The sequence below is a fragment of the Salvia splendens genome, chromosome 1 (assembly GCF_004379255.2).
Source record: "Salvia splendens isolate huo1 chromosome 1, SspV2, whole genome shotgun sequence".
Taxonomy (NCBI): domain Eukaryota; kingdom Viridiplantae; phylum Streptophyta; class Magnoliopsida; order Lamiales; family Lamiaceae; genus Salvia; species Salvia splendens.
The window spans coordinates 30026872-30171050 of record NC_056032.1 but is presented as its reverse complement, the minus strand read 5'-3'; the positions used below and the strand labels follow the sequence as shown (position 1 = coordinate 30171050).

The window sequence follows — 144179 nt, the reverse complement described above, 5'->3', positions numbered from 1 at the left end:
TCAAGGGTCAAGAATGATGTCTGGAGACTAGCAAGTTCGACGAGCAGCTCAATAGATTTCACATATGCTGTGCGGCATGCTTGGACCTGTTGGCCTCCTCTCGCCAGACCAGTCAAGTCATTCTTAATCTCTCCATCCGTGAAGTATTCAAATTTTGGAAGTTTCACACCAGCAATGTTTTCCTGACGTGATCTAACCTTGAGCGATGCAGTTTTCACATTTTCGCGAATAGAGTGCTTGATGTTATCACCAGCAACATATTTGGCTTCTGTAAGGGCAAAGGAGGAAGTTTTCATGACATCCCCCATGGATTCCTTTGTGGAAACGATTTTCTTGAGGATCTGCCGAAATTGAACAGTCAGAGCATCACTCTTCTTCTTGAGCAATGCATGGCCTCTCGTGGCCCCAATCAGCCGAGCTTTCATTACTCCCAGCATGGTCACGGTTGGAACAACATTCAAACGCTGAGTCTGTCCGGACATCCTGTCAACTTTTACAGCTGAAACAGAAATACAAATGAAGTACGCATTAAACATCAAATAAGAAGCATGCCACGTCAGGTGATCACAATTACAGCTTTAGAGCTTTGAAATACTATAAAAAATGATGCACCTATGTATAAACACTTGTTTTATTACTGCCTGTTCTTTCCCGACACGTGAAACATCAATCCAACTCTTTAGCTCATAGAAGCATTGTGCAGTACCCTAATTAATGGCACTTGGACGAATCAATCGATTTAACTCATGATTCTTCATAAATGTACATATGCTTAGCTCGTTTCGTTTCTCCACATGTGTGAAAAACTACTAAAGTTAAGACTATGAAGCAATTGAATATCTCCCAAGGAGTGAAGGAAGCCTATGATTAGAAGCTCTAAGTGTAACTGGATTATCCAAAACATCCAAAGAGAACTATAATGAACTGAACACAGAAAACCTGTTATTAATATCATTCATTAATGCTGTAAAATTGAAAAACATAAATAACATATGATTGCAACACAGCACTCAGTAATTTTTGTTATCAATCTCTATTTGAAAAAATATAACATTGACCTTTCCTCCAGTTCTACAGCATTCAAATTTAGAGAGAAAAGGCCAATCGATTCGTCTACCAATCAATTACATCTAATAAGACACAATCAAACTGTAAAAATCGAGTGATTCCAGACTAAACCGAGTTGAGATCCACCATCAGTTTAAGCACAACCCTCGACGTATATCAAATCAGCAAAAAACGAAATATCTCGGGGATTCTCCAACAATCTCGGCCACAAAAGCACCAACGTGAATCCAGTAAAAGCAAATTACGGAAACAAAATTGAATGCGATAATAATACAGTAGAGCGAAGGATCTGAGACCTAATAATCACGAGCAGCGTACAAAGAAAAAACATGGATTCGATCAACAAGGGAATCGAATGATTCAGAGATTGGCGAGTACCTTAATTGGAGAAGGAGGAGCGAAGAAAATCTGCAGAGATGAATATTGGAAATCCAGAGAATTGGTGATTAGAGAGAGATGGAAAGGAGTGGAATAATATTTGCAATAAGCATGTTTATTTTCTAATTCAAGACTAATTAGAATAGCGGTATACTCAATTGACCAAATTAACCCTATGCCGATGCAAACACGAGTATTATGTGTTGGTTAGTTGGCCTGGTTAATTGGAAAATTTAATTATTATTCCTTATATCCATCAAATATTGTCCATATTTGACTCAGCGTGAATTTTAAAAAATATATGAAAAAAGAAAGTTGATTAAGATAATGAAATGTGAGTGTAATGAGTTAGTGGAAAGTAAAGTCCATTTACCAAAACTAAAATATTTAATTGTTACTCCTTTCGTCCACCAAATGTTGTTCATATTTGACTCATTCTGAATTTTAAAAAACGTGAAAAAAGAGATTTAAATAAGTTAGTAAAATGTGGGTGTAATGAGTTAGTGAAAAGTGAAGTTCACTTACCAAAATTTAAAAAAAACAAGATGGATAATATTTTATGGATTGGCTGAAATGACAAATATGAACAATATTTGATGGACGAATGGAGTACTATCAAACCCTCATCCACATAGAGCAATACAATGTTGTTGTTTCGCATTTATTTAATCTACTCCCTCCATCCACAAAAAGTAGTCTCATTTTTCCATTTTGGTCCGTCAACGAATAGGAGTCTCGGTTCATAATTATTATACTCTCTCTGTCCCCAAAGAGTATGAACTTTGGGTTCGTCACGGGTTTTAATGCATTATTGGTAAAGTAAGAGCGAAATAGATAGAGAAAGTTTTTTAAGTATTGTTAGTGGAGAATGAGTCTCACCTCATTAGAGCGAAGAGAGTTTCCAAAATTGGAATGTTCATACTCTTTGGGGAAAAACGAAAAAGGAAATAGTGCATACTCTTCAGGGACGGGGGAGTAGATAGTAAAGAAGCTTCACATTCCACTAACTCATTCCACTCACATATCATTTAAAATTAATACTTCCTCCGTACCGGAAAAATATGAACTATTTCCTTTTTAGTCCGTCTCTGAAAAATATAAACTTTCTAATTTTAGAAACTTTTTTCTCTCTAATGAGGTGGGACTCATTCTCCACTAACAATACTTTAAAAACTTTTTCTTCCTATATCTCTCTTACTTTTTCAATTATGCATTAAAACTCGTGCCGAACAAAATGTTCACTCTTTAGGGACGGAGGGAGTATATAAGTAGGATATATACTCCACTGACTTTTTCCCACTCATTTTTCTTAACATTTCTTGAAACTCGTATTGAAACTGGACTCATACGCAGATGGAAGGGTAATTTGCAACAAAAAGTTATAATAGTAGTACAAAACAATTTTGATTTCTAGTGCAATACAAAAAAAATTCGAAATTAGAGTTGATGTGCGACGTGAACACCATATTGACATATCCACGCTCCAAATATAAAAGAAATCAAACTTATTTACACTCTTTTGAAACAACAGAGATGTTTTTCTCATTTCTAAATTTTAATTTCTCAATCTGTAAAAAACCCTAGTAAATCTTCAATCAAATCCACCAACAACATGTGATATACAGTTTTGATACGAGTTATTGAAGTCGAAAATAAAAATATACTCCATTTGTTCGATATTAGGAGTCTCATTTGAGTTTGGCACGAATTTTAAAAAATATAAATGAAAGTGGATGAAAAAATATAGTGGAATGTGAGACCCGTTTTTATATACTCTCATCATCCCATTCTAAGTGACACATTTTTCTTTTTGGGATATCTCATTTTACACATTTCTAAATATAGAAACATCACTTTCTCTACTATTTTCCTTTCTTCTTTACTCACAAAACAACGCTACATAAAATTATGTGCCAAATTAGAAATGCTCCACTTAGAATAGATTAAGGGAGTATTAGTGTTATAATAAAATGTGAGTGAGATAAGTTAGTGGAATGTGAGTTCTACTCACCATTTATAGTAAAAAGTTAACCATACTCCTAATGGTAGACAGACTAAAATGATAAACAAGACTCATAATAGCTGTCGGGGGAAGTAATTAGGAATTAGATTAGGGGATGGTATTTTGTGCCTATATATAAGGCTTTTCTTTGTATTATGCAATTAACTCTTTCAAAATATAGTCATTAATGAAAATTCTCGTTCTTCTTTAATTCTATTTGTTGATGCTTCTATGCCCATGGCAGTTTCTTCATAATTCTTCTACATTTTCATTCTCCATTCTTCAAATGGTATTAGATTACAAATTGTTATGCCTCTTAATGTCCTATCTGTCTATCCTATCTTTGGAATCTTCATTTGATTTCCTTAGAGCTAGGGTTCGTTTGTACTTTTGGATCGGTGAGAATGAATTTGTGTTGAGAAGAAGAGGAATTACAAACGCCCTCCGTCATATAATAAATGTCATATTTGGGTAATCACACAAAATTTTAGGAGACGTTATTTTGTGTATTAAGTGAATAGAGAAAATAGTACTCCATGTAAGAAAGAACTTTTTCTAAAAAGATAAAAGATAGACATTTTTTGTGGGACATGTAAATAAGAAAAGTGTGATATTTACTTTCGAAGGAGTGTCAATCCATAATTAGGAGAATGATCAATGATTGATGTTTGGGATTTAGTTTTTCTTTTTTTTGCTTCCATGAGATTGACGACGGGGAGTCCTCGTTCAAGATCTATGAATCTACCAAGATAATATTATTTGAGCTTCGCAGCAAAAAATTATGATAATAATGAAGAATATTTACCGATATTAATTGCATATTGTTTTCATTTGTGTGTGAGAAGAGCGTTATTATAACTTTTCAATTCGCTTCCTTCCCCTACTACAAATAATATAATTGTCAAAAAATTATAAAATAATCCATGATTATTTAATAAAAAAATGATAAACGTGGAGTCATAGATAGAGGGTTTACTCAGGCTGGCCAAAGATCTGAAGTCCGAGACCATGGTCCTAAATTTACTATTGCATTTACCAAAGAGTAGAGCTGTTATTGGAATGGAGACGATATACGACAAGCATGTTTGATTGGTTAGATAACTCATCTAGAGATAGAATTCTACTATACAAATCGTACAACTATGGAAATTGGAGACGATATAGAAATTTCATTTGGTGACATAACGATGTCTCGTTACTGAAGAATCAATAATGCTCGCTAGCAGAAAAAATGAAAAATAGATTAAATAATATTTTAACTTTAGAATCTATGCATGAATAGATTATTCACTTACATCATCAAGCTATGAAATGCAACAGTTGAACAAAGATAGATGAGCAGATGTTCTTACCAACAAAAGTCGACATTGTCAACAGGTTGACGAATAAATACAACACATACATAAGACTCTTATTCCGGGAATAAGCTCTTCACCAAATAATAACTACATAAGGCAGAAATCTTGCAGGATCACAACATAATTGTACAAAATCAAACTAAAACGCATTTTAAAAGATTATGTCCTCATCTTTGTTGGTCTGGGATAGCATGTCATGGGCAGAAGTAAGAGAGATACCTTTCTGCAACGACATTTCTTCAGCAACCTTCTCCTCAGCATACGCCTTGGCCAATTCACGCTGCTTCTCAACCTCTCTCCTCTTGTAACCTTGAATCTTTTTCAGCCTAAAGAAATCCTCCCTTTCCAGTTCGTCCAACTCTCCTTTGATGTAACTTATTGTGTTTTCTATGCGTGGCTTCACGACATTCTCCAGCGCATTGACCCTCCGGTTTGTGGTCTTGATTGCCTCATCTAGGGTCAAGAATGATGTCTGGAGACTAGCAAGTTCGACAAGCAGCTCAATAGATTTCACATATGCTGCGCGGCATGCTTGGACCTGCTGGCCTCCTCTCGCCAGACCAGTCAAGTCATTCTTAATCTCTCCATCCGTGAAGTATTCAAATTTAGGGAGTTTCACACCAGCAATATTTTCCTGATGTGATCTAACCTTGAGCGATGCAGTTTTCACATTTTCGCGAATACAGTGCTTGATGTTATCACCAGCAACATATTTGGCTTCTGTAAGGGCAAATGAGGAAGTTTTCATAACATCCCCCATGGATTCCTTTGTGGAAACGATTTTCTTGAGGATCTGCCGAAATTGAACAGTTAGAGCATCACTCTTCTTCTTGAGCAATGCATGGCCTCTCGTGGCCCCAACCAGCCGAGCTTTCATTACACCAAGCATTGTCACAGTTGGAACAACATTCAAGCGCTGAGTCTGTCCGGACATCCTGTCAACTTTTACAACTGAAACAGAAATACAAATGGATTACGCATTAAACACCTAACAAGAAGCATGCCAGGTCATATGAGCACAATTACAGCCTTAGAGATGTACCTATGTATCAACACCTCTTTCTATTACTACCTGTTCTTTCTTGACACCTGAAACATCAAACCAACTCTTTAGCTCGTAGAAGTATTGTGCATTACCCTAATTGTTGACACTTGGACGAATCAATCAATTTAACTCAGGATTCTTCATAAATTTACATAGCCTTAGCTCTTTTCTCCACACAAACAAATAAAGAAGATTGTGCAATACTACTAAAGTTAAGACTATGAAGCAATTGATTATTTCCCAAGGAGTGAAGGAAGCCTATGATTAGAAGTGTAACCGGATTATCCAAAACATCCAAAGAGAGCTTTAATGAACTGAAGATAGGAAACCTGTTATTAATATGATTCAGAAATGCTGGAAAAGTGAAAAACATAGATAGCATGTGATTGGCAACACAGCACTCAGTAATTTTTGTTACAATCTCTATTTGATAAATATACATTGAATTTCCTCCAGTTCTACAGCATTCAAAATTTAGAGAGAAAAAGGCCAAAAACTACAACCACGATGTGGCTCGGATCCAGGCCCTCGATTCGCCTACCGACCAATTCATCTAACAAGATACTATTACCAAGTAAATAGAGCACAAATAAATCGCGAAAGATGAAAATCGAGTGATTCCAGACTAAATCGAGTTGAGATACACAATCAATTCAACTGCAAAATCAGCAAACACCGAAATATCTCGGGAATTCTCCAACAATCTCGGCCACGAAAGCACCGATTTCAATCTAATAAAAAAGCAAATTACGAAAACAAAATTGAATGCAATAATACAGTAGAGCAATCTGAGACCTAATAACCACGAGCAGAGCGTACTGAGAAAAAACAACGATTCGATCAACAAAGGAATCGAATGATTTAGGAATCGGCGAGTACCTTAACTGGAGCAGGAGGAGCGAAGAAAATCTACAGAGATTGGATAGTCTGAGAATTGGTGATTACTGATTAGAGAGAAATGGAAAGCAGTGGTACAATGGTGCATTTTCTTACTTCTCAATAATACTCCCTCCGTCCCGCACTATTCGCACATTTCCTTTTGGGCACGGAGATTAAGGTATGAGTGATAGACAAAGTCAACAATTACGGCTGTAGACATAAATTGTTACTAAAAATGGAAAGAGTGCAAATAACTTGGGACGCCCAGAAAGGAAATAATTGCAAGTAGTGCGGGACGGAGGGAGTACTTATCAAATCAGAATGGCAGTCGACCTAAATGACCAAATTGACCCTCTGATGCTAACACGTGTACTATGTGTTGGATAGTTGGCCAGGCCAATTGGAAAAATTTAAGTATCATAATCTAAGAGTATCCACTGTAGGACGTCCCCAATAGCCCCGTTCATTTCTTGTCCACAGCCCCAATTTTTTTGTTCGCGCAAAAAAAAAAGGTTTCCGCCACTATAGGCGTATACTTTCAATAGCCCCGATTTTTTTTCGTTTATTTTAATTTAATTATAATTAAAATTATCGGACTATACGTAATTATAAAAAACGACTATAAAATTAATTGCACGAGGGATCGCGCCCTCCGCCACTTCTGTTGCGCGCGCCCTTTCTCCTCCTCGGCCTCGTACTGCACCTCTTGAATCAGAGAATTCCACGCGTCGTTCCACAAATCGTCCATTTCAGTCCACAAATTCTAGTGAGAGAAAGTATGAGTGATGAAGAGGTGGAATGGTGTGAAAATAATGAAAGGAATGGAGTGTATTTATAGGTAAATTAAATTGAATTTAAAAAAAATTAAAATGAACGTCTGCCCCGGACCGGCGCGCCTGGCACCGCCCCGCTATAGGTAGGCGCGCCTATCGCCCCACGGGGGAGGCACCGGCGCGTCCTCGCACATCTCTCGCCTGATGACCGTCCGCCCCGGAAATTTCGTCCGCCTCGAGGCGGACGTTCTCCCCACTATAGACCGCCCAGCCGTCGCCCCCGCCGGGGCTATAGCCGCGCCAGCATTATAGTGGATACCCCAAGAGTATCCACGATAAGAAGTACACATGGGTGGACAAGCCACTTTTATTCATCCAAAGTCACATTTATTTGTCCACAGCCACAAAAAAAAAAGTGTCCACATCAATAGTAGACACTTTTTTTTACACTTTTTTTTTGTTTTAATTGATTATATATTTTAATTCAACTATAATTAAAATTATTGGACTGAAAATAATTAGAAATAACTACTAAATTAATAAATAAAAATATTATACTAAATTTTCGTTGTATTACATGAAGGGGAAAATTATACAACGAAAATTTTCGACATCACACAATTTCTTCACACTTTGCCCCCTTCCCTACGTGCCTAGACCTCTTCAATCAAATCGGCATGGAGTTGGTTATGTATTGTGCCCCTGCGCATATCAGTGAAACGTTGGAGCAGATATTCATTACTACGAGGTACACCCATCTGTATCAGCGCGGAGGCAACACCGTGACTTGAACTAGCACCATCTTCCGGTGCCCAACGCTCAGCAGCAAATCCTTCATTTTCTATTATCGTATTGTGTAATATGATACATGCATACATGATATTCGCGACATCATCTTCGTGTCAAATTCGTGCCGGGCACCGTAAAATAGCCCACCGCGCTTGGAGCACACCAAAAGCTCGCTCAACATCCTTCCTAGCAGCCTCTTATTTTCGCACAAAATAGCCTTTCTTCTGTCCAATTGGTTGCCTAACTGTCTTGACAAATACGGGCCAACGAGGGTATATCCCATCTGCCAAATACTATCCCATGTTGTACTCCGTGTCGTTGGCCACGAATCTAATTTCTGGACCCTCCCCCAGGCACTCATCATTGAAGAGAGGCGATGACTCCAGAACGTTGATGTCGTTGTTTGAACCTGCAACACCGAAATACGCATGCCAGATCCGCAAACGGTAGTCGGCAACGGCTTCCAGGATCATCGAGGGATGTCTGCCGTTGAATCCAGTAGAGAACAGACCTTTCCACGCCACCGGCTAGTTTCTCCATTCCCAGTGCATGCAATCGATGATGCCCATCATCCCTGGGAAACTGTGCACCGTGCCGTGCATATCTAGCAGTCTCTGGCATTCTTCGAAGGTTGGCTTCCGTAAAGACTCCGGACCGAAGATTTCCCGGATGCACTTACAAAACTGCCGGAGCACATGTAGGCTAGTCGTCTCACCCATCTGTAGGTATTCGTAGAACATATCAGCGGGGCCGGCATAGGCAAGCTGCCTAATTGCAGTGGTGCATTTCTGCAAAGTAGACTGAACGATATGGCCGGTACAATCACGTCGGAGGGTGAAGCACCTGTACCGCTGAGCCAGTGACGTCGCTATATGGGTGAAGAGCGATTGCGACATTCTGAAACGCCGACGGAAAATCTCTGGTGGATAACGGGGGTTATCGCCAAAGTAGTCTACCATCAGCCGTTCGTGCGCTCCGACATGGTCCTGTGGGATTGTACGCCGATGATGAATCGCACAACGGACTGCTGTCGTTGCCTCCCGCGCCGCGTCCTCGTCCGCTTACGCCTGCACCTCTTGATACAGAGAATCCCACGCTTCATTCCACAAATCATCCATTTTTTGGATGTGGTATTGAGAAAAACTTAGAGAGAGAATTTTGGAATAGAGAGTTGGAATGGAGTGAAAATAATGAGGGGAATGGGGTTTTATTTATAGGCAATAAATCAAAAAAATGAAAAAAAATCCAGAAGTGGGCGGGCGCTGCGGCTCCCGGCTCCGCTATAGCCAGCCGCGGGCACCGCCGCACCTCTCCACACCACGCCGTGGGCAGGCCGACTAGTCGGGCGGGTGTTGTCCGCCTTCGAGGGTCGCGCCTCAAGTGTCAGACACTATAGGGAGGTGCTGCGCCTTTTGGGGTTTTGGTGCCCCTTGCACAGCGGAAGACTTGTATAAAACAAATAAATCAGACGTAGGATCTATTTGACAGATTATGAGATTAATCTATTCACATGTTAACATAGAATTGCATGCTAGAACGCAAATAATTCATGCTCATAGAATATAAATCCTAAACATGAATTCTACGGTTTAGAGTTACCGATTTGATTCTCCAAAGAATTGTCGATTGCTCGCGCCTTCTCCACGATGATCTTCAATACTAGACCATAGATCTTCTGACTAGTGTCCCGAACTGTATCTCGACATCAGGGTGGGCTGATCTTATCAAAACACTAGGACTTGAATAAACAAGACGGAACTTTCACACGGAGGAAGAGAGAGAATTTTCGAGCTCCTCCCAAAATAAAGGGGGACGAAAATTTCATTGTGAAATCAATTAATTTTCTGTCTCCTTTATTCTCCTATTTATAATAGTTACATATTGGGCCCAGTCAGGGATCTATGGAAGGTTTTGGATATGGGCTCCCCCAATTAGCTTTTTACTAATTAAATTGAACCCACAATTTAATACAAGCTTATATTGAAATATTACGAGCAGCCACTGCAGAAGTAATATTGAACTCCCCATCCAAATCCGAAATTACAAGTAATCTGGGTTTCCATTTTGTTTATTATTTATTTCTCGCGCTTAAGATATAAATGTCCACCAATTAATTAAAGTCTGCTATGGACTTAATTAATTAACATCTTATTAATTCCAAGAGTGGACTTAGCAAGAAACACTTATTTATTATTCATAGAGTAATAAAACTTCAACTGGCCAGTTTCCGAATAATAAAACCTTGTTCAAGCTCCTCTTGAGGACATTATCAAACGAGACTCACCTCGTACACGATTCAACATAATAGCAATTCTAGCACCGCTAGATATTGATCACCACTACCCAATATACCTGGATTGTTGGGTGACGAAAAACCCGCACCTTTGGTAAGTCAAAGTAGTAGATACTCAATGTCCGATGCTCAATGCTAACGTATGTAGATTGATGCGAAGCTTATTTCCTATTCTTTACCCCGGATTTCATGTTAATTATAACTCACCAAGTCGTGCTTTGAGTGTAGTTTCGGGTGTTAGAAGCCGGAAGTTCGTCGGAAATGCATAGCTGAGATTCCAGAGAGTTCGCCCGGTCGGGCGTTTTGATGTTGCTAAACGCCCGATCGGGCGTTTCCATTTTGTGCATGCGGAGTCCAGAAAGTTCGCCCGGTCGGGCGTTCTGATTTCAACTAAACGCCCGGTCGGGCGTCTCCCGCGAAGCCATGCAGAAGCATATCGCCCGGTCGGGCGATTGGTCCTTCTAAGTTCGCCCGGTCGGGCGTTACGCATGAGGATTCCAGAAAGTTCGCCCGGTCGGGCGATTATTGACGACACAAAATGCCCGGTCGGGCGTTTCCCCACGATACCTCCAGAAGCCTTTCGCCCGGTCGGGCGATTATCCCTTCTAATTTCGCCCGGTCGGGCGTTTGGTGGTTCAACTGCATTTCAGCAGTTTTCTCGGCAGTTTTGCTGGGGGAAATAAAAATAGAAAGGAATTTACAGAGAAGGAGGGGGACAGAACGGAGAAGAAGGAAGAAGAGAAGAGAAGGAGGAAAATCTACCCGACACTCCGACGATCCGACTCCGCCATCCAATTCTACTCCGAAAGAGCATGCCTTCTACGGTTTTAATCATTGAATTTATCATGTATCAAGGCTAGGCTCATTTGTTGCTCCAAGTTGTGAATTAGACTCGTTAGAATGCTTCTACACTTTTGAACTCATGTTTGATATCATTGATTGTGTTTAATGCGTAATTCTATTACTTTAGAGGCATCTTTTGTGATAGATATCTAATCCTTGTTTATTGTCTCTTTAACATAGACATGGATGGATTAATCAATTGTTTGCTATCAAATTAGAACTGTTCAGGGGATAAATTGATAGTGGATTAGGTAAGTGATTATAGTAGACGACGTTCGTTCCCGCGCATCTGCAGGAATTAAATGTCGTTGAAAGTTGGTTCATGGAACAAGTGTTCAGCTGACTGTGAACTATACGTCGTAGACATGTTCAGTGCACGCGATTAGGTTGATAAGTTAATCCCAAATTTGTGTGTGATAAATGTGTAGAATGATTCGAGTCTAAGGAGCAACTTGGAGTGACCTGTTTTTCTCGTGTTTAAAATCCTTGCGTAGTTAGTTTGTTAACTTAGTGTCATTAATCATCAAAACCAAAAATCGAACCTTTTTATGCTTTGTTTAGCGTTGAGTTTTAATAATCATTCCCTTCCCTGTGGATCGACACCTAAAATACTACACACGAAGCTGTATTCTTGCAGTTAGTGATAATATTTGGGTAATTAAATTGAACTTGCGTGCGAAATTGATTTGTTTTACAAACCAGTATTATCCACATCAAGTTTTGGCGCCGTTGCCGGGGAAGGCAATCGATTATTTAGCTTATAGTTTTTGTTTGTTTTTATTTTGTTTGATTTTTCTTTTTGAGTTTTTTAGGTACCTTGTTCGTGTTCTACGGTGTGATAGCCATCTACCACGTCCGGACTTGAAGACGAAGGAGTGTATTATTTTAGGTAATATTTAGCTAACTCTTAGTTTAGTTTTAGGTAGTTTTGTTCGCACTCTAGCACACACTTTTTATAGTACTTACCCCGAAGTTGTCGAGAGGTCTCGCTTTCGGTAATAGGAATTATATTGTGCTTGTGCTTGGTGTATTTTCTGTTGTGTAGGTAAAAATAAAAATAAAAAAAGTGAATGCACACGCGATCACAGGGTACACCACCGTTTGGGTTGCTCTGTTATCAAAGAAGAAGAGTTAGAGGATCGCCTACTGAAATCTTCCCGGACTATCCGAGTCCAATCAGAGGCAACTTGTTCAGCGAGCCGAGTACAGAAAGAGATTCAGAATCAGAAAGTGAGATGGCAGATAACAATGAGATACCACCACCTGTTGTGAGGTTTGGCGATACACTGAGATCGGGAATTGAGTACCCCGGAGAGTTTGCTTATGCGAACAACAACATCAACATTCCACCTCACTATATTAGTTTGGTGAATGGGGGGAATCTTTTCCATGGACGGGATGATGAGGACCCGGTGAGCCACCTCAATGCCTTCTACGAGTTGACGAACTCTCACAGACCCCCGAATGTGGAACACAATCTAATCAAGAGGGTCTTATTCCCATTCTCTCTGAGGGAGAAAGCAAGAGCTTGGTATGACTCTATCCCGGGCTACAACATAGCAACGTTCCAAGAGTTGAAGACGTTGTTCCTCTTGGAATACAATTCTCCTATGAAGATTGAGAAGTTGAGAGAGGAGATCACCTCTTTCCGACAAAAGTATGACGAGTCCTTCGCGGAAGCATGGAAGAGATTCACGGAATTGATAAGGAAATGCCCAAGTCACGGACTAGCTCCGGGGCATGACCTTTTGAAATTCTACAAGGGACTCAACAGTGAAGGCACGGGATTGGTGACTGCAGGTTCGAATGGGAACCTAGATGATCTAACTCACGATGAGGTGAGGGCTTTGTTTCAAAGGCTGGCCAACAATCAACGGAATTGGCACAATCCAAGGCGAGGGGCTGATAGAGCGGGAGATACATTTGGTGCTACCAAGGATGCGGAAAGAGTGACCGCAATTGAGGCTCAACTGGCGGACATTAGCACTCAAATGTCGTCGATGACAAAGGCAGTTAAATCTCTTCAACTGACTCCTCAACCCCAAGCTGTGACGGTGATGAGATGTGGGTTGTGCCAAGGCGGGCATCATACTGATCAGTGCCCAAGTCTTCAAGGACCACCTGTGGAAGATGTGAACTATATTGGCAACAATCGCCAAGGGTTCAATCAAGGCAACCAATTCAACAATCAGCAAAATTGGAGACCTCAACAAACGGGATGGAATCAGGCTGGTCCTAGCAACAACTCGGGAAATCAATGGAGGAACAACACTCAACCGCCGGGTTATGAGAAGAAGCCAACCGTCGAGGATCAGTTGGGGCAGATTCTCTCTTTCATGACTAAGAGTCAAAAGGAGAACGAAATTTTCAAGGAAAGGACGGTGGAAAAGTTTGGGCAGATGGATGCGACAATGAGGAATCTTGAGACGCAGATAGGGCAGCTTGCCACGGCATCACACACGAGGATTCCTAACACCATCCCGAGCAATACCGTACCTAATCCGAGAGGCAATGAACAGTGTAAGGCAGTGGTCTTGAGAAGTGGTCGTGAGTTGGATTCGACACCATCAATGGACGGCCAAGGTACTTCCGGCATCTCACACGCAGGGGCGGATGAGATGTTAGGCTTGCATTCCTCGCACGCAGGGGCGGACGAGGCATGTAAGGGAAGTCCCGCGTTGGTGCAGGGTGCCCAACATGGTCAAGAACAGGCTGCATCCGGCAGCAAGGAAAATGGTGTAGAAGCCGAGTTAAGTGAGAAGTTTTTGGCAGAAAAGAAGGGAAAGCAGAAAGTAGAGATGGGATCAAATGGACAGCTGATGACAAGTCCGGCATTAGACCCGAAAAGCAAGTTCAACTTCCCTGATCACATTCCTCCTCCACCATATCCACCGAAGAGGAAGAAGAGAGCTCCAAAGGAGAAAAGCTTCGAGTGGATGATGAACGTGATTCGAAAAGTGAATGTGGATGTATCGTTGGTGGACCTCTTCACTAATTTCCCCAAGTTCTCCAAGTTCTTTAAGGACATGATGGCAAACAAGGAGAAACTTCAAGACGAGGGAATAGTGGCATTGAGCATGAATTGCTCACAATTGATTTCGGGAATGATGCCCATGAAGAAGAGGGATCCGGGAAGTTGTGTGATTCCTTGTGAGATAGGCAACACAATTTTCACCAAATGTCTATTGGATCAAGGATCGGGGATCTCACTGATGGCATTGAAAACAGCACGTGCCATTGGACTGGAGAACAGAATGGAGCCCATCGACATTGCCCTACAACTGGCTGATCATTCCATTGTGAAGCCCACTGGAATAGTAGAGGATGTCTTGGTCAAGGTAGACAAGTTCGTCATCCCCGTTGATTTCATAGTATTGGATATGCCCGAGGACAAAGAGGTGCCAATTCTGTTTGGCAGACCGTTTCTTGCCACAGGGGACGTGTTGCTAGGAGCAAAGGACAACTCGGTCACGTTTAGAATTAATGGTGAGCAAGTGACCATTAATGTGGAGAAAGCGATGAAGCATCCTAGTGATGCAAAAGCGTGCTTTAGAGTTGATGTCCTCGACAAGTGTATCTTTGACAAGATGCGTTGCTCGGCAAGTATAGAAGGAAGCGTTTATGATAAGGGGAGCTTGGAAAGAGACTTTGGTTCGATAATTAAAGTTGATTTTGATTTTGATGAAAGTGAGGATGCTCAAATTGATCAACCAAGTCTAGAGAATGAATGTGTGGTGGATACTTTCGTGGCGGATGTGCAGCCCTCAATTGAAGTACCACCAAAGCTAGAATTGAAGCCACTCCCGACAAATCTGAAATACGCATTCCTTGGTGAGGATGAATCTTTACCGGTTGTGATATCGGCGATGTTGAATGATGAAGAGGAGTTGAAGTTGATAGAGCTACTGAAGTCACACAAGAAAGCTCTAGGTTGGTCCATTGCCGACATCAAAGGAATTAGCCCCGCAATATGCATGCATAAAATCTTGATGGAAGATGGAGCTAAGCCGGTAAGAGAGAGACAAAGGAGGTTGAACCCACTTATGCAAGAAGTGGTTGAAAAAGAAGTGAAGAAATTGCTGAAATATGGGATGATCTATCCCATTTCCGATAGTGAGTGGGTTAGCCCGGTACAATGTGTACCAAAGAAAGGGGGAATAACCGTGACCGTCAATGAGAAGAATGAGGTTTTGGCAACTCGATTGGTGAACTCATGGAGAGTTTGCATGGATTATAGAAAGTTGAATACGGCGACGAGAAAAGATCACTTCCCGTTGCCATTTCTGGATCAGTTGCTCGATAGGATTGCGGGTTATTCCCATTATTGCTTTCTAGATGGATATTCGGGGTACAATCAGATTGCAATTGCCCCGGAAGATCAAGAAAAGACGACATTCACATGTCCTATTGGAACTTATGCCTTCCGTCGGATGCCTTTTGGTTTGTGTAATGCACCGGCTACATTCCAACGTTGCATGATGGCAATTTTTTCTGATATGAATGAAGACATCATGGAGATCTTCATGGATGATTTCTCCGTCTTTGGATCCTCATTTGACTTTTGCTTAGAAAACTTGAGACGGGTCCTACAAAGATGTGAAGAATCAAATCTCGTGCTCAATTGGGAAAAGTGTCAGTTCATGGTCAAGGAAGGCATAGTGTTGGGACACAAGGTGTCAGAGTTGGGGTTGGAGATGGATAAGGCGAAGATTGATGTGATCTCAAAGTTACCTCCCCCAACGAATGTGAAGGGCATCCGTAGTTTCCTTGGACATGCGGGATTCTACCGACGTTTTATAAAGGATTTTTCAAAGATTGCAAAGCCACTTTGCAACTTGCTTGAAAAGGATGCCAAGTTCGTCTTTGATGGGAAATGCCTTGAGGCATTTGAATTGCTGAAGAAAAAGCTAGTCGAAGCTCCTATTATTATCACACCCGACTGGTCAAAGCCGTTTGAGCTGATGTGTGATGCTTCGGACTATGCTGTGGGGGCCGTTCTAGGCCAAAGGAGAGACAAGGTTCTACACGCTGTCTACTATGCTAGCAAAGTACTCAACGAAGCTCAACTGAATTACACCACGACAGAGAAGGAAATGCTAGCAGTAGTGTATGCTTTTGAGAAGTTTCGTGCTTACTTACTTGGCACGAAGGTGGTAGTGTTTACGGATCATTCGGCTATCAAGTACTTGATGAACAAGAAAGATGCAAAGCCTCGGTTGGTGAGGTGGATCCTTTTACTACAAGAGTTTGATGTGGAAATCAAAGACAAAAAGGGGACCGAGAATTTGGTAGCCGATCATCTGTCTAGATTAGAGGGATTGGAAGAGACGGAAGATGAAAGAAAGAAAAGGATAAATGAGAAATTTCCCGACGAGCAAGTGTTGCAAGTGGAGGCTCGGGAAACATATGTGCCGTGGTTTGCCAATTTGGCAAACTACCTTGTCACGGGCATTATACCAGAAGGGTTGTCATCTAACCAAAAGAAGAAGTTTTTGAGTGACACTCGCACATATGTTTGGGAAGATCCGTTTCTCTTCCGGATTTGTAGTGATGGAGTGATTCGAAGGTGCGTTGGAGAGCATGAGCACCTTCAGATTTTGTCTGCATGCCATGATTCGTTGTATGGCGGCCACTTTGGAGCACGACGAACTGCTTTTAAAGTGCTTCAGTCCGGATTCTTTTGGCCATCGATCTTCAAGGATGCAAAAGCCTATGTAGAACGATGTGACAGTTGCCAAAGAGCCGGCAATATCTCGTGGAGAAATGAAATGCCGATGAATAATATTCACGAGGTAGAACTTTTCGATGTTTGGGGAATAGACTTCATGGGACCGTTTCCCAAGTCTAATGGGCAGCAATACATTCTCGTTGCTGTCGACTACGTATCTAAGTGGGTAGAGGCAGTGGCCTCGGCAACCAATGATGCCAAAGTGGTGTTGAAATTTATCAAGAATCACATCTTTAACCGCTTTGGGACACCACGAGCCATTATCAGTGATGGAGGAACTCATTTTTGCAACAAATTGTTTGAAAACCTCCTAGGAAAGTATGGTGTCCAACACAAGGTTGCTACCCCTTATCATCCCCAAACAAGTGGTCAAGTTGAAGTCTCCAATCGTGAGATAAAGCGGGTGCTTGAGAAAGTTGTAAGGCCGTCTCGGAAGGATTGGGCTCAAAAGCTAGATGATGCTCTGTGGGCCTATCGAACGGCGTATAAGACCCCGATTGGAACTTCACCATACAAATTGGTATTTGGGAAGGCTTGCCATTTGCCGGTAGAGCTTGAGCATAAAGCTTTTTGGGCTTTGCAAAAGCTTAATTTGGATTATGATGCTGCAGCCGAGAAGAGGATGTGCGATATGAATGAGATGGATGAGTTTAGGCTTCATGCATATGAGAGCGTTGATCTCTACAAAGAGCGTGCTAAGAGGGTACATGATGCAGCCATTAAGCCTCGTCAATTCCATGAGGGACAACTGGTCCTTTTGTACAACTCTCGGCTTAGACTGTTTCCGGGCAAGCTCAAGTCAAGATGGTGGGGTCCCTATGTGGTGCACAAGGTATACCCCTATGGTGCTGTGGATGTTCGGGATCAGAAGAATGGTAGCATTTGGAAGGTGAATGGCCAACGCTTGAAGGCCTATGTTGGAGTTGAAAGTGGCACGGAGACAGAAGAGGTGGTCACACTAGAGAATCCGAAAGTGTAGACCAAAGATGAAGAAGGTCGAGCCAACGACTATAAACAAAGGCGCTGATTGGGAGGCAACCCAAGTTTTTATCTTTCTTTTATCTTTTGGTTTCATATGTTGGAGGTTTTGTTTGCTCAATTCTTTCCTCCAACATTTATTTTGAATTGAGTGTTCTTTTTGTAGTTTTTGTTTTTTTTGTAGGAGCAATTGGGAGTTAGGATTGGAGCTTAGGAGGAAGCACACCTGCAAAGGATTTTTACACCCACCCTCCCACCCGAATGCACTATGGACGTCATGCCAAGTTTGGGGGAGTTTCCTTTCCCTTTACTTTATTTGTCTTCTTTGCATGCATTGAGGACAATGATGCATTCAAGTTTGGGGGGGGTTATGATTGATTTGTGATGTATGTTTTTTGGGTGTTTTGCGTGATAAAGATGTTTTGAATCTATGTAGTTGACGGGTGCATGCTTTATCTTCGGCTTTCTGGTTAGGAAATCTTACTTGATTTTACTTCATCTTTGAAGCTTAGGATGAATGGAATGGGTGCATGAATCTATTTGAAAAAGCATGTTGTGATTACATCCGATTTCTTAAGTTGAGGAGAGTATGAAAATCGCATGACTTGTGGAAATTATTTTGGATTGATTTGTTTTATCGAGTGAAGTGCTTGCGTTCGTTTGTGTTAACGATATGGGAGGACAAGGCACTAGGATGAACTCCATGGCCAAATGATCACATGCCTAGTCCTACACATGATCCCCTAGAAGCCACTTTGAGCTTAATTTCCTATTATTTGTGTAAACACTTAGCCAAACACTTAGCCACTGAAATAAGCCTAATTTTAGCCTCATCGAAAGACCTTGCTACTGTTTGGGTGCTAAATACTAGATTGAGCTTGGTGGTTGAATGTTGAGTGTTGGGTGGTGTATTGCAAAAGTGTAGACATTTCTAGACTTGATAGAAGGTGAAAAGAATGAAGTTCTAAGAGAAAAAAAAAAAACAAGAAAAAGAAAAAGACGACCTTCAAATTCACAAAAGTCGAGGTCTTTACAAAAAAAAAAAAAAAAAAAAAAAAAAAAAAAAAATAAGTTGATGAAATAAAGATAGAGCTTCTATGTTTGTTTGTGTAATCTCGTCTGGAATAGATCTCAAGTTTGGGGGAGTGTGGGTTTGGTTGTAATTTTGTGTTGTTCGATCTTTGGAAGGATGTTGTAGGAGGGAAGATTTTGGCACTCAAATGTGTAGCCTTTGAGCTCACTATCCATACTTATCCTACCTCGTCCCTAGCCCCATTACAACCTTGAAATAAGACCTTGGACCTTATCGTTGATGCTTGTGGATGTTGTGTAAAGAACTTGGTAGAGTTAAAGAGGTTCGATTTGAAATCTGTGAGTCTATGTGGTTAGTATTGCTTAATGAGTCAATGATGATGGTTTGAGTTGTTTGATCGCATGCTTGGACTTATTTTGAAGTGCACCTTAACTTGACGTTCTAGGGGGATGAGTGATTGTTCTTGAGAGTGGGAAATCTCGATTGGAAATGTTGGGGGTTTAGATTTTGTCACTCACGTCCCTACATGATTCTTTGTGATGAAAATTTCTCTGCGGGGTAGACTTGCGTTGAGTTTTTGTGCTAAAAAATGTACCTTGCTCGGGGCGAGCAAGAGCTTAAGTTTGGGGGTATTTGATGCGAAGCTTATTTCCTATTCTTTACCCCGGATTTCATGTTAATTATAACTCACCAAGTCGTGCTTTGAGTGTAGTTTCGGGTGTTAGAAGCCGGAAGTTCGTCGGAAATGCATAGCTGAGATTCCAGAGAGTTCGCCCGGTCGGGCGTTTTGATGTTGCTAAACGCCCGATCGGGCGTTTCCATTTTGTGCATGCGGAGTCCAGAAAGTTCGCCCGGTCGGGCGTTCTGATTTCAACTAAACGCCCGGTCGGGCGTCTCCCGCGAAGCCATGCAGAAGCATATCGCCCGGTCGGGCGATTGGTCCTTCTAAGTTCGCCCGGTCGGGCGTTACGCATGAGGATTCCAGAAAGTTCGCCCGGTCGGGCGATTATTGACGACACAAAATGCCCGGTCGGGCGTTTCCCCACGATACCTCCAGAAGCCTTTCGCCCGGTCGGGCGATTATCCCTTCTAATTTCGCCCGGTCGGGCGTTTGGTGGTTCAACTGCATTTCAGCAGTTTTCTCGGCAGTTTTGCTGGGGGAAATAAAAATAGAAAGGAATTTACAGAGAAGGAGGGGGACAGAACGGAGAAGAAGGAAGAAGAGAAGAGAAGGAGGAAAATCTACCCGACACTCCGACGATCCGACTCCGCCATCCAATTCTACTCCGAAAGAGCATGCCTTCTACGGTTTTAATCATTGAATTTATCATGTATCAAGGCTAGGCTCATTTGTTGCTCCAAGTTGTGAATTAGACTCGTTAGAATGCTTCTACACTTTTGAACTCATGTTTGATATCATTGATTGTGTTTAATGCGTAATTCTATTACTTTAGAGGCATCTTTTGTGATAGATATCTAATCCTTGTTTATTGTCTCTTTAACATAGACATGGATGGATTAATCAATTGTTTGCTATCAAATTAGAACTGTTCAGGGGATAAATTGATAGTGGATTAGGTAAGTGATTATAGTAGACGACGTTCGTTCCCGCGCATCTGCAGGAATTAAATGTCGTTGAAAGTTGGTTCATGGAACAAGTGTTCAGCTGACTGTGAACTATACGTCGTAGACATGTTCAGTGCACGCGATTAGGTTGATAAGTTAATCCCAAATTTGTGTGTGATAAATGTGTAGAATGATTCGAGTCTAAGGAGCAACTTGGAGTGACCTGTTTTTCTCGTGTTTAAAATCCTTGCGTAGTTAGTTTGTTAACTTAGTGTCATTAATCATCAAAACCAAAAATCGAACCTTTTTATGCTTTGTTTAGCGTTGAGTTTTAATAATCATTCCCTTCCCTGTGGATCGACACCTAAAATACTACACACGAAGCTGTATTCTTGCAGTTAGTGATAATATTTGGGTAATTAAATTGAACTTGCGTGCGAAATTGATTTGTTTTACAAACCAGTATTATCCACATCATAGATTAAGAAATTAATTATCAAGACCTCGTCTTTCAGTAGATAGCATAAAGACTCGTCTTGCTGTTAGATCCATTCAGTGCTATACCACACCAACGTCATCTTATTTCAATAAGGCTTAGAAATAATCAGACTGACATTGCAACCTTTCATGATAGGTAGCCAAAGCCTATCTAGGTTGTGAAATTCTTCTTTTCTTTTGCAAAACATTGCTTATAACCGACTGTAGTACCTTAAAGTGAGCGCATCCCACGACCAGTCTACTAAGCAAAAGACTTAGGCTTTGTTTACTTCTTATGCATTTAAATATTTATAAAACATCTTATAAACGCACAAGCAAACACAATGTAATAATATATTGATTCTATTCGTGCAAACTGCTCGAATGATACTGAATCGGGTCAAAAGTGGATTGTAGAGTTTTTCCGTACACAAGCAAGATTCTATTCGTGCAAACTCGATTCTATTCGTACGAACTCGCTCGAAACATGCTTTTCAGTATACTAAAGCTAACAGCGCCGCCGCGGAGTCGGCAGCCGCCGTGTCCTCCCTACTGTGGACACCCTAATACTTCCTCCCGTCCCACAATAATTGTCATTTTTTGTGTTAGCAAGGATTTTAAGAATGTAAAGAAAAGTTAGTTGGAAAAAATAATGGAATTTGAGACCTATTTTTTATATTGATTTTATAATAAAATGTGAGTGAAGTGAGTTAGTGGAATGGGAGACCTACTTACCATTTATGGTAAGAATGAAGTGTGACAATTATTGTGGGACGGGTGGAGTAAATTAGAAAATTTCGTTTTTTGGCTTTTAATTAGTTAAAAAAAATAAATCCTAGAATGTAAAATGCCAACTGTGTTTGCGTTTTCAAAAAATCAAAATAAATACTCCCTCCGGCCCTTAAAAATAGGCCACATTTCCTTTTTTGTTCGTCCCATGCAAATAGTCTATATTCATCTATAGTAACCTCTTTCTCCTTATCTTTTACTTTATTATTTATGGGTCCACCATTCACTACACAATTTCAACTAATTTTTCTCATTCTCTCTTACTTTACCAATTATATATTAAAATCCGTGTCAAACCCAAATGGCCTATTTCTATGAGACGGAGGGAGTAAGACCATCCACAACGATGTCACTATACCATCCCTTAAAACACTATTTGCTGGCCCCACTGTACTTTTTTACTCCATCCCTTAACTAAGGGACGGAACTTGCAACCCTCCGTCCCTTAAGCCGTCCCTTAAATTATTATTCATTCAATTTCATTTTTTTATTTTTTTCCCACCAAATTCAATTAATAAAAAAAAACACTTCTTTAAAAATAAAATAACATTACAACATAAAATAAAAATACAACTTAAAATTCAAAAAAATAAAAAAAAAGACATAATTAAAATCCTAAAAAAATAAAAATGACATAATTTAAAAAACAATTTTATAGAAAATAAAAAAACTACTCCGCCGGTGAATCATCCCCCGAAAGCGGTGGAGGTGCCCTGAGGCCACTTGGAGGTGGGATACCAAGTTGTGCCGCCATAAACAGGACTCCGTTAAGCCAGGCTTCGTATTGGGTGGGCGTAAAGTGAGAATTGTCCGCCATTGTGGCAGTCATGTACATGGACATAAGGGAATTCGAGGGTCCCCCCGAGCCCGAGCCCGCCTGGCTTGATTCGGCTCGGCCCCTCCTCCCTCTAACCGCTTTCGCCGCATTTCTCCCTTGCGGCCGACGGCGCCCACGGGAGGACCCCCCGGCATCGTCTGCCGGGGTCTCCTCCTCCTGCAAGGCAAACTCTTGGGGCCCGATGGCCGAACCGCCCTCACCAAACGAGTATTGGCCACTCGCCGTGTGCTTCGTGCGCTTCGAGGTCGAGCCCGAGCTGGACCGCACACCGCCGGCCCACCTTTCCTCGTCCCTGACGACCTCCCAAACATCGGCATATTTGAATTATTTGCCGATGTCTTCGTAGTAGACCCGCAAATCCGACCTCAGAATGTTGGCTCCCGTGGTTCCGCTTTGGTACTGAGCCGCTTCATTCTTGTAGATGCCGCAGAATCGTTTGACCTCTATGTCGACTCGGTCAAAGTGAGCGCGGAGCATCTTATATGTGCGGCGGCGGGTCTTTTTCGGCTTGATCTTGTGGTAGGCCTCAGTGACCTTTTCCCAAAAGCACTTCCGGGTTGTTGTTGATTCCCGACGATGGGATCGTACGAGACGTTGATCCAGGCGTTGTACACCGCCAACGTTTCTTTGGGGCCGTACGGATGCCGGCCTAGTTCCTCCTCCTCCTTCGCCTCCGCCTCCGCCCTGGAGCCTCCCCCGCCTCGGCCTTCTTCCGGAGTGGGTTGAACCGGATAATCCTCCCGAATCTGGGATAATCCCTGCGAATACCGCGGGGCGGAGGGACGAGCGTATGCATCAACAACAAAATTGGGTGGTTGGTACCCCCCGCCGTGCCCGAACCCTGGGTGCCCGGCGTCGACGAACCGAAACCACCCAATGTGTTGTACATGCTCCCCCAGTCGCCGAACACGTTGAGATCCTACGCGCTGGAGCCGCCACCGCAGGAGTTTCCGTCGCCGGAAATTTTGTGATTAGATGTTAGATGAAAATAGGAGAGGAAATGGAGATGAATTTGGAAGAATAGATTTGTAGTTGTGTGTGAAATGATGATGAATTAGGAGTATTTATAGAGTAAAAAAATAAAAAATAAAAAATAAAAAAATTGAAAACGGCTCTTTTAAACGGTAAAATTACCGTTTCACTTTTTTTAATTTTTTTTATTTAATTCTATTTTTAAAAAAAAAATTAATTATTGCGTCAGCTTGACGACGTCCACTCGCTGGCCAGCGAGTGGGCGTCACGCATGGCCTGGGAGCGCGCCACGTCGCCGCGGCGCGTGACGAGGTGTCTCGCGTTACGTCCCGGCGGAATGGGTTTCGTGACGAGATGGTGACGGGCTGGGGACGAGACGGGGCGCCGCAACGCGTCGCGCTGCCGTCCCGTCCCTACGTGACGGGTTCCGGGCCACCCGCGTGACGCGTTGCAGGCGGCTAAAAAACATTAATTTAAAACGGCATCCATATTGGCTTCTTTCAATTTGAAATTTTTGCATATTAAACGCCAAAAAGAGTGACATTTTTTTGAATAATCAAATGTTTTAAGCCAAAAAATTACAAGCTATATAAAACTAAAAAGCGAATCCACAAATATCCTCGAACCCTCAGCCGTCAAGAGTTGGGTATCCAAAGCTCAACAAGCAAAAGCAAAAGCAAAAGCAAAAGAACTGAGACCATCCACAATAGGAATAGCCCAGCAATAGCCCAGCCATTGCTTAGCCACTGTCACATCATCAGCACTAAAAATCCTCATGCCACATCATCAAAACAAGCAAATAGCCCAGCAATAGCCCAGCCATAGCCTAGCCACATAATATCCACATCACTATTAACAAATATATACAAAATGAAATAATTAACAATCACACAATATACGAAATTTAATTTACGAGATATATACGGGAAAAGTTTAATAATAATATTAAAATTTAAAAAAGTACAACAATTTAAAAAAATACATTAATTTAAAAACAAGTGGTGCGAATGAAAATGACGTGCAAAGCGCATATATATAGTGTTTCGGGAAAAAAAAAATTAATTTCGCGCTAGGCGGTGCGCTGGGCGATCCGGGCGCTGCAATAGCGCCGAGCGGACCGCCCAGCGCTACGCGACCGCCCAGCGCTGCACGGTTTCTCTCTCCATTCGCCCGCTGGGCGACTGCAATAGACCGCCCAGCGCCGGCGCTCGGCTGGGCGGTCGGCTGGGCGGCATTGTGGATGGTCTAAAAACATCACAGCACCCAGCATCCCAGAAAAAAGCAAACAACAACAGCCATTACATACTTAAAAGTTAAAACGTCATCTTTCTCCTTCTTTGTCGTGGCCTCGTGGGGTCCGATCGAGATGCAGTGGAGTTGGCGGAAGCTCGTTATCCTGATTTCATTGGCTCTCGTGGACCTATGGTGGGTGTCGGGCGGGGTTATATCCGTCCCTGACTACGAGTGTTGCGACAGTTTCGGGTCACCCAATCCATTAATCATTATCCATGAACCAGTTCCACCCGGAAGAGTTTATGACACATGATCATCGTGGTAAAGCAGGACGGAATTGGGTAGATTACCACCACGAGTATATTCAACATTGAGACAATCAACACAACCTGGTCTGGATTCTCGATTAACCCAGTGTCACCGAAGAATATATGAATTTGGTTTCGTAAAGTATTGTAAACCTAATTTTGATCGACAATAATGTTTTTCTTTCATATTTAACATAATTTGCAACAGAAAATTTACAAAATTAACTTTAATATATACTCCCTCCGTCCATGAATAGAAGTCTTGTTTTTAAATTTTAATCTATTTTTTAATTTTAATCTATTTTTTAATTTTAATCTGTTTTTTAATTTTAATTCGTCTGCAGGAGTCCCAAATCATTTTTACTATAAAAGGTAATAGGGTCTCACATTTCACTCACATGTTATTAAAAACTAATATACACAGGTGAGACTCATATTCTACTAACTTTTTTCCACTAATTTTTTTTTAACATTTTTTAGAATCTGTGTTGTCAAGAAATGGAATTCATAATGGCGGATAGAGGAAGTAATAAGTAAAAATACAATAAAAAAAAGTAGATGAACATCAAAATCCTTGCGAAATTATAGTAGGTGTGCAACGTGCACACCATATTGAACTATCCACCCTCCAAATATAAAAAAATCAAGCTGATTTCACTATTATTTATTGAAACATTTTCATTTTTCATTTTTCATTTGTGATTTGTCATTTCTCAAATTCCGGAAAACCTAGTGTTCCACATTTTTTTAAATCTAATTTAAATATTTCACCCATCTTATAATAAAAGTCTCCATTTGTTTCAATAAAGATTTTAAGAAATGCAAAGCAAAGTGTAGAAAGAGTTAGTATAACATGAATCTCACTTTTATATAAAACTATTAATTTCATAATGAAATGTGTAATAATGAAATGTAAGACATTATTTATAATAAAAATAAAAGGGAATTTTTAATGTGGGACGAATCAAAATGATAAAAACAAACTCTTATAGGGGACATGGGATTCTACCAAAACCTTTTATGTAACCATTGTAATTTCCATTTGTGGATAGTGAGTGCCTTTTCTTTATTTAGGGGCGGGGTGATGCATTGTTGTAGCTTAGATTTAGGTAGGGTTGACAATTTTTAACCCGATACAATAATCTGACACGAACATGTACAAAGTCAACTCAATACGAACACACAATTTATGGGTTTGAATCTTTATAGCGTCGACTCAATAAGAACCTGATGATATTGGATTGGGTTATCCGTTAAGAAATACTAATAATTGTTTTTATTAATTAAAAAACATTAAATTTTAATTTTATTATATAGATTTAAATCATGATAAAAAATTTCATTATCTTGTAACTAGTTTTAATTGTGTAATATCAAGTTTTAATCGTGAAATATCATGCTTTGATTGTTATCGTGTCATGTCAAACTAAACTGTATAGTACTCCGGTAGGGCTGACATTTTTATGCATGACACGGTAACCCGCGTGAATATGCACGAAGTTATTGGATTAAGACCCGATAAGAATCCGATGATTGCAGGATGAGTTAGGATTTGAATTTATTGGTTAGATCGATATCAAGTTGACTTGATTATTATCCAATCCGCACGACATATCAGCTCTAGATTTAGGTATTGTTGCCTCGGTCCATTTGACAACTTTAGTGTTGTGCCTTTCTTTGATTTAGTTGTTCTCACCTGTCCCAGCCCATTTGATCCATTTAAGAATTTTATAGTGTTGTAGTTTTCTCAACCTTATTCTGCTTTATAGCACCGTAATTTTTGGTGGGTAAAGAGTTCACGAAAACTGATTAATTGGCTGTTTTGGATCCAACTAAATTTTAAGTTCTTTAGGAGAATTTGTAAACTATTTTAAATTATGTTATATTTTCATACTTCTTATTTTTACCTATGAATTACAGTTTTTGGATGCAAATCGCATTTTTAGTTGAATTTATCACACTATGGAGATAAATTCAAACAATTACCCTTCGAATACTGATTATGTGTCTGTGCACAATGCACACACAATAAAAGTTCTGAGCACCTAAAAACAAAAATAAAAGAGAGCAAACAGCATGTTCATTTTACTTTCTAATATACATATATATTTTCCAATCATATGATTATTCTTGTATGATTAATGCGGTAATGCTAATCATTGCGACAGTGAGACAGATCCAGGCAACCACTACTTCATTTATACCAAATACCAGGCTGTATTCATCCGAATTCCCGTGTGTATCACACACACACACACACACACAGATTGCAAGAATAAGCAAGGGCATTTCATCTGTAATGTATGATCTGTTCTAGTCTTTACAGCTTGAACAAAACTAATGACTCAACCAGTGTTGTTAGGGTCGAGGGTCGCGGGTCGACGAGTCGACTGGGTCGAGAGACCCACTAATCTAGGCTAATTTTTTTGCCTTTTAATATTAAATCAAATAAATATATTACTCTAATGTTTATAATATATCAAATAATATAAATGTAGACGTAATTCATGTGAATAGAGATAAAGTGAAAAATAGAAATTATCAAAATATCAAAACAATTCATAAGTCATAAGTATAACACAAAATAAATAATTGAAACCATTGTCTGAAAATGTCAAAGAAAATATTTATGAAATGTGCGTCATTTTGTATGTAGTATTAACTTATAGTAATAAAATAGGAGTGGAATGTGAAATCTATTTTAAAAATTAGTAAAAAATAAATGAATATGTATTAGTAGACAAACCTATATAAGATTAATAAATAATTTGATTAATACAATAGATTATTATATAAATAAAATAATAAAACTTTAAATAGTACAATTTGAATCTCGAAACGTTTATATAGTAGAAGAACAAATATTAATTTATTCCTAAAATAATATACTCATTTTCCACCATTAAATTATACCCCATGTTTGGATTGACAATATGTAAATATATTGGATTCAATTTAACTAATCAAAAATTTGGTAAAATAATATTTTTATTGCTGCCTAAAAAGTGATAAACTATGTCAATTTTTTATATTTTCCTAATCCCACTAAACAAATGAATAGTGACAAACGATGTCTATTCCCAAGGCTCATAATTATACTCCTCTCTCCTCTCTCCTCTCTCCTCTCTCTTCTCCATCATCTTCCTTCATCACTTCCTTCAATCTCTGTAAAATTTATACGCAAAAACACTGTAGCCGAAACGCTCGACCCACCCGAAACGCTCGACCCACCCGAAACGCTCGACCCCGCCGACCCAACCGACCCAGCGCGACCCATGCATCTCGATCAACCCACCCATGTTGGGGCGGTGATGGTCTCGACCCGGGCGACCCGGGCGACCCGAACGCCAAATTAACAACACTGGACTCAACTACTTTTGCAACCCCTGCATTTCCTCTCCCAAACAAGGCCTCTTCGCTCAACACGAACACGAACACGAACCAACACGATTAACATTGATGTCATTAATAACATAGTACTAATTCACATGGTAAAGTTACCATCTCTACCACCAATCACTATTTCTATTCAATTTTTCCAGTAAACAAACACTTCATTCATTGCTAAACAGATGAAGACAACAATCACTTATTATCTCTTTGCACCATCATTTGACACAAACTTAGCATCAAAATCAGAAAAAATTCAAGCAGAAGATGGCATCAATCAGCAGCAATAGCAAGTTTTGATTCAGGAAGTAATGGAAAATCAATCATGATCATGAGAGAGTTCATTTTCTAAACGTGATGAAAGCTCTAGGATGAAGCAGGTTACTGAAGCTACTATCTGATAATCCCATTGTGCAAAGCAACTGAAGCTTAGAGCTCAAACAAATTCATAATACCAGAAATATTGATATTTTATCTATTGGACTTTTCTTTGAAAGGAGAGTAAGTACATATATGGATGTCAAATGTTACTAAAACTAGAGAAAGAAAAAAGAACCAAATAACGCCAAAGCATCTTCATTCATTTGCAGAAACAGGCATTTTGCAAATGAGAAATGGTACAGTTGGGATATAGATCTATTACCAGTCACCACCATTGATGTACTAGAACTCCACTTTTCCTTAGAGATGTGAACAAATCCAAGCACTGCCCATACGTTTTTTCATACTTCGCAGACCTCTCCCCGGGACAGCATTTCTGCCACCGGTTATAATGGCATTCAAGGAACAGTTCATCAATCAAGCAAATTGCTCCAGTTTCAAACAATCTAGGGATCAATTCAAATTCAGTGCCTTCAACATCCATCTTCATTACCACATAGTCTCTCTCTGTCACACTATGCTTCAACCAATCAGCAAAATCAAAGCCCTGAATCTGATCGACATTGCCAGAGGATGTAGAGCCGCCTGAGGTCTGAACTGGCTGAATCCTGCCCATCCCTCTACCTTTCTCTACCTCTTTGTGGCCCGGGTCCTCATTGATCTCAAAGAACAAGGACTCGTTCCTCACCCACGCTGCATAGGGAAGCAATGTAACCCCTTTCTTAAGCTTGTAATCACCATGGAAAGTCTTGTCTGCCTCAATTGCATATATCTCGAATGTCTTGTTCTGCTTAGGGTATTGCTTCTTGAACCAGCTTACAATGCTCGAACCATAGCTTCGAGCTCCAACATCAACATACACATACCTTGGCTTGAAACTGATATCAACCATAGAGGCTAAATACTTAATCTTCTGAGCATTCCTCTTAAGCGTAATCCAAGGCTTTTTCGGCTCCTCCTCAATCAATGGCTCTGCTTTCTTGATCAAATCCTTCTTATAGCTCGGAACACTGCATTTCTTTGCCGAATCACGAGATTTTTCCTCCACGGACTCTTCTCCACCAAATTTTTGTAGAGCAACTTCTCGAATGAATGGCATTTTGGAATTCAATCCATCAACATCCCTACTCCTTACAAATTTACAAGAATTAAACAAACCAAGTAATGATTCAAAACTGTAAGTATCGTTGGCCCCTGTGTGGACGACCAGAAACCCTTCGGGCTTCATTGTCCGCTGAATCTCCGCCGCAAAATTGCCGAGCTTTGGCGATTTCTCCACCACGCCTCCGCCACAGAACACGAAATCAAAAGTCGAATCGCTGAACGGCTGCTTTAAACCTTGACCTGGAACCACCAGCGGCTTGAACCCTTTCTTCGAAATGCCAATCGAATCCTCCACCCCCAATTCCCTCAACGCGAACACATCGGCTCCGGTCGGCGTGTCGACGCATAAGGTTTTCATATTAGGGCTCAGAAAAGCCTCCGACATCAGATCCTGAAAAATTGAAGAGTAAAACTGCACCGATTTCTGGAAACCGCCCGTCGCCCATAAATCGGGAATCTTCTTCTGCTTAGAAGGCGGGGAGCTCGAAATAACCCCTGATTTCGTCACCTCCCCGACTCCGGAGACGACGTCGATGTTATCCGGCAAGGCGAAGAAGCAGAAATCGCCAACGTCGCAGGATTCACCTCGGATTGTGACCACGTAAGCAAATCGGAGAGCGATCACAAACACGCAGAACAGAAACAGCCGCACCAGAATATTCCTCAGGAAGCTCGGCTTCCCCAAATTCGGCTCCATTAGCAACAAAACCAAAAAAATCACACTAAAAAATTATTAAAAAACAAAAAATATCAATAAATCGAATCTCTATTTTTCCGCAGTATGTGTCACAGAATGAATTTCTCCCCAACTAAATTTAATTTGGAAAAGTCAACGAAAAAAATGTACAACTATCGGCAGCAGAAGCGAGCGGAAGTGTGGTTAGCACCGACGAGGAAGCGGCCGCTAGGGTTAGGAAATGGTAAATTCGAAGGAGGGGCAAAACGGGAAATCATGCTGCGGCGATCCGGCGAGGCGGAGAAACTTAGTTGGACGAAGTGATTGAGCTCGTTGGCATAGTATGATTTTTCTGCGATTGATTGCAGGAATTTTGGAAATTTTTGGGGGTGGAGGAGAATTTTGTGCGTGTGAATATGGAATTTTTAGTGCGTGTTTTTGTGTGAGAGAAGAAAAGGAAGTTCGGAAGATAAGGGTATCCACGACTGAGAGGACCCTTTTTTTTTTCGGACAAGGATCCCCTGCTGTGGCAAATGCAGCAGGGGGTGCTGTGCTCCATCTACACCCTCCATCAATTTTGTACACTTAAATTATTTTCATTTATTTACATTGTGTGTGGTGTAGATGGAGCACAGCACCCCCTGCTGTGCATTTGCCACAGCAGGGGATCCTTGTCCTTTTTTTTCCTCAGCCTCTGCCACTTATGATGTGTCCGCGGCAAAAAAAAAAATTTCATGGCATTTAGGGTGTCCACTGTAAGGTGGACACGCCCAATAGCCCCGCCCCAGTTTTTATCTATAGCCCCAGTTTTATTGTCCATAGCCTCAAAATTCTATTTCCGCCACTATAGTGGACACCTCCAATAGCCCCAAAATTTTATAAATAAAATAATCGCATTATAAATAAATAGAAAACTAGGTAATTATTAGGGCCGAATATTCGTTGTATTTCAAACCGGTAAAATGTTACAACGAATATGTAAAATAAAATACAACTAAAAATTCCGCCACCGCCTACTCGGTGTCGGAGTCGGCTTCCTCGTCGTCGTCTTCTTCTCCTTCTCCTCCTTCTCCTCCTTCTCCTCATTCTCTCTCGCTGCTGCCGGCCGCGGTTTCCCCAGGAGCATTATCAACAGACCCCAGTCGACTCTCAATCCGAGTGATGAGCCGCTTGTAGACGTTCCTGAGGTACGGGTCAGTTTCCCCTGCGTATTTGTTGCATACGTCTTGCAGTTGTTGCATCAACTGCACGTCTATGGTATTGGCCAATACCTCGTGGGGTTGCACCGTGGGCAGTGGGATTGGGGCAGACTGGGGGAAGCGCGATCCGGACGCGGCCGCCGATATGTGGGAGGCACTTCTACCCCCTCTGGCGCTGCGGATAGAGGCTTGTTGTCCCGGGGGCCGTCGTCGCCTTATGTGAGTCGCGGCTGGCTCTTCTACTTGCTCGTCGGACTGCTCGAACTCGTGCGAGCCGCTCCCACTGCTGTATTGCCCGGCAAGGTTGTGCCTTGTGCGCTTCGGGCCAGGAGCTGTGCCCACCTCTTGCGCGACGATCGACCTGAATTTCGGACAATCCCCGAGGACAAGATACTCCTCCCACAAGGTGAACTTCGGCTGGCCCATCTTGCGGTATTGGCCCTCCGACAGGGTCTTCACATCAGCTGCGCTTCGGCCACTCTCGGCGTGGCGAAGGTTGTTCTCGTAGATGGACGCGAACAGCTTGGTAGCCCGCAGAATCCTACCGACCTTTTTTCGGATCTGTTCTGGGTCGCGCTTCTCAGCGCCGTCGGGCTTGAATTCCTCGTATGCCCCACTGACGCGCCTCCAAAAGCTCCCCGAATCCTGATCGGTGCCCACCACGGGGTCCGAAGTGATAGAATCACACGCCTTCGCCACGGCAATGCTCTCGGCTTTGGTGTATGGCTTGCCGCGGCTGGACCCCTCGCCACGGCTAACGCCGGCGTCACTGGCCGAGCTACTCGCAATGCCGGCCCAGCTGCCCGAGCGTCCACGACTGTCGCCGGTGCCACGACTGCCGCCTCCGCCCCTACCGCCACCAGGGCCCCGACTGCCGCTACCTCCTCGGGTCGGAACGGGCGTTTCCACCCGCGCGGCCGGCGTGTCTGGGATGCCGCCAGAACTGAGCAGACCCATCATAGTATCAAATGCGTCTTGATCTGCTTCGGTGATCGGAGATTGGCTGGCTTGGAAAGGGGAACCCGGCCGCGGCTGGTGAAGCGCGTCTAGGTTGGGTCTGTAATCCCCAAATGCGGAACGACTCAGATTCCGCTGTAAAGGAGGCGGCGTTGGAGAAGACCTCCACGGCTGAGATGGAGGAAGGGGTGGACTCGATGCCCACGGTGGGGGAGATTGATTCCAATTCCAATACTGGGACGGAGTCCCGCCATATCCGGCAAAACCCGACGGCTGTGATGGATTGGTGTCATATCCCGATTCCTCAGAGTCGGGTGAGTCGTCGTTTCCTCGATTCATTTTTTTAGAGAGTAGTTGTGTGGATAGTGAGTGGATGGATTTTGTGAAAATGGTGAAAAATAAGTAGAGGGGGTGTGGTATTTATAGAGGGGATGGTGGAAAAACGTCAAATTTCTCGTTGCCGGCGAAATCGCCGCGGCGGTTCAATGCACTATAGCCGCCGCGCATATAGGCGCGGCTATACACCCCTCGGCGCGACATCGCCCCGCACACGGCGATCGCGCGTCCGCCGCGTCTCCCACCCCTTGCCGCGTCCAGCCCCGGCTATCTACCTTCTCCACTATAATCCGCCGCCCCACCGCCGCGCCGCGCCTAACCATAGTGGACGCTCTAATGGACACCTTTTTTTATTTTTACCGCATTTCATATTATTTTATTTTTTATATTTTAATTTAATTATAATTAAAATTATTGGACTATAAATAATTAGAAAATAAGATAATAAAATTAAAAATAAAGTATTGGAACCAAATATTAGTTGTATTATGGATATGGGAAAATTATACAACCAACATTTTTAAAAAAAATAAAAAATAAAGACATCGCCATCGTCTACTCGGTAGCGGAGTCGGAATCCGCCGCCTCTTCTCCACAAAAAAAAATTAACCAGACTCTAATAATTAGAAAAATACATATAATTTAATTTAAAAAAAATTAAAAGACAGAATTTATTCCCACACAATTTTGTGTTTTAAAAAAATTAAACACATAAATTAATACACACACTCTCTCTCCCCACTTCATCTTCCCCAAATTTCCGTCTCTCTCTTCACTTCATCTTCCCCATATTTTGTTTCCATAACCTGCAAAATTAAACTTCCACAAAATTAAACCTCCATAGTTTATAGAATAAATAAATTAAAAAAAACGGCAGACCGCCGCGCCATTCCCCCACCGGCGCGTCCTCGGCGAATACTCGGCGATGGCCCCCCCTTCAACGAATTAGAACCCATTGAGGGGGGCCTCGGCCGGGGAAACTACCACGTTAGGTTTGCCCTTCCACCCCCTCCCAAGCGTCCACGCCATGGCGGACGCTTTTCCCACTATAGGTCGCCACAGCTGCAGCATTTCCGGGGCGGCCGGCGCGCCGCCCCTATTGTGGATGCTCTAAGAAGACGATGGAGGTGGGCGACTGGATGAACCGGTTGACTATAATTATTAAACTAAAATATTATTAGGGTTATGTTTATGTAGTGTGATCACCATTAAACTCAACCACATCAATTTATTTTTAATGCATTGTAAATTTATAATGCCACCCAATCATAATGACTCATATGTACATAATTATTATATGCATAACCTTGATTATTAGATGTCATTGTGTCAATGTATCGTGATATTGTTAATCTGGTGAATACATTCATATCGTTATACTCACTCCGTCCCACTCAAGATGGCCACATTCTAGAGTGATACTAAATTTTAGGAAGTGTTGTTAGGTGAAATAAAGTAGAGAAAAAAAATGTAGTTGAATATTTTAATGTGGAGAGAGGAGGTTATTTCCAAAATTTTAAAGTGGTCATCTTGATTGAGATAAACAAAAAAGGAAATATGGCTATCTTAAAAATATCATGCGTAGTCCCTGGATTAAGGTGTAATTTGTATGAACAGTAGTGAACTAAGCAAATGGTCTCCAAACTATGTGATTAGCATACAAACAGTCCTTGAACTTTAAAAATATCATGCGTAGTCCCTGGATTAAGGTGTAATAATATCCATGGTATTTTTTCACTATTCATCCCAATTTTGCACAAAAAATGCCTCCTAAGGTATGGAGGGCATTTTTGGGCTTTCATATCTAGATACTTGATATGATATTTTTCTCTATCTCTCTCTAGTACTCCCTCCGTTCCATAGTAGTGGAGGCGTCTCTTTTCGGCACGCGATTTAAGAAAAATTATGTTAAGTAAATAAAAAATAAAGTAGGAAATGAAAAAGGTAGAGAGATGAAGAAAGAATAAAGTAAGAGAGAGTAAAGTAAGTTAGAAGAATTGTGTTGACTTTTACTAAAAAAAGAAAATGACTCTACTACTATGGAACGTACCAAAACGACAAAATGACACCACTACTATGGAGCGAATGGAGTATTAGATATACTATTTTCTTATAGTTTGAGTGCTTGAAATGATATTTTTATACTTCACTTTTTCAATCACTTTATGTCAAATTTCTCTTTCTCTTAAATTATTACTATAAAGTAAAAAATTAAAATAAAAAATACTGTGAAATTCTTAAATATATTAATTTGAAATTATAAATTTAATTACTCCATCTGTCCATGAAAAATAGTCTCAGTTTACTATTTTAGGATGTCCACAAAAAATAGTTCCATTTCTAAAAATAGAAAATTTATCTTTCATACTTTACCCACGTTTTCTACTCTCTCTCATAATTTATTTACTTTTTCGTGACAACTCTCTTACTTTACCTACTTTTTTCATTCTCTCTCACTTTACCAATTTCTCATTAAAACTCATCCCGTTCACAAATGAGACTATTTTTTGTGGACGGAGAGAGTATTAAAATAATTTTTAGCTAAATTTAATTTTGATTGTGATTTGATTAACCTTATATTTTTAATACTAAAAATTTAAAAATTTTAATTAACCCTAAATTTTTTATTTTGTAATTAATTCTAAATTTTTTATTTTTTATTTTTAATATTAAAAAATTATTGAATCATCAATATTAAATTTAGCTACAAGATATTTTGATAATTAAATTTATAATTTTAATTTTTATAATTAATATATTTAAAAATTTTAATACGAAGTACTCCCTCCGTCCCAAGGAAGATGACCCATTCTTGGGACGGCACATGATTTTATGCATGCTAATATTAAAGTGTTTAAAAAGAGAGAGAAAGTTGTTGGGTTTTTAAAAGTAGGAGAAATGAATAAAGTAAGATAAAGATAAAAGGCTGTTGATATTTAAAAGTAAGAGAGAGAAAAGATTGTTGGGTGTTTAAAAGTTTGAGAGATGAATAAAGTAAGAAAGGAAAAGATAATTGAGTATTTTAAATATTTTCTAAATAAGAAAGGGGTCATCTTGGTTGGGACGGATGAAAAAAGGAAAGTAGGTCATCTTCGGTGGGACGGAGGGAGTATTATTTTTTATTTTAATTTTTTACTTTCTAAAAGCTTTTGAGAAAGAGTGAGGAAGATGATCTGCCATAAATAATTGAAAGAGTGAAGTAAAAAATATCATTTTAGGCATTCAATCTACAAAAAATATCATTTTCAATTCTAGAGAAAAATGAAGAAAATATCATATCCAATACCTAGATATGAAAGTCCAAAAATACCCTCGATGTCTTGAGGGATATTTTTGGTGTAAAATTATGATAAATAGTGAAAAGTATGATGAAAATTATTAGTACACCTTATTACGGGGATTGTCAATAATATTTTTAAAATTCAGGGACCATTTGTGTGCGAACACATAGTTCAATGATCATTTTCCGTAATTCACTCTAAAACAAATTTCCCGATCTTATCTCTTCCCAATTATTTTCATTTAGTCAAACATATCCTAAAGAAGTTTTGCAGTTTGTGTGTGCAATAATACCAAACTAAAAACAATATGATAATTTTTCCGGTCGAATCTAAGGATAATTTTCCCAATTGTTCCCGTCGTCCGCCATTAGGAGTCCTATTTCTTGACGGCACGGGTTTTAAAAATGTTAAGAAATATGGGTGAAAAAAATTATCGAAATAAGGATCTCATTTGTATATATTGATTTTAAATGAAATATAAGTGGAATAAGTTAGTGGATGTGAGATCCTTTTAACATTTATAGTAAAAATGAATCGTGACTCCCACTGGCGGACCCAAGTTTATTGAGGGAGGAGCTTAAGCCCTCAATGATTTTTTTTTTTTACTTTTTTTCTATTAATTGTTTTTAAAATTTATTCAAATTTAGTGTAAATTATAGTGTAAAAGTCCTTACAAACTATCTAAATTACTCAAATATATATTTTAAATTAAAATTTAGAAATAACCCTATTGATAAATATTTCTTCGTCCGCTATGAGTGACTCTTATTTGTGGATGGACTAAAATAGAAAAACAAGACTCATATTCACGGATGGAGAAAATATTTTCATTCCTAAAAAAATATTAGGTGTGCAATACTCAATCCATCTAACGCGGATAGATAAGCTGGAAGGAGCCATAGTCGAAAGTGACACCTGATCATTGAAATTAGTATTGTGCCCTCCCATAGCTGGAATTTCGAGATTTTATATCCGTTTCTTCTCAAACTTCCCAATTAAGGGAAACTGCTTTTACCGTTAATTTCGGTTGCTTTCTCACAATTCAATTCTGACAGAGCTGTTTAGACGGCTTTTGAGAGGGCAAAACCGACATTACGGGAGAGCGTAATGAAGAGTAATTATGTAAGCATGGTGCAACATTTAAATTAGTTAATTAAATACAGTAATTATTTCAAATTCGTCTTCAAATTTAAAAAATGTAATGCGCCTCCCTTTTGTTTCGGATAATTTCCTTTCAAAAATTCAGCCTTTTTTCTATATTTGGATTACACTATGTACTGGAAGCTAATTTATATGAGAAATGATTTTTTGATCTAATTTCCTTAGATCATAATATGTGGATTTTTCATAAAATAGTTTTTCTATGTTCCTTGATTTTTTATAATTATATTTTATGTCTTTTTTATAATTATAGTTGATGTCTTGACTAATGTAATCTTAAAATATCTCTATAGACTCTTAAATTTGTCAAAAAAAATTCTTTTGTAGTATTGTCCCAATGTGTTTGTTAGACGTTCAATAGACAAAATTGTAAATGACACAGGTTTTAATGTGTAATTGGTAATGTAAGAGAGAAAGAGAAGAAGGTGGTGGAAGAAGTGTCAGTGGAATTGTGGGATCCACATTTAGAATGATGTGTATGGTTAGTATTTGTTTAAAAAAGTTTTCATATTTAGAATTGGTCTAATTTTGATGAACGATTCAAAATGGTAAAATTAATTTATTTTTTGGGTACGGAAATAGTGGTAGAAATAAAATTTCTGATTTGTAAACCAAATGGATGTTGAATATCTCTTGTTTAAGGAGAAAAATAAATTATGTGCGTATACTAAACAAAAAAAATGTAGAATAAACAAGGCTGGATCAATTTTATTATTGACCTAAAATTACAACAACAATTTATGTTAGTATGATAATTGATAAGGCTTATTCATAGTCATAGAAGAAGTATCACAAAACAACAAGATTTCATGGTGGATTATCGAGTAAGATAGAGTCGTATACGGCAAGTAATTAGTTGTTCAATTTGTTATTCAATTTTTGGAAGTTCAATTCGTTTTCCTATGGGCCATAATTAGTTAGGTCTACAAGTATTCTTATCTCGATTTCAACTAATATCTTGACTTCATGTATTTACTTCTGCCTCTTAATTGTAATTAATACTGTACAAAGTTTTCCGTGCTTAATAAATGTCGCCTTCGTATTCTTTAATTATTATACTAAATATTAAGAATAAAGTTAAATTAATACTCCCCGTTCCACTTTAGGAGTCTCGATTTACCATTTTTGGGTGTTCAACTTTAGGAGTCTCGGTTAAATTATTCCATAAATGGTATTAAGCCCCACATTCTACTAACATTTTTTCACTCACATTTTATTATAAAACTAATATATAAAAGTTGACTCACATTCCACTATCTTTTTTCACCAACTTTACTTTACATTTATAAAACCCGTGCTGAACTCAACCGGGACTCCTAAAGTGGGATGGAGGGAGTAATGTTAACATGTACTCCCTTTATTTCTTGTTAATAGAGATATTTCTTTTTAGCATGGAGTTTGGAAATAGTGTATTAAATGGATGGTGAAAAAAATAAAAGAAAAAATTATTTTTTTGTCAAAAATAGAAATGACTTCCTAAATAGAAAAATGACTTATGGACAACTGAGGGAGGACGACCTTAAATAAAACATGTCACATGTCGAAAAGAAAAGATCGATAGGGACATCATACTATTATCTTGAAACCACTTAAATATTCAAATGCATAATGAACCAACTAAATAATTAAGCCTAATTTATTAATTAGGAGGGGAAATAATCAATAATAATTGATGGCTAATATTTCGACAGCTACACGCATCATCTATCAATTAATTTATTGATTGATCATGCATGTTAATTTATTGACCACACATTTTCAATTAGTTGATACATTGAATGATAATATGACGCATGAGAGAATTGATTTGCTGAGCGCTTAAATTGAGCGAGTGGGTTTCGGGTTTTACTCGTATCTATATTTTGTCTCCTGATTTCTATATGTTTGGGTGTTACTTTCTCAGCCAATTTTAGATTTTTTTAACTGATTTCTATATCAACTTTTATACAAAATTCTGAAATTTTATTAGCATGAACTGATTTCTCCGTGTGGGTTTTCATCTCTGTACAAATTTCTGAAAATTTAGGAGAGTGAATCTCAATTTGGAGGTTTTATATCTCACCTCTATGCGTTGCATCCTAATTTGTTTGTGGGTTTATGCGAATTTGAGATTTTTGCAAAACAGAGATTTTAGAAGTACTCTCAATTTGAAGCTAAAAAACGATGGAGATGAGAAAAAAAATAATGTAGAGGGAATTGAGCAAAATGGTATTGCTGTGCCAATGAGGTTTTCAGATAAATTGAACAGAGAAAGAGGCGCTCGCTCACGAACGCTCAGCAGATCAATTCTCTTGTGTGAGAGCATTCGCAATATAGGCGAGCGCACCGGCTCGCCGATTTTTGGCACTCGCCGGTCCGCTCACCGAACTATTGCAGCCGGTTAGCGCCAAATCGGCGAGAGTTTCGGCGAGCGCACGCCGAGCCCTGGGCGCTCGCCGATCGGCTCACCCCTATTGCAGCCTCCCGATCGGCGAGCGACCGATGAGCGCAATTTTGTTTTTATTTTTTTATTATTATTGAATTTTGTTATTAAAATTTTAATATTATTGTTGAATTTTTCCGTGTCGTAAATTTAATTCCGTATTTTGTGTGATTGTTTAATTATTTGTTTTTAGTGCTGATGATGTGGCTGAGCTATTGCTTGTCCAGTTGCTTGTCCTGCTGATGTGGCAAGAGGAATTTAGTGCTGCTGATATGGCAGGAGGAATTTAGTAGCTGGGCTATGATTGGGCTATTGCTTGTCCATATTGAGGATGCTGTGAAAGTATGTAAAGAATGAATATGTAGATACATATGGAAATGGATGTGCTAAGATAAATAACGAAATTTACATTGGTTGCAAAATCTTTTCAAGTTGCAGTTCAAAACATCAAAATTTTCAAAAGTTATAAAAACAGGCCATGTGTGAATTTTACAATTTCCACGTGGGATCTCAGAATTCATTTTTAAGTTTTTAACTCTATGCGATTAATTTTTGGATTGCTTACTGATTGCTCATGTTGTTTAGATATTCCTATTGATGTGACAAGACTATTTGTTTTATTTTAGAACACAGTATAAATTTTGTCCACATGAAAAAAATACTTGTAAAAAAGTGATTGTAAATATAGTGTCTAAGAGCACCCGCAACGCGTGCCGCCGGCGTTCCGCGTGCCGTTCCGCCGGAACGGTTTCGCCGCGGAACGCGTTGCGGCGCTGCATTCCGCTCCCGTCCCGTTCCCATTCCGTGCCGGGTGCCGACGGCACGTAACGCGGCACGGAACAAGCCGCCACGCGCCTGGGCGACGTGGCCGATCCCCGTGCGTGCGTGCTTCCCACTCGCCGGCCCGCGAGTGGGACACGTCAGCAATGACGCAATAATTATTTTTTTTTATAAACATCGAATTTTTTAAAATTTTTTTTTTAAACGGTAACATTACCGTTTTTTTTAACTTTTTCTTAATTTATTTAATTTTTATTTTTATTTTCTTATTCTATAAATACACCTAATTCATTCATTTTATACACAACTACACATCTATTCTTCCTACATCAACATCAATTTCTCTCTAATTTTCATATTCTATCTCTTCAAAAAATGTCCGGCGACGGCAATTACGGTGGTGGCGGCGCCGGAGGGTGGGATCTCAACGCGTTCGGCGATTGGGAGACCATGTACAACACACTTGGTGGTTCTGGGTCATCGACGCCGGGCACGCAGGGGTCGGCGACGCCGGGTGGGTACCAACCACCCACTTTCGATGTGGATGCCTACGCTCGAGGCTCCGGCTCGCAACTTTCCCAGGGTTTGTCCCAGATTCGGGAGGATATCCCCGTTGAACCCACTCAGGGAGGAGGCCGAGGCGGTGGAAGCTACAGGGCTGCGTCTGAGGCACCCGAGGAGGATGAGGAGGAGGAGCCGGAGGATCTGGGCCGGCATCCCTACACCAACGAAGAAACAAAGGCGGTGTACACCGCCTGGCTCACCGTCTCATATGATCCCATCGTCGGCAACCAACAAGCCGCCAAGTGCTTCTGGGAAAAGGTCCGTGATGTCTACCACGAGACTAAGCCGAAAGGGGCCCGGAAGCGCAAATATACAATGCTTCGTGCTCACTTTGGCCGAGTCGATTTACAGGTCAAAAAATTCTGCGGGATCTACTCCACCGAAGCGGCGCACTACCAAAGCGGAGCTTCGGGCGCCGACATACTGAGGGCGGCTTTGCGCGCCTTCCACCAGGACACCGGTGTACAGTTCAAATATGTTGATATTTGGCAGCTCGTCAAGGACGAGGAAAGGTGGGCCGGTGGTGTCCGCTCCAGCTCGGGATCAACCTCAAAGCGGACGAAGCACACGACGAGCGGCCAGTACTCGTCTGGTGACACCGATGCGCCCAGTGATCGTGACCCGCAGGAGGTTGGGGTTACGGCAGCCGAGTACGAGGGATCTAGCCGTGGGCGCCGTCGTCCGCAAGGGACGAAGGCGGCGAAAGCGGCTAGAGCGAGGAAGGGCCGAGGAGAATCAAGCCAGTCGGCCTCGGGATCGGGCTCACAAGGAGGCTCGAACACACTTATGGTGGCGTACATAACCGCCACAATGGCGGACACTTCCCGCTTCTCGTACGCCCAATACACGGCCTGGTGGAACGGAATTGTGCATATGGCAGGACTACTTGGTCTTCCCCCTCCCCCTAAACCTCGACCGCCTCCGGAGGATGATTCGCCGGCGGAGTAGTTTTTTTATTTTCCCACGTTTAATTGTGTGTTTTTTATTGTGTGTTTTTTATTTTTTTAGGATTTGAATTGTGTGTTTTTTTTAATTTTTTTAAGTTTAAGTTGTAATTTTTTTTAATATTGTGTGTTTTTTAATAAAGTATGTTTGTTTTTTAATAAAGTATGTTTGTTTTTTAATAAAGTGTGTTTATTTAATTTAATTTAGTTGGAAATAAAAATAAAAATTGAAATAGAATGAATAGTAATTTAAGGAACGGTTAAGGAACGGTTAAGGAACGGAGGGTTGCAGGTTCCGTTCCTTAGTTAAGGAATGGAGTAAAAAAGTACAGTGGGGCCCTCAAATAGTGGTTTAAGGAACGGTATAGGAACGGTATAAGAACAGCGTTGTGGATGGCCTAAATCATAAATGGCTAACAGTCCAAAATATAACCATTCCGTTGGCATCATCATTCAACGGTAAATTTCTTCAATTCAACCACAAAACAAAATAGAAATCCAACATTAACCTTTTCAGTTTTCACCACGCAATAAAATACAGATCATTCTTTACATAGCAGACCATTACCAGCTGTTTTCGTTGGCGCTGTGCTTCAAGAATCAAGCATTGTCACCGGAAAGTGAGGTTTCGAAGTTTGAAGGCATCAAGATGTTGAAGCCATCTGCTGCAGTGGATATGAGCATTCCCGGTATCTGGGGATGCCAATGAACTTCTTTCAGGTCCTTCTGGCCCTGCAGAGTTAGGTAAACGAACGCGATGAGGCAGGCCATCTTGTTACTTATTCATGAATAGGTTTTTATTAGTCACCTGATGAACAAATAGAAGTTGTGGTGGCAAGTCATTGGGAGCATTTACTTGCTCTTTCGTCTTGGCTCTGAACTCCGCCTCCTCTTTTTCGTCTCTCTCAAGGGAAAGGGTCCCATATCCTGACGAGGATATCAGCATTCGTTAAAATTCAAGTTTTATGAGGATTCTACCGTATCTAGAGGCTTCTTACATTAGTTGATTGTCAGCTGAAGACACTGCCAAGGTGGAGGCCTCTCTCCATTCAATGGATGTGATGGGGTGCTTATGGTACTCAAAGTGCGCAACTACAGAGTCTCCTTCATGTGCAAGCAAAAAACAACGTTACAAAACACACGGATGAGAGAGGGGAAGGAGTTGAGACCTTTCAATACCTTGAGTAATCTTAGATCACGGATGGAAAAAAGTCCCGTCATCACTACCAGATGCTAGCATACAGCTCGCCACGCTAGTCAAGAAAGATGCAATGAGAGAATGAACCACAGCAAACCAATATGAGTAAAGAAACAAAGTTATAAGCACCTGTTCCATGTTCTCACATTCACATCAGCTTTGTGTGCTTTGATAGAAACTGCAGGAGACTTCCCAGCACAAGTATCCCAAATTGCAATAGTTCCAGAAAAGCATTGCATGGAACCAATTATGTAGTGTCCAGCCATACCTGACACAAGCCTTCCGGGAACAACAGGACTCCAGTCAATGGCATAGCCTTCATCCTTGTGTCCAGCAAACTTAACTAAAGGAGCTTGATTGAAAATGTTCAATCCTCCATTATTAGTTGCAGTATCGACTTCTTCCAAAGCACACAAATGAGAGCTGAAGTCCCACACCTTCAAAGCATCCATCAAGTTAGGCTACATACAAGAGAACAATTTCAAGTACACGAAAAGTGTACCTGAACAAGGCCAGTATCTGCCCATGAAGCACATATATGAGGATGTTGTGCCATAGCACGAATCCGGTTTACACTGCCTTCATGACTGACCTTACATACCTGTAGAGGCCCATTGCATGAAGACACAAAATGCTCAGAAGGGTGCATATAGGTTGAACCGAAAAAAAGTACTACTCCATAATGATTACAGAATTACATAATTATACCTGTAAAACTGGGGTCTTGGTTCCGCCACCTTCCTCCTCATCATCCTCATCACTATCACTACTGTCACTCTCCATATCCGTATCTTCATTATTTGATTTTGCAGGCACTAAGTCACGCCTCTTCCCAGAAGCATTTAAGATCTTAAAGATTCCGATGTAGTTCCGGACTTCTCTGCCTACCAAAATGGGAAATGTAAACCTGATTAATATGTAATTAATCAACCAAAAAAAAACAAAAAACTTCCAGAGAAGAGAAGGTGTGTTACTTTGAAACATTCAATATCTTCTCATCAGCAGTCATCAAGAAAATATTAACAAAGTATTAATCCTTTGTCATTAACATTTTTTGGCATACTGTATATTTATATGGCCAACATCTATACAAATTAACACATACAGAGGAATAGCTATCTCATCTGCTCGATTAAGCAACAAATCATTATAAACAGGAAAAGACTCGAGAATCACCTGTGTTCCAGCAACGGAATAGAAGGTGTGTGGAAACTCAGTGCGCACCAGGCCCAAATGAATCGCGCAAAATATCAAAACTGTCTCAAATCAAACCAAACTATCAGCTCTTGATATTTAAAAATGGTTTATGCAATAGATATGGCTCAACAATTTAACTGCAGCTCTGGTAGGGAAATTAGCTATCATACACTTCAGGTGGTGTTCGGTTTCCTAGATAAAATAACACCAAGATATAATCTAGGATTGAATTGTAAGATTATTTTAGTCACAGTGGATTAGCTATGACTAATTATCTCATGATTATAGGATTGAGTTGTGGGATTGAATCTCATGAACCAAACACACTACATATTTAATCCCGGGTTACGCAAAATCGAACACCCCTTAAATGTACAAATTACAATCGGATGAAATGATTCATTAAAGCTTCTCTTACAAATGATCACTACCCCTGCATCAAAATTGCAACTTTTTAACAGTGAATTACAGAAAAGGTTGATAAATTCCCAATCCCCACCTCTCTCTCTCACTCACACACACACATAGAGAAGAAGAAAGAGGCTGACTCAATTAAAAGCAGAATGACAAAAAGAAGGGGATGAATGAGCATATTACCTCAAGCAGAGGAAGAGAAACCCCCAAAATGTATGAGAAAATCGGGTTTATAAGCTACTTTGCCACTAAAATAACAAAAATATACCCATTTTGTTATCTTTTCCATAAATGGGAAAAACGCCACCATGGTTGGCGTGTCTATAGGTAAAAACGCCAACATAGTTGGCGTTTTATAATGTCATCGTATTTTAGTTGTATTTTCTCCAAATACGGTTAAGTTAAAAACGCCAATTATGTGGGCGTGTTTAACAGATATAGACGCCAACGGCGTGGCGTGTTTAAGTTGAAAAACGCCATGGTCATTGGCGTGTTTAACATAGCTCCATTGAAAGCTTTGAACAGCAATAGCAAGCTGCGTCCTTACAAAGCGTGGAGAAGGTGGGAGGCGAGGTCGGAAACGGCGCCGTGGCGGTGGGGGTCCAGCATAACCCAGCTGTGGCTCAAGCCATCCAATTTCTGGGTGTCGCTCAAAATGTCGTCATCTTTGAATACCACTCGGATTCTCTTGCCCACCTCCATCACATCACCCATGCACTTCCCCCCAATTCCCCACACAGTTTGCTGTGAAGGTGTAGTTTAGAGAGAGAAGAGAGAGTGTGAGTGACACTGTAATGCCGCACTGTTTAGTCTGTCTGATTAACTGTGAGAGAGAAAGGGGATAAGAATCTTGTGATGTTAAACACGCCAATGACTATGGCGTTTTTAAACTGAAACACGTAACTCCATTGGCTTCTATATCTGTTAAACACGGCAACATAGTTGCCGTTTTTTAACGTAACACGCCAATCAAGTTGGCGTGTTTTAAATTAACTGTATTTAGAGAAAATACGACTAAAATATGACGGCATTATAAAACGCCAACTATGTTGGCGTTTTTACTTATAGACACGCCAACCGTGATGGCGTATTTCCCATTTATGGAACAGATAACAAAATGGGTACATTTTCGTTATTTTAGTGGCAAAGTAGCCTATAAACCCGATTGAAAAGTGGGTGAAAAAAAGTTAGTGAGGCAGGGGTCTTACTTGTATATATTAGTTTTTAAATAAAATGTGAGTAGAATGAGTTAGTGGAATGTATCATTTATGGTAAAAGTGAATCGGGACTCCTATTCCCGGACAGATTAAAATGGAAAAACGAGACTCCTATTCGCAAACGGAGGAAGTATTGTGATTGGGCAATTTAATTTTGTAATTTGAATTCTACAGTACAATACTAACTCCCCCCATTAGAGTCTCATTCTTTGGCGGCACAAGTTTTAAAAAAAAACTGGGTAGTATTAATTTTAAATGAAATGTGAGTGGAGTGAGTTAGTGGAATGTGAGACCCTATTACCAGTAAAAGTGAACCGATGCTCCTATTCGCGGACGAACTAAAATGGAAAAACGAGACTCCTATTCGCCGACAGAGGGAGTATAAAATTGGGTCTAATGGGTATATTTACAAATCACAAGTTGGGCTAAATGTAGTATAGTTTTGATTTATTAGTAGGCCTGCTTAACCGGTTCTCCGGTTCTTGGGTACCTGGAATCGGAACCGGAACTGACCGGGTAATTGAGGAACCGGGAATTGGAGAACCGGTTCCGGTACCGGTTCTAATGTTTTTAAAAATTCTGGTTCCGGTTCTACCCGGAACCTACCGGTTCTTACCAGGAATCGAATAATATATCAATTTTAGATTTTCAAATTTAGATTTTATAAAATTGAATTTATTTTCTAAAATTTAAGTATAGTAATTAACGGTAAATTATTTATTAATATTTGTCAAGGTTAGTTTTAATTCTTTAGTTTTACTGAATGTATTCTTTTCTACATGGATATTGCTTAAAATAAATTCTAGCTTAGGTAGAGCATATGATTTTCCAATTTTTGTGTTTCGATATAATACTTCATTTATGACTTCTATTGTTTACCATTATATTCATCGAGGAAACATGCGAAGGAAATACCATATCTTTGGTTTGACATCACAGGCAACTCGTGAGCTAACGGGAGGATCAAATTTCTTTATACTACTATTACTTAGCGGAGATTGTGTGATTTTTGTTGAATCTAAGCTAAATCTAGTGGTGTTAGATTAAAATTAGGGTAAATAATAAATAACTAACCATTAATTATTATACGTAAATTAAAATTAAAACTACAAATCGGGTCCGGTTCCAACTCCAAGATTCATGAAAATTAGCAATCGGGTACTTGGTCAACCGGACCGGATAGAACCGGAACCGGCCGAATAAGCAGGCCTATTTATTAGTTATTCTAAATGATTCCAAATCAAATCAACCAAGTTTATCGATAATGTTTACAAAAATTAATTAGCTTGCTAAGATTGGTACAAATATAGATGGGTACAAATATGAGGTCGTTCGATTTGCATGTCTGATGGAGTATGTGTTACGTTTGATTTTTAAGATTAAATCTCACTAACTTAATTTTAAATGAATATTTTTATAATTAATCTAATTACTTTTATGTTATAAAAGTAATTTCATAATTTAATCTTAAATAAATTATTATATGATAAATTAGTCATATTAACGAAACGGCACCTAATGTGTCATAAATAGGAGGGGTACTTCAAAAAAATTGATAATATGGGAATCGTAAAAATGTCATACTAACAAAGAATTGTACCAAATCAATCGAACTATCCCAGAATTTTAGAATTAAGCGAATCTCAATTTAAACAAAAAATATAACAGAATTGAATAGAACTTTATTTAATATTTAGATTTGGTCAATTTTTTTGGTTTCCATATATTTGGCACAATTCTGATCTTTTGAGAAGATACTTACGACATTATATTATTATACTTAATTTAATTGATAAATGATATAAGTCTCACTACCAATAATATTTATATAAAATTGATAATATGAAACCGAAAAAAATATGGGCAAATTTTTAAAAAAAAATCACGAAATTTGGTCAAATTCTGGTCAATCCCGCAACTTAAAAAAATGACCAATTATTTCATAATTTTGACATTTTTCTCAATGGTCTCTTTGCAAAAAAAATCCACAATGCTAGGTTTCTAAATTTATCAGCATAACGTGTGGGGACGGAGGGAGTATATTTCTACGACAAGACTACTGAAAAAATCACGTTTGGAATTAATTAAACTATTAGTGAATTATCCAGAATATTATTTTGAAGAATAAAATTTAAGCTTCACAATATTCTATATTAGTAGTTAAGTGATTTATCTTGAAAATACACAATTATTAGTTAAGTTCAATTTATATTTTTATATTGTATGAATGATTATACATCAGTCATAAATTTTGATATTTGTTGGATGAATTTAATGATTTCAACATCACTATTGATTCATGGCACCCAAATTACTAATTTAAATATTTGCATTGGGAAAGGTTTATATTAGTATAATTAAAAACGTCTAATTGATTGAAAAATGTGTTTAAAGGCTAATTATTTCTTTATTTTACATTATTATATAATACTACCTCCGTCCCCTAAATATTGTCATACTTTGACCCGACACGAGTTTTAAGAAATGTAATGGAAAGTGGGTTGAAAAAGTTGGTGGAATGTGAGTCCTACTTTTAAAGTATTAGTTTTATAATAAAATGTGAGTAAGAATGAGTTATTGGAATATGAGATTCACTATAAAAAATAGTAAAATGTGAAGTGTGACATACTTTCAGGGACGAACCGAAATGACAAACTTTGACAGAGGTATACAAGTTATAAATTCAGGTAGTACTAGTTATAAATTCAGTTATTTCTCATATACTAGTATTTCAATTGGTTGTCTAAGTTACTTTTTTCAAAGCTGTCTTTTATAGTATATTGATAGATATAAAATAGTGTAGACCTAATTATAATGGAATAAAAAATGAATAATAATTAAAAACGAGTCTGGTGAATAAGTAGTAACAAAAAGGATGTGACAAACCTTTAAATTTATATACTCATTCATTGTATTGTAATTGAGTCATCTTTTTAGCACTGATTTTGAAAAAATTATATAGAAAATAAAATAAGAAAAAGATTAACGTAGAAAAGTCTTTCTCCAAGAGGTTGCGAGTTGGAATCACATTCTAATACGCGCAACTAATATGCATGATTCTAAAACAATACTACTATCAAACATGAATTACAATCTTCACACAAAGCCATCTTCACAAACCTGTACAACAAAGACTATCGACATCGATCTAGCTTTGGAACCCGACAATCAGCCATAGGTCGTATCGCGAGATCACCTACTCCACCTATTCCAAATCCACCAACGGCAGTTTCCAACACTTGGGATCCAATTCAGCCTGTCAAAAAAAACGAAAGAAATCAGTCCGGCCGTTGTATAAGTAAAATAATTCAGACCATTTCTTTCCGGCTGTTGTATACGTAAAATAATTCAGACTGAAGACGACGCACCTGAAATACCTTTTCTCTCCACTGGAGAGAGCAGCCGCGGGCCTCCAAATGTTCAAAGAGCCAAGGTGGCAACAGTGACTTGAACGATGCCTGAAGCTTCACTTTTGTTAGCCCGCTGCACGCCAAGAGTGCAGCGGCTAGTCCAGCTGGAGTCACCCCCTCCCGGTGGAGGAGGGTCATGCTCTGCAGGCAGCTGATCCTCGCGAGTGACAAGAGCCCCAAGTCCGTGACATTGGTATAGGACAAATTTATCTGCATATCAATAAAACACGAAACGGATCAGATGATTGGCCACGAGATTTGGCTCCAAACACGAAAGAACAAACAATCTTACCTGATTGAGATTCTGAGAGAAGTGAGATAGAGGAATCATTCCCCCATCGTCTATGTTCACACACTTCTTGATGTCTAATCGGGTGAGTTGCTTGCATCCAACGGCGATGGCGGCTAGGCCCAATGACGTGACAAGGGGGCATCCTCGAGTCTCTAATGTGCTCATCTTTGTGCATTTTGACAAGGCGATCAAGGAGGTATCGGATATGGACGTGCAATAGGCTATGTTGATCATTTCAAGGACAGGGCAGCCACGAGAAATGGCTAGAATACTTGAATCCGTAATCCCAGCTGATCTGGAAAGGGCAAAAACGGAGCTCGTTTCAGACAAGAACAACATCTATATAGAACGTACAAGCCACTAGATGGTTGGCTACCTGTATAAGTCTATCTCTCTGAGCTTTGAACACGAAATGCCAATGTGTGTTGCACCCTCGTCAGTTATATTCAGGCAGATCCCAAGCTTAATGCTCGAGAGCTGTAAGCAGCTCGAGATGGACTTGAGGCCTTCATCATCTATTTCATTGTCAGTGAGGTCAAGCTCCTCAAGAAGCTGGCACCGCTGCCCTATCAAGACGAAAGCTTCAGCAGAGACCGAGGTGCATGATTCCATCTTTAGGGAGACGAGGGAAGTGCAAGAATTCGTGATGTGGGCAAGCGAGACGTGAGTTATCTTGCGGCAGCAGGTGATGTCCAGCTTCTGCAAGTATTTATGCTTAGTTACGAGTGAGGAAAGCCCTTCATCTGTCACCCCGATACATTTACTGAGGCTCAGTTCCTTCAAGGAGATGCACAAGTTTCCAATGGCCTTGAGACCCGAGCAAGTGACCTGGCAACCATCAAGTTTTATACATTGTAACGTCGAGAGGCTCTGCAAACTATTAGCAAGAGCAAGATCCACCTGAAAAACAGAGGATGAAAATTGATAATTTAGGCTGGAAAATACGGAACTCATGAAAAGAGGAAACGGAGTAAGAGACTTACACGAGAGCCATATGATAAGATGAGTTGCCTGAGACTTCCAACAGCGCTGGTTAGAGAAGTCAAACCAACATAGCTCACATTCTGACAGCTCGACATATCAAGCGTCTGTTAGAAACGAAGAATCATTAAACACAACTTACAAGTAGCAATTTCAGACTGCGAGCTATGTATTCTCACAATTTAGACCATTTTCATCCACTTAAAATGTCCAATCCTCAAATAATTCCCAAATAACTAGTTCAAAAATAAGTACCTCCAACGATTTGCATCCTAGCTTCGGAGCTGTGAGCCTGTCATCGTCAATCCCAAAACATCCTTCAAGAACAAGATCTTCAAGGTGTTGCAACTCTAATATTTGTGACAAACATTTATTGGTGATCTGCATAGGTTAAAATGAGACACCATCAACGTCGTACTTAGTTGAGCGTCGTAGAGATTATGATTATGTTATTTACAAAGAACAAAAAATATAAGACCACATTATGATTTGTAAGTTACTATTAATCATGTATGCTATATTCAAGCATTTGAAAGATCACTAATGCCAATCCATCTAGATAAACAAGTATGAAGATTGAATGAGCAATATCAGTAATCTAGAAGTTATCAAGCCAAAATTCCAATCCATTTAGATAAACAAGGTATGTTTAGGTAATCCTCGAAAGCAAACAAGAAAAACACCAAACACAGAGTCTCAATCGATTGAAAATCAGCATTACCGGCAAATAAGAGAGATCCAAACTCCTCAAACCCTTGCATTTCACAGCAATCAATCCCACCCCCAAATCCCCAATCCCTAAACACCATTTCAAGCTAAGCAGCCTCAATTTCCGACATCCCACAGCAATACACCCAATCCCAATATCCGTAATCGATTTACACCTCACCAGCCACAGCCTCTCCAGATTCCTGGCCTCCGCCACCGCCGCCGCCGCCGTGTCCCTGAGCTCCGCCGCATTCGACAGATCAATCTCAACCAAATTGGAGCAATTCGCCACCAAACTCGATAACCCCGCGTGGGAGAAGAAGCTCGACCTAGAGAGATCAATCGACCTCAACGCCTCCTTACATCCGGCGGCGATCGCGCCGAGGGAGGCGTCGGTTATCCTCGGACACAGGGAGAGATCGAGATTTGAGATATGGCGATATCTGGCGAAGAGCTTGGGAAAATGCTCGGAGCGCAGGGGTTTGAGGAATCTCCTGTGACGAGACTCGATTGCGTGGAATGAGCTACAAACGAGAGAGAATGACTTGATATCGCAGGGGTTTTGGTGGAGGAAATCGAGGATTGTGAAGACTATTTCTTCCGACAGAAGATCGAAGCGGGAGAAGCTAGATTCTTTTTTGTTCTTCATTGATTGAATTTGAGTTTGGTTTAGTTGAAAACCAGAAAAATACTCAGAAAAAGAAATGTGGAATGAACAAGTAACCGTTACCAGAAAATAGTTGGCATGGATGAAGAGCAGAAGGTGTGGACTGAGGAAGATGATTACGTGAAATTATTATAATACCCCTTTTTGGCATTTTCGCTCAAATGTGGCCTACCGGTCACCAACTTTATCCATTGACATACTTACCCTCCAGGATTGATATTTTTCTACTGTATGATAAAATAAAACAAAAATATGATTGTTAGAAGAGGATAATTCTCACCTTTTATTGTTTGGTGAAGCAAAAACTCTATGCTGAGTTTTTTAAAATTTCTCTAAAAAAATCAATAATAATATCCTTTCGAAATGAGTCAAACTTCTAATCTATTGGATTAAAAAAAGTGTGAGCTATGCTTCATCATTAAAAAATTATGCCAATTATGCCAAAGTTTGTGAGTATTATGAGAACTTTAGTTCAAAAGTATCTAAAATTATGAAATAAATATCAAAAAAATGAGTTTGGGTTTACTTTAAATGATTGGACATTACTGAATTAGTTGTGACCTAATTACACTTTGAAATTCAATTTCATTTCTATCAATATCATCTCAACATTATGCCCAAAAATGATATTGGGAGTAGAAGGAAAGGAGTAAGGAAAAGAGTAAACAAAATTTTCCAAAAGAAAATAAAACGGTACTCCGTCCCAACTAAGTTGAGTTGTATCATATTTTGGGATGTCCCAACTAAGCTTAGTCATTTATCTTCTTGACTAAAAATAAAACATTCAATCACCTACTTTACTCTCTCTTTATTTTTTTTCTACTTTATTCATTTTTCCTATTTTTCAACGCAATATTTTAATCTCCGTGTTCAAAAGTTGACTCAACTTTGATTGAGACAAAGGGAATAGAATCAGATGATTGAGTTTGGGGGCATAATGGTAATAGAAGGGGGGGGTGAGTGGCGTACGGTGAAGGACAAGAAAAAGGGAAGGTAGTGGAGAAGGGTAGTTTGGGAAACAAAAGGTGATAGTGTGTTGCTGTTGTGTTCAATAAGTAGAGTCGGTTTTATTTGGGGCAGCAAATATTTGAGGAAGGACATATCCCATGTGCGGAAAGGTACGAAACATCAATATAAATTAATATTTTTTAATTTTAATTGAAAGTGAAAATGAAATTGAAAAGAAAAATAAAAGATGAATAGATAAGCAATAATTATACTTTAGTGGGTGGCCGTACTTATGAGTCACGACGTAACTATTGAAAGCGTACAAAGGTTACCCTGATAAGAACGGAAGTCCGCCGCACATGGTATCAAATGCTACATCTATTCACCACACGTGTCATGTTTCCTTTACCTATCTATATTTTCTAAATATTCCATGTTTTTTTCAAATAAGAATATTCCACCATCATACCCTATTCCTATTTCTATTTCTTTAGTCCCACAAAAAATAGATTTTTTTTCATTATTAAAAAATAGATAGATTTTTTTCATACTAACTTATTAATAGAGATACTTCTTTTGGCCACAAAGTTTAAGAATACTGTGTTAAATAGATGATAAATAAAATAAAAAAGAATAAAGTAAAAGAGATGAAGAGATAATAAGATAAAAGAGAGTTATTTTTTGCCTAAAATAGAAATGACTCAATTATCCTGAAACTTTCCAAAATAGAAAACGACTCAATTAACAAGGAACTGAGGGAGTAACTTTTTCCAATTTAATGAGAAGGACTTCATTCTTCATTAAAAATATTTCAATCTCTTTTTATTTTGGGCACGTAGATTAAGTCAAAAAAATTTGGGCACGTAGATTAAAAATTTATGTTGAAAAGTATGAGAGTGAAATAAAGTATGAATGATAAAGAGAGTAAAGTAGGTAACGGAATAAAGTAAGAGTGATTGAATGTTTTTTTGTCAAAAAATTAAATGATTCATTTTAGTCGACATCCCAAAAAGAAATACGATTCAACTTAGTTGGGACGAAAGGAATATGTATTATTAAAGCTCACACTGTCTCAAATTTTATTTTTATTTTTATTTTTATTTTTATAGGAGGAAAGGAATATTATTTTGGCGTGCACTTAATTGCTTGGTCCACTTAATTGCTTGATTATTTTTATCTGCAAGTCTCACTTTTATTGTAGGTTTACTTTGATTCATGTGAGTTAGTAAAGACGACATTAATAAATACTCCTGCTGTCTTCTAATGACAATTCTTTTTTATTTTTGCAAGAGTTTTAAGAAATAAAAGAAAAGTGGATCTAATAAGTCAGTGGAATATAGATCTCACTTATATATATTACTATTACAAAAAAATGTTAGTGAAATACGTTAGTGAAATGTGTATCTTACTTAACATTTATGGTAAAAAGTAAAATAAGACTATTAATGGTGGACATAGGGAGTAATGAGTAATATTAAATACTATCCTCTAGGAATGTCAATCCAACCCAAAACCCGTAGGTCGACTCGAATAATCCAATAAAATTACTGGGATAGGCTGTAATTTCGCAACCCGAATACAAAAACGGGCTAAACTGATTAGCTCATTAGAGTTGGCGGGTTAAACGGGTTGGCTCGGCAGAGTTGCGGGTTGGCCCAACGGATTGCAGTTTTAAATTAAAAAGTGGTAGGTTTTAGGGGTTTTTTTTGTACTTTTGGATTTCATGCGCCACATTTCACTAGTCTTTTTCAATTTTTATTTCACACCTTTCCACTCGCTTCCACACCACTAACTTCTAAGTCACCTCGCCATTCTTATGTCATCCGTCAACGTCACTTACCATCGCCAAAGCTAATCAAGACAAAATTGAGAATAAGTCCATCAAAATCTCAATATATTTAACGTTTTAATAGTAATTCATGTAAGATATGATTTTTAATTTTCATAAGGAATTGATTATGAACAATACCAAAAGAATGGCATGAATACAAACTTTAATTCAAATTGATTGCTCTAATTTTTTATTTATCTTTGTTTGTGTTGTAGTTGATCGGGATTGAAAGACTATTCTCCAACTATTATTGAGGAAAATCATGAAATTTTGAGGATATTATGTGATTCTAAAGATAGTTGAATTATTTATTTTATCAAAAAATTTATTCTTATATTCACTTTAGTTTCTCAACTTTCTCTCTAACACTCCCTTTATTCTTCTCATAGATGAGTCATTTTTTTTTATTTTGAAAATTTTTATTGTAATTAAGCCATTTCTATATTTGATAAATAAATAACACATTTTCTTTTTTTTTACTTTATCATCTCTCTTATTTTAGGAGGTATATTTATCTTTTCTGAATACAAAAGTTAACTATGATAATTAATTTTGTAGGAGTATATTTTTTCAATAACCTTCATCTGTTGGAATTCACAACTAGTAGTATTTTAAAAAAAAGTATATTTACCTATTTTCATTTGATATATTTTATGATTTAGTCCATCAGTCTCATAAAACTATAGTTTTTTCATTTTGGGTTGCTCATAAAAATAATTTTTTCTATTTTTAGTAACTTCTTTCTCTCTAATAAGGCGGACTCCATTAGCCACTAACAATATTATAAATTTTTTTTATCTCTCTTACTTTATCAATTGTGCATTAAAATTCGTTCCAGTCTCAAATGTTCATAATTTTATGAGGCGGCGGCAGGGGCGGACCCATGTGGAAGTGAGTAAGGGCTAAAGCCCTCAATAAAATTGTTTTATTTTATTAATTTTTTTATAAATTATGAAATTTATGCAAGTTTAGTGTAAACTATTTTGTAAAAGTTCGTATAAATATTCAATAAATTTAAAAATATACTTTGCAATAAAATTTTAGAAACCACAGCTCCTTATTGAAATATTTTTCTGCGTCCACTACTAAATCCTGAACAGAGGAAGTGATATTTAATGTTTATGGATGTATTTTAACTAGGGAGTAGTACTTAATCAAAAGATAACAAATTATCACACAAATTTTATAGGCTATTACTTAGATAGAGACATGTGGATTTTGCATTTTTCTTCGAGTATTTACTACATGTCCAACTCACACACAATGTATGCCATTACTCTTAATAGTATGCAAATATGAAATTGAAATAAATTAAATCATATTTAGGAAATATGTAGCTTCCAATTTCCATGCCCAATTGCCCAATTCTGTAGTTACTATGTGTTGTCCATTTAACTATATGATCTTATTTCTTTTGCGAAAAACACGTTAATTTCAAGTTCAATTGACCTACATTAATTAGGCACGATAGAGTCAGAAAGACATTATTATGCAATAAATACATACTCCGTCCCTCTCTTAAAAATATAAACTTTCTAATTTAAGGTATTTTTTCTTTAATAAGATGAGATGTATTTTCTATTAACAATACTTTAATCATTTTATCTATCTATATTTTGCTTTATTAATTATACATTAAAATTCATGTCTATTTAAAAATTTAATTATATTTTAAAAAACAGAGGAAGTATATCCTGAGAATATAATCTATTTTTTTCTTGTCAACAATATTGAATATTAAACTCCTTTCCCTTGGTTGGAAATAAGTTACTCCCTCCGTTAGCCATTAAACATACTTTGATCTGGTCAGTGGCGGATTCAATTCATAACAAGAGGGTACAACTGTACCCCCAACTGTAACTAAATTAATTATATATTGTGCAAGCTTATGGCTAAATGTTTTAGTGGTGTAGTGGTTGAATGTGTCCAGGGACGGATGCAGAAATAAATATGAGTAGGGGCTAAATTTTAAAAATTTTATATAAAAATAAGTTTTCATGTAATTTAAAATATTATTAGGGGTTTTTATATACCAATATAAAATTTAAAATTTTATAATAGAAAAAAATTAAAAAATTAGATTCATTAGGGGCTAAAGCCCTCCCCTCTTTTCATGTGGGTCCGCCAATGAACGTGTCCATTCTATAAGGAGAGGACAATTGCGGTTCGGCTTCGGCACAATAATTTAATCATGTTAGATTTATTTTCATTTCAATGCAAGAGAAAGAGACATCAATTTCATCAAACACGCTGTGGAAATTAGTACTACGCGTTTGTACCACAAACTTTTATTCTTGTTGGACTTGACTCTCTGGTTTAGATAGGTACTAAAATCATCATGAATTTAATTTTTGACACTATTATTTTCTCTAAAAAGTCATGATTAAGTATATATACTAAATTTATCATTAAACTAATAAACAATTAAATTTGTAATACAAATTAAGTTTAGTCTTTGATTATATCAATCATTCAAATCCTAAATTCATAATTCAAATTAAAAGTGCACTAGGCATGGAATATTCATGAATATATCTTCTCAAGAAAGCCTAGTGCCAGATTTATTTGTCGGGTGGAATATGTTCTAAAAGTTGAAATTAAAATAGATTTTTTTTTTCTGTAAGCAATCACGCCAAAGAAAGAATATTTCACATTTCAATTTCAATTTCAATTATCTGTGTTCGCGGATTGCTATTTAATATTCCATTTACCTTTTTCCTTTCTTAATTAATGGACTTCACCGTTCACCTAACTCATTACACTCACGTTCAATTATAAAATCAATATATAAAAGTGGGGTCAACATCCCACTAACTCATTTTTCTACTTTTATCACAAAATCAAATAATTTCTTAAAACTCGTGCTGAGTGAAAATGAGACTGTAAATAACGGACGGAGAGAGTATATACAGTACGCGGATGTAAATCATAGCGGGCTCAGAAACTTTATATTCGAGTTTTAATAGTACTATGATATTTCATAAATTTATTACCTTTGAGATAAAGCACAATTTAATAGTAATATTAATTTTTTACAATGATTTTTTTTATATGTAGTACTCCTTCCGTCCCGGCAAAGATGCCATATTTCTTAGCTGATACGCATTTTAAGAGTTGTTAGTTAATGTGGTTAAATTGAGAGAGAAATAGTGAGTGTAAGTATTAAATGAAGAGAGAAATAGAGTTAGAATATTTAATAGGCGAAAGAAAAAAATGTTTAGGTGTATTAATTGGAGAGAGAAAGTTATCAAAAATAAAAATGTGTTATCTTAATTGAGAAAAATTAAAAGGGAAAGTGTGTCAATCTTAGTTGTTGGGACGGAGAGAGTAATAGGTTAGGGTGTTAATTTCCCACTCATTCAACTAGAGGGCAAAGTTTGTCCTACGTAGCTGGTCAGAGTGTTAATTTGAATTTGACCAACATAGAGCGATACAACATTATTTTAGGGCTTTGTAAATGATTTACTTAGTAATTTAAATAACTTCATTTTTGTCTGGGGCTTTATCTCTCACCAATGGCGGATCTAAAAAATAAAATTCGTGGGATCGAATATAGTAAAAAATATTTTTATTATTTCTTGACTCTGATGGCGTCCTTTTCGTTACTTCCTCATCTGTTGTCGTCTTCATAAATCCTACTAAAGTAATCACATCTGCAAATATTATCAACATCTAAACTGTTATTTTCATGCTTAATACTTCGTCGAAATGCATGGCTTAGAAATCACAACTCATCTTAAATAACAATGTATCCTGTTTTTACTTCATTGTTAATGTAAAATCATAAACTCGATAAGAAGTCTTTTGGAAAAAGAGTACTAAGATGGACACATATATTGTTTAAATTAGACAAAAATAATATGATGCCTTTCATAACTAATTAAAATTTTATGAAATTACTAAACATAACTTTTTAATAATATGAAATCATGTATTTTTGTTCCTTTTAATAAATAAGATAGATATGTATAAATAATTATCAATCCATTATATGAAAAATAGTAATTAAATTTCTAGGTACTAATTTGAAACTAGTGTCCATCACAGTAAATTAATTACTTATAAAAAGTTAATTTGAGTGAATTTTTGAAATATTAAAACTACTTGTTAATTTTGTAGTATTTAACAAAAGAGATAAAATTGATATACGATTATCAAATCAAAAGTTGGGGAATTTTTCATTTTCATCGTCTTCTTCCCTCCTCTCCTCTCCTCTCCTCACCTGTGTAACTCCATTTTTACTCTCAGCAACTCAATTTTTTTAAATTCTTCTTCTCAAATATTCAAACAACTCCTGTGTCTATAAATTTCTTGGTCTCACACACATATGACCACCAAGAAGCTTTCCCGCTCCGCCGCACTTCAGAGGCCGGAACTAATGGAGTTACCCATGCCTTAGTTAGCCAGCTCGACCCCACCTGGATCCGATTGGAGGAGGATTTCTTAGCTCAATTTGGAGGTGGATTTCTTCAGTAAAATTGAAGAGATAGTGATGCGAATATAGCTGACACGCATCATGTAACAAATCCGATCAAGGACCTACACCGACCGCGAACGAGAGCTATGACAAAAGCCGAAAGTAGTGCTCGAAGTCACATGGGAGCCAAATGATGAGCCACCAAAACGCCGGAGAAGAGCAGGTCCTCGAGTTAGACAATATGTTGAACGTTGATTTTTTAAGGGTAAAATAATGATCAATTTATTTCCTCTTTCAAACTTTAACTGCAAGCAAATGACAATGAAGTAGTTCATGGGGTATCCATCCCACGAGAAAGGAATAGCTTCTGAATCTAACTAAAAAGCAAGTAAATTTGTTTGATTTTGGTTTTGAAATGGAAAAGTATAAAAAACAAGTAAATAAAAGATGTGAAGATAACACAGAATGAGAGGAAAGATCGTTCTTAGCTCGTTTCGGGTTGTTCGTTTACATGGATCCTATTTTCTAATAATATTTTGTTGCTTTTGGGATCATGTCGTTTTACACTCGCACACGGCTGATCACTGATCGTGGAATGGAACACCTAGGGTTGACTAATCATGTCCCCTAGGCTCGACTCACCTATCCTATCCTCATCTCTACAAGACGCATCGTAGGCTCGAGATAGGCTTCGAAGCACATTCAACATCTAAGATCCATCTGGGATCAATCCTTACCAGTCTTAGTCCTAGAATTCCCTATATAAGTTTGCTCCCTACCCCGAGTTAAAGAGACATAAAAGTTAGAGCCATTGTCGAATTTCGTTACCTAGTCTAACTCCACCCGGGATAGCAATAAATACATATAGAGACAATAAGGAACAAAATCATTAAATACATGTTTATGAAACAATATTCACAAACAACTCTTACTAACTAAGAACAATCCATATGAAATGAAAGCATGAGAAAAAACGTAGATTCTATCATTTGGGGGTAGCTCTAGGTTGGATTTGAGCTCTAATCTTCAATCTCCTTCCAAAAGTGGCTCCAAGTCTTCTTCCTCCCTCCCTCTGAAATCGAGCTTCAGCAGCCTCTCCTCTGTTAGGCACACATCCCAATGCTATTTATACGTTTGGGCTGGCCTAGAACTTAAAATTGGGCTTCAGGACGTAGCCGGCGGGTCGTCGGGTTAGTAAACGCCTCGAACCCAGCGTCGCTGAAATTGGGTTGCTCTGCACAGTCTTCGTAAAATGGCCGTAACTTTCTCTATCGGATTCTGATTGAGGTGTGCGAGGAACCCACACAAAGCTATTTCGACGATGAACACAATGGTGATGTTTTGGGTTCATTTGGAAATCATCTTTGTAGGCTGATTACTGTTTATATTCTGATCTTCTTTGTTTTCACGCTATACTTACTCTTTTCTTCTATTCCTCTATAAGATCTAGCCATTTCACCCTGCACTACATCATATTGATCTTGGAGCAAAGATGATTAGAAACAGAGGCATTAGTCATGAACTTTCAATTTAAGTTATAATGATACAAGTCTCTAAATTCTCGAATTCAATAATAATATTTTAGAAAACTATATTTTGTAATACCTCATTCATCTTATAGAAATAGACCATTTGAAAATGACACGAGTTTTACGTAACTGGTAAAGTAAGAGAGAATAAAAAAAGTAATTGAAATAATATAGTGGATGGTGAGGCCAATAAATGATAAAGTAAATAGAAGGAGAAAATGTTTCCATAAATGAATATGAACTATTTATGTTGATCTGATGAAAAAAAGAAATTCAGCTTATTTTTATGGGACAGAGGCAGTATAGAATTAAGAAAATACGCCCTCCGTCCCACTCTAAGTGAACTATTTATGTCGATCTGATGAAAAAAAGAAATCCAGCTTATTTTTATGAGACAAATGAAGTATAAAATTAGGAAAATACTCCCTCCATCCCACTCTAAGTGACACATTTTCCTCTTTGGGATGTCCCACTCTAAATGACACATTTCTAAAATTAGAAACATCACTCTCTCTACTTTTTCCTCTCTCTTTTATTTTATTCTCTCCACTTAACTCACAAAATAACACTATATAAAATCCCGTGCCTAAAAGCAAATGCTTCACTTAAAATGTGACGAAGGGAGTATAATTAATTTTTTTCAAAATTTATGGGGCTCCATATCCCAAGTGCATGCAGTTCCCCAAGTGGACGTAAATTGAAATCCATTTTATATAAGGATTTGTTCGGTTTCATGCTTGCAGAATTAGAATTGGAGCCTTCAATTCTAAATCTAATGTTTGGTACTGTAAAATAGTTGGATTTAGAATTGAATTACAAAATGGTATTGAATTCGTATTACACAGTTGGAGTTCCATATCAAAATTAGATAAATCGAATTCCAAATAGTTACTCCCTCTGTCCGCCATTAGGAGTCCAATTTCTTGGCGGCACGGGTTTTAAGAAATGTTAAGAAAAGTGGATGGAAAAAAGTTAGTGGAATAGAGGTCTCACTTGTATATATTAGTTTTAAATAAAATGTGAGTGGAATGAGTTAGTGGAAGGTGAGACCCTATTACAATTTATGGTAAAAGTGAACCGGGACTCCGATTCGGGGATGAACTAAAATGGCAAAACGGGACTCTTATTTGCAGACAAAGGGAGTATAACATTGGACATATTCACACATTAAAGATACTTGCACGCGCACTACACATGCATGCGCGTGCGTGCGCATACACCCACGACGGAGGGACATTAGGGCCTGGGGGACAATGCCCCCCCCCTTCGGTTAAAAATATTTTAAGTATATATACTCATTATCAATATTAAAAACAATTGTTGGCGAGTTGGGAGGTGCAGCGTCTAACTTGCTTTGGGTCATGGGATTGAAACCTCTGATTAGGGGTGAGCATTCGGGTTTCAGTTTGATTTTTCGCCTAAACTGAACTGAAACCGAAAAATCGAATTTGTGGGAAAATTGAAACCGAACCGAAACTGAAAAACCGAAAACCCAACTAGAAAAAATGAATTAAACCGTAAAACCGAAATTGTTTTGAATTTCAACCATAAACTGGAAAACCGAAATTGTATGGAAAAACCGAAAAACCGAAAAAAAAAGAAATCATAAAACCCTAACATAATTAACATCCATCAACCAATAAAATGTAAATATTTAAGTCATAACATCAATGTCAACCAAAATAAAATTTCAAACTAAGTGTTCACTCTTTAATTTCTTCCAAGTTTCAAATATTCTATCGGGTAATTTAGAAAATGAGGATGGCTGGAAGGAGACGAGTCGTCGGGTGGAGGGCGCCAGCGTGAAGACTGGGGTGGAGGGTGTCGGTGTCGGACTGGACTCTGGAGCACGATTGGAGTGGAGGGGAGTCGGGTGGAGGGCCGCCGGCGTCAGGCTGGACTGTGGAGCACGATTGGAGGTCGGAGGCGACAGAAGGAGAAGAGATGGGCGACAGGTGTAGAATTTTGATTTTGGAGAAGAGGCGGACGACTGAAGTAGAGAATTAGGGTTAAAGCTTTAAGTACTAAGTAATATATATATATATATATATATATATATATATATATATAGGGATGTATTTATTTCATTTTTGTATCTTTTTAATCTAAGCTCCACGATTTTGTCATCCGACGGTTAGATTGATGCCACGTGTCATTTAATAATGCAGATTTTTAGTTGAATAATGCACACCGACTAATAATGCACCATTATAGTGTAATAATGCAGATTTTCAGTTGAATAATGCACACCGACTAATAATGCACCATTATAGTGTAATAATGCAGATCATCACAACCATCCAATTCAAGGATCCAATGGTTGTGATTAAAAAGAACCTTGGACTGAAAAGCTGCGAAGGACCTTAACACACCTCTATATATATATAATCTATAATATATATTAAAATATAATTCGGTTTTTCGGTTTGGTTTTTTTACAAAATCGAACCGAACCGAAAAACCTAACCGAATTTTAAATTTTCGGTTTGGTTTGGTTCGGATATTCGGTTTTCAGTATTTTTGCCTACCCCTCTTAATAAATACCCCATTGTTTTCTTGATTTTGTTTTTTCTTTTATTTCTTAATATTCTATGTAAAATAGTACGTATAATTCTACTTTGTTTTCTTCTTTCATAATACCCTATTTTCTTTTTTGTTATGTTTTCTTTCTTAATATTTTATGTACATTTTATTTTGTATTTTCTGTGAAATATGTTAGTATTTTTTAGAATTATTACCTCAATGTTTCTGTATATTTTTTCTATGTTTTATGTATATATTTACATTTCTAATAAATATAGCTCTTTCTTAGAATGATTATCTCATCGTTTTATTATGTTTTTTCTATGTCATCGATACAGTTTTTGTACATTTTATCTTTTATGTGAAATATAATTTTTTTAGAATGATTATTATTCATAAAATTTATGTTACTCTCCCGTCCAATCAAACCAGATGCTTTTTAAGCATCATTATCTACATTATTCTATCTCTTACCTAACTCTCTATTCACCTTAACTATTAAAAATTAAACGAATGCTTAAAAAAAAGCATCTCGCTTGTGATGGGACGGTGGAAATATAAATTTTAATATTGGTAAAATAAGATGAATTATATCTTGACTTATGTAGTAAAAATTGAAATTGATTATTTTAGAAAATAAATATTGTGTGTTATTATAAGTATATTTGGTTTCTATCATTGTTGTTTTCTCGACATTATCGCCTCTTTCGACAATTTTGCTATTTCGACTAACAGACACAAGTATATATCTAGATTCTATCACTAATCAATTAGTTCTTTCTAGCTCATTAGCATCGCCCATATTGCAGTTGCTTCTGGCGATGAAAACACCGAAATATATTTTAGACCTGCACACACCTACACTATAATTTCTTCAAATTCAATTTATATCAATTACATCATTTTAAAGAACGAAGGAGTCATTGAAATTCAATTCCATAGATTCTAATTACAATTAGATTCTAAATTCTGTGTACCGAACGGACCTAACTGAAGTTGGAATCAGATAGTTAAATAGCTGGAGAAACAATATAGATGTAGAAATTCAACCATTTTAGAAGTTGAAACGGCATGATCACCACTTAATGAGCCGGAGAAGCTTGTCCCAGTGAATTAGGTGCTTCCGAACTCGATAAATATGCACGGTGTACAAGATGGCCGCTAGAGTCGCCACCACGAACGACAACACTATCAATTTCCAGAAATCCTACAACACGAACAACACTGAGCTCCATCGTATAAATGTAGTACGAGATGAAGAAGAAAAAGACGATCATCACCTTCGGATTGGAGATGAGTATGGCCATGATGTAAGTCATTAAGTCCATCATGGACTGAATCGAGTTCTGTACGCCACCAACTACACAACGATCAGACTCAGCTACGCCATCCTGTTCAAGCAACACCAAAATCCAGAATCATAAACTCCTTAAATTTAAAGACTGCACCACAGTGGCGTGTTTTCCTTGCCTGCATTTGCTGAATGACAGACAAATCGAACATCCATAGCCCTAAACGAGACGATGCTACTCCTGCCATCAGCACGTAGGCTGAAGAGATTTTACTCCTCATCAATACGGAAGCAACACATAACAAGAGACAACCCCACTGCACCAAATAACAAGTTTTGTCAAGTCATGAAAAACACTCTCCAACGAAGTTATAATTCCGTTAGTACCTGAGACCATATCGACCAAAGACCCGTTCGCAAGGTTGAGATACGAGACTCCAACATGGGGTACCCAAATGTTGCCCCTATCCCAACCATGGCACTTATTCCACGTGCAATCCCGATCACATATGCAGGTATCCCTTGCCATTCTAGAGTAGCTGTCATCAACGGTCCAAAGCTGAAACATCACAGGTCAGACATAACACAACATGATCATCGCACGAGACTAGACTAGACAAGCATCACACTTGCTTTTACCCGAGCACGGTGAAATACAGCCAGGCTAGAGCTAGACCAGGAAGGACGACATCTTGGTTAATGTAAACTCTCCAAGCACGAACATAAGGAAGGCTCAGAAATTTCTCGATCATGATCCCATTTGGGCTACTCTCGGAATAATTTGCATCTGAAGTAATCAAGCTTTCTCGTTCGTGGTAAGTAGACACACTCTCATCCACTCCCCCGACCAACGATCTTGATGCTACAGACACCCTTCTTTCGCTGACGTCTCTTAATCTTGGAATCCCTTTGTACACGGACATCAGAAGGATATATATCAAGAACACGGATACTATGTTCCAGATCGCTAACGCCAGAGCAGATGCAGTTAGCGATACAAAACTGATGACAAAGCCGGTGATCACAGGAGCAAACAGCTTGCAGATTAGATCGATCCTTCGAATCACAGAGTTCATCTTTGTCAAAACTCCAGGAGACTGACCTTCTGATATCACAACCACCCTGTAGGTTCGACAAAAGCATCAGTTTTTCATTACAAAAATTTAGAGATATCGATTTCTCTACTGCTCCACTAAATGTAATTACTACCATTCTCTTTCAACCAAGATGGTTCCAGCCAGAGTGGAAAGCACGGCCACAGCTCCCGAGATGTTAATAAGTACAAGAAGAGAGATGAACACAGTGTAATTGGCAGTCACCAAGTCTGTATACATCAGTATAGCAACGACAGCAACTCCAGCAACAGCAAAAGACAGATTTTGACTCAAGAGCCAGAGTTGGAGAACCTAGAAATCAATTGAAATTCAAAGATTAACTCGAATAATCATACATGTCAAGCTTCCAAGACTATCCTCGCAACACAATGCACACCATACAAAACCTCTAGAGGCCGGGAAGATGGAGTTTATTCATATCAATTCAACTACAAAGATCAACTAGAACATCATCGGCGTTAAGGCAACTATGCTACAATATCATGTTAATTTAATGCGTCCAGGAAGCTAAAAAGTGCGCTTTAAGAAACGAGAGATGAAGCAAACCCGAGTGTAGGATAACTTATCCACTAACTGTCCAATTAAAGGACCAAATATTGCAGTCGAAGCACATTCCACCACTCCATAAGCTGCAGCGACAAGTAAAGAGTCCGGCCACACATTGATCATGTATAAACCGACCGAGAACTCCCACATCCTGCAATCGACAACTCGAAAACAAATTTCACACAACGAGTTCATCACTATCAGCAGAACATAGAGTTTTTTTAATAAAAATGTAGTACTAATAAGTTAGACAATGATTCTTAACTTTCTAGAGATTCATTATGGATTTTTCTCTAAATTGCTACCTAATCTTACTACTAACATAGATTCATCTTGAAATTTCTTTGAATTTCACATCAATAATGAAGCTTATGATCACTTTGAATCACAAATCCTGAGAAATAATTTTCAAAGCTAATAGAATTCCACAACTTCACTACATATGCTGGAAAATAGCAGCACAATCCCACTTAAACTTGAATTAAAAAAATCTACATATAGATAAGGAAAACAAAACTTATGATAAACTCAACCTTTTGCATTGATTAATAAATCACAAATCCTGAGCAAATTTTGTCAATTTTTTTTAAAAAAACAATAAGGGATAAAAAAAAGGGTTTTGACTTTTGATAGAGCAAAAAATGAAGAAAATTGGACAAACCTGGAGCCCCATCTGGCTAAAAAATGGCCAACATATAAATTTAGGACTGAAGAAGATGGGAATGAATGTGTTTGGACTGCCAATTGCTCACCCTTCGTTATTTCCATTTATTCTTCTTGTTTTCGAATTTTTGGTGATACCTCCAATTTTGATTATTGTAAAATTATAATTTATATTGCATTTATGATGAATTTGTTGTGAAAACGAGTGAATTCAGATCAAACGAAATTTTCATTTTACATGAAATTCAAATCCAATTAATTCATTGAACAATTAAGTGATAAATTTATACTCCTTATAACTTGATGATATAAGAAGATTTGAAATCGGTCTTCGTTTATGCTTGAAAATGTTTTTAGTTGATTTAATTCTTATAGATATTAATAATTAAATTTCAAATTTTATTTTTTATGAATATTTTTCATATCTACAATTGCAAAGTATTTGATCTTAACAATTTTGAGGAAGAAGTTATACAATAGTGAAACATATCGACAGCTAGTGAAGTAGTGATCGTATCATTATATAGTTTTATTAAACTATATTAAATTTAAATGATCTTAAAGTTATAAGATCACAGATGAAATTGCAGACTTCATACACACTAAATCTGAAATCAAGAAACAATACAGAGTAGGATCCTAAGACATTTGACAACATTGACAAAACAACCAAAACTAGAATTTTACAAAAAAAAAGAAAAATAATGAAGAAAAAATAAATCTGGCACCCCATCTGGCTAAAAAGTGGCCAAGATACAGCTTTAGGAGCAGTGAAGAAGAGTGTTCTTGTTGCTCAATCAATGCATCATCCATCCCTCTTCTTTCTTCCTGCTCTCCATTCTTTAAATGTAAACATGTAGTAGTAGTAGTATCTTTTATTTTTATATTCTTTTATATTATATTTGGGTAATATCTTACTGAAACTGCAGCCATTTTACAAATATATCTTACTGAAACTGCACCAACTGTCACTTGGTGTAGCAAATTTTTAATTTATTTCTTGCATCATGTTCTTGACTTGTGTTCTTTCATGCCTTAAATTTAATAAATAGAGTGAACGCAAAAATAGTCCCTAAATTAATGGTTTATTTCATGGGTAGTTCCTGAATTTTAAAAAAATCTTCAATATTCTCTAAATTAAGGGTTTATTTCATCAGCGATTCTTTTGCTTTTTTCGTAGACAATTTTGCCCGAAAATACCCCTAAAAGTGAGGTAACCATTTTTATCCATCCACAATTTCACCTTTCAAGACTTATTATTTCTAACCTACTTGCACCGCGTGTGATATTATTTTGTAATACTGAATCTAATATTATGTTGACCCACAATTGTAAAATGCATTGAATTAACTTCAAATATAATTTACAACTTCCAACTTCTCACATCCAACTAACTTATTTAATGATACTTTTATTATATTATATTATACTCCCTCCGTCCCCCAAATATTGTCCCACTTTGACCCGACACGAGTTTTAAGAAATGTAATGAAAAGTGAGTTGATGAAGTTAGTGGAATGTGGATCCTATTTTTATATATTAGTTTTATAATAAAATGTGAGTAGGAATGAATTAATGGAATATGAGGTCCACTACTAAAAATGGTAAAAAGTGAAATAAGACAAATTTTGTAGGACGGGCGAAAATAGAAAAATGAAAAAACTTTAGAGACGGAGGGAGTATTATATTATATCATATTATATGATACTATTATATTATATTATAGGAGTGAATTTGTGTATATATATATGAATACAATCCCCTCCCTCTCTCTCTATATATATATAATATAAACTAGTAGTATATCAATAAAAAAACACATACTAATCCAACACATCATAAAAGCACAAAAATTCATAAATAATTTATACTCCACAATTGATAAACAAAAATATAAAATTCAGTACTACAAATAATATCGCACGCAGTGCCATTAGTTATGAAATAACAAGCCTGAAAAGGAGAAATTGTGGTGGACAAAAATGCCTAAATCTCACTTTTGGAGGCATTTTCGGCGAAATTATCTATAAAAAGTGCAAAAAGACCGCCAATGAAATAAACCCTTAATCCAGGGATTACTAGAGATAATTTTAATGTTAAGGACTACTAATAAAATAAATCCTTAATTCAGGAACTATTTTTGTAGTTCAGTCTAATAAATACTACTACTACAATCCAAGTGATGGTAATCTAATTTTTTACCGGAGCACGGTGAAATACAGCAAAAGACTACTACACTTGTTTAATTAATTCCCAACACATTCAAAGAAATGCTATAAATAGTTTATGTTTAACTAATTCTCAACACATTCAAAGAAATGCACGTGTTCGAAAATGATTTCTCTTAGCTTCACGTTACAATCAAGTCCAGTATTACACTCTTACAAATAACATAACATTAGCAATGAAAACTCTCTGAAAAAAGTAAAAAACAAACCTCCTATGCATATAAAAACTATTGTTCAAGAATGAATCTTCTAAAGAGAAGTATTAAAATGTCTGTTTACAACAAGAACAAAACTGAACACTGGTCTTGCTTTTACACTAATAATTTTCTATACTATATCTGCTAATATATACCCTCAAACATTTACAATAAAAGTAAAGTGTAAACTAGTATATAACCTCCACTCATGAAAACACACATAACCTTAAACATCACTTCTGTAAAGGAAAAGCTCAATAAATTTGGTCACCTTGAAACTGAATCAGAAGACAGAAGACAAGAATCTCGGATCTCGGATCTCGGTTTCTTTAAAACAATAATCATTTTTGAGAAATATTCCCTCCTGGATAATTTCTTCTGCATCATTCACTCCAGCTATCATCGTCGTCCTCATCACTACCGGCAAATGCCTGCAAAAGGTAGCCATTTTCATTCTAAAGAAGACTGAGGCAAAAACAGGCACTGAGACTTTGCAGGGAGAAAGGAAGAGAGACCTGGCGAATTGCATTCGCTTTTTCCAAAATCGCGACGACTTTGAGATTGGTGTCAGGAGCCCGAGTCCGGATACTGGGTCTTGATGCCATTGCAGGTTTCAGGTTGAAGGACTGCATGATGTTTATATGGAGTTATCTTCCACAGGCAAGCAATGTACGTGCACAATGCTATTTATGTATATATGGTGTTTCTTACCTTGGTCCTTATTTGCTCCAAGAGAGAATCTCTTTCTTCTACCTTCTGTATCTCGGGCCTGACTCGTTCTGAGACTTTTCGTAGCTGGAGGATGGAAACGTTTATTGAATTTGGCACTGAGAGATAGTAATTTGCATTGTGTACAAGGAAGGAAACAGATTATACTTACTTTACTCTTATCAAGGAAAGAAACATCATCCACAAGAGGATTGCGAGGCCGAGGAAATTTCACCTTTTGGGTCCCGTTTTCAGCACCATCTTCAGCAGCTTCTGATGCAGATACATTCTCTGAAACTGGTGTAGTTAACAGCTGTGGCTTGGTTTCTATTTTTTCGGGATGGTTGGTTGTCTCATGCAAAGTTTTGGATTCCGAGATAGAACAACTATTGTCACAACTCTCATCTTTTACTATGGTATTGGCGGCTAGCACCGGCAGCGAGTCTTCCATCTCTTCACACGCGGACCTAATATCATCGGTGGTTGCAGTGGGTGGACAAGAACCATTATGAGTGGGTTCTGTTGATAGGGGTGAACCAACATCATCAGTGGCTGCTGTCAGGGAGAGTAATTGAGGGAATGATTCTTTATCTCTTATCATCTCTTCCTCTGCAGAAGGAAAACCATGCTGAAGCTTTCCCATCATCCACTGAACTGGTGGGAGAGGTGGCAGTGGAGGTAGGTCAGAAAGATTTATCTGATTAGCTTCCAGAAAAGGATTACTTGGAGAAGAAACTGAATCTAATGGATATTCATGGACATTTATGTCTTTGTTACTTAATCTTGAGAGCTCCGATATAGAAGGTGGAGCTGACCCATTTGCAAGAGAAAATGCAGAGACGAAATTGCTGTCTCCTCTGGCTTCATCATTATCAAGATTTTGCAGGTAATTCATAGGCAACGAAGGTGACAACTCTGGACTTATTTCTCCCGGACACAGTAGATGTTGATCAAGATCAATGTGAGAGGGCGGAAGCCCAACTTTATCTTGAACAAATTCTTCACTGTCATTATCTACAGGCAGTAATGGAGCATCAAGAACATGATTTTGAAGACCATTTTCGCTGATTAGTTCTGGTTCTCTATGTAGACCACACTGTTCATCACATTCTACATCAAGATGTGAATTATGAACAAAACCTGAAAGCTCTGTTCCGGGATGAAAATTATCGACAGAGTTGCAGGCGATAGCTTCAGAACCTAAAACAGAAGCCTCTGCTGCGCCCACTTTCTCAGCATGATCTAATTCCCATTCAGAGGGAGAATCCTTTTCATTCACAAGTTCATGTATGCCAGAATACCCAAAGTGACCATTATGCTCTTCCACTAACTTACTGAGACTTGCATCGTCAGAAACTGCAGGAACGGGGGAAGTGATATCTGTTGTGTGGGATGTACAAGCATCCAAACCAGACTTACTCAATGGCACGTGAATCCCATTCACTGGATTAATATCAGTAGAGCTTGTAACTTCAGTAATTTCTTGAGTATTGGAACCTGATAACAGTGAGATTCCATCCATTTCTTTGGTATCTGACGTTCCTGCAGGCTCTTCAAGATCTTGTGACGAGCAATGTGATACTTCTAGGGCTTCTGAATCATTGGGAGAAACATGACAAAATATTTCTGTGCCTTGCAAACCCACAATTTCAAAAGGTTCAGGAGTTCCAGTCGGAAGAGTTCCATTTATGATTGTATCTTCCTCAGCAATAATGCCTTCATTATGAGCATCAAGAACTTCCATCAGGCTATCAGGAGAGCTTGCTAGGTGTGAAGATTTAGGATTTTCCAAGCTAATCTCATTGTTAGTGGAGCTATCCGAGTGATTGTTTTCAAGCGTTAGAGTGTCAGCACTGGCCAATGATGTTTCTACCAGTCCCTTCTCTAGAGATGCCTCCATGATACATGGGAAATGCTTTAGAGAGTCAGTAGAAGCATATGAATCCTCATCATCCCAAACAGCAATAATATTATCTTCTTTATGCTCATTACTGTCTCCATTATGTACTGCATCAGAAGAGTTGGGCATCTCTGGAAAATCATCTTCGAAATTATCTTGAATTTCATCCACAATATGAGGTGTGTTTATTGTCGAAGATGCATCATCTGCCAACTCCCTATCCTCCCCATTGCATTCATCCTCATGCAGGAAATTGGAGGATGTTTGAACTAAACTATCAGTGCGATGATAAATATCATCCTCACCATTCAGTTCATCCACCATTTCCTCTCTGCCAGAGGATCTTGATAAATCATCTTCTGATGACAATCTAGATATGCAGGCACGGGAAAATGGTTGATCTTGATAAATCATCTTCTGACTGCAATCGTGATTTATCATCCTTTCTTCGTCATTTGTCACAAAGACCATCTCATCTGGCTCTAAGTTATGATTGCCCACAACTTCTGGATCAGAAAGCTCCAAAGTAGACATTGGTCCGTTCAAAGTAGAAGTCACCTGCTTAAACTCAGACCTTTGGCTGGTGATCGTATCGGTCTCGGTGTGCCTACCATCAGAAACCACACATGATGGACCTATGCTTGGGTCTGTCTTCTCTTCTTCGTTATCCAGAGTAGAGACCTTTTCTGGCTCAGGTGGATTCAACATATATTTTCTCACAAATTCATCACTGCTAGAAGAGACATGCTTGGACCCAGACCTGCTATTGGTGTGTGTATCATCAGAAACCTCAGGTTTTGAGTGGCCATCCACAGGGAATACTTCATCAGCAGTTTCCTGGTAAGAGGATGCACCAGCAATCTCATTTACACAGATATCAGTGCACAGAGATCCTTTAGTGGCAGAGCTTTCTGGTTGTGGTGTTTCAGCTGAAACGCTTGGAGAATCTGAAGAGAAACTAGATATTTCTTTTGTGGATGAATTGTTCCCCACATCAGACATAGTTGAGCCTCCAATAGACTGAGAATCAGAGGACCTTGAATGAAGATGTTCTTCATATGTATCCATAATGAGTGATTCCATTTGTATAGGTGAGGTGTCATCTCTCTTCATTCTCAAATCGGAGTCCCTATCCATTTCTGACTCCATGGTTAAAGGTGCATCCACAAAATTATCTATCTCACTGGCCATATCCTCAGATTCGTAACCAATTAAACGTCCTCCATTGCTTTCTGCATCAACAGTTACAACCTTTTCACCAGTCACCATATTAAGAGTAGATGAGAGGCCATTTGTTGCAATAATAGGACGCGAACTTGGTAGTTCACCGATTTCATCATATACCGGAAATTCATCTGACTCATGTGTGGGATGATTCTGAACAGCACCATCTCTATCTGGAGATGAAGGAGTACCTCTTTTTCTCCCTCCTCTCTCTCGGTAGGGACTCATGACTTCAAATGTTTGAGAAGCAGAATCCCTATGGTCATCTGTAGCCAACTTCAGCTGTGGTGAGTCCACGGTCATGTCATGAAGCACTTTAGGTTCTGGCGACGGAGAATTTAGTATTTTCACCATGTAGCTCTTCCCAGCTTTTGAATTAAATGGAAATCCATTCAGTCTCCTCTTTAATTTTGCACAGTGAGAAGCGGTGCTAATGCCATTTTCAACACGCTCCTCCAGGAAAAGCTGATGGAGTCTGCATATGATGCAATTGCAAATTAGACAAATCCCATTCTTCACAATCAACTAGGAAGAGCACAAAGTAGAAAAAAGGTAACAAAGTCTCACTTGGCATGTGATGTTGGTACAACTTCATGGGTTTCTCTGTTTCTCCAGCGTGGCCCTTTCTTCTGTTCAACAAGAAACCAGTAACTATGACTGCATGAATTGAAAAAAAAAATGGCAGCAAAAAGCAGTTCCCTTCTAGTTTATCTGCTAAGAATTTTGATTATTTGTCAACAAATTACCTTTGCTTTGCGGATCTTCTTTTCCCTTTGGATATCAGCACCAGTAATTTCAGAGGTTTCAACTTTGAAAAAAGAAGGATCGGTATAACGTTTGAGACATGCTCCAGCACCCGCAATGTCAAACCTAAATTCAAATGTGTTAATTGAGATATCATTTTTTATAATACAGCTCAGTCATTTTTAAAAATGAACAGAAGGTTATACTTGTCTAAAAGGAAAAGGCGAGGAGGCTCTCTGCATTCTTCATAGGAGTCCATTATAAACCGAGGCATATCTCCTCGTGTAACTAGGTTATTGTCGAGTTGTAGATTAGGGTGCCAATCAACACCTACAACATTACCACGTTACTGTTACATCCAAGAAGCAGTTTGAGGTATATTTGACATATGATGCAGCATAAAGTGAGAGAGCAGATTCTTTCAAGAGATAGACCCTTCAACTATACAGCTTTTTGTACCACAAAATTGAATTATTCAGAGAATGACGTTCTATTGGGTGATAAAGATGCAATAAACATCTTTAGCCACAGATCCCATGTAAATATATTGCTTCAACGAAACAATAGAGTGGTTGGTGTAGGATTTTATGGAAAGAACAGCGTGATCTTACCAGGATGGTAAAAGAAGGAGGAATGATCTGTCTGGGAGAGAAATGCTCTCTCAATAGCAGGAATCTCTGTCTCGAGCTGTTGAACTCGAAATGCTAACGAGTGTCCCCTTGAAGCAGTTGCCATCACATCCCCGTGTAGATTATGAAATATCTCAGCAGCAAACCTTCAGCAATCACAAGAAATAAGCCCTTCATACTTTTTAAGTAATTAAAATTACCACATAAACAGGAACATGTTTATTTCCTCAAAATTAAAGAAGTGTACTCTGATACTTTGCACCCTGAGTGGGCTACCAGCTGACATGGAACTTTAAGAAATTGCATCAATATTACAATTTGAACTACCAATAAGCTTACTGATCTATATAAGATTAGTAGATTACCTATGATATGAAATTTCACAAAAGCTACCATAAATGTGGTAGCCTAGTACAATCTTGCAACAGGAAAACTGAATAAAAAGAAAATTCCTTTTTCAATATCTTCAGCATTGTAGTTGCAGCTTCACATGTGGCTTCAAAAGGTTGAATAAGGTTGCAAAAAATAAAAATTCATTGCATAAATTGTACTCCATTTCAACAGCCTAATCCCACAGAAGTTGTGAATAGTCGAATTGAACATAGGTTCAGTCCCTAACACTACTCAAAAATTCGGATACTTGCACACTTAAAATCACACTCACTCAATTTACCAACCAGATTCTTCAATAAATCCAATTAGGAAATTAAGCTGGTTTTGAATATACATAATAGACCACTGGGAACCAAGATTTGAACTTGATAAATGCAGAAACATATTTTCAACAAGTATAAGAAAAACGTGAAGAAACATCGATAAAAATTGCCTCATTAGACACTAATTTCCCAGATTCAAACCAAAATGCTGAATTCCACATACAAAAAAGACTTACAAATTAGCTCAGCGAAGTAACTAATAACCTACTGTAAGGTAGCAGCAAAGCTAAGACCATCAAAACAACCTTCACACAACCTCTAACCTCCCCAAATGGTATAAACATCACCATTTCAAACATCTATTAGAAATTAAAACTGTTAATTCACAGAGAGAGATGTCAGCACATAACATAACACACAAAAATTATCTTCCTCCTATAAATTGAAACCTGCATTTCGTCCGGAACAACAAAATTCGCAAGGGAAAAAAAAGAAGAATAATCAATCTTAGCAAGTCAAAACTGAAATCTCCGACCGATCAATATCAGAAGCATCTCAACAAAATCAGCAATTCGGCAAATTCCAACCGAAACAAACAAAATTCCAAACACAATTATCCACAAAAAGGGGTGAAATCTAGAAGCTCACTCAGCTAGGTCGCCGAGCTGGCGAAGAAGTCCAACCAAGCCGGCCATGGCGACGCCTTCAAGCAAGGCCTCAGGATCATCCTTATCGGCAGCTCGATAGAGCTCCGGATCGGCCAAACTGTACTCGTTCCGAATTTCGTAGCGAGGCATCGGCATTTCGTCCTTTGCTGTTGAAATTTGGGTGGAATAAAAAGCCTTACCGAATTGGATCAATTTCTCAAGCTAGAGGTTTACCACCTCCAACTCCAACTCCAACCACCACCGATACATATAAATGCTATATGTATAGATTATAGATAGCGACACAGGTTTTCTGTTTTATTTACTTTTTTGGAGTTTGAGAACTCAGATCGACTGCTGTTGCCTTCTTTATTACTACTCCCTCCGTCCCAAGGAAGATGACCCCTTCGTTGGGCGGCACAGAGTTTTATACAATTTTATTTGGTGTGTTAAGTGGAGAGAGTAAAGTAAGAGAGAGGGAATAAAGTAGAAAGGAAGGTGTTTCCATTTATAGTAATGAGTCATCTTGGATGGGACAAATAAAAAAGGAAAGTGAGTCATCTTTAGTGGGACGGAGGGAGTATCATTTTATTTGTTTTGGATAATTCCAATGCCCGGACACTTTCTTCCATTAAAAAGTCTAATTTTACATGATTTATAAATTTTTTAATTATGCAACATTATTTTATTCTTGCAGCTCAACTTATTTCAACAAATGTCTGGTGTGAGTATTAAAGTGAGTATTGTTTTACTTATTAAAAATTGATTATATTTTAAGAGCTCACAAAAGAATAAAAAGTGATACTATGTGATTTTTTTTAAAGTTGGCTATTGTCTATTTCTCGTTAGATATGTTATCTAAAGTCACAAGCGTGATACACGTGTATTAGGTTTATAGTAGTATGTCTTATTATATGAAGTGTTAACATTAGTGTTGGAGTATTCCTTTTGAATATGGATATAAATGAAAAATATTAAATAACTTAAATAGGGTAAGGATAAAGTATGAGAAATATAAGAGAATAAAATAGAAGAGAAAATAAAATAAGAGAAATAAATGAATTGTATTTTATCTAAATAGTAAATGTCTAAATAGTAAATGACTCAGCTCTAATAAGATAGTCCAAAAATAAATATGATGCAATACTAAGGGGATGGACGTGAGTATTATACCACGGTCATGAAAAATAGGAAGTTTATCTTTTATTTTTTCTCCATCCATCAAAATTAATTTCTATAAATTTATCCTTCTAATGAGATGAGCCACACTTTCTAGTAATATTATTTCAACAATGTTTGTTCTCTTTTACTTTATCAAATTTATTAAATTGTGTTGTCCAATATTAAGACCTCTTATGAACGGAAGCAATATAATTCCAAGATTACAAATAACAACTTAATTTTGATAAACAAAAAAACGCAATTCTTTTTACATACAAAATCTGATTATCTCAACTCGTATTACAATTAATTGAAAAAATAAAATAGCAATAACAATGTTTTTATTTTAGAAAATGTATGACTTTAAGCTTGACGATCTAATAAGAGACATTTTAAAAAGGAAAATTGAGATGAAAAAAGCATATTACTATGAATCTCCACTTAGTATTTTTATTTGATTATATAGCACTTTTTTAAAGGTTATATTTTGGAATGTGTGAAATGGAATGTTGGTATTGTAAAATGCGGCTGGTGTGCAGTTCACGATGCCGCGGATAATGCCGGTTATTGTGGGTTTAATATTACATCTATTTAATACACCAAAATTGTAAATTTAAATTAAGAATTCGTAATATTTAAGGGGTATGCCAGAATTACTAAGTTTTTATTAGTTTTAAATTCGGTAAATTTAATGTAATTAACGAAACTATATTTTGTATTCTAAAATAATTCTACTTCCATCTTATGTTACTTGGCATTTCTTGGGCACATGATTTAAATAATTTGAAAGAGTTTGAAATAGAATAATGACACATGTAATTTGAGACAGAAGAAGTATTTTAACTCTTAACTTCTACCAAAAGAACAAAAGCAATCAAATTATATGATTTCCTTCATGAACTGATAATCATTTTTTACGGCATGAAGAATAAAAATAATTATAAAATGAATGCTTCTTTTAAACTCTCTGTATATCCTTTCAAAACAGAATGTTGTAACAATAAAATAACATGAAATTAAGTTTTGGTAAAGTGGCAACTGAAGATTAGTTAAGTACAGTATATATTTTTGTAGGAAGATAGTTAAGTAGTAGTATAATCAATTTCTGAAATTCCGAAATACTAAAAAATCTTGTTCATTTGAAAAGAAATTATAATAACCGTATGTATGTATTTGATATCCCATATTCTGCCTAAAATAATATGTTTGTTATTAAATGTAAAATTCTATATAGTATGTAGCATGTGGGCCCACAATATAATTATAAAAAAATATTTATCGTGATTAGAGTTTATGGTTGTCATGATCATACAAGCACAAGTTATGTTCTTAAGGCACATGTTATTCTAATTTCATTGATCATGACATTTCAGAAAAAAATATCAACATACTCCCTCCATAACATGTTACTCGCACTTTTCATTTTAGACCATAAATTTGTGATTGATTTTTTAGTGTAATTAAATTAGAATTTTAAGTGTAATGAGACATCACTTAATAAATGAGCTCTTAACTTAAACTAACATATTAATTAAATGCATTAATTCTAACTTAAACTATAAATAGTGTAAGGAGTTTGTGACTAGCCGAAAAGCAACTGTGCAAGTAACATGGGACGAAGAGAGTATATTATTATTATTATTATTAGATGAATTCATAACCATAATTTAAATAGATGCGTTACATATAATCTCCCTTGTGACCATTGAATAATCCTTAACGACCTCACTTGTTCCACCACAAAAATATTCCAAGTAGTTAAAAGTTTTACTATAGCCAATTCATGATGTTGTATTAATCTTTTATAATTTCTTGGACTACTGCTCCATAATATATTACGTTCAAGAATTATAAAAAGAATATTACTACTCCATGATTGTCCCATTATATATGTATACTATAATCGAAGTTGACAATGACATGGTTTGGTTTGATTAATCTTTAGACTGCCCATCCTTGATATATAGATGTGACATTGATGTTTATATGTTTGGGAAATGGGACCGATTCGATATATTTTCATCCTTCTCTTTATTTAGGGCAGGAATATAAATTATTAATTTGACAAAGTAAGTTTGCTTAGGAAACTTTTACCTATTCGATGTAGATATAATGATGCAATCTTTACTTCAAAGCTTTGGTTCATTATATTAGATGTGAAGTTTTCTACAAGTGGTACGGGGGCATACACGAATTAACAACAAAAGTTAGTACCATCCATATCTTAGTCCAATAATTATTTTTTAGACAATGTGCTAGTTGTTGGTGGTGTAAGCAAGTGTACAAGAAGACAATAATTAGAATTATATTTTAGGAGTTTTTTTTTATTATGGTTGTGAATGTAATCTCAATGGTGTATTTTTTTTATATGGTGGGTAGATATGGGCCGACACCGAAAATTTTGTTAGTAGGGGCTTTACTACACTACTTATTTTGTCCTCCGAAAATAGTGTTTTTTGCTATTTTAGTTTGCCCATCAAAATTAATCCAATTCTATGTTAAAACTAGTAATATTCCCAAAATTTCTGTTTTAAGAAATACAAAAAGTATAATTCATATAGGGTGGCGTTAAAGACATAACACTATTTAAATGCAGAACGTTGAACAAGAAAAATAGGTCATTATAAGACAACATCTTAGATTGCATTAGTTCAATGCTTATAAAATTATTGAATTTATATAATAAATTAAATTATAATTATAATTTATGCTAATTTTTGCGTGAAAACCTATCATGTTAAACTAATTCTTACAAAATAATACTCCATGACACATTTTCTGAAGAAATTTAAGTGAATCGATTTGACAATTAAGAGCTAATAAGTCCATCCACGACGCGGTCACTATACCGTCCATTAAATTATTATTTGCGGGTCTCACTGTACTTTTTTACTCCATCCCTTAACTAAGTGACGGAACCTGCAACCCTCCGTCCCTTAACCGTTTCTTAAATTACTATTCATTCAATTTCATTTTTTATTTTTATTTCCAACCAAATTCAATTAAAAAAATACACTTCATTAAAAATAAAATAAAAGTACACCATAAAAAAATACAAATTAAAATTCAAAAAATTAAAAAAGACATAATTAAAATCCTAAAAAAATAAAAATGACATAATTTAAAATACAATTTTACAGAAAATAAAAAAACTACTCCGCCGGCGAATCATCCCCCGGAGGCGGTGGAGGTGCACTGAAGCCGTGAGGCGGCGGAATGCCAAGTTGTGCCGCCATAAACGCAACTTCGTTAAGCCAGGCTTGGTATTGGGCGTGCGTAAAGCGGGAAGTGTCCGCCATTGTGGCGGTCATGTACATGGCCATAAGGGAGTTGGGGGGTCCCCCCGAGCCCACCTGGCTTGATTCGGCTCTGCCCCTCCTCCCTCTAGCCGCCTTCGCTGCATATCTCCCTTGTGGCCAATGGCGCCCACGGGAGGATCCCCCAACATCGTCTGCCGGGGTGTCAACCTCCTGCGAGGCAAACTCTTGTGGCCCGCTGCCCGAACCGTCACCAGAAGAGTATTGGTCACTCACCGTGTGCTTCGTGCGCTTCGACGTCGAGCCCGTGCTGGACCGCACACCGCCGGCCCACCTTTCCTCGTCCTTGACGACCTCCCAAACATCGACATATTTGAATTGTTTGCCGGTGTCGTCGAAGTAGACCCGCAAAGCCAACCTCAGAATGTCGGCTCCCGTGGCTCCGCTTTGGTAATGAGCCGCTTCATTCTTGTGGATGGCGCGAAATCGTTTGACCTCTCTGTAGACTCGGTCAAAGTGAGCGCGGAGCATCTTATATGTGCGGCGGCGGGTCTTTTTCGGCTTAATCTCGTGGTAGGCCTCGGTGACCTTTTCCCAGAAGCACTTCCGGGGTTTTTGATTCCCGACGATGGGATCGTACGAGACGCTGATCCAGGCGTTATACACCGCCAGGGTTTCTTTGGGTCGTACGGATGTTGGCCTAGATCCTCCTCCTCCGCCTCCGCCCTGGAGCTTCCCCCACCTCGGCCTCCTCCCCCCCTCGGCCTTCTTCCGGATTGGGTTGAATCGGATAATCCTCCCGAATCTGGGATAATCCCTGCGAATACCGCGGGGCAGTGGGACGGGCGTATGCATCAACATCAAAATTGGGTGGTTGGTACCCCCCCGGCGCCGACGAACTGGAACCACCCAATGTGTTGTACATGCTCCCCCAGTCGCCGAACGCGTTGAGATCCCACCCGCCGGAGTTTCCGTCGCCGGACATTTTGTGATGAGATGTTAGATGAAAATTGGAGAGGAAATGGAGATGATTTGGGAAGAATAGATGTGTAGTTGTGTGTGAAATGACGATGAATTAGGAGTATTTATAGAGTAAAAAAATTAAAAAATAAAAAAGGAAAAACGGCTATTAACGGTAATATTACAGTTTCACATTTTTTATTTATTATTATTTTTTATTTAATTCGAATTTTTTTTTTAAAAATGAATTATTGCGTCAGCGTGACGATGCCCACTCGCGAGACGGCGAGTGGGCGTCACGCATGGCTGGGAGCGCGCCACGTCGCCTCGGCACGTGGCGAGCTGTCTCGCGTTTCGTCACGGCGGAACGTGATGGGTGACGGGCTGGGGACGAGACGGGGCGCGGCAACGCGTCACGCCGCCGTCCCGTCCCTGAGTGACGGGATACGAGCCACCCGCGTGATGCGTTGCGGGTGGCCTAAGTCTACACATCAGTGCCACAGTTTTCACTTTTACACATTTTACAAGATCTGAAATATAATAATATTATATTATTAGCATTTGTTTTGAAAACCAGGTCTTCGTCTTCCTAACCTAGGCATGCACACGGGTCGGAAACTGCTGGTTCCGGTTCATGAACCGGCGGTTCACGGTTCATCATCACCATGAACCGGAACCGGTCCGCCAAGGGTCCCGGTTCAAAAAACCGCCGGTTCCGGGCCGGTTCAGCGGTTCGTCAATTTTTTTTGCATTTTTTTATTTGTTTATCTCTGAAATATGCGTAAATAAAATTCAAAAAACACGATGAAAGTTGCAATTTTATTGAGATTACAAGTTACAACAATTACAAATCACAAAAACCTTTGAAGTCTTAAACAAAAATTTAAATACAACGAGACTACTAGTCAACAACGAAGCTAATTACAAATTACAAAAAAGACTTAGAAGTTCTGAACAATAATTTTATGAGTATATATACTCTTAGTCGGCGAAGGAGATCTTTCTACATAACTAAATTGAGGACACCTTTAGCAATTCAACATTAAATTTTGTGTTCAGTCTAACAATCAACAATTATAGTAGAATTGTCAAAAGTTTCCCAGATTTAGCCTTATAGAGAAATCTATTTCATCGACTAGAGTATATACAAATACAATTATTTAATTGTATTTGCATATTTTTAAAGTAGAAACAAATGGAAAAAAAAGAAATAAAGGAAAAAAGACCTGATCTCAACTTAAATTTCAAATTTAAGTTGAGGTGCCTACGTATCTCCAATGCTAATTTGCATTAGGGAATCAATGCCCACGTAGTTCTCTTACCTTACCTACCTATTTGGCTTGGCCGGCGGTTGACGGTTGGCCTACGATTCATCCCCGGTGAATTCTTCTTATGATCCCTCCTGACGATCATCCCAATCATTTTCTTGTTCTTTGACGTCAGCTTTGGCCCAATCATCAAGTAAAATCACAACTTCCATATTTTTCGCGGAGAGCTTACTTCTTGATTCATCCAACACACGCGATCCAACACTAAAAGCGGACTCGATGGCGACAGTGGAAGCCGGAACAGAAAAAATCTCCTTGGCCATTGACGCAAGTATGGGAAAATCTTTCTCGTGTGTTCCCCACCAATCAAGGACGTCGATTTGGGCGGGAGGAGTAGGACCTTCATCACCAAAGGAAAAGAGTGAATCGAAATATAAATCTAACTCACTTACCATACCTGAGGACCTTCCGCCGGTGCTGTAGTTGATAGATCGGCTAATTGGGATTGCGCGTCGGTGTCATCATAATCTGCTTGAAATGCGAAGCCAAAGTTATGTTGTTGAGGAGGGGGAGGTCTTCTGACTTGGTGGGTACTGTTATACTTGGTTTCATATTCGGTGTAGAGAGAACGCAAGTTAAACTCGATGGTTTGTTGGATAATTGACCGGTTCGGGAGGTTTATTTGAAATGTTTCTGAGAGGTCTACTCCGAATTCGTCACTGGTATCCGATTGCAATGCTTCAAGTGGACCAAGATCAATAGAACTCAAATTGTTATAATACAAATCTAAAATCTTGGAGGTACCGGCTAATTTCCATTTTGGATCCAAAACCTTTGCAATAAAAAACACAGTTGGAATCTCACCGAAATACTTAAGCCATGTCTCAATTATATAATATAAAACACACATCAATTCAGGTGAAGAGTAAGCATTTTTCATTACAGTTTTAAAACCAAGTTATATATACATGCAATGCTCTAAAACACGAACACCAGTGCAATAATAAACACCCGATAATTCAACAGTTGCATTTTTGAAATATTTGAACAATTTAAATAAAGCCACGTTATGTTCCCAACAACTATGCGAAAAACCCAACAACTATGCGAAAGATATAAATCATGAACGGGATAGGTTCTAAAAAATCACATAAAGAATCTTTATGCGTCAAAATAGAATTCAGACAATCATATGTCGAATTCTATCTATGAGACACATCCATAGTAAAATTCGTATATCTTACATTCTTTTGATGACAATATTTCTTCCAAGCTTTGCCAATAGCTGGCTTTTGATGGATTAATCTGAGTGTGGTTCTAATAGGACTAACATGCTTTTGCCATAATTCAAGCGCATCTTGTACACATAAATTTAAAATATGACATATGCATCTTTGATGAAAATACTTACCTCCAATAACCGGAGCACAAGCCGCAATCAAATCACTAATACTTGCAGTGTTAGCAGTTGCATTACCAAAACCTACATAAAATATCTTATTGCAAAATTGAAACTCATTCAAAACTTGAATAATTAAAAAAGCAATTTCGGGTGCAGTGTGTGGTGTCTCAAATTCTCTAAAAACAATTAAACACTTATTCAAAGTCCAACTATTGTCCACAAAGTAAACCGTAATGCCCATGTATGAATGCCGGTTAAAACAATCAGTCCATACATCTGAGCAAATGTTCACTTTGTGGCCCAAGTTAAGTAAATAACGTGATAATTCAACTTTTTTCTCTAAACATTGTCTAACGGTAGATTGTTGAACGGTCATTCGACCTACTCTTTTGGTAGCTACGTTTAAACCACTTTACATAGTAACCTCAATTTTTTTTATCATTATAAACATTAAAAGGAAAATGCTTCATTGCAGCCCATCTAGTCATAACGTCAGCAAAATATTTTTGATCATATTTAAAAAGAGGCGTACCTGACGAACCTGAGCCACCGGGTTGGAAGTTTAGTTGGGTTTGGGTAGAGGTAGTGCCACATTCTACGGGGATGCTTTGTCACCAAATGACGACGGATGGTGCCATATCCCCACCACTCGCAAATTTGTAGACTCACAATAGTTACAATATGCATGAAACGCCGATGTCTCTTCTTGAGAATGCGGATCATGAGGACTTGGAATCACCACCGGGACCTTCTTGTAGTGTTTAACACAAATATCAGATTTCAAAGCTTTTGTAGTGTTAGTGGGCGGATGTCACGACTGCCCATAGTAGGGTTACCACAAACGCGGCGATCGTGACCAACATGCATGGACAACGTCTTTAAAAAGAAACTTAATTAACTTAAAGGCAGAAAAAAAAACATTTTTGTTTTTTTTTTAAAAAAGTTTAAGGTTAAAATTGTACAATTAATAAGAAATGACTCATGATAAAAACTTTTAAAAGAAGCAGCGGAGAAAATAAACTTTAAGAAACCCAATTAACTTCTAAGGTAAAACATTTAATTTAATTCACTGAAAACACCATTTTCAAAGACAACGTAATTACTTGGTTAAAACCTAACACAACCATACATGTTCAAACACAATACGGAAACGATTTAAGTCTTGAGACATAGTTAATAATATAGCAACGGAAAAAGGTTTAAAGAGAGAGTCAAGGATTGCGCCTATGTATGAAGACACAACGCATCCTAAGGCTAGCTCAACTTCCTCAGCAACATCCTGCTCAACCTGCACATAAGAAAAAATAATATGGAGGGCTGAGTACTTGTTGTACTCAATGGGCTCATGCCGAAAACATTTTTTAATATAATTATGTCATCCATACCAGTGATCTCGAGTTTTAGATAGCAAGAAAATATCACGAGAACACAAAACATTTCAAGTCTGGCCAGACAATTTATCTCCCCACTTTTCACATCAATCCATCAATCACAATCACAGTGCGACGAAAGTGTGGCCATACTATTTGCCCACGAGACCTGCCGACTAGCAAGGACGGCTCACGATCCCACCAGTGTACACAGCCTGATAGGGTTAGCGGCCCTACTCAGAACCGAATTCGTTTCACAACACAGCCATATAGCCTAACGGAGTAAACTAAAACGAACTAGGCATCAGGCACACAATCTCATGACAAAAACAACATGGCATGACATAACAAGTTAAACCACCCTTATAACTTCACATAGTATTTTCGGAAAAATAAAGAGGTTTGAAAAGAAAGCACACCTCGTTCGCTTAACAAATCAAATTCCAACTTATGGCAACTCTCGTTCCTCGAGCTCACGTATACACAATCACCCTTGTCAACTACAACACAATTAGCCTTCCATAAGTTTATATTATCATGCATGTCCTATTGTTCCTTTTTATCGTTCTCTTACCCATCCCATCATTCACCAACACAAAGAGAACATGTCATAAATTTCTCCACACGTCACACATAATCACATCTTAGGATACCTTCTCAAATCATACATGCACCAAGTATTTCATCAAAACTTAGCAATAAGTGATATGTTCTCATATCAGCAAAACTGACAGAACTGTGCGGTTGGTTTGAAAAATCATAAAAAATTTATCCGACCTCATATGAAGCTAAACTTTTGTCACAACACAGTAGACACATTTAAGTTCATTCAGGTAAATTTTCACACTCAAATTATGTCATTTGATCAGTCAAAACATTAATACAACTCTCTGGTCGGAATATAAAAATTCTGGCAGCATTGCACAGTTCATTTGAAAAATTCATCATAAATTCATACAATGTCTAATGAGGCTGAAATTTTTAAAAGACTCAGAAGACACTTCAAAATTTCACATAGTTCAAGAATCACATCAATCAGAGGTCATTTAGTCGGTCAAACAGATTTCGAAACTTTCTGGTCGAGAACACACGTTACTGACAGAATTGCGCAGTCGACTTCAAACATTTTTCAAAAATTCATTTTTCGACAAAAAAGACTGAAATTTATACGAGACACAGAGCACACCTAGAAATTCACTCAGTAAAATATTTATACCAAAATTCAATCGTTTGTTAGGTCAATCATACATCAGGAAATTCTGTTCGAACGTCACAGATTTCAGACTCACAATTTCGAAATTAGGGTTTCTCTCCCAATCATCCAAACACAAATTCTCATGCTTATAACACACCATCATGCTTGATAAGACTCTCTTAAACATGTTTGCACATAAACATAGATCATTCACCAAAGATTCAAATCAAACTTCACACAATTCAATCAAAAATAGCATAACTAACAAAGTTCTCAAGCAAACTCATTTTCCCACCGATTAACTTTGCTACCTATGATTCCTACACCCACTACATGCATGTAGGATTCAAGAACATGGTTTAAATGAAGGAGATGAGAATAAAAACTTAGGTATACCTTCTTGAATCAAGAAAAACGAATGGTAGAAACAAGCGTTGGCACGATTCGTCGGGAACTCTTGAAAATCCACTCCAATTGATGCAAGAAACAATGGTGGAAGAAGTTTTTTGGAGAGATTGTATAGAGGGAGGGGGAAAAAAACGTGTGGAGTGAGGGAGAATGGGGGCTAGGGTTTGTTTAGGTGGTGTTTATAGTCTAGAGTTAAGTCCATAGGTGAAATAATTAAATAAATTGTGGAGAATTAAAATATAGGCTAATGAATAAAAATTCCACAATTATAAGAAGCCTAATTTTCGAAAATTAGGGCTGCAATTAAACAAGGATTTTTTTTTACTTGGAGAGAAATAAATCCACAATTTAGGAAATAAAACAATGAATATTCCATAAACCAGGGAACAAAATAAATTAAATCTCCAAGTAGGAAAAATGAAGTAAGGGCCGAAAATTTAAGGGGAATTGCACAAGGGAATTATTTAAATCCTCAATTAAATAAAATAGGATTTAAATTTAGTAATTTCTTTATGGGAAAAAGGCTACCATAAAATAGGTAACAAATAATTATATTCCCACAAGGAAAATACTAGTGTAGGGCGTGTGACATGAAGGATACAACATAAGGTAATGTTCACATCCCCAATTAATTGGCATAGGTATTAGTATGGTATTTAATTGAATAAAAAGGGATCCCACAAAATAGGAAACAAATAAATTATCCTCCAAAAATTAGTGAAGGGGTCGAAAATTATTAGGCTTAAATAGCCAAGGAAATATTTCAACTCTCTATTTATTTTGGGTGAAGAAATGATAGGTGGCATGATTTAATTGGATTTAATTCAAAAGAAAGGAGTCAACAAAGCACCAATTAAATCAAAGAAAAATAATTCATCCTCCTATTTTAAATAGGAGATTTTTAAAACTCCCAAGGATAATAGGCTAGAGTTCGAATTTCATGTAGTACCATTTAGGGATCATTTGGTTTGGATTTAATTTGGATAAATATCCCAAAATAATTAATTATATCCAAGAAATGAAATATTATTTCAATAATTAGGAAGGGCTGAAAATTCCCATGAATTGGCTCGAAAATATAAATGCATGATCCTACTAATTATTTTCCCCACATTGGAAAATATAAAAAATCAAGCACTTCATTCCACATCACTCACGACAATTATTTCACGCAATTCACTTAATCTCATAGAAACAAAAGTTTCATAATTGAAAATTTCAAATAAACATATAGAAAGAGTCACAAAAATTTGGGATGTTACATCCTTCCCCTCTAAACAGAAATTTCGTCCCGAAATTTGATCGTCTCACAGAAACAACTCGGGAAACTTTTCTTTCATTTTATCTTCTAACTCCCACGTGACTTCCTCGAGACCATGATGCTTCCACAACACCTTCACAGACGCTATCGATTTGTTTCGTAACTCTTGTACCTTCCGATCTAGGATTGCTTCGGGCCTTTCCTCATAGCTCATGTCGGGGTTAGGATCACTTCCTCTTGATGGATCACATGCTTGGGGTCGAACACGTACTTGCGCAACTGCGACACCTGGAACACGTTGTGCACGTTCCCAAAGCTGGGAGGTAACGCCAATCGGTACGCTACATGACCTACTTCATCAATAATCTCATACGGTCCTACAAAACGCGGTTTCAGCTTGCCTTTCACTCCAAAACTCACAACTCCTCTCGTCGGGGATACCTTCAAGAACACTTTGTCACCCACGTCGAATTTGATTTCCGTTCGACGCACATCAGCATACGATTTCTGCCTATCTTGAGCTTCCTTGATCCTTGCGCGGATTTGATGCACAATTTCAGCCATCTCCTTTCTCGCGTCGGGGCCTAGCATCTTCCTCTCGCCGACTTCATCCCAATAAAGTGGGGATTGACACTTCCTGCCATACAAGGCTTCATACGGGGCCATATCGATCGTCGCTTGGTAGCTGTTGTTGTAGGCAAATTCAACCAATGGTAGAACAGTTTCCCAACTTTCCCCTCGATCTAAGACAACCGCTCACAACATATCCTCAAGCGTTTGAATCGTCCTCTCTGACTGCCCGTCCGATTGCAGGTGATAAGCGGTGCTGAAATTCAGTTGTGTGCCCAATTCACGCTGCAAACTAATCCAAAACTTCGATGTGAATTTCGTATCGCGGTCGGACACAATAGTCTTTGGCACCCCATGCAAACGCACAATCTCATTCACGTAGAGTTTTGCTAATTTGTCCGCGCCATAAGTAATTCGAATTGGTAAAAAGTGCACGCTTTTAGTTAGTCGATCGCTGATCACCCAAATCGCAGTGTTGCCTTTCTGTGACTTTGGCAAACCCGTCACGAAATCCATAGCTAGATGCTCCCACTTCTATTCGGGAATTTTGAGTGGTTGTAACTTCCCATATGGCCGTTGGTGTAAGGCCTTCACTTGTTGACATGCTAGACATCGCTCCACATACGACGCTACGTCCCCTTTCATTCCATTCCACCAAAACGTTGCTTCAAATCTCAATACATCTTCGTGCTTCCGGGGTGAGTAGTGTAAGGTGTATCGTGCGCTTCACTCAAAATCTCATCTTTTAGCGTCTCATTGCTTGGCACACACAATCGTCCATCGTACGTCAAAGCATTATCCGCCTCCTCACGGTAATGATCGAGCTTCTCGGCTCTTACCTTCACACGTAATTCTTCCAACTTCTCATCACGTCGTTGGGCTTCTATGAGCTTGGTTCGCAAATCTGGCTCAATCACTAGCGTCGCTAATCCTCCTCCTCCTACTGTCTCAGGCGCTTTTACTATTTCCAATCTCATTCTGTCGAATTCGGGAATCAATGCTTCCTCTTGCGTTAGGAAATAAGCCAATTGCGGTTGGTTCTTCCTACTCAAAGCATCGGCTACTACGTTCGCCTTGCCCGGGTGATAGTGAATACTACAGTCATAATCCTTCACAATCTCTAACCAACGTTACTGTCGCATGTTTAGCTCATTCTGCTCGAAGAAGTATTTGAGGCTCTTGTGATCCGTATATATCTCACATCTCACTCCATAGAGATGGTGTCTCCAAATTTTCAGTGCATGCACCACTGCTGCTAACTCCAAATCATGAGTCGGAAAGTTCAACTCATTCGGTCTCAACTGTCGGGAAGCATATGCTATTACTTTCCCATCTTGCATTAACACGCATCCTAGTCCTACTTTTGATGCATCAGTATAGACGGCGAAGTCTTTATCGGTTGCCGGCACGACTAGAACCGGTGCTGTCGTCAACTTCTCCTTCAAAAGTTGGAAACTCGCCTCGCACTCCGGCGTCCAAACCACCTTGATCCCCTTCTTTAGCAGTTGTGTCATCGGTCTCGCAATCTTAGAGGATCCTTCAATGAAACGTCGATAGTATCCCGCCAATCACAAGAAACTGCAGATTTCACTCGGTGTTTTCGGCGATTTCCAAATCTGCACGGCCTCGACCTTTGCTGGGTCTACTTGAATCCCATTTGTCCTCACGATATGACCAAGAAAGTTCACTCGAGTCAACCAAAACTCACTCTTACTAAACTTGGCATAAAGTTTCTCCTTTCGTAATGTTTCCAACACAGTTTGCAAATGCCCTCCATGTTCCTCCTCGTTCTTCGAGTATACTAAAACATCGTCGATGAAGACTAACACGAACTTGTCGAGATACTCGTGAAAAACTCGGTTCATCAAATCCATGAAGACAGCCGGGGCGTTGGTCAGCCCAAATGGCATCACGACAAATTCATAATGGCCATAACGAGTGTGAAAAGCAGTCTTAGGCACATCCTCTCGTCGAACCTTTAGTTGATGATACCCTGATCTCAAATCCATTTTCGAGAATACGCCCGCTCCTCGAAGTTGGTCAAACAAATCGTCGATCCTCGACAGTGGGTACTTATTCTTCAAGGTCATCTTGTTGAGCTCACGATAGTCGATGCACATCCTCATCGTGCCATCCTTTTTCTTAACGAACAACATTGGCGCTCCCCACGGTGACACGCTGGGTCGAATAAAACCCAAGTCTAACAGTTCTTGCAACTGTATCTTCAACTCTGCCAACTCCTTAGGGGCCATTCGATATGGCGCCTTCGATACTGGCGCAGACCCTGGTTCCAAATCAATAGTGAACTCTACTTGTCTGTCGGGTGGCGGTCCAGGCAAAGCTTCGGGAAACACATCGGGAAAATCTCGTACTACTGCCACGTCTTCCACTCTCAAATCCTTCTTTTCCTCTCCGTTCAAGTACACTAGATACACTGGGCGCCCTTTCCTTATCATCGTGGTTGCTTGCAATGCGGAGATTATGGAGGTTCGTCGGTTCATGGAGATCCCATACAAGATAGTCGGCTTTTTGCCCAGGGCTTGAAAAGAAATCTGTCTCTCCTTGCAGTAAATCATGGCATGGTTCTCGGTAAGCCAATCCATTCCCAAGATTATGTCTACGTTCTCCAAAGGCATAACGTGCAAAAGTCGGGCCACTACTCCTAGTTCTCCTAACACAAACTCTATGTTCGAGCAAGTTCGCACAAAATCAATCAAACCTCCAACAGGTGAAGACACCCTCAAACCCAAATCAACATGTCTACAAACACGTCCGCATAAAGTGCATTCGAAAAGCTCAACCTCACTCTTTCCTCCAAGTCTAGCATTAAGAACTCGAAAATTGATCAAGCAGTCTGTCACGACCGCAGTTAGCTAAGGATAGCATAACCCGGAAAACCGTGACTAAGGATGGATTATAAGAAGCGGGGATAGAGTTCAGGGGAAATTTAAGCCAAAGCAGAGCGAGACACACAAAAATGAAGTCAAGCAGGGAAAATACTTATAACAAAATACACTCAATTATACAGAATCGAGTGACTGTTCATACAACTCCTGTTTATCAGAGTCAAAAGTAAAATAGGCATTTCCTTTTAACTGGCATAGCGGAAACAAAAGAACGCGGTCCATGTGTGGAGACATGAACCTCCGAGAGTTTTATTCATAGTTAGCTACTAGCTTGCTCTCCACAGCACTTGTCCCCACTGGTTCTGGTTCCCTTCCCACTTTCTTTTGTCCCTTGGGGCTTGGGACGAGGTCTGAAATGACATATTTGTAGGGTTGGGTATCAGTCTTTCTTTTGGCAATGCAGCTTCGATATCTAGGGCCAGTTTTAGAGCTTCGGAATATGGTAGTCCGCCACGGCTAGCCAATGCTACTCTTATTTCGTGCCTCAAGCCAGCACAAAATTTCTCGGACATCTTTTCATCCGTGTCCACTTGATCAGCTCCATACCTGGACAGGTCAAAGAAGGCGCGATCATATTCCATTACTGACATTCGTCCCTGTTTCAAGTTGTAGAACTCTGTTTCTTTTTGCTTCTTATAGCTCTTGGGGATGTACTTGTCATAGATTCCTGTCTTGAATTGTTCCCAAGTTAGGCCCTCTAGCTGATGCAGGGTCATTGTCTTTTTGCGGGCCTCCCACCAATAATCTGCTGACCCTGTTAGTTGGAGTGAGGCACAAATCAAGCGCTCATCATCTGTGCACTGCAGTAAGTCAAACAGGCGCTCTAGCGCACGTATCCACGATTCTGCTTCAGCGGGGTCGCCTTTTCCGTCAAATGTTGGTGGTTTCTTTTTCAGAAAGGTATTAACGACAGTTCTATCCACTGTCGGAGCAGGTGGAGGCGAAGGTGATCGAGGTGGGGATGGTGGCGGAGGGCTTACACGTTGTCCCTCGGGCTCGCGGTGCGGCCCTCTACCACGTCCTCTTCCTCTTCCTCTTCCTCGGGGTCGTCCAGCTATCCTTGGCTCCATTTTCTATTGATAAAACATTTTCTTATAAGTATAAGTTACTATTATTGGAAATAAATTTAACAATTAGGAAAATAGAGAATTTTAATTTATTTAAACAAGTATTATCATATTCTGCTAGAGACAGAAAGTAAAACATGTATATATTCATATAAAAGTTTATGTACAGGGAAAAATTGCCTCCACCGAGGACTTTCGTACAACCAGATGTAGCAAAATATCAGATCTGTTACTAAACAGATCTTAGTCAAAATATGTCAAGCCACGGAACACTCGCACGAATGTTTCCGTGATGTCAAAATACTATAGCTAGTCAAAACATAATCCAGAACGGTCTCATAACGGATCCGTTTCTGGGATACACACATATATACAAAGCTCACATCCCTATCTAGTCAACGATCAGGCTGATGTCTCTGTGGTACTCGCACCGGTCCCCGGGTCCCCCTCATCTTCCTCAGGCTCCTCTTCGTCCGAACTCTCATCTAGGAGAATAGCTGACTCAATAGTGCTACCCGGAGGATGTGATCCACGGGTAACAGCTCCCCAATGGCGTACAACCCGTGCGACGGGTCCACGCTCTGGTGATATAAACTCGTGACGACTAGGAATGGTAGGAATCGTCGCTCCTGGCAGTGCGTCGGAAGTTGTCTCAGAAGGAATAGACAGTGGCTGTAGGCGACTGGTGCCTACTATGATCTTCTGCTCAACTGACTCGTCCTCATCTGAAGGAGTGGCGGGGGCCTTGTCCCTCCTACGCCTCTCGGCTGCTGCAGCTCGTAACTCTCTCGCCTCGGTGTTAGCCAACCCTATTTCCTCTAGGCCCGGTGCGGGGTCGGGCTGGCTGAGTAGTGGTCCTCCTCCTCTCCCACAGGGTGACGAGATGGTCCCGCCTCAAACTCTCCACGAGCTCGATGCCTCGGCGTAGAGGGCCGAGATGGGAGGATCAGGTCGGGTTGAGGATCTGCTGGGTGCGGAATAACCAGCTCGGGCTGAAGGTCTGCTAGCTGCAGGACGATCAGCTCGGGCTGAAAGTCCTCTGGCTGCGGGACTCCTGGGTCTCCTACCGGGACTAAATCGCATGGTCGCATGTATGGTCCCCTCGGTGCCTGGCCATGTAGGATAAAACACGAGTGAATTTCCCCGATGAACTCGGGAAAATCACCATAAGAGTCGAAGAAAGGGGCTACAGAAAATATATAATCACGGGATCGGTCGATGGCAAAGCCTACCCAATCCGAGGGTAGAAGCTTGATAAGTCGCTAGATACCGTCATAGTGAGTCACTCCTACTGGGTGCGCTCTTTCCCAGAGCCACCTAAACTGTGCTAGAAATATCCCAAAATCCTCTCCTTCGAGCATCACAAATGTGAGGTACTCAAGGAGAATGTCCTCGACTGTAGGATAAACCATCTATAAGAAGGCATGCCGATCAGATCCTCGTATCCTCATACATAAATACGCGTATAAAATAACACATAAAGAAGTAAACGTGATGTGATGCAAATGCTCGGTCATTCTTACTAGTCGTATTTAACTATGTTACACTTCGATACTAGGAGCAGTTCCTAAAAATCACTTCTACGTCACATCATACATGTTCACTATCGTTCGGAACTACTTGTTATAACGTTTTTAGTATTGTTGCCTAGCTTAGAAAAGTGTTGGCAAAGTTACGATTGATGTTCTATGAAGTCTGTGTATAAAAATTCAATACACACTTCAGTAAACATAAAATACACACTTGCATTCAAATTAGAATCACTTACCGTTGCTTTGGTTGAATGTGTTGGGGGTAGGTGCTGGGAGTCTCTTTTGTTAGACGAAAAGTCTAGCGGAACAATGCTAAACCCACGATTTTCAAAGAAGACTCTCAGGTTCAGAGCGAGAAAGAATGCTCTGATACCACTCTGTCACGACCGCAGTTAGCTAAGGATAGCATAACCCGGAAAACCGTGACTAAGGATGGATTATAAGAAGCGGGGATAGAGTTCAGGGGAAATTTAAGCCAAAGCAGAGCGAGACACACAAAAATGAAGTCAAGCAGGGAAAATACTTATAACAAAATACACTCGATTATACAGAATCGAGTGACTGTTCATACAACTCCTGTTTATCAGAGTCAAAAGTAAAATAGGAATTTCCTTTTAACTGGCATAGCGGAAACAAAAGAACGCGGTCCATGTGTGGAGACATGAACCTCCGAGAGTTTTATTCATAGTTAGCTACTAGCTTGCTCTCCACAGCACTTGTCCCCCCTTTCCACGACTCAACCTGCACATTTAGAAATATATGCAGAGCTGAGTACAAAAGTACTCAGTGAACACATTGCCGAAAATTACACATATACATTTGAAAATATTGTCAAGCCATCCTCACAGTAATACTCAGGGTTTTATTGAAAAGACCCGAGCTTACTAAAAATATTCACATTGGGCCCTCTTTCCTGTACTTAGCCGTATCTGATCACATTGTGCCGTCGAGATGGTGTTCTCGCACGGTCACCTTCTCTGCCGTTCACGGTCAGAGGTTCCAAGTAGGGACACCATCCTACCAGGACTCACAATCGAATCGATTCACATATGTCATTATTCATAATTCACTTGGCCTTAGCCAATCAGATAGGCATCATACACAAAACATTTATGGCAAGACAACATCTCTAAAGATCACGAACATGTGTTCGTGTTCTCATAAATTGCGATTTGTATTTTAGTATAGGAAAGCTCACCTTGTTCGTTTAGCTCCTTTAACTTGAACTTTTCGTTCCAACGTTACTTGCGAACGTACCCTTTTGAAAATATCACATTAGGAAATACTAATTTAGTTTTAAACTAATATAATTAAATGAGAAAGAAAATTTCAAGGGTTAACCCTATTATATTATTATTATTATTATTATTATTATTATTATTATTATTATTATTCATGAAGAATTTTCTAAAACTTACACTATTTATTACTACTTCGTTTGCTAGTCCGGTTCCAACTAAATTGGTGTTCTATACTTTATTAATTATTCTTAAAAATAAAAAGATTAGCAACTTGAGTCATAACTAATTTATTTAACCATGTTATTCTTAGGCCCAAAAATAACTAAATTCGAAATGGGCCTCAAAATACCCTATGCATTGAGATGCATTGAAGCCTCAAATTAAATTGAAGTAGTTGGGCCCTAATAAATTATATGGCCCATTTAATTTATTCATGAGCCCACAAAAGAAACCCACATACTAAATACCCTACCATTTGTCTTCTTCCCTCATTTACAAACACAATGAAAAACAGCAGCTTCTCCCTCCTCTCCTACTCGACGCCGCCACCCGCCACCGCCCTACCAGCGCCGCCGTTCCGGCGGCGCCCCTTCTTTCTCCATCTTCTCTCTCCCTCTCCTCTCTTCTCTCCCTCTTCTCTCTTCTCTTCACCGCACCGCCGCCGTTATCACTGCGGATCCGCCACCGCCGCGGATCCTCCTCCACCGCCGTCATGCAGAGGCAGCGGCTTCGCCGCCCTCCTCCGGCAGTCCGGTCGTCTCCGGAAAACGGTAGATCGGTGCTCCCTTCCTCCTCATCTCTCTCTCTTCTCTCCCCTCTTCACCGTCGCGCCGCCATCCTCCTCCTTCGTCGGTCCAGGTTCGCCGCCGCCGCCGCGCATGCACGGGCTGCGGCTTCGTCGCCCTCCTCCCGGAGGTCCGCCGTCGGTATGCTCCATCTTTCACTCTCTCGGTCAGCCTCTCTCTTTTCAAAATATATATATTTTTAAAGATTTTATTACTATTATTTTTGATAACTTTGTTATTTGCATTCAATTTTCCAGATTTCTAAAGATACGGAAACAGTGGCTGTCGGAGCAAGGGTCGTCGTTGGTTGGCGTCGGAGTGTCAAGCTTACTGCCGGAATCCGGCAAGTTCATAAAGATAAGTATTCGTCCCTTTTCTAGTTGTAAAGGCAGTAGGATCCTAATTGTTTTTTTTTCTTTTTTTTTATCTACAAATTTTGGTGATTTTGGTGAACTAAGAGTGTATGGTTGCTATGTGGATGAATAAGTAGTGAAGGTACAGTATGATTGAAATTTCTAGGGAGGGCAGAGTTAAACAAAAAAAAAAATGCATATACGTGTATGTAAAAGTAAAGGAAAGAGGATGGTTTGAGATTCACCTTTTTTTTTGTGCAAAGATGTTAGATTGTAATGAAGAAGTTGTGCAATCTCCTCCGTACTCTTTATCTTTTGTGTGGGTTATGTGTAGAGAAATAGGTTGTATATTTGAATATACAAAAAGTGGCAGCAACCTGACAAATCTAGAGATGTTATCTCAATTTTTTTTTTATTATTAATATTTTATTTATTTTTTTGACAAGGAATGATTGTCCTTTTGAACTTTGGTAGTGATGTTGCAGCTTTAAGTGAGGTGTAGGAAAATAATTAAGCCCTTTTGGTTGCAGCATTAAATAATATGTCGGAAGTGACACATTAAGCCTTGGGACTTGCCTCTCCTTTTAATTATTAATATTACATATATATGTATATATATGTTTATCATTTATTTATTTACTTGTTTATTTGGTGTAGGTATAATCGGCTCAAGTTGGTGGCCGACCTCGTTGAAGTACCCGATTTTCTCAAATCGTAGGATGTATTAAATTTTTCTGAATGTATTAGATTAAAATTTTAAAATTTTGGAATCTTATTTATTTATTTAAATTTATTATATTTATGCATATGTAATATATCTACGTGTTCTATTCATTTACTTGACGTCAAACAAACGACGACGATTTATCGTAGCTCGGATTTAACCGCATAAAGGTCACTTATATATATAATCAAGCTAATAATATTGTTTCTAATAACTTCGGCTTAGCCGGTCGTTACACAGTCTTACTTGGATATGAGCTGATTTAACAATTGTTGCAACACTGCTAAAGTGTCTTAAGCAGAAAGGCTGCAGAATTAATCAAGAAAACAACATATCTAGCTCGACTCTTTCGGATCTCACTAACTTACAACAATTGGTTATGATCATCTCCACGGAGCTTGAAAGAACATAAGGTAGATCATGAATATAGGGTGGAATCGAATTAAATCCCAAGTCTCATAGTAGGCTACCAAGGTCAAAGGAAGTTTTGAAAGAAAATCTAGTGGATTAAATTTGTTAAGGCAAGGTACAAAATGTAGACCTTAACTTTATTTTGTAGAAAGAAAAGTTCTGATATGGAAATGATACGTATAGTGGAACATAACCAAAGGAATTTCACTCTGTAAGAAAGAACTTTGACACAGACATGGTTACAAAATGAAAGGCTGAAAAAAGTTCGAAGAAGAATATCCCATAGAAAGCATGTCTGCGAAATGTGAACATATTGAAGGACATAACTGCAAGCAGCCTTAGGGATGAAGTTTAATAGAAAAGGCTCACAAGGTCAAAATATTGTTCGTAAATAATAGGTCAAGGAAGGCTACAATCAATCCAGGTGTCCAAAGTTATGAAGGCAACTCCACTTTCCAAGAACTGAAAGTGAGTTATGACTCAATGGATGAAAAGGAAATAATATGTGTTACTTGCAAAGAGTGAGTGAAACAAGACGTTAAATAGACAAGGGCTCACGATTATTTGAAAGGTCCTGAAGGACAACTTCTTAGAATCCAAGTAAGAACTATTGATTAAAAAGTTCGTTCTAGCTATTAAAATCGCACCTCCTTATTCATCTTTCGCGAGCCAAAACTGGTAACATCGCTCTAGGAACTGTGGATTCCACGCTGAGATTCTTCGTATCGTTGCCACTAATAATTATAGTCGGAATCCATATCTTCATAATATTCTTTGCACCTCATAAAAACCATTCTCTTAAAACATCGTAATTATACTCGCGCTCCCAACGTGCTATAACAGTCGTCCTCGTCGCATCACCACTTTTGACGCAAGAATGAGTTTACATATTGGATCACAAGTATGAGCTCTCCCCGTTGTAGGATTAAATCATTTAGCATCTCCTCCTGAAGTTCTTTTTGTACGTAATGTCTCTTCGTATTCTCTTTATTCTTATCGTTCAGGAAAACGATGGTGAATTTGTAATTATCTAATGGGGTTCGAATTCGCACTACATATTTCCATTTATCTTATCCCTCAGAAAAGTGATATTGTAGTTGTAACAACTAAGTTCGATATCATTCGATCTAACAGACATCTTGGGCATTCTATGTTTGCAACAAAGTTCATAGCATCATACTTTCTTCTATCAACACTTTCATAAAGTACCTCACACTTTTACGTTCATAATTCATCACTTAAAACATGATTCACATACCAAAAGATTCAACATGCATAAACGTATATCGCCATGCATAACTACGTCATATTCCTCATTCACTTCCAGATCTAAATTTTCCCAAAAGAAACGAACTAACTTGCTTTCGTTCAAGGTTCAAAGATTTTCCGAAATTTTCAACAATTTTCCATAACATGTTATAGTTTTGTCAATCAAATTCCAATATGAACAACTAGTCCTTACCATTGTAAAACATCAACCTCAAAGTTCGCTCTTTTTACAAACATCAGAAAATACTTCTCAATTTGAAAACAATCCCTCATGGAAAGATTTTACTTCATTGCTCGTGTAAACATTTTTCTCCTCTTTCATTCTCAAAATTTTCTCAAAACATCTTTTATCTCATTGTTGTTTGTGATGGTTCCTAAGCTCGTCACGTATTTTCAAGTTTAATATTTTCTTAAGGCTTCTTACCTTCACATGCTAACGTCGTAGTATTTTCGCACGTGATACACATTCACAACATCACAAAATTCATGCTCACGTTTTATCACTTTCACCCATTTGACATATACTTGGGTAATTATACAGATCTTGTTCATGTCACACATAATCATACCATATCAATATCATGTCCGTACATACAACACGTGCTTAAATCATCTTGTGAATTCATGCTCATATTCCACGTACTCATACTATTACAACATCATATTTACGCACATAATACATGCTTAAGTTATCATTCCAATCATGTTCATATGATCATTCCATTTCAACTCATCCTCATGCATATCATTCATTCACATGCATAAACTTGTCAAACGTCATATCATATCATCATACATTTCATGCGTCGATCTCGCATACTTCCAACATTTTGAAACATACCTCACTTTCATTGGTTGAGCGTGATGCTGTGGATGTTGAGCCTTCATGACACTTCTAGTCAATAAGGATTCACTAATCTAGACTTAAGACAAAAGAAGACTCTCGGACCAGAGCGAACACTAAGCTCTGATACCACTCTGTCACGACCGCCCATACTAGGGTTACCACAAACGCGGCGATCGTGACCAACATGCATGGACAACGTCTTTAAAAAGAAACTTAATTAACTTAAAGGCTAAAAAAAACATTTTTGTTTTTTTTTAAAAAAAAAGTTTAAGGTTAAAATTGTACTATTAATTAGAAATGACTCATGATAAAAACTTTTAAAAGAAGCAACGGAGAAAATAAACTTTAAGAAACCCAATTAACTTTTAAGGTAAAACATTTAATTTAATTCACTGAAAACACCATTTTCAAAGACAACGTAATTACTTGGTTAAAACCTAACACAACCATACATGTTCAAACACAATACGGAAACGATTTAAGTCTTGAGACATAGTTAATAATATAGCAGCGGAAAAAGGTTTAAAGAGAGAGTCAAGGATCACGCCTATGTATGAAGACACAACGCATCCTAAGGCTAGCTCAACATCCTCCGCAACATCCTGCTCAACCTGCACATAAGAGAAAATAATATGCAGGGCTGAGTACTTGTTGTACTCAATGGGCTCATGCCGAAAATATTTTTTAATATAATTATGTCATCCATACCAGTGATCTCGAGTTTTAGATAGCAAGAAAATATCACGAGAACACAAAACATTTCAAGTCTGGCCAGACAATTTATCTCCCCACTTTTCACATCAATCCATCAATCACAATCACAGTGCGTTGAAAGTGTGGCCACACTATTCGCCCACGAGACCGGCCGACTAGCAAGGACGGCTCACGATCCCACCAGTGTACACAGCCTGATAGGGTTACTCAGAACCGAATTTGTTTCACAACACAGCCATATAGCCTAAAGGAGTAAACTAATACGAACTAGGCATCAGGCACACAATCTCATGACAAAAACCACATGGCATGACATAACAAGTTAAACCACCCTTATAACTTCACATAGTATTTTCGGAAAAATAAAGAGGTTTGAAAAGAAAGCACACCTCGTTCGCTTAACAAATCAAATTCCAACTTATGGCAACTCTCGTTCCTCGAGCTCACGTATACACAATCACCCTTGTCAACGACAACACAATTAGCCTTCCATAAGTTTATATTATCATGCATGTCCTATTGTTCCTTTTTATCGTTCTCTTACCCATCTCATCATTCACCAACACAAAGAGGACATGTCATAAATTTCTCAACACGTCACACATAATCACATCTTAGGATACCTTCTCAAATCATACATGCACCAAGTAATTCATCAAAACTTAGCAATAAGTGATATTTTCACATATCAGCAAAACTGGCAGAACTGTGCGGTTGGTTTGTAAAAATCATCAAAATTTATCCGACCTCATATGAAGCTAAAATATTGTCACAACACAGTAGACACATTTAAGTTCATTCAGGTAAATTTTCACACTCAAATCATGTCATTTGATCAGTCAAAATATTAATACAACTCTCTGGTCGGAATATAAAAATTCTGGCAGCATTGCACAGTTCATTTGAAAAATTCATCATAAATTCATACGATGTCCAATGAGGCTGAAATTTTTACAAGACTCAGAAGACACTTCAAAATTTCACATAGTTCAAGAATCACATCAATCAGAGGTCATTTAGTCGGTCAAACAGATTTCGAAACTTTCTGGTTGAGAACACACGTTACTGACAGAATTGCGCAGTCGACTTCAAACATTTTTCAAAAATTCATTTTTCTACAAAAAGGGCTGAAATTTATACGCGACACATAGCACACCTAGAAATTCACTCAGTAAAATATTTATACCAAAATTCGATCGTTTGTTAGGTCAATCATACATCAGGAAATACTGTTCGAACGTCACAGATTTCAGACTCACAATTTCGAAATTAGGGTTTCTCTCCCAATCATCCAAACACAAATTCTCATGCTTATAACACACCATCATGCTTGATAAGACTCTCTTAAACATGTTTGCACATAAACTTAGATCATTCACCAAAGATTCAAATCAAACTTCACACAATTCAATCAAAAATCGCATAACTAACAAAGTTCTCAAGCAAACTCACTTTCCCACCGATTAACTTTGCGATCTATGATTCCTACACCCACTACATGCATGTAGGATTCAAGAACATGGTTTAAATGAAGGAGATGAGAATAAAAACTTAGGTATACCTTCTTGAATCAAGAAAAACGAATGGTAGAAACAAACGTTGGCACGATTCGTCGGGAACTCTTGAAAATCCACTCCAATTGATGCAAGAAACAATGGTGGAAGAAGTTTTTTGGAGAGATTGTAGAGAGGGAGGGGAAAAAAATGTGTGGAGTGAGGGAGAATGGGGGCTAGGATTTGTTTAGGTGGTATTTATAGTTTAGGGTTAAGTCCATAGGTGAAATAATTAAATAATTTGTAGAGAATTAAAATATAGCCTAATGAATAAAAATTCCACAATTATAAGAAGCCCAATTTCGAAAATTAGGGCTGCAATTAAACAAGGAATTTTTTTTTTACTTGGAGAGAAATAAATCCACAATTTAGGAAATAAAACAATGAATATTCCATAAACCAGGGAACAAAATAAATTAAATCTCCAAGTAGGAAAAATGAAGTAAGGGCCGAAAATTTAAGGGGGATTTCACAAGGGAATTATTTAAATCCTCAATTAAATAGAATAGGATTTAAATTTGGTAATTTCTTTATGGGAAAAAAGCTCCCATAAAATAGGTAACAAATAATTATATTCCCACAAGGAAAATACTAGTGTAGGGCATGTGACATGAAGGATACAACATAAGGAAATGTTCACATCCCCAATTAATTGGCATAGGTATTAGTATGGTATTTAATTGAATAAAAAAGGATCCCACAAAATAGGAAACAAATAAATTATCCTCCAAAAATTAGTGAAGGGGCCGAAAATTATTAGGCTTAAATAGCCAAGTAAATATTTCAACTCTCTATTTATTTTGGGTGAAGAAATAATAGGTGGCATGATTTATTTGGATTTAATTCAAAAGAAAGGGGTCAACAAAGCACCAATTAAATCAAAGAAAAATAATTCATCCTCCTATTTTAAATAGGAGATTTTCGAAACTCCCAAGGATAATAGGCTAGAGTTCGAATTTCATGTAATACCATTTAGGGATCATTTGGTTTGGATTTAATTTGGATAAATATCCCAAAACAATTAATTAAATCCAAGAAATGAAATATTATTTCAATAATTAGGAAGGGCCGAAAATTCCCATGAATTGGCTCGAAAATATAAATGCATGATCCTACTAATTATTTTCCCCACATTGGAAAATATAAAAAATCAAGCACTTCATTCCACATCACTCACGACAATTATTTCACGCAATTCACTTAATCTCATAGAAACAAAAGTTTCATAATTGAAAATTTCAAATAAACATATAGAAAGAGTCACAAAAATTTGGGATGTTACAGCGGAGGGGGATGAGGCATCTCCTCATTTCCGCCGGTGCTAGACGGAATACGGATCTATCATCATTGTTGTCCGAGTCCGACGATATAGACACGTTGTACTCGTAATCTTGTTGTTGGGAACTACCACCGCCCCTCCCCCCACCTTGATGCATTTCAGCGAGTAGCATGACCATCATATGATCTTCTTCTTTCTATAAATATTCTATAAGTTGAAGTTATAAGTAGGAACACAAAAAAAATTTAAAAACTCAATCTTACGAAATTATGAATTGTAAAAATAATTTTTTAGAACTTACTTGCATGCGTTCAGCCGCCACTCGGAAACCTCTTCCATAACTTCTCGACGACTAGGTCGCCTTGATTTTGAGGGACGACTACTTTGATCTTGGGCAATTCTTTTGCCCCGATCACCACATCCCGGTCCACCACGAGAAGAAGACATAGTGATAAATGAAAGTAGTATGGATGGAATATGGAGTATTGAATAAATGGTAAATTACGAACACAACAACAAATATAGTAGTAACTAGTAACTAGTAAACAACTTGAGCAATTTGAAAGAATGATGAGAGAATAGAGAAATGAAGATTGAGAAGGAAATCCTTGTTAACACAAGAATGGTGTGAGTAAAAAAGATGGGGAAAGTGGGGTATTTATAGTAGCAAAATTAAAAGAAATAATAAAAAAAATTTCAAATTCGGCCGGTTTACCGCCTGAACCGGCGGTTCAGAGCAAAATCGGCGGTTCAGTCCACGATTTCTGACAGAAACCGGCGGTTTCTGACCGGTTTTCAGGCCTATACACTGCCACCTACGCTCTGCTACCTGAAAAAGCACCGAAACCATCGGAAACTGGTGGTTCAAACTGGCGGTTTCTGACGAAAACCGGCGGTTTACGACAGAAACCGCCGATTTTTCTACACACCTCGCCTGCAACCCTACGCCCTAGCCGGAATTTGGCCGTTGGGACCGTTGAACCGCCGGTTACGGTTCATCATATTCCCGAACCTGAACCGGCCCGCTTGAACCGTCGAACCACCGGTGCCGGTTCCGGTTCATGAACCGGCGGTTCCGAACCGCCGGTTCGGTTTGTGCATGCTTATCCTAACCACATTCAACCATTTTTGCTCTGTAATTCTTATTTTCTTGATTCAATCCAACCCTTTTAATTTTCAAATTATAATCATTTAGTCTTCTACAGCATTAGATTAGTGAAGGCTGAAGATAACTTTAGATAATTTCAAAAAAATATTAAAGTGGAAAAACCAAGAAAATGAAAATTTTGGTAAGAGCTTAAGTCCTCACCTCTTCTCACATGTGTCCACCCCTGGGTACATGTCCTTCTTATCTGTACCAATATTTCCCATTTATATATTTTACTGCTTCATCCATCTCATAAAAATAAATTATTTAGGAATGACACAGATTTTAATGCTTAATTAATAAAATAAATAAAGAAGGAGAAAAATTAATTGAAATAATGTAGATAATGGTAGGGCTAATAAATGATTAAGTAAAAGAGAAAGAGAAAATATTTTCATAAATAGATATGAATTATTTTTATGGAACGAACGGAAAAAAGAAATCCAACCTATTTATATGGAACGAAGGGATAATTCAATTTAAAACTATCGGTTGAATAATATACACTAACAGATATTAAGGGCTGGTTTGGTTGCAATGTTAGGCATATATAAGTGGCCTTAGGCCACCCGCAATGCGTTACGCGGGTGGCCCGTATTCCGTTCCTGCGTGACGGAACAGGGCAGGACGCGTTGCAGCGTCTCGTCCCGTCACCAGCCCGCCCCCAGCCCGTCACCAGTCCCGTTCCACCATGACGAAATGCGGGACGGCTCACCACGCACCGAGGCGACGTGGCGCACTCCCAGGCCCAGCGTGACGCCCACTCGCTGTCCCGCGAGTGGGCATCGTCACGCTGACGCAATAATTCATTTTTTTAAAATTCGGATTAAATAAAAAAATAAAAAAAATGTGAAAAACGGTAATATTACTGTTAATAGCTGTTTTTCCTTTTTTTTTAATTTTTTTTACTCTATAAATACTCCTAATTCATCCTCATTTCACACACAACTACAGATCTATTCTTCCCAAATCATCTTCATTTCCTCTCCAATTTTCATCTAACATCTCATCACAAAATGTCTGGCGACGGAAACTCCGACGGTGGTGGCTCCTGCTCGTGGGATCTCAACGCGTTCGGCAACTGGGGGAACATGTACAACACATTGGGTGGTTCCGGTTCGTTGACGCCGGGCACCCAGGGTTCGTCGACGCCGGGGGTACCAACCACCTAATTTTGATGTGGATGCATACACTCATCCCTCCGCCCCGCGGTATTCGCAGGGACTCTCACAGATTCGGGAGGATTATCCGGTTCAACCCACTCCGCAAGAAGGCCGAGGCGGAGGTGGAGGAGGAGGAGGATCTAGGCCGGCATCCGTACGGCCCTAAAGAAACGCTGGCGGTGTACAACGCCTGGATCAACGTCTCGCACGATCCCATCGTCGGGTATCAACAACCCTAGAAGTGCTTCTGGGAAAAGGTCACCGAGGCCTACCACGAGATTAAGCCGAAAAACACCCGCCGCCGCACATATTAGATGCTCTGCGCTCACTTTGACCGAGTCGACAGAGAGGTCAAACGATTCTGCGCCATCTACAAACATGAAGCGGCTGAGTACCAAAGCGGAGCCACGGGAGCCGACATTCTGAGGTCGGCTTTGCGGGTCTACTTCGAAGACACCGGCAAACAATTCAAATATGCCGATGTTTGGGAGGTCGTCAGGGACGAGAAAAGGTGGGCCGGCGGTGTGCGGTCTAGCTCGGGCTCGACCTCGAAGCGCACAAAGCACACGACGAGTGGCCAATACTCGTCTGGTGAGGGCGGTTCGGGCAGCGGGCCACAAGAGTTTGCCTCGCAGGAGGAGGAGACCCCGACAGACGATGCCGGGGGGTCCTCCCTTAGGCGCCGTCGGCCGCAAGGAGAAATGCGGCGAAGGCGGCTAGAGGGAGGAGGGGCCGAGCCGAATCAAGCCAGGCGGGCTCTGGCTCAGGCTCGGGGGGACCCTCGAACTCCCTTATGTCCATATACATGACCGCCACAATAGCGGACACTTCCCGTTTTACGCCCACCCAATACCAAGCCTGGCTTAACGGAGTTACGTTTATGGCGGCACAACTTGGCATTCCGCCTCCTCAAGGCTTCGGTGCACCTCAACCGTCTCCTCCGGGGGATGATTCGCCGACGGAGTAGTTTTTTTTTTCTATAAAATTGTATTTTAAATTATATCATTTTTATTTTTTTAGGATTTTAATATGTCTTTTTTTATTTTTTTGGAATTTTCAGTTGTATTTTTTTATGTTGTACTTTTATTTTATTTTTAATGAAGTGTGTTTTCTATAATTGAATTTGGTTGGAAATAAAAATAAAAAATGAAATTGAATGAATAGTAATTTAAGAGACTATTTAAGGGACGGTTAAGGGATGGAGGGTTACAGGTTCCGTCTCTTAGTTAAGGGATAGAGTAAAAAAGTACAGTGGGCCCGTGAATAGTAATTTAAGGGACGGTTAAAAGACGGTATAGTGACAACGTTGTGGATGGCGTTATCAATCCTTTCCTATGTTTGGTTGCCATGTTTGCAGTATCATATAGGCCCAAGAAAGAGTAAAGAACTGAAAATTTTGATATACTTATCCATTAAATTTGATTCGACGGTCGTTAGTGCGCCACAGGCATCCACCGTTGCACCATGGGTGTTGCCAGTTGGCCACCGGGCTGGATCCTCCGATGACGAGACCAAATGAAATCCTCTATCGATTCTTTGGTTTGCATTGATTTTTTTGAGGCTGTAATGATTTCAATCGAAGATCTAAGCGTATCTTGCTTCGTTCGTCCTCCTCTCACCTGCCATGGTTGTAGTTTCCATCGACGGCGGTGACTCCACGACCGCCATAACTTTATCATAATTGCATCATTTTGCTGTTCAATTTTCTTTTTCTTTTTTTTTGGCTTGCTCGATGTTGGACTTACATTCTTCTCTGTTGTTTGATTTTGAGTACTTGTTCAATTTGATACCAATGAAATTTGGAGATGAAGGTGAATTTTGTTGCCAAACTCTCTTTCAAAATTTGTCGTCAGGTTCTTGGGAAATTGGTATTAGAATTGTTCCTCGTTATAAATCTTCTTGGCAATAGTATTTGATTAGGTCTTTAATAATTTTTTTAATCATTTGATAATTGAACTAATTTAATTTGTAATATTTTATTAATTAAGCTAACTTAATCACAAAGTATATGTATGATATTCGAGCACAAAAATCATTCTATTTATAATAAGGATATTTTTGTTATTTTACATTCTATCAACCAAACAACATAATAAAAACACTATCTTAACACGATCTTACTTTGGGCCAATAAATATTATCTCATGTTAACTAACTTGTTATTTCCTATCTATACAATCCAACGAGGCCTAACGTCGTTGTGCCTAAAGTCCATGAGGCCTAACACTACGAAGCTAACAAGGTTAATTGAACACTAATCTGCGAGCACCTTGGTAAGCATTTTACAAGGAAAATTGTGAGCATCTACATTCTCAAAATATTATAACGAGTACATGCTCTAGCAAAATTTGCAAGGACGAAAGTGGTCGCACTTTTCTGCAGTGCTTGGTCCTTTTAGGAAGCATCACTTTGCTTGCAAAAAAATGTCGAGCCATGGCGTGGAAACAAATGAAAAACCGGTAGATCATGGGTGGACCCAAAGTGAGAGGGAGGAGGGGCTGAATCCCTCATTGATATTATTTTTTAAAGATTTTTTTTATTAATTTTTTAAATTTATTCAAATTTAATGTAAGTTATTATATAAAAGCCCCTATAAATGATCTAAAATACTAATACACTCTAAAATAAGAAATCACAACTCCTATAGATAAATATTTTTCCATCTACCCCTGCGGCATGTGACATCCCTAAACTTGAAACATCCATTACTATTACATATTTTATTGCCATTATATTTTATATTATCATTTGAATTATGGAAAATAAATGAGTAATGTCAAAATAGTGTTTTAATTAATTACATGAAATTAGTATAGTTGTACGTGTGGGTATAGATATAAGTATGCGTGGATTTAGATTAAAGTGTACATAATTATCGTGGAATAAGACGGGTGACAGAGCTGTGTGCGCGCGCCGCCTCCCGCCTGCGAGCCACGCACCGTGACCCGTGTCCTGTGACCCGTGTCCCGTGCCCTGTGCCCCGGGTGCCCGGTGCCTTGGATCTTGGCAATTGGTCTTTGGGCTTCTTTGGAGCTGGTTGTTGAGCATGGTTCGAGCCCCGCTTGTTCTTTTTAGACCACCCCAAACTCCACGCTATCCTCGACGGGTCTGGTCCACGTTATGGTCCCGCTGGACCCCGACTCATGACGGGAGACAAAAGGTTCCCGCTGGACCCCGACGCATAACGGGAGACAAAAGGCCCCCGCTGGACCCCGACTCACAACGGGAGACAAAAGGTCCCCGATGGACCCCGACGGTCCATGGTGTATCCCGTCGTGTAGCATGTCCAGGTGCGTCGTGTCTCTTCAGCTCCCACTGGCTAGTGCACCAGTCAATAACCCCCGGCGGTTACGGTCAAGCCATCATGGCACACATAATGGCTGTTGACTCCATCAATGCCCTGCAGGTGCACTTGGCCTATAAATAGGCATGCATCCATTGCATTCTAGACATAGAATACACAAGCATTCCTGCATACACGCTCTCTCCCTCTCTGCATATCTTCCCGTCGAAGCTCTGCCCCCGCCTTACTCCCGTTCGCCGGAGCTCTGTTGCTAGCGGTGCTGCTACTTCAGAGACGAAGCCGTTTTATCTTTGGGGACGACACGCCAAACCGAGAGCACTACCGGGGCGTATCTCGTCTTGCGGAAAGAGGACTCCTCAACTCGGCTTACCGCTTTCCACAGATATTTTCCCGTATAATTGTTTCAGTTTTTCCGTGTAATTTTCTTTATTTATTTTCATTGTAATTTTCGTCTGGCAAGACTTGTATCTCATTTCGACAACAATCGCAAGACGAGATATTCTTGCCACTAAAGGACTTTACACACACCAACTAAACTGATATCAACACCTTTGCTTGGAGATGTCGACTGACCCGTCTACCGCCGCTGCCACCGTTCCATCCACCGTGTCCCCCGTCGTTCCCGTCAACACGTCGTCGGACATAATGATGATTCCGACTCCTGGCTTCTCAACCTCTTCATCAACAGCCCCTTAGGTGTTTGACAACCCATTTGGGACGGTTTCTGAATTCACCTCTAGTGGGGGTCGGTCAGTTCCATTGGATCCTTCATTGGGTCAAGTGTCGGGGCCTTCGGGCAAGGCACGGGTGCTGGACCCTTTGGGGTCGGCACGGGTACTGGACCCTTCGGGGTCGGCACGGGTGCTGGATCCATCGGGGTCGGCACGGGAGCTGGATCCTTCGGGGTCGGCACAAATGCGGGGGCCTCCATGGTCCACGCAACTGTGGGGGGTACTGTGCCCCAACCAATTGTTAGCTCCTACGGGGGCAACGGATTTGGTCCATTCCATGGGACAAGCTCGGCACCAATGGCACCAAGGATGATGCCACCCGCTGAGAAGCCGTCGAAGTTCACTGGAACGGACTTCAAGAGATGGCAACAGAAAATGTTGTTCTACCTAACAACGTTGGGCGTCGTTAACTTCCTCAAGGAGAACGAGCCAACCCCGCCAAGCGAGGATGAGGCACGTGTCGAGATGTACGTCGAGTATGACGCTTGGCGCAAAGGAGACTATCTTTGTAAAAACTTTATTTTAAGTGTTTTAGATGATAGTCTCTATAAAGTGTATTGTACTATTCCCACATCAAAACAAGTGTGGGAAATGCTAGATAAGAAGTACCGTAGTGATGATGCGGGTACTAAGAAATTTGTAATAGCTAAGTACTTGGACTACAAAATGGTCGACTCCCGACCAATCATGGACCAAGTGCAAGAGTTCCAGCTCAGCATCCACGACCTCGCCGCCGAGGGAATGGCCTTGCCTGAAGCTTTCATGGCGGGCACGGTCATTGAAAATCTTCCACCCGGCTGGAAGGACTTCAAGAGCTACCTTAAGCACAAGCGAAAGGAGATGAATCTTGAAGACTTGATCGTGAAGTTGTGCATCGAGTCAGACGTGCGCAAACGCGATGGTTTGGCTAAGGGCCATGGCCCACCTGTTGCAAAGGCCAATCTGTTGGAGCGGGGCGGTCCCTCCAACAAACGCCTCCGTCCAATTGCAAAGGTCAAGGGCAAGAAGAAGCAGCCTGCGAGGATGGTTGAAGGCAACTGCTACAACTGTGGCAAACCTGACCACTTTTCCAAGGACTGCCGCAAGCCGAAGAAGAAGTCGGCTGCCCACGTTGTTGAAAAAGAATTCAAGGACTGGGATGAAAGTGACCTTGTTGCTGTGGTCACGGAAAAAGTCAACCTTGTTGATAACAAAGGTGGCTGGTATATCGACACTGGAGCTACTGCCCACGTTTGTGCCGATAAGAGCAAGTTTGCCTCCTACACCGCTGTTGAAGGGAGGAAGGTCAATATGAGGAATCAAGCCTCGTCTCAAGTCCTCGGCATTGGAGACGTGATTCTCATGATGACGTCCGGCGTCACCATCACTTTGAAGGATGTGCTGCACGTCCCGGACATCCGGAAGAACCTAGTGTCAGGATCAATACTAGTGAATAAGGGGTTTAAACTTGTATTTGAATCTGATAGGTTTTCTTTGTACAAGTTTGGGAAGTCACTCGGAAGAGGCTTTGTAACCGACGGACTTTTCAAGCTTAGTGTAGCTGTACGCCATGTCCCTAAGCCGTTGGCTAATAATAAGAATGCATCTACTTCTTCTTACTTGGCTGAGTGTTCTAACTTGTGGCACAATAGATTGGGACATGTAAATCAAAATGCCATTAAAAGATTAGTAAGTTTAGATTTACTAAAGGCAAATGAAGTAGAAACTCAAAACAAATGTGAAACTTGTCTTGAGGCAAAAATGACTAAGTTACCGTTTCATTCGGTTGAACGGAACACGAAAACCCTTGAATTAATTCACACGGACGTATGTGACTTAAAATTGGTGCAAACGAAAGGTGGTAAAAAATACTTTATCACATTCATAGATGATTGCACAAGATATTGTTATGTCTATCTTTTAAGAAGTAAAGATCAAGCAATAGAAGCGTTCAAAAATTATAAGAACGAAGTCGAGAATAAACTTGGATGTAAAATCAAAATGATTCAAAGTGTTAGAGGGGGTGAATACGTAGTCCCGTTTGAGGAATTATGCAACGCAAGTGGTATAATTCACCAAACGACTGCACCATATTCACCACAATCTAATGGTGTTGCAGAACGCAAGAATCGAACTCTCAAAGAGATGATGAATGCGTTACTGATCAGTTCGGGGATGCCCCAGTACATGTGGGGGGAAGCTGTTTTGACAGCCAACTACATCCTAAACAAAATCCCTCTCAAAGGTAAGGACGTTACTCCTTATGAGTTGTGGAAGGGAAGGAAGCCATCCTACAAATACCTCAAAGTGTGGGGGTGTTTGGCTAAGGTGATGGTTCCTCCGCCCAAAGAAGTTACAATCGGTCCTAAAACGGTTGACTGCATCTTCATTGGGTATGCACTTAATAGTAGTGCATATCGATTTGTTGTCCACAAGTCTGAAATACCGACTGTGACCGTGGGAACAACAATCGAGTCAAGAAATGCTGTATTTCTTGAAAACATATTTCCTCGCAAAGACAAGGAAAATATTGTACCCAATTCTGAGACGAGAATTGAGGATGAAGCCACTAGTTCTAAATCAACGGATGAAGAGCCAGAATCGCGCAAGCGAACAAGGCCTGATCCAAACGATGCGGTACCAAGACGTGGTAGCAGGGTCATAACACCAAAGACATTTGGTCCTGACTACATTACATTCATGTTGGATGAAGAACCAACATCGATAAAAGTAGCCTTTGCTGGCCCAGACGGGTTGCATTAGAAAGAAGCTGTTCAAAGCGAAATTGAGTCAATTTTGCTAAACCACACGTGGGTGTTGGTTGATCTACCTGAAGGTGCTAAACCTTTAGGATGCAAATGGGCCGATGGAACAGTGGACAAGTATAAAGCTCGACTGGTAGTTAAAGGCTTTAAACAAAAGGAAGGGTACGATTTCTTCGATACATACTCACCTGTAACGAGGATTACATCAATTCGAGTGCTTCTCGCGATTGCTGTTGTGCACAATCTTGAGATTCATTAAATGGATGTTAAGACTGCGTTTCTAAATGGTGACCTTGAAGATGAAATCTATATGGAACAACCTGAAGGTTTTGTAGTACCTGGACAAGAGAAAAATGTATGCAAGCTGGTTAAATCCCTCTATGGATTTAAACAAGCGCCATTGCAGTGGCACTTGAAATTTGATAACGTGATGTTATCAAATGGATTTAAAATCAACGAATGTGACAAATGTGTCTACATTAAGAACACTGATAATGGATACGTTATAGTATGTCTCTACGTTGATGATATGTTAATCATGGGTAGTAACACCCAAGTGATTAACGACACGAAAGCCATGTTGAAGAAAAACTTCGACATGAAGGATATGGGTCTAGCCGATGTAATTCTTGGAATGAAAATTCTAAGAACATCCGAAGGAATCACCTTAACACAATCTCATTATGTTGAGAAAGTATTAAAGAGATTCAATGCCTATGATGGCATCCCGGCTAAGACGCCTATAGAGCTCAATGTTCACTTGAGCAAGAACAGGGGTGAGCCCGTTGCACAAAAAGATTATGCACGGGTCATTGGATGCATTATTTATCTTACTAATTGCACTCAACCTGATATTGCTTGCGCCGTGAACAAGTTGAGCCGTTATACGAACAATCCAAGCAAAGAGCATTGGAAAGCTCTTGTAAGAGTTTTGAGATATCTCAAGTATACTCAAAATCATGGGCTACACTTTTCAAGATACCCCCCGGTACTTGAAGGGTACTGCGATGCAAATTGGATATCCGATAACAAAGACTCACTTTCAACAAGTGGATATGTCTTTACTATTGGGGGTGGTGCTGTCTCGTGGAAATCCACGAAACAGACATGTATAGCCCGATCCACCATGGAATCTGAATTCATAGAAGAAGCCGAATGGCTTAAAAACTTCCTTGAAGATATTCCATGTTGGTCAAAGCCCGTGCCTCCAGTGTTAATTCACTGTGATTGCCAAGCCGCTATTGGGAGGGCAAACAGTGGCTTGTACAATGGTAATTCTCAACACATTCGTCGACGACACAATACCGTGAGACATTTGATCACAACAGGTGTGATTACAATTGACTACGTGAAGTCATTAGATAATCTAGCGGATCCGCTAACCAAAGGGTTAAATCGTGATCAAATGAATAAATTGCTAGAGGGAATGGGTTTGAAATCCACAAACTAAAGAATTGTCATAGTGGTAACCCAACCATGATGACTGGAGATCCCAAGAACTTGGTTCAATGGGAAAACTAAGCTATGAGAGTTCGTGTGAAACACTCATCTATATCTATTCCCTAGAGAGCAATAGAGTGTTTGAAAACCTTGCCTAGTGGTGAGGTTAAGTCTATGACTTTTAATGATTCCTAAAGGATCTCGTTGAGATGAAGTTCTCAAGGAGACTAAGTATGACAAGATACTTAACGAGGAATCACCTATGTAAGTGTGAAGTGGGGCCGCTTCAAACTATACACTTATGAATCCAAAGTGGTGTCTAGGGCCTGAAATGGACACAAAACGTGAGAACGGATGAGGTTGAGGTGTTTAAGTGTTAACATCATTGTCTCGGTGCATGCCGTGGAGGAATAGTTCAAAGCATCGCGCTACTAGTCCGCCTGTGTATCCGATGGTGTTGACTATGGATGCTTCAAAGCAAAAAACTACCTACCCTTATGCTTACATACCTCTTGAGGGTTGAGCTTGTGTCTGCATACATATGCATTTGGCAATTTCCACTCATGTGGGGGATTGTTGGAATCGTGCTTGGTGAAATGATTTTTGACTAATAATAAATATTACAAGAAATTTAATTTTGTGAAACTAAATGCAATAACGTCGATCTACGTTCCGAGTAGATGACCGTAGTATATTCATTTTCTCAAATCCGATTCCCGGTGGGTGAGAAATAATATATTAAAGTTGGTCACAATAAAACTAGAAATGGGCTATGTGAAAAGACGAAGAGATTAATTAACTAAGTGTTAATTATCCAACATCGGGGATGATAGACTTCTTTGATGAAGTATTTAATCAGATGAATTATTATGTGTAATAATTATCGTGAAATAAGACGGGTGACAGAGCCCACACGCGCGCACACGCGAGCTGCGCACTGCGCACCGTGACCCGTGACCCGTGTCCCGTGCCCCGTGTGCCCGATGCCTTGTGCCTTGGATCTTGGCAATTGGTCTTTGGGCTGCTCTTTGGAGCTGGTCGTTGAGCGTGGTTCGAGCCCCGCTTGTTCTTTTTAGACCACCCCAAACTCCACGCTATCCCCGACGGGTCTGGTCCACGTCATGGTCCCGCTGGACCCCGACGCATGACGGGAGACAAAAGGTTCCCGCTGGACCCCGACGCATGACGGGAGACAAAAGGCCCCCGCTGGACCCCGACTCACAACGGGAGTCAAAAGGTCCCCGCTGGACCCCGACGCATAACGGGAGACAAAAGGTCCCCGATGGACCCTGACGGTCCATGGCGTATCCCGTCGTGTAGCATGTCCAGGTGCGTCGTGTCTCTTCAGCTCCCACTGGCTTGTGCACCAGTCAATAACCCCCGGCGGTTACGGTCAAGCCATCATGGCACACATAATGGCTGTTGACTCCATCAATGCCCTGCAGGTGGACTTGGCCTATAAATAGGCATGCATCCATTGCATTCTAGACATAGAATACACAAGCATTCCTGCATACACGCTCTCTCCCTCTCTGCATATCTTCCCGTCGGAGCTCTGTCCCCACCTTACTCCCGTTCGCCGGAGCTCTGTTGCTAGCGGTGCTGCTACTTCAGAGACGAAGCCGTTTTATCTTTGGGGACGACAGGCCAAACCGAGAGCACTACCGAGGCGTATCTCGTCTTGCGGAAAGAGGACTCCTCGACTCGGCTTACCGCTTTCCACAGATATTTTACCGTGTAATTGTTTCAGTTTTTTCGTGTAATTTTCCTTTGTTTATTTTCATTGTAATTTCCGTCCGGCAAGCCTTGTATCTCATTTCGACACCTTTTTTATTATATACTATATTATACTGTTTGTACATATATGGGACGCAATTTATGAGATATTTAATTATATCAGACTTTAGCCTATATAATATATTAATAAATATTTGTGTACATGGAAATATGATAGTACATGTGGGACTAAGGGAAGCAATACATATCTTTTAGATTAGGTGGATTAATTGGGAAGCTATGACTAAGCTCAGCGGGAGGTAGCTCCATACAGGGAGAGATAGTTGAGGAAAAAATTAACGGGGGAGGAAAAATCTGAAGAAAAATGGTGGAAGTGGAGTTGAGGAGGATGCGATGGTATAACAGGAGACAGAATAAGATTTTGATTAAATTATCTATTTTAATTAGGTATGTATAAATTATACTTTTAATTTTCCAATGCTATATGGTTGATTAATATAAGTTGACTTGAAATGAATATTTGAATTATATGATATTAATCTAATTTAGTTATGTGTTATTTGATATTAATGGTGGAATATGATATAGATTTGTTATTAGTGCAATGAATATGTTTTATATATCATATTGAAATTATTTATTGGAATATGATATGAGTATGTGATTGTTGCAATGGATATGTTTTACATATGATATTGGAATTATATGAATCATTTAACTAAAGAGGATCTGTGACAGTCTTGCCCTGGGTCAGATATCAATGACAATGGACCTACGGGTCATATACAATGGCAATGGACCTACGAGTCATATATACAATGACAATGGACCTTCGGGTCATATATATGTATACAATGACAATGAGACATTCAGGTCATATTATACAATGACAATGGACCTTTGGGTCATATATATATATGTACAAAGGCAATGGGACCTACGGGTCGTATACAATGGAAATCTCGAGCAGATATCAGGCTTGATTTGTCACAGAATAATAAATTGAACATAGAGGCATATGCATATGAATATGAAACTGTTGGTGATATTTAATGTTTATGGTTATGTGTGCTAGAATATTTGTATGTAAGCTAATAAATGATGGATTTTATAATTATGGTATTTGGATGGTGATGTAATTAGTATATGATTTCTTTACTTAAATTTGTATTTGTTTATTGTAAGTATATATTTCAAAGAGGGGTTGAGGTGTGACAAGTCATAATTGTCTATTTTAAATGCATATGTCAAAGTGGTTGGAGTGCCACACGGTATATCCCACCTAATACTCGCCAATTTAAACTTTAGTGGAAAAATTTTCCGCTAATTATTGCAACTGAGAAAGAAAATGACGAGCACAACTCGGCTAACAAAGTATTTCGGTGGAAAAATCCTGTCAAATTTTTGCAATTGAGTGGGAAAGGGACATAGGTGCTCGCATAGTTTTTGGTGGGAAAGTACAACTTATGCAATTTAGGGCAAAAATAGTGAGCACCACACGATGCTCACAAAATATTTGGGTAATTAGTTAAAAAATTATGAAGTTTGTCAAATTATGGTCCATATTGTAATTTTAAAAAATGACTTATTATATCGATATTTTTATCGATCCTCTCGTAGGCAGTGGCGGATCCAGGAATTTTAGTTCGGGGGTACGAAGTTATACAACAAATGATTATGATATGAATAAAATAGCATTAAATATTAAAATAATTTAAAATAGAAAGAATTTTTTTTATTTGAGGTACAAGTTGTACTAAACGTATAATATATAAAATGATAAAAATAATAGTATAATATAAAAAATTCAAAGCATTTAATAAAAGTAAGATTATTTTTATTTAAAGTATGAATTTTACTACAAATAATATCACATAAAATGATGAAAAAAGTAGTAATAGAGTATATTATAAAATCAAAGCAATTAAAAAATAATAGAGCATAATATGGGAAATCAAAATCATCAAGGCAGTAGTAAACAGCCTAATATCTATAAAAGAAAATAGGACTTCAAATAATTACAAAACTAAAAAAACTAATTACAATACAAAAAAAAGAAAATATGACTACAGAAATAAAAAAAAATAAGAGTGCAAATTATTAGTACTAGGCTAACTAATAATAACATAACGGGAAAGGAGTGGTAAAAATATAATAATGCAATGCATACCACAAAAACATTGAAAAGGAGAATAAAATTTCAAGGAATGTGCGCCTATAGAATCGAACCCGGGATAGGAGATAGAAAAAGTAAGGCAGTTGCCACCCGACCACCAAAGACTTATCCAACTGATTACTAAAAGTAGTATTAATATTAGTATGAAATATGGGGGTACAGTGCCTTGTTCCCACTTGGATCCGCCAGTGCTCGTAGGAGAAAAATTTCATTATGTTATGATTATGAATTTATCAACGTAACGTCGTTATAAATATATATCATGCAACTTTTATTATAACAGGAACCAAAATGTCTACTACGTTACGTACACACTTTCACCCACTTAATATATTTAACTGACATGATCGCAATCATAATGTCTGCATATAAAACATGATATATGTCTGTTGTATAATTATTTAGGACTAAGGGCATCCACAATGGGGCGCTCTAAGGCGCGCCACGTCAACAGTTTAATCCTCCTACCCCCACCTGCAATGGGGCGCCCTAAGGTACGCCCTATGCATTTTCTTTTATTTGAATGGGAAAAAACTTCATTTCATATATAATAATTAATACATTACAATACGAATTAAAAAAATACGCAAACTCAGCGACAGCTGTTACGGGCCCACACTTCTTCAATCATGTCGTTCATGAGTTGAGCATGGTCTTGTTGGTTGCACATTGAGGCCTGTCTAGATAGAACCTCATTGAAGCCCGACGGTAATCCTCAAGCGGAGGGCTCGGTCGCCATGCTGGACGAGCTGGATGCACCGTCATCATCGTTCCACTCGGTGATGCTCCCACCTTCATGCTCGACTGTCATGTTGTGCATGATTATGCACGCATACATGACATTGGCTATGACTTCCTTGAACCAGAGATGAGTTGGTCCCTTCACAATTGCCCACCGTGATCGGAGCACACCAAATGCCCGCTCGACATCCTTCCGCGCCGACTCCTGCTTTTGCGCAAATAAAACCCTCTTCTCACCCATTGGGCAGCTGATCGTCTTCAGAAAAACAGGCCACCGTGGGTATATGCCATCGGCCAAGTAGTACCCCATGTGGTATCGGCGCCTGTTGGCAGTGAACTCGATGGCCGGGCCGTTGCCGTTGCATTGCTCGACAAAGAGGGTGGATGAGTTGAGGACATTGATGTCGTTGTTAGACCCGGCTACGCCGAAGTACGCATGCCAGATCCAAAGCCGATGGTCAGCAACGGCTTCGAGGATCAAAGTCGGGTGGCTGCCCTTGTATCCACTAGTGAATTGGCCTCTTCACGCCGTCGGACAATTCTTCCACTCCCAGTGCATACAGTCGATGCTCCCTAGCATCCTAGGAAAGCCGTGCGCCGTCTCGTGCATCTTCATCAGGCCCAGGCAATCAGTGGCAGTCGGCTTGCGCAAATATGTGACGCCGTAGGCCTCCACAACTCCACTACAAAATCTCTTCAGGCACTCCCGGCCTGTTGTATCCCCGACGTGGAGGTACTCGTCGAAAATGTCTGCCTTGGTGGCGTAGGCCAACTGACGGAGTGAAGCCTTGCACTTTTGCAACGGTGTAAGGCCGGGTCTGCCGACGCCGTCTTCCCGATATGTGAAGTATTCATCACGTGACGACAACGTCCGGACAATGCTGAGAAATAGGTAACACGACATTCTAAACCGGCGGCGGAAAACAGTCGGTCCCCACCGTGGTTGGTCGGCAAAATAGTCTTCAACCAGACGTTGGTGAGCTGCCGCGTGGTCGCGTCGGACAGACGTCCGACGTCGAATAGGCCAGTGGATCTGCTCCGCCGCCTCCTCGCGCTGCATTTCGACTAAGCATTCCGCCATGGCCTCTTCAACGGCTACATCTAAGGCTTCCGAGGTCTAACTACCCAACTCCGAGGAGCTAGAACTCGTGGTGTCATCGTCGTGGTTCATTTTGGTATGTGAGAGAGGTAGAAATGTGAGAGATGAGCGAAATGAGAGAGGCTAGATGTTCGTATGAACGAGTGAATGAGAAATGAGGTTTAAATAGACAAAAAAAATAAAAAACGAGTGCCATCGTCCGCGACCATCGTCCGCCGATCCCACAATGGGACGTCCGATGGCGCGGACGATATGCCCACAATGGCGCGGACGATGGCGCGGATGATATGCCATCGTCCGCGCTTCTTCCGCGGACGATGCATCGAGCGTGGGCATAGGGCGCGGACGCGTGTCATCGGACGCCCCATTGTGGGTGCCCTAAGAACTAAAGTTTGATTTTATCTGCAGTTGACCACACCAAATAATATTTTTCAAAACTTCATCAATATTACTTCCTCGACCTCATTAAATATCTCATAATTTGTTATTTGAACGATCCTTTCACTTTTATTATTTTCAAAAGGATACTATATTCTACTCCCTCCGTCCCATAATAGATGGCGCACTTAGGGATTGACACGAAATTTTAGGAGAAGTTGTTTTATCTGTTAAGTGGAGAGAGAAAATAATATATTTATATTAATGTGAGAGATAACTTTTTCTAAAAAAGGAAATGTGACATCTAGGGGTGATAAAAAAAACCAGAAACCGAATATCCGAACCGAACCAAACCGAAATTTTGAAATTCGGTTCGGTTCGGTTTGGGCGAAGAAAAAACCGAAAAACCAAATTATATATATATTCTATTAATTTAATATATTATATTATATATAATATATATATATATATATATTCTTTTAATATATTCTACTATATAATATATATTATATGTATTATTAATTTTATATTATATATAAATATTCTATTAGTATATATTAAATAAAATCAAATACACATATATAAATATATTTTTATGATATATTTATTTTTTTTTTCAGGTTTTTCGGTTTTTTTTTCGGGTTTTTCGATTTTGTTTGGGTTTTTTGGTTTTTTAAGTTCGGTTTTTCGATTTTTCGGTTTCGGTTTTTTCGGTTTTTCGGGTTCGGTTCGGTTTGGATTTTGAACTAAATTCGGTTTTTCAATTTTGGTTCGATTTTAGCAAAAAACCGAACCGAAACCCGAATGCACACCCCTAGTGACATCTTTGTGGGACAAACTTAAAAGAAAAGTGTGACATCTATTATGGACTGAGGGAGTACTAACTTATTATATTCATTATTATTATAACACTAATATATGAAAATAAAGTTTACATTTAAAAAAAAAATTCCATCTATTTTTCTTAATCAAACAATTTTCAAAAAATCATACCAATCAAATGTTATTAGATAAGATGGTCGGTATTTATTTCGTAACTGAAGGTGTACCAAACGAATTACAAAAATTTAACAAAACATCTTTATTGATATTCGACTAATCATGTCAAGTCACATTAATTACTCACAACATGCCTATATCTATGTCCAGAGTGACAGTAATTACACTCACACAGCTTTAGCTCACTCTTCATATTTCTCTCCTCCCATTGGGTAAGTTGTCACTTAACCACATATCGCGTGAAGTGAAATCACTTGAAACATCGGCGGGGCTCTACGAAAAGATCATAGGTTTTGGGCTGGTTAAAAGACCCGAATAAAACTCCCTTGACTTGAAGGAGTTTTGGTAATATCAATGCTATATGTTGTTTCATTAGTATTTGTTTATTAGGAAAAATTTGATATGTTTTTCTCAGGCTGTTTGGCCATGTCTTGGGACTTCACTTTATCAAATGTGTAGATCCCTCAAGGATGGCTAGGCTTAGTTCGACGATCAGGCCCAAACACGAGCATATGCTGTTCCAGATAATTGTATCTCACCATCAACCGTGTCTTATTCAATTCCATGTTTTGCATGCAAGTGTAACCAACCGTTTTCTCTTGCAGTGTGAGAATGTTGATGCAACGGAGAAGGCCCTCAATAAGATGGGGGTGCCGTTGCTTCGCCAGACGTTGGATGTCCACAGTGTTATTGTCGACAAAGTGTTCAACAAAAAATAACAAAATCACAACTCAAGTTCCACAAACTAAGAACCAACAAGTCATCATCGTCAGCCACCAAAAAACAACTTCTTAAGATAGTTATTATTACTAAACGCATAATAACACAATAACAATACTAAGTACGTTGATTTTCTAAGCGAGTTTTGGGATGAGAGGCCTGATCTGACTATGTTGCAAATTTCGACCATGTATTCATCCGGGTCATGGATGAACACTTGGTCGCAAATTTGCAACTGCCAGATCATGCCTCTTATTCCGAAACTCGCCTAGAAAATCAACGTACTTAAATAATGTTATTGCGTTATTGTGTGTTTTGTAATAATAACTCTTTTAAGGAGCTGTTTGTTGGTGGCTGACGATGATGTTTTGTTGGTTATTAGTTTGTGGAATTTATGTTATAGTTTTGTTGTTTTTTTTGTTGAACACCTGGTCGACAATAACACCGTGGACATCAAGTGTTTGGCGAAGCAACGAAACCCCCATCTCCTTGAGGGCCTTCTTCGCTGCATCAACATTCTCTCACTGCAAAAGAAAACGGTTGGTTACACTTGCATGCAAAACATGAGACTAAATAAGACACGGTTGGTGGTGAGATGCAATTATTTGGAACGACATATGCTCGTCTTAGGGCCTGATCGTCGAACTACGCCTAGCCATCTTTGAGGGATCTACACATTTGATAAAGTGAAGTCCCAAGGCATGGGCTAACAGCCTGCGAAAAACAAATCAAAATTTTCCTAGTAACAAATACTAATGAAACAACAAATAGCATTGATATTACCAAAACTCCTTTAAAGTGAAGGGAGTTTTGTCTGGGTCTTTTAACCCATCCAAAACCTAGGATTTTTTCGTAGAACTCCGTCGAAGTTTCAAGCGATTTTACTTCACGCGATACGTGGTTAAAGTGACAACTTACCCACTGGGAGGAGAGAAGAAGTCATATTGCTAGTGAAAATAAGAAGAGTGAGCTGAGAGCTGTGTGAGTGTAATTACTTTGACTGGAAACACTGGACATATATATAGGCATGTTGTGAGCTGTGTGAGTAATTACTGTGACTTGACATGTTGCTAGTGGAAATATGAAGAATGAGGAGTGAGCTATGAGCTGTGTGTGAATAATTACTGTGTCTGGACATATACATACATACGCAGCCATGTTGAAAAATTGATTACCAACGCTTGAAGCTTTTTCACTTCCCAATTTTGTAGAGAGGTCACCATCTCTGCCACATAATAAAGTACACTACATTCTTTAGCAACTGATATCACCTTTGAACAAAAATCAATTAGATTTACTATAAACCACCCAAGCATAAAAGTATGAGGTCCTACTAGTTTTTTTATCGCCCGCAGAGGTGTAGCGCAGTTGGCAACGGAGGGACAGATCTTGCTGCAATGAGATCCTACTAGAATTCAAAATCTTCACCATTACACGTTTTAAATATTATGGAATCCAACCCAGCAAGAATATTCTTCAACCCAAAGAGTATTGGAATCGTACTTGGTCAAACGACTTTGACTAATAATAAATAATACAAGACATTTAATTTTGTGAAATTAAATACAACAGCGTCGATCTACGTTCCGAGTAGATGACTGTAATATATTCATTTTCTCAAATCCGATTCTCGGTGAGTGAGAAATAATATATTAAAGTTTTCACAATAGAGCTAGAAATGAGTTATGAGAAAAACTAGGGGATTAATTAACTAAGTCTTAATTATCCCACATCGGGGATGATAAACTTCTTTGATGAAATATTTAATAAGATGAATTATTATGTGTAATAATTATCGTGGAATAAGATGGGTGATAGAGCCCACACACGCGCCGCCGCCCGCCCGCGAGTCGCGCACCGTGTGCCTTGGATCTTGTCAATTGGTCTTCGGGCTGTTCTTTGGAGCTGGTCGTTGAGCGTGGTTCAAGCTCCGCTTGTTCTTTTTAGACCACCTCAAACTCCACGCTATCCCCGACGGACCCTGACTCATGGTGGTCCCGGTCCACGTCAGGTCCCCGCTGGACCCCGACGCATAACGGGAGACAAAAGGCATGCATCCATTGCATTCAACACACGACAAACGCAAGCATTCTTGCATACACGCTTTCTCCCTCTCTGCATAATCTTCCCATCAAAACTCTGCCCCCGCCTTACTCCCGTTCGCTGGAGCTCTGCTGCTAGCGGTGCTGCTACTTCAGAGATGAAGCCGTTTTATCTTTGGGGACGACACGCCAAACCGAGAGCACTACCGGGGCGTATCTCGTCTTGCGGAAAGATGACTCTTCGACTCGGCTTACCGCTTTCCATAAGTTTTTCTGTGTAATTTTTTTTTTCAGTTGTTTCCATGTAATTTCCTCTTTGTTTTTACTGTGTAATTTTCGCCTGGCAAGTTTGTATCTCAAAATTTATCAACAAAGAGAATATTCTGGGGGGTAATCAGGAGGGATTTCAAACCAACACTTAGGATTTGGGTTAGGGTTTAGAGTGAAGAGAATCAAAACATTTAATTATTTGAGGACAAAATGAACAAGAAAATACCTTGCACCAGGAAGCCAACCACTTAGGCCAACAATGGCCCTTAAATTAACAATATTTTCCATATTTACCATGCGCAAAGCAAGTCGCAGAATAGAGGGAAGTTGCAGCTGCAATGCTGAAGCTCCTATACCAAGTTTAACTGAAACAAAGCGATTAAAGTAAGCATATTTCAACAATTTAATTTCGAAGAGTAGATATAATAATGCTATATAGCACACAAAAATAAAGCATTAATTTTAAGGAAAAAGGGATATTTATTCATCAGGGTATGTGTAAGCATTTGGAAATAACAATTCATACATAATGATGAAAGCAGTATATCAAGATGACCAAGATTCAAGGAGTCACTTGTTGCAAATATTAAGTCAGCATTGATTCCAGAGGGGTTGAAACTACTTAATGATCAAGGTTTTGCATTGACCATAGAGAAATATCACATCAAATCTATATATAGCAAATATTTACACCTAAAATGAGTCAAGAGTTCCAGCACAAATCACTTCATCACTACTATCTGCTGCCAGGGAAACAAATTGCTTAGGCGTAGGGGTAACGACAGCATTTGTATGCTCCGAGAATGTCACAAAGCAGAAGCCTGAAGAGACAGTCCAAACCTGTAAAAGCAGTAAAATTCCAATATTTAGCAAACTGCATAACTATCACTATTCCGTTTCATATTTGGTCATCCGCCTAACCTAAAAATCAACATTTGCTAAATCATTACTACATTAAATGGATGTACTGATCACCGCTACGACTACATATATATAACAACAATGACAAAAAACATGCCAATACCACATGGAACACTAAATAATAATGGGAATGTGCTTACCTTGATTTTGTTATCATCTGCTCCTGTTGCCAACAGCTGAGAATCTGGCGAATAAGCAATGCAATTCACATCAAAATAATGGCATTGCTGCTTCAATATATAACTCTCCGATTTCCACTCCCACACAACCAAATGTCAACCGATTCCCCATATCATTATACACACCCGTATTGTGAAATTGATCGCAAGTGAAGGCAGACAAAAAAGGCATCTGATACAACGCATATACCCCATTAGAGAATCCCACCACCACCAAATCAAGCCCTCTGTGATAATCGCAACCTGTCAACTTTCCTTTTTCAACAGGCTCCACTTCTTTTTTGTGCAATAAGAGCCCATAATCTTCATCACCGGCTCCTATTAGCAAGGACATCCTTCATAGGTTTTGAATGATAGATTTCTGAAATAGAACAAGCCTTAATGTAAGTAGGATGTTCAAGCAAATAACTACTTGATGAATGAGATTTTGCATTGATCATGTCTTTTTTAGCATTATTGACACATTGTTTAATATTACAAAGTAAACTAAACTGATACTACGTAGAGGAAAACAATATATTAACATAACGATGATAACTTCCAATTCTGTTACTTGTACCGGAGCATGTACTCATTGGATGAACACATGTATCTGCCAAATCTTGATGTAATGTGGTAACTGCCTACCATGGTTTGGCATTGATCAGGGAAGATCATAGGCCAATTTTTTTTGTGATTGCTTATCCACTCCTTCCTCTGTGTCACTGTCACTGTCACTGTCATCGTCATATCAAATCTAATGGTCAAGCTTCAGTCATATTCTTTGAGTTTAAGTAATCAAGGACCTGATATTGCAAAAAAATGAGTACAGCATGAAGATAAATATGGTACATAGAGTGGGAAACCATTAAGACTTTTTCTATCAATAAAAATATCCAACCACCAGTAAGTACACATGTATAATAACAAGAAGCAAGAGACACAGAAGCTTATAAATTACTTTACTTCAAACTTTGAAATATATAAGTAGTACTACTATATAGCAAATATGTAGACCTCAAATGAATGGAGAGTTCCAGCAAAAGTCACTTCACCACTCTGATCTGCTGCCTTGCCTATTAGGAGAAGCGCACAGATCTAGTCTAGTTTCACTTTGGATCAACACAATTTGCTTAGGCGTAGGGTTACGAAATGCAGTGCGGTGACAGCATTTGTACCTGAAGAGGTAACACCTCAATTACTTCTTCATCTCCCAAACAGAGAGAGGCGGCTGTACGGAGGTGATTCGGAGCTACGAGCAGCAGCAGGCGCTGTGAAAAGAGAAGAAGTTGAGAGAGAGAAGTGAGTTGGAGAGTTTATGAATTAGGGGATGGATGCATGCTTTTTTCCATTTAGCTGAAACTTATTTTCTTCATTTCCTTTTTATTCATCAGTCTGCATTGCTGGAAAAATTGATCATTCATGTACACAGCATGGTGCTGTGCCATAAAAACTATGTCGTTTTGCATTTTGTTTCCTTGTGTTTACTTTAGGTAGTAGGAGTAGTAATTAATTATTCATTTTACAACATTTTTTAACATAGAGGAAGCGAATAATATATGCAAAATAAAATAATAAAAACTACTATAGTTTTTCTAAATGTACTAAAATAATAAACTGAAAATTGAAATGAATTTAATAATTACATACCCCTATATCGATATACATGACATGCCATAAAATCTCACAAAGATTTTGAAAAGATTTCACAAAGTAGATGTTGAATTAAAAAATTAATAACACAATATAAGAAAAATTATGTTTTTAATTCACTGTTATAACCTATTAAAAATTTATTATTTGACAAACTTGATTGTTGGCTAAAGTATTAATGGAAAAATTAAATTAAATGTTTAATAAAGATGATTATGATTCTCATAGTTTATAACGAAGAAAATCGAATTAATTATTACTTTGTCCGTCCCATAAAAGTATAAATTTTTGAAACGATACGAATTTTAATACGAAGTATTAACTAAATTAGAGAACTAAAAAAATATATAAAAAATAGTAGGAAAATAAACCCAGTATTAACAATCTAGCCAAAGAAACCTAAGTAGTAATATGAATAATTAATTATTCCGTATGATAACAAAGCAGTACTGTTTTGTAATCAGCCAAGCCAAGTTAACAAAATGCAATGCGGTGTCGTTTTATGGCATAGCACCCTGTGAATTTCCTCCACTGCAGAGGATCCTTTCCCCATATCTTGTACTCCGATTCGGAATGGCAACCTCTGCCATGGCTCAAACACAGCAGAGGGTGGTGTGGAATGATACGACGTAGTTTTAGTCCAAATATAAGCAGTTTTGTGTTATTCCCTCAGTCCCACTTTACTTGAGCCGTTTTTTTTCGGCATGGAATTTAAGAAAGTTGTGTTTAATAGTTAAATAAAGTAGATGAGGGAATAAAGTATAAGAAAAAAAAGAGAGAGAGTAAAGTAAAAGAAAGGATAAAGTAGATGATATGTTTTGTTTTAAGCCAAAAAAAGAAATGACTCAAGTAACTTGGGACAACCCAAAATAGAATACGACGGAGGGAATAATTCTTTCAAACTGTTTGACTTTTGTTATTATTTTATAGCTTTTATCCTTTTACTCATTCCGTAACTTAGAGCTTCCACAATAGGGACGCTCTAGCAATAGTTTAGCTAAAAACTCCTCCTACCACATCATCACGCCCTTCCGACAGCATAGCCACAGGCTAACCGAACAACAGCCTAGCCAACGCCCTAGCCCAACAAATAAATTGACAAATCCGAAATTAAAATTGGACAAAAAACGGAGAAAGTGCAAACATAATTCAATAAAAATAAAAATAATAAACAAAGTACAATAAAAAAAAGTCCACTATAATAGAAAAAAAACGATTAAACAACCATTCAAACAAAATACAAACGATATCAACGTGCAATCCTACGTGCCCATAGCTCTTCAATTATATCATGCTGGAGTCGAATATGGGCTTCGCCCGATGTCGCGAGCGAGCAACGAGAGATCGGCTAACGCCCGATGTCCGCGCCCGACCTCTCGTCCGTCCCGTTCACCACACACAATAGTGGACTAGCGCCACGCCCGAGCCGCTACCCATGGCTAGGGCAGATGCTAGTCCACTATTATGTATGCTCTTATCAGTTTTGTTATCAATACGAGTGCTAGTACTATTTATTTTCTAAATTGAAGAATATAGTAATAAAATATGACTCATTATAATTATATAAGTTCATAACTTATTTACTGCATTATATAAGCTCATAAATTACCCAATCTTGCAAAAACTTGATTACGTATGATTGATCTTGCAAAGTTCATAAATTATTTAATATATATAATTATCAATTGAAAGTATATCACATAAAATTATCACATTTTACAACATTATATTGTAAATGATAATAAATTATCACTTAAACTTATACTAACATATTCTTTAAAAATATAATGCACACTGTACAATTTAGTGATAACTTATAAGTATACTACTAGTACTATATAATTTATGAACTTCGTAAGATTAATTACATCGGAATCTGATATCACGATAAAATTATTTTGAATAAACTTGCGAGATTAGTCTAACATTAAGCGAAAAGTCATATATAAATCTTTATAACAAAAACTATACAAATTTTGAATATTGTGTTTTTCACTCCAACTCTATGGCAGTATATTATACTCTAATTTATGGACTTATACCATAATAATGAGTTACTCACTCCATGCATCATTACGAGCCTTATTTGAGTTCAGCACGAATTTTATGAAATATGAAGAAAAATGGGTAAAAAAATAGTGTAATGTGAGAATCACTTTCACATACTATTACATTTATAATAGAATATGAATGAAATGATTTAGTAAAAACCTGAGGTGTACCTACCATTTATAGTAAAAATGAACCGAAACTCCTAATGATGGATGGACTAAAATGATAAACCAGGACTCCTAATGGCGGACGGAGGGAGTATATTTTATCACCAAATTTTTTAAGTTAGAAAATTAAAAAAATAGTAGCACCTTTATAGATAAGAAAGAAAGCAAAAAACATGAGAGAGAGAAAAAAATTCCACGATTGAAATACTAAAATACTTATTAATAGTATAAAATAACAAAAGAAGCAAAATCTCATATAGAAGAAAGAAGTAACACAAAAACTGCTTATATTTGGACTAAACTACGTCGTATCATTCCACAACATTCTCTGTTATGTTTTAGCCACAAAGGATCTATTCCCACTCTGATTCTCTACCCCCACCATCCATTATATTTTTATTTAGAGCATCCACAATCAGCGGATAGCACTCGTCCTAACCACCGGCAAGCGACTCAGGCGTGGCGCTAGTCCACTTATTGAGTGTGGCTAATGCGGCGGATTGGAATAAGATAGGCACATGCATTGGAATAAGATAGGCTCTCATGTCCTTTGCTAACAACTCAATCGTGTTGCAAATGCTTCATTAAGAATATAATATATTCATCACTTGAGTATAGATTCTCCCATTTAGAATTTTCTTATATGGAAAGAGAACCTTCTTATCAAAGTGGGTATGTGAGAATAGATTGACTAAACATATATGCCATGTTTAGTTGTCAGGAAAGTAAAGTAAAGGAAAGTTGAAAGGGAAAATGATTCCTAAGAAAGTGATTCCTAGCAATATGATTCCTAGTGATTCCTAGCAATATGATTCCTGACGACTTTACTTTTCTGTGTTTGGAAATGTCAAGATTTTAAATTCTATATTAATTTTAAATCTAAACTAAAAAAAATACAACAATTAATCAAAAAAATTATATTTTCTTTCTAATATCAATAATGCTAATAAATAATTACTTAAATATATTTTATAAATATAAAATTATAATTCTCATTATATGCATCTAATAAATTTTGAAAATATAAAAAATACAGTACAAAAATTATTTAAAAAACCACTGATTGAATTTAATTAGAATAACAAATAATCTTTAGTTAGTCAATTTCGCGAAATTGAAGAAGTCAAGACTTGTGGCAAAAACAATCACTATGAAAAAAAAAATGAACAAAACACATTTTATATACATACAAATAAGCATATATCAAAACACACAACAGGAGCTTTTGTTAGAATAAAGAGAAGATTTAGGAGAATCAATTAAGGATCAATTTCCTACATTACGGGATTGATAAAATCATGTATAGAATAGAACTGATTTAGTTACCATTTGAGAATGTATGTACTCCTATTTAATAGGAACGGTTGAATGAGAATAAACAACAAGCCTTACACCCAAAACTCTCTTCTTCTTGGCCATTTAACATGGCATCAGAGCAAGCAATGATTCTGGGAGCTCAGAATCAATTTCATCATCGCTCGTAACCCTTTCCCAACCTCTTGGCCAAGAACCTGTAAAAGGTAGAAATGTCAGAAACCGAGAAGGTGACAACCGGCGGCCAGAACACATCCGAAGCGGATGAATTTGCACGCCTATTCTCAAACTTCATGCGTAAAAGCCTTATCCAAAACCAACCACCAGAAAGCCATGAAACCAAACCAGAAAGAACCATATACAAAACTGATTCTCAACCCTTGACAGTAGGGTTCAAACTCAACGGAGAAAACTATCCGGTATGGTCCATCCTGATGCAAAACGCAATTAGCGGAAGGGGGATGGTATCTCACATCACTGGAGTCCCAACCCCCCGTCAAGAACCGATCCAACGTTTACACAGTGGCAGGAACCCGACCACTGTGTATTCACGTGGCTAGTTCAGAACATCGAGACCAAACTGGTCAGCCGAGTTGCTCAGCAACCGACGGCGAAACATATATGGGACAACCTAGCTGTAACATACAAAAGCGGTGGAGATTCATTACAAACATACGATCTCCATCGTAGGGCAAGTACTCTAAAACAGGGGAGCACCACACTGGAGGAAGTGTGGAACGATCTCAATGAGATCTGGACGGCTATTAACCAGAAACGACCCAACCGGATGAAATGCCCAGAAGACATCCAAATCTACAATCAAGAAACGGAACAAGATCGACTCTATCAATTTCTTACTGCACTGGACGAAAAATATGAGTTAGTAAAGAGAGAGGTGTTGAAGATGTAACCACTTCCCTGGGCGGAGCAGGCGTATAACATAGTGAAGAGGGAGGACATCCGGTCGGAAATCCTCCGCTCTACAGACGGAAAAACTTCAGGAGACGGAATCGGGGCAGGATTGTTCATGGCGAGAAGGCCGAATTACCCCAATGTCCCACGCCGCGGCGGCAGTAGCAGAAACGGGGGGTGGAACCAGCGCCCCCCTGATGAACGGAGAACGGATGAAGATTGATCTAAGTTAGTGTGTACAAATTGTGGAAAACGCAAACACACAAAAGAACAGTGCTTCGACCTAGTAGGATATGCCGACTGGTGGGAGTCAAAGCATAAATCGGGGGCTACCCGACCACCGTGGAGCAAAGGCCACGCCGCCGCAGCTGTTGGAGCAGTTGGAGGAACGGCGAACTTCGCCACCACCAAGGGCAACCGCGATGCGGCCACTCATACTCGAGGCAATGAACCGCTGATCGGTGTACCACCGAGGGCAGCCAGAATCGCCCAATTTGCCGCTGGGGGAGCTCGAATCGAAGGAGATGAGACGAGTGAGGCGGCGGGAGGTAAATTGGTATTAGGGTTAGGTTTACAACCTAACCCTCAATCTTTCATACCTTTGCAAAATAAACCCCATTTCAAAAGACATTGTGTTTTTGCCTCAAGAAACTCAAGAAATTATAAAGTAAACCCCAGAATTTTTGAAAATTATAAATCAGCCCCAATTGAATGTAGAAATAGTTTTCAAGTCCTAGAAAATTTTGGGACAGCGTGCGCTGTGTCTGCAGGATATGGGAAAATGAATAGGTGGATTTTGATTGCGGGGCTACTGACACGATGACTTATGATGAGTCGGATATCACTAAAAGTCATAAACCCCATTTGTCTCATATTCATACTGCTAGTGGGGAATTTACGGCTGTAAAAGGGGCAGGGACTGTGAAGATTTCTCCAACCCTAGAATTATCTAATTGTTTGCATGTTCCTTCACTGTCCCATAAATTGTTATCAATTAGTCATGTGACCCGGGAATTAAATTGCACATTGCTAATGCAACCGAATTTTTATCTATTGCAGGATATCAGGACCGGAGAGATTATTGGGCGTGGCACTGAAAGTAACGGGTTGTACTACGTGGACGAGATAGCCCAAAAAGGAGCTGCCATGCTAACTCACGGGTCTGCTGATAGGGAAGCTTGGCTTTGGCACCGTCGCTTAGGACATCCTTCTCCGGGTTATTTAAAAATGTTATTTCCTAATATTACTCCAAAATCAAACATGTATTGTGAAACTTGTGTTTTGGCTAGAAGCCATAGAAACTCCTATCCTATGAGCAGTTCTCGTACTAAAACCATTTTTGATTTAATACATTCTAATGTTTGGGGACCCGCACCGGTAGTTGGGGGACAAGGATTTAAATATTTTCTTATCTTTGTTGATGACTGTACCCGTATGACTTGGGTATACTTTATGAAGCAGAAATCTGAAGTTTTCGAACACTTTGCCCACTTCTATAACCTTGTCCAAATACAATACCAAAAACCCATTAAAATCCTACGATCTGATAATGGGGGAGAGTTTGTCAATTCCAGAATGAAACAGCTCATCCTAGAAAAGGGAATGATACATCAAACCACCTGTGCCCATACTTCAGAACAAAATGGGGTAGCCGAGAGAAAAAACAGAATCCTACTAGAAATGACCCGTGCCATGCTCATAGAATCACAAGTCCCTAAGACCTTCTGGCCTGAAGCTCTTGCCACTTCCGCTTACCTTCTAAATCGGCTACCTACCCACATTCTGAAATTCCAAACACCAACCGATACCCTAGCCCTACACACAACTATCCCTCCACATCTTTCACTAGAACCACGAGTCTTTGGATGCTCAGTCTTTGTCCATATACCAAAACATGAACGAACAAAATTACCCCCTTGCGCCATTAAATGTGTGTTTGTGGGGTACGGAGTGAACCAAAAGGGTTATAGATGCTTTGATCCTAAGTTTAATCGTATGTACACGACCATGAATTGTGATTTTCTTGAATCCGAGTACTTCTATACCCATCTTAGCGGTCAGTGGGAGAGTGAGATTAGGAAAACTATTAGTGACCCACTAAGCTGGGTGTCAATGCCAAGTGTACCAGAAGCAGACCTACCAGAGGAAGCAGTATGCAACTCCGCTGGGCAAGTCTCTGACGTGGTACAGACTGAAGCAGCAGGTGACACAAGCCCTAATAGTGACTCTCCGCTTCTGATATCGGATGAAAGTACACTTGCTACTGTCAATGAGATTAGTGAATCTAACACTGTGGATGAGACTCAGGGGGAGAATGATGAAGAGGGTGATACAGACGCCATTGAAGGGATTGATCCCGACACTGGAAGTTACATACTACCTCCAAGGGTAAATAGAGGAGTACCACCGAAAAGATACTCTCCAGAGAGAATCAACAGAAAGGCGAGATACTATATTGCCAATTTGGCAACGGGTCACCTAACTGAAATGGCGCAGGCTTTTGAGGAAGCACACTACGAAGAGGAAGAGATCCCACAGTCAGCAGATGAGGCAATGAAGAACAAACACTGGAGAGAAGCTATGCAAAAAGAGATAGATGCTTTAATGCGGAATCAAACTTGGGACAAGTGTGTACTGCCCGAAGGAAAGAAGCCAGTTGGGTGTAGATGGGTGTTCACCATTAAGCGGAGACCAGACGGAAGTATTGAGCGGTATAAAGCTCGACTGGTTGCTAAAGGGTACACTCAGACGTATGGAATAGACTACTCAGAGACCTTTTCTCTAGTAGCCAAGATAGACACGATACGAGTACTACTCTCCATTGCCGCCAATCGAGATTGGCCACTATATCAGTTCGATGTCACAAATGCCTTTCTTCATGGTGAGTTGAAAAAGGAAATATACATGGAAGCACCACCAGGCTTCTCGGATGAGTTCAAGGCAGGTGAAGGATGCAGATTGAGAAAGACTCTGTATGGGCTGAAGCAATCACCGAGAGTTTGGTTTGGTAGATTTGCAGACGCAATGAAGAGCTATGGATACAGACAAAGCAACTCAGATCATACACTTTTCCTGAAGAGATACGATGGAAAGACTACTTGTTTAATTGTGTACGTTGATGACATGATTATTACAGGTGATGATGCGGAGGAAATTAAGAGTCTGAGGGAAAGGCTCTTCAAGGAATTCGAGATGAAGGATTTAGGTGATCTTAAGTACTTCTTGGGCATTGAAGTTCTTCGCTCACCACGAGGGATATTTTTGAGGCAGAAGAAATACATCTTGGACATCCTAGCAGAGACAGGAATACTAGAGTGTAAACCAGCTGAGACCCCGATTGTGCAAAATCATGGCTTGAAGATACGAGTTGGAGCTGAGGCGGAAGATCGAGGGAGATATCAGCGATTGGTTGGGAGACTCATCTATTTATCTCATACAAGACCGGATATTGCTTATGCCGTAGGGGTGGTAAGTCAATTTATGCATCAACCCCAGGTCGAACATCTAGAAGCTGCACTAAGGATAGTTCGATATTTGAAGGGAACCGTTGGGCATGGAATAGTATTCAAGAAAAATGGAGGGTTAGAGATCCATGGGTATACTGATGCAGATTGGGCAGGTAATCCAGTAGATAGAAGGTCGACCTCGGGATACTTCACGTTCGTTTGTGGAAATTTAGTAACATGGAAAATTAAGAAGCTAAAGGTGGTAGCTCTATCTAGCGCAGAGGCAGATTTCAGAGGAATCAAGAGTGGTCTAACTGAGATCATGTGGCTAAGAAAGTTGATGACAGAGATTGATTCTATTCCAAGCAAGAGTCAGTTATACTGCGATAACAAAGCTGCCATAAGCATTTCAGAGAACCCAGTACAGCATGACCGGACGAAGCACGTTGAAGTGGATAGACATTTCATCAAAGAAAAAATTGAAGAAGGTGTGGTCGAATTTCCATTTGTGCGTTCTGAAGATCAATTGGCAGACATACTAACCAAGGCGGTTAGCTCAACGAGTCTTGAAGAGGTTCTTGACAAATTGAGTATCGGAGATCCCACTACTCAATTTGATGGGGAATGTTAGAATAAAGAGAAGATTTAGGAGAATCAATTAAGGATCAATTTCCTACATTACGGGATTGACAAAATCATGTATAGAATAGAATTGATTTAGTTACCATTTGAGAATGTATGTACTCCTATTTAATAGGAACGGTTGAATGAGAATAAACAACAAGCCTTAAACCCAAAACTCTCTTCTTCTTGGCCATTTAACATGGCATCAGAGCAAACAACGATTCTGGGAGCTCATAATCAATTTTATCATCGCTCGTAACCCTTTCCCAACCTCTTGGCCAAGAACCTGTAAAAGGTAGAAATGTCAGAAACCGAGAAGGTGACAACCGGCGGCCAGAACACATCCGAAGCGGATGAATTTGCACGCCTATTCTCAAACTTCATGCGTAAAAGCATTATGCAAAACCAACCACCAGAAAGCCATGAAACCAAACCAAAAAGAACCATATACAAAACTGATTCTCAACCTTTGACAGTAGGGTTCAAACTCAACGGAGAAAACTATCCGGTATGGTCCATCCTGATGCACCACGCAATTAGCGGAAGGGGGATGGTATCTCACATCACTGGAGTCCCAACCCCCCCGTCAAGAACCTATCCAACGTTTACACAGTGGCAGGAAGCCGGCCACTGTGTATTCACGTGGCTAGTTCAGAACATCGAGACCAAACTGGTCAGCCGAGTTGCTCAACAACCGACGGAGAAACATATATGGGACATCCTAGCTGTAACATACAAAAGCGGTGGAGATTCATTACAAACATACGATCTCCATCGTAAGGCAAGTACTCTAAAACAGGGGAGCACCACACTGGATGAAGTGTGGAACGATCTCAACGAGATCTGGACGGCTATTACCAGAAATGACCCAACCGGATGAAATGCCCAGAAGACATCCAAATCTACAATCAAGAAACAGAACAAGATCGACTCTATCAATTTCTTACTGCACTGGACGAAAAATATGAGTTAGTAAAGAAAGAGGTGTTGAAGATGGAACCACTTCCCTCAGTGGAGCAGGCGTATAACATAGTGAAGAGGGATGACATCTGTCACGCCCGCATTTTCAAAGGGTAGAAAACACGGTTGATCGCGACTAGGGGAGGGTTAAAGAAGCGGGGAAGAAAGGGGAAATCAACACAACTCAACCATAGCCCGAAACAAATGGGAATAGCTCGAATAAAATCAGAGTATCTCAACAATCAACAACTCAAAAATGAATACTATCTCAACGATACAAGAACTCAAAAGAAAGACAACTACTTAGCGGAAGCATTTGAGAGAAGGAATATGCCACGTGTGAAGACATGACACATTCTACACACTTAAATTTCTTCAACGGTCTTGCTCAACACCCACCGCACCCGTCACGCTCAACCTGAAATTTTTAAAAGAAAAGCAGGGCTGAGTACTTGGTGCACTCAGTGGACTCATGCCGAAAACATTTTATAAAAAGTATTTATCATGCCACCATTGAGTGACCTTGGGGTTTTAACTTTAGAAATTGCCCAAGACACTAAAATAATTTCCATCGTAAAACTCGACTGATCAGTCATTTTCCCATAGATGTCTACCATATCTGATCCATTGATGACAAGGAACGTGGCCACATTCCAAGTCACTAGACCGGCCGACCCAAAAGACGGCTCACGATCTCCATAGGTGTACACTAGCCTGAATAGGGACTCACTCCCTAGACAGACCCGAATTCGATTATCCATTGATGGCAAAAGCCACATCAGATAGGTTCCATAGAATAAAACAAAACACGGCATGACAAATATTCATATCATTTTCACATAAAAATATACTTTGGGCATTGCCCTTATTTAAAAAGAAAGCCCACCTCGTTCTCTTAATCGTCAACTTTGTCTTTCCGTTCCGTTCTCAGGAAGCGTGCGTGAAGTCACCCATTGATTTAATATGCCCCGGCCCAAATCTTCCATTTAATTAGTTTGACCCGGACTCAAATTAACTCCAATCCAATCTCCTTTGTTAAAACCATAGGCCCAAAACTTTAAATTAATTCATTTGGCCAAATCATTAAAATAACAAAAAAAATAAAAGGGGCAAAGCATCATCTTTTCTCACCATATTTGAGATTCCAGAATGGGATTGAAGTTTCTAATCTTTTCTCCCTCTTTCAATTCCTCAAAATCGGTCTCTTCTCCCTTCTCCGTCTCTCTCTCAGTCTCCGACGTCTGTTCCTTATTCGCCGCTTCTCCAGCCGCGATAATCACCATGGTCCAGCGACGATGCCGTCGTGGCCAAGCTCCATCGTTCCTCTGCCTGCTCGCGAAACTCCGCCAGCACCTCCGTTCCCCTTCTCTCCCGCACTGCAGTGCCACCATGACTCGCAGTGGCTGTTGCCGATAGCCTGTCGCCGCAGCTGGGGTCGCCTCGGTCTCTCCTCTGTCACAACTCCGCCGTCGCCGTCGTCCACGCAGCTGCTGTCCGCTTTTCGCTGCTGCTGTTCGCCCAAGCTTCCTATCTCCATCGGCTCAAGAGCATCTGCAATCCTCCGATTAATTACTGCAAGCTCTTCGGTTGATAGGTCATGAGGTTTCTCATCATTACTCATGGGCGTAGACCTCTTTTCCAACATAATTTTCACACAAATCCAAGCCATCAAGCCATGCATCCTTAATGTGCTTATTCATGTATTCAACGTAATTTCCCTTATCATCAAAGTAGCCCTCTTCTCTCTCTTCTCTTCTAAAATTGGATTTGTGATTGTTTCTAGGGTTTTGAAAGAAAGCGGAAAAAAACTGATGTGAACGTGGGATATATATATAGGCAAAATTGATAGATATTGATGGATTTGATGGTTGGAGAGATTTTAGGGAGTGGAGATATGGGGAAATCGTTTGGTGATGGGGTTTGGAGATATATATTTGACCAAGTCAACTAGAAAAAAATCTAATTAGATTAATTTGATTTTTTTTCTCTCCTTTTTTTCGGGGTGTTACAATCTACCCATCTTAATAAAAATTTTGTCCCGAAATTTGCTTACGCCTTCGAATGGTTCGCACCTAGCTTGCTCCAACGTTTCACGCCATTCCAAGAATAGTTTCATGGTCCATCGGCCTCCATTCGCACCCTCGATCTCCTTGCCTTGTTGTGCCTTGACAATTTAGGGATTCACCCCAAACTTTCAGATTCTCGTTCGTTTTTGTCACTCGGGAAAGTGATAGATTATTTCAACTTAAAACTACGGTTCGCGCGTACCCAGTCTAGCCTACAACATAAGCACTCTATGTTCGCAACATACTTCATCATCTCACGTCTCAACATCTACCATAATTAACGTCATTCATACCACAAGATAAACACACAATATTTTCACATCACATAGCAAAACACTTTCGAACTTCACATTTCTTTTCAAAACTTTTGAAACAAAAATATCTTTACACTTTCACACTTTTCTCAAAAATTTCCACATCTCACTTTTAAAGCAAAAGTTTTGACTCAAAACTAAAACGTACTTTCACATCAACTTTCGTCATTCGTAAAAAAACACTCCATAGAATAACGCGTCATACTTTGCACCTCATAACATAAATAACATCACACTTCCATAGCTCAATTTTCTAAAAGAAAAAGTTAAAACTATTTTTCTCAAAACTCAAAAATTTTCGAACAATTCATAAACACAGTATTTTCCATTGATCAAATCTTTTCATAAAAGGTAAGCCACCCCATTGCATAACATATATCTTTCTATCACCATAGATATTCATCTTCTCGCAAAACACATATATATATATATATTTTTTTACAACCATAGCTCCTCTATCCCATTGTAAAACATACTTATTTTTCATAACCATAGTTCTTCTATCCCATTGTAAAACATACTTTGTTTTCATAACCATAGCTTCTCATCTCCTTTCCTGAAAACTTTCTCATAAAAATTTTTCATGAAAATAAATTACCTCTTTCTTGATTGAGCGTGGCGAAGCGGGATGTTGAGCCTTCAATACACAATTATTATCATTATTATTATTATCATTATTATTTTAGTCTAGCGAAACAAGTCCAGACTAAGACTGAAAAAGACTCTCGGTCCAGAGCGGAAAGAAAAATTGCTCTGATACCACTTTGTCACGCCCGCATTTTCAAAGGGTAGAAAACACGGTTGATCGCGACTAGGGGAGGGTTAAAGAAGCGGGGAAGAAAGGGGAAATCAACACAACTCAACCATAGCCCGAAACAAATGGGAATAGCTCGAATAAAATCAGAGTATCTCAACAATCAACAACTCAAAAATGAATACTATCTCAACGATACAAGAACTCAAAAGAAAGACAACTACTTAGCGGAAGCATTTGAGAGAAGGAATATGCCACGTGTGAAGACATGACACATTCTACACACTTAAATTTCTTCAACGGTCTTGCTCAACACCCACAGCACCCGTCACGCTCAACCTGAAATTTTTAAAAGAAAAGCAGGGCTGAGTACTTGGTGCACTCAGTGGACTCATGCCGAAAACATTTTATAAAAAGTATTTATCATGCCACCATTGAGTGACCTTGGGGTTTTAACTTTAGAAATTGCCCAAGACACTAAAATAATTTCCATCGTAAAACTCGACTGATCAGTCATTTTCCCATAGATGTCTACCATATCTGATCCATTGATGACAAGGAACGTGGCCACATTCCAAGTCACTAGACCGGCCGACCCAAAAGACGGCTCACGATCTCCATAGGTGTACACTAGCCTGAATAGGGACTCACTCCCTAGACAGACCCGAATTCGATTATCCATTGATGGCAAAAGCCACATCAGATAGGTTCCATAGAATAAAACAAAACACGGCATGACAAATATTCATATCATTTTCACATAAAAATATACTTTGGGCATTGCCCTTATTTAAAAAGAAAGCCCACCTCGTTCTCTTAATCGTCAACTTTGTCTTTCCGTTCCGTTCTCAGGAAGCGTGCGTGAAGTCACCCATTGATTTAATATGCCCCGGCCCAAATCTTCCATTTAATTAGTTTGACCCGGACTCAAATTAACTCCAATCCAATCTCCTTTGTTAAAACCATAGGCCCAAAACTTTAAATTAATTCATTTGGCCAAATCATTAAAATAACAAAAAAAATAAAAGGGGCAAAGCATCATCTTTTCTCACCATATTTGAGATTCCAGAATGGGATTAAAGTTTCTAATCTTTTCTCCCTCTTTCAATTCCTCAAAATCGGTCTCTTCTCCCTTCTCCGTCTCTCTCTCAGTCTCCGACGTCTGTTCCTTATTCGCCGCTTCTCCAGCCGCGATAATCACCATGGTCCAGCGACGATGCCGTCGTGGCCAAGCTCCGTCGTGCCTCTGCCTGCTCGCGAAACTCCGCCAGCACCTCCGTTCCCCTTCTCTCCCGCACTGCAGTGCCACCATGACTCGCAGTGGCTGTTGCCGATAGCCTGTCGCCGCAGCTGGGGTCGCCTCGGTCTCTCCTCTGTCACAACTCCGCCGTCGCCGTCGTCCACGCAGCTGCTGTCCGCTTTTCGCTGCTGCTGTTCGCCCAAGCTTCCTATCTCCATCGGCTCAAGAGCATCTGCAATCCTCCGATTAATTACTGCAAGCTCTTCGGTTGATAGGTCATGAGGTTTCTCATCATTACTCATGGGCGTAGACCTCTTTTCCAACATAATTTTCACACAAATCCAAGCCATCAAGCCATGCATCCTTAATGTGCTTATTCATGTATTCAACGTAATTTCCCTTATCATCAAAGTAGCCCTCTTCTCTCTCTTCTCTTCTAAAATTGGATTTGTGATTGTTTCTAGGGTTTTGAAAGAAAGCGGAAAAAAACTGATGTGAACGTGGGATATATATATAGGCAAAATTGATAGATATTGATGGATTTGATGGTTGGAGAGATTTTAGGGAGTGGAGATATGGGGAAATCGTTTGGTGATGGGGTTTGGAGATATATATTTGACCAAGTCAACTAGAAAAAGATCTAATTAGATTAATTTGATTTTTTTTCTCTCCTTTTTTTCGGGGTGTTACAACATCCGGTCGGAAATTCTCCGCCCTACAGACGGAAACACTTCAGGAGACGGAATCGGGGCAGGATTGTTCACGGTGAGAAGGCCGAATTAATAGAATAAACAACAAGCCTTACACCCAAAACTCTCTTTTTCTTGGCCATTTAACAGTTTTCATATGCATACAACTCAGTGCAAAAAACACGAATATAAATAAGCAAAAATCGTACTTGTTATTGAAGAATTTGGACAGAAATTGGACGACTGCACATAAAAAGAAGGTATGGAGAATAGAAAAGAACCGTGAATAAATAGAAAAGAACCGTGAATAAATAGAAAAGAAGAGAGAAATCTTTTGGTGTATATTTTTTTCGCCTCTTTTAAAATCCTCAGATTTGGAAAAAGAATACCTAAGTTAGGCTAGGGAATCAGAATTCTATTATTTTGCCCTAACTTTCCTCAATTTTTAGGATTCCGATTACTTTTCTAATTTCATTAAAAATCAAACAAACATTGGAATTTAAAAATTAGGAAATCAAATTACTTTCTCTGCCCTGACAACCAAACATGGCCATAAAGTATTTGTACGGTAATAATCTCATACGCTCAATTCTGTGTTTTTACGATAAAAAAAATTCTCACAATAATCAATCCCTCTCTATATGTAATAGGCAAACATATGTGTCACATGTGTGTGTGAACACTTTCTTCAAAGAATACGAGGGGGGAAGTGTTAGAATATGGAAATTAAATCATATGGGAATCAAATCATGTAACTAAGGAAATGATCATGTAATTAATGTATAATTGATAGCACCAAAATTAGGGGATTCTTACCATATGTAATTAGGGTAATCCTCTATATTAAGAGGACTACACCATTGATGAAATACAATAGAAAAAAGATCTCCACCGATGTCTCTTACTTCTTCCTCTCGGTTACCCAATTGAAACATGGTACCAGAGCAGGTTAAGTAATAAGGACTTAGATTTTAACATCATCGCCCAAAAATACCAATCTCAATCCCAGGCCAAGAGGCAGAAATCCTGCAATTATCAGAACAAAGAAACGATGTCAGAATCATACAACGAAGAAAAGAAGTCGGTGGTGAATGTCCCCGACGAGATCACAATGAAATTTGCAGAGTTCCTTTGAAGTCTCCAAACCACGCCAATCACCCCACTACCGACGACGGCGAACGCAGACAACCTCGGTGAAATAGTCATCTCAACCAAGTTATCGGGAGACAACTATCCACTGTGGGCGAACCTGATCAAACGGGCGATTGGGGGAAAAGGCTTAACTTCCCACATCGAGAAGGGTTCGGAACCTCCCGCAGAAACTGATCCCAGCCACGAAACATGGCAAAAATTGGATCACTGCGTGTTCGGGTGGATCATCAACAACATGGAACCCGAACTCGTTAATGAGGTATCACAATACCCAACTGCTCGAGAACTTTGGGAGGGACTAGCCGTGACATACGGCAGCGGAGGGGACTCACTCCAAGTATACGACCTGCACCGAAAAGCAAGCAACATCAAACAAGGGGAATTAACTCTCGAACAACTGTGGAACTGACTCCAAAGCATTTGGATGTCGATTGATAGAAAGAAGCTAAATCCGATGAAGGATCCGGAAGACATCACGATCTACAACCGAGAAAGACAGACTCTTCCAATTTCTAATGGCACTCAATGACGGGCACGAAGGACCCCAAAGAGATATTCTCAAAAGGGAACCCCTGCCTTCAGTCCGGGACGCCTACGCGACCGTCCGACGAGAAGCGACGAACGATGGAGTCCTCAGACCCCAGGTCACCGATGGAAGAGACATCCAAACCAGTAGCAGAATTGGGATCGGACTTGCGTCGCGTGGAGGAGGACGGCCAGGGCAAACCTCGAACCGAGGTGAGGATTGTCGAAACGATGAGGATCGAAATCGACTTGTGTGTGGTCATTGTGGTGGGAGAAAACACACCAAAGATCAGTGCTTTCTCCTCGTCGGCTATCCCGATCGGTGGGACAAAATGACGAAACGGATGGCGTCGAGAAATTGGTCAAACAGGGGAAACAGAAACACTCCGACAGTGGGGACCGGGCTACCGGTACCGCGAATGCAGCGGGCAGCACCAGAGTCACCACCACCGGAAGGAGCGAAACCGCCGGATCAGAAAATACAGCGGCGGCACAAATCCGAGATGAAATCGCGAGCGCTAGGGTGTTGGCAGGTAATGGGGGGTTTGATCCTAAATTAAACCCCTCATCTTCTCATTTCATA

At 39.1% G+C, this 144179-nt stretch overlaps 7 protein-coding genes, 1 non-coding gene and 1 pseudogene across 10 annotated transcripts in view; 1 reads left to right on the top strand and 8 right to left on the bottom strand.

Moving 5' to 3' along the window:
- LOC121797977 (V-type proton ATPase subunit D-like) overlaps positions 1-1570 on the bottom strand; it is a 2063-nt gene extending 493 nt beyond the window's left edge. The window contains exons 1-2 of the mRNA XM_042196781.1: positions 1447-1570; positions 1-499 (exon numbers count right to left, since the gene is read on the bottom strand). The exon at positions 1-499 is cut by the window's left edge and continues 493 nt beyond it. Coding sequence (XP_042052715.1) covers positions 1-482 — 482 coding nt within the window. The 5' untranslated portion in view covers positions 483-499; positions 1447-1570. The remainder of the gene's footprint in view (positions 500-1446) is intronic.
- A 3110-nt stretch (positions 1571-4680) lies between these two features.
- On the bottom strand, positions 4681-6870 carry LOC121797964 (V-type proton ATPase subunit D-like). 2 transcript variants are annotated; one of them, XM_042196759.1, is made up of 3 exons: positions 6731-6870; positions 5849-5895; positions 4681-5757 (listed from the first exon to the last, which is right to left on the bottom strand). In XM_042196759.1, exon 3 carries the CDS (start codon positions 5738-5740, stop codon positions 4958-4960), a length of 783 nt encoding a protein of 260 aa, XP_042052693.1. In that variant the 5' UTR covers positions 5741-5757; positions 5849-5895; positions 6731-6870; the 3' UTR covers positions 4681-4957. The 2 variants fall into 2 exon arrangements, with proteins under 2 accessions (XP_042052693.1, XP_042052701.1); XM_042196767.1 differs by lacking the exon at positions 5849-5895 and having other exon boundaries at positions 6731-6819.
- Positions 6871-13050: 6180 nt separating this feature from the next.
- Positions 13051-13157, bottom strand: LOC121758010. Its single transcript, XR_006041302.1, has one exon. It is a non-coding gene; the product is annotated as a small nucleolar RNA R71 (small nucleolar RNA).
- Positions 13158-29192: 16035 nt separating this feature from the next.
- LOC121797957 lies at positions 29193-31437 on the bottom strand. Its single transcript, XM_042196748.1, has one exon. It carries the CDS (start codon positions 30920-30922, stop codon positions 29387-29389), a length of 1536 nt encoding a protein of 511 aa, XP_042052682.1. The 5' UTR covers positions 30923-31437; the 3' UTR covers positions 29193-29386.
- Positions 31438-43136: 11699 nt separating this feature from the next.
- On the bottom strand, positions 43137-46217 carry LOC121797949 (annotated as a pseudogene).
- A 3294-nt stretch (positions 46218-49511) lies between these two features.
- On the bottom strand, positions 49512-52722 carry LOC121797939 (F-box/LRR-repeat protein 3-like). Its single transcript, XM_042196725.1, has 7 exons — positions 51976-52722; positions 51510-51635; positions 51257-51361; positions 50650-51173; positions 50274-50568; positions 49940-50191; positions 49512-49827 (listed from the first exon to the last, which is right to left on the bottom strand). The coding sequence occupies exons 1-7, from the start codon at positions 52609-52611 to the stop codon at positions 49777-49779; spliced, it is 1989 nt and encodes a 662-aa protein (XP_042052659.1). The 5' UTR covers positions 52612-52722; the 3' UTR covers positions 49512-49776.
- Positions 52723-64779: 12057 nt separating this feature from the next.
- LOC121797918 (solute carrier family 40 member 2-like) lies at positions 64780-67623 on the bottom strand. Of its 2 annotated transcripts, none has more exons than XM_042196699.1 (8): positions 67491-67623; positions 66830-66980; positions 66378-66574; positions 65808-66290; positions 65556-65727; positions 65348-65485; positions 65158-65268; positions 64780-65084 (listed from the first exon to the last, which is right to left on the bottom strand). In XM_042196699.1, the coding sequence occupies exons 1-8, from the start codon at positions 67595-67597 to the stop codon at positions 64953-64955; spliced, it is 1491 nt and encodes a 496-aa protein (XP_042052633.1). In that variant the 5' UTR covers positions 67598-67623; the 3' UTR covers positions 64780-64952. The 2 variants fall into 2 exon arrangements, with proteins under 2 accessions (XP_042052633.1, XP_042052640.1); XM_042196706.1 differs by lacking the exon at positions 67491-67623 and adding an exon at positions 67363-67456.
- Positions 67624-69950: 2327 nt separating this feature from the next.
- LOC121746864 (SCAR-like protein 1) lies at positions 69951-76739 on the bottom strand. Its single transcript, XM_042140817.1, has 9 exons — positions 76427-76739; positions 75105-75268; positions 74700-74823; positions 74496-74619; positions 74317-74378; positions 70798-74224; positions 70629-70712; positions 70433-70543; positions 69951-70348 (listed from the first exon to the last, which is right to left on the bottom strand). The coding sequence occupies exons 1-9, from the start codon at positions 76579-76581 to the stop codon at positions 70301-70303; spliced, it is 4299 nt and encodes a 1432-aa protein (XP_041996751.1). The 5' UTR covers positions 76582-76739; the 3' UTR covers positions 69951-70300.
- Positions 76740-96526: 19787 nt separating this feature from the next.
- LOC121767365 (proline-rich receptor-like protein kinase PERK2) lies at positions 96527-97351 on the top strand. The gene is made up of 2 exons (XM_042163655.1): positions 96527-96949; positions 97066-97351. Exons 1-2 carry the CDS (start codon positions 96527-96529, stop codon positions 97186-97188), a joined length of 546 nt encoding a protein of 181 aa, XP_042019589.1. The 3' UTR covers positions 97189-97351.
- The last annotated feature ends 46828 nt before the right edge of the window (positions 97352-144179 follow it).

Coding starts and splice junctions, on each gene's coding strand:
- LOC121797964 (XM_042196759.1), bottom strand. CDS start 5,740: ATGTCCGGACAGACTCAGCGCTTGAATGTTGTTCCAACTGTGACAATG.
- LOC121797957 (XM_042196748.1), bottom strand. CDS start 30,922: ATGGAGCCGAATTTGGGGAAGCCGAGCTTCCTGAGGAATATTCTGGTG.
- LOC121797939 (XM_042196725.1), bottom strand. CDS start 52,611: ATGAAGAACAAAAAAGAATCTAGCTTCTCCCGCTTCGATCTTCTGTCG. Junction 50,192..50,273: donor TCTCTCAGAATCTCAATCAG/GTAAGATTGTTT, acceptor ATTGATATGCAG/ATAAATTTGTCCTATACCAA. Junction 49,828..49,939: donor GGAGAGAAAAGGTATTTCAG/GTGCGTCGTCTT, acceptor TTTTTTTGACAG/GCTGAATTGGATCCCAAGTG.
- LOC121797918 (XM_042196699.1), bottom strand. CDS start 67,597: ATGGAAATAACGAAGGGTGAGCAATTGGCAGTCCAAACACATTCATTC. Junction 66,291..66,377: donor ATCTTGGTTGAAAGAGAATG/GTAGTAATTACA, acceptor TCGAACCTACAG/GGTGGTTGTGATATCAGAAG. Junction 65,728..65,807: donor CTGTATTTCACCGTGCTCGG/GTAAAAGCAAGT, acceptor GTGATGTTTCAG/CTTTGGACCGTTGATGACAG.
- LOC121746864 (XM_042140817.1), bottom strand. CDS start 76,581: ATGCCGATGCCTCGCTACGAAATTCGGAACGAGTACAGTTTGGCCGAT. Junction 74,824..75,104: donor CTCCTTCTTTTACCATCCTG/GTAAGATCACGC, acceptor GTAATGTTGTAG/GTGTTGATTGGCACCCTAAT. Junction 74,225..74,316: donor GTACCAACATCACATGCCAA/GTGAGACTTTGT, acceptor CATCATATGCAG/ACTCCATCAGCTTTTCCTGG.
- LOC121767365 (XM_042163655.1), top strand. CDS start 96,527: ATGAAAAACAGCAGCTTCTCCCTCCTCTCCTACTCGACGCCGCCACCC. Junction 96,950..97,065: donor CTCCCGGAGGTCCGCCGTCG/GTATGCTCCATC, acceptor TCAATTTTCCAG/ATTTCTAAAGATACGGAAAC.